A 144,179-nucleotide genomic window follows, 5' to 3' on the forward strand; every position below is an offset into this window, starting at 1 on the left:
TTGACCATTTCTCCTGGGACACTCTGTATATGTCTATTGCTCAGCCCGGAGGCTGGTTTGGACCTCAACACCTCCGCCATCAGCCGCCGCGTCACTGAAGAGGCGTACTAGGGAAATGTGGAGTGAGGTAGTTTCCCGTTTCTTTCCTCACGGGGCCAGAAGTTGCTATTACATCACAGTCTGCCTAGCCATTAGAAATGCCCGCACCAGCTGACCCTATGAGCAACATTTTCATACCATTCATAACAGGAACTGCCTGCATAAGGAATGGTATTACTAGCATCGCTCGCACTTCGGGTCATTTTCATGTTGTCGAAGCCAAGGATGAAAATGAGACAGGTCAATTAAAGTAACCAGAAGACAGTGTGCACTGTAAACACTAATATCATCGGTTTCGGAAAAGAACACGTACTGACCAAGGAATGGTGGTGGTGGTGGTGGTGATTATTGTTTTAAGAGGAAGTACAACTGGGCAGCCAACCTCTATATAATACTAATCAGAGAGAAAAGAATGGAAGGGGTCCGACACTTCGAAAAATGAACGTATCGGCCAAAGGAAGACAAGGGCCACGAAGGGCGTGAAAATAAAAGACTCCCTCGGCCTCCATGCGTAATACCGTATGGAACAAGAGTTGACCAAGGGAGGTCGGATAGGATAGATGAAAGTGAGGAGCCTGGCACAAGTACGTGGAAGCAATGCCAGAACTCAGCTAAGGGCCCGTAGTCGCCAACCCACGCTCCAAAGTTCAGAGCCCCCGGGGCCCCATTTAGTCACCTCTTAAGACAGGCAGGGAATACCGTGGGTGTTATTCTACCACCCCCACCCACGGGGGGATGACCAAGGGAGACCTTTAAACACACATTTTTATAAGGCCCAGAATGTTTGAAACAGACAGCAGGTGGTGGTGGTGAGTATTGTTACAAGTGGAAGAACAACTAGGCAACCATCTACTATTAACACCAATCAGAGAGGGAAATTGGAGCGGGTCCGCCACTTCGAAAAATGAAGATATCGGCCGAAGAAAGACAAGGGATAGGAAGGGCGTGAAAATGAAAGACTCCCTAGGCCTCGAGTGCTCTAATACCGTCGCAGTCGGAAAATAACAAGAGCTGCTCAAGGGAGGTCGGATAAGGTAGATGAAGACGAAGAGCGTGACAGAAAAGTAAGTAGTAGTAATCCCAGACTCAACTAGAGCAACTGTGGTCGCTAATCAACTGAAGAATTCCGATTTCTATGATATCCGAATTGCTTGCTCCTAAGAAAGAAGACAGTGCCCATGCAAGTGAGCTGTCACACCATACTGCACATACTGTTTAACTCATAGCTCTGGTGAAAATGAAAGTGGTGTTAACGAAAAAGGAAATGAAAAGAATATAAATTTGGAAAACAAAACAATTTTAGAACGAGATCAGTAATTTAGAGCGTTATGAGGAAAGGAAACCCAGAAAGTTAGAAAGTTAAAACGTCAGGAAGTGATCTATCAGCACAGAAAAAGGAGAACGAAATAAAAGTTGGGGAGCCATGGCCTCGAAGAACGCACAGCTTCACCTTAATATCGAATGGCGATCGATTCACGTGCTCTTCATTGTCGAAGTTTCTTGCGAGGTCGCAGGCAATATTGACACAACAAAGAAAAGTACTTTCCTTTTCCTTTTATTTATAGACAGTTTCAACAGCTTTCAAGTAATAAAAACTTCTTGAATTATATTTTAGAACGAAGATGACGACCGCTTTGTCGATAGACAACAAGTGCGTTTTTCAAATGACGACGTGCGTTGCTCTTTTGTTAACTTTCAAAGTTCTACTATTATGCAGTTGTTCTACGTTTCATATTCCATTTCTAATATATAAAGAATCAACCATCATTTGAAATTTTTGCTTCGTACATCAAATGGTTTTGGAGACAGATTTTTTCCAAACTATAGCATATCCCATTTAACATTCTGAGAGGTGAATGCGGCGGTGGTGGTGGTGGTGCTGATTACTGTTTCAAGAGGAAGTACAACTAGGCAACCATCCTCTACATAACACTACTCAGAACGAAAAACAACGAAAGAGATCCGATACTCCGAGAAATGAAGGTATCGGCCAAATATAGACAAGGGCCATGAAGGGCGTGAAAATAAAAGACTCCCTAGGCCTCGAGAGCTCTAATACCGTCAGAGTCGGAAAAGAACACCAGTTGACCAAGGGAGGTCGGATAGAATAGGTGAAAGTGGAAGCAATGCCAGGACTCATATCAGGTCCATTTGGTCGCCAACCCACTCTCCCAAGTTGCAAGTTGAGAACCCTTGGTTCCCCCTTTAGTCGCCTCTTACGAAAGGCAGAGTATACCATTCATGCATTCTACCACCTCAACTCACGGATGGTACCGTTTGTGAGGGTGAGACCCTACCTAGCAAAAAAATTAGTGTTGAAGATGGCATAAGCATCCATCCCTTAGCTAGTGGAAATAACTGATTTAGGGTACATTCGCCTAACCTGGGACCGCTTGGTCCAAAGGTGGTGGTGATTATTGTTTTAAGGGGAGTCATGATTGAAATATTGCGATTTCTTTTACCAAAAATTAATTTTTCAATTTTAAACTTAAAAATCCCATAATTCTTCTTCGAAACCCCGTTATCAGTTTTGCCCTAACGCCATTTTAAAATATTAAATGTCGAATTTAAAGGGTAGCGACACGGTGTATACAGAGCAAAGCCCACGCGCTGTTGTTACACACTGTCAGACAATATTGGCGTCAACGTACTTTCGGACTACCATTTCAATAATCCCTTTGGAAATAGGCCGACGTTATACGTAAGAGGAGACAGATGTCTGAGGGAGTATCTTACAGTCCATAGAAGTTTTAAACCAAGTATGTTTCTTACAACTTTCAATTGCATTTGTTTAGCTTAAAATATTTTCAGCGCTTTGCAATGTACAGAGTTCTTATCAGATTCATCTGAAATTTTCCGATGATGTTTCAATATGTACAGGAATTAAAAGTAGTTCTGCATTTTAATATCAGTTGACTATTACCTTCATATTTTTGCACCTAAAATAGCACCAAACTAGATGTTCGCGTATTATATGAATAATACAAAACTGAAAAACCTGACTGCAAAACCCAAATTTATTACTAAGTACATTATACGGGTATTTGTGACGACTCTGCCAACTTATAGCCCAAAATGATGAAAACTCTGAGCATTTTCCATGCAACATATAAATAATAAACTTTTTTTAATAACATTGCAACACATTAACCAATCAACTCCAAATTGTGTGTGGTGTTTAAAATTTGGTTTGATAAGTGGTAAATTGTAGAAGTCTCAAATTTCAGTCATGACTCCCCTTAAGGCAGGGTCTCTCAAACGCCCAAACTCTCACGCGTACAAACAGCGGCGCAGAGTTCCTGTGCACAGTGCATCGGTCCCGCTCGGCTCGGCTCGGACCAACGCTTCGTCTCTAGGCTAGTCGGCTAAGCTCGGCTCAACTAGGCTCAACTCAGCTCGGATTTGGAGCGCTACGGAGCAAGTGAGGAAGAGGGAGACAGGGGGAGCGAGTAAGACAGGCGTGGGGAAAGAGAGAGACAGCGATATTGCTCCAAATCGAGGAGTGGGGGTCTGCACTCTGGTCAACCAAGAGAAATCGTCTTTTGCACCGTGCACAGTGCATGCACCACGCGCATGCACCCTGAGAGGCCCTGCCTTAAGGCGACACGACGGACATAAAAATCTATATTTCTGTGGCTTGGTTCTAAAAGGGCCAATGTCTAAAAACCTGTTTTTGAACTACGGTATGAGCATTTGAAATTTTGCTTATAGTTTTCCAATTATTTTTTTCAACAACTAACTTTAAATAACTTTATACTTTCTTTGTGGAAGTCACCTTATTAAACGCTAATTTTTTCTATCGTATTGTTTAAAAATTGCCAGGTCTCTAATCTTTATTGGTAATCTAACATTATTGGCAAGGGGTTATTTAATTAAACGTTAACTGTTCGTTTAGTACTTAACAGAGACATTGGCCCTTTTTAACATGTTGCGACCGAGCTCGAAGATAGTAGGTTCGAACCCCACTGTCGGCAGCCTTGAAAATGGTTTTCCGTGGTTTCCCATTTTCACACCAGACAAATGCTGGGGCTGTACCTTAATTAAGGCCACGGCCGCTTCCTTCCCACTCCTAGCTCGTTCCTGTCCCATCGTTGCCGTAAGACCTATCTGTGTCGGTGCGACGTAAAACAACTAGCAAAAAAAAACATGTTGCGAGCCAGGATAAAACGCGTTTGTATCAGTTAATATCTAAATTTCGATTTTTTAAAAAATGACATCGGCCATTTTAGTACCAAGCCACACATTTTTGTCATTTTGGCGAATTTTTTTTATGACTGAAATTGAAAGGATTGAGTTTCTTTTTTCTTGTCATGAAGTTATTCGGCTGAATTCAGACAATTTGTCTCTTTAAAAATGCTTTCTTTGACAATTGTAATTTTACATTTATATCTCATTTTTCTCCCATAATATTCTGCCAAATGTAACAAAATGTGTATGGTATATGTATCACATCTATAATAAGAAACCTGCATATGGAATTTTCGATTGCAGAATTTTTTCAAGTAGTAGGGATTTTTAAATTCAAAATTTTAGAACGTTAATATTACACATACTTTAGTACGATATATCTCCTTATATGCATTATGTAGAGAAAAATTGATACGAGGTGCTTTTAAAAGAAGTATTATCTACCTAATTACGAACTTACATTAACATGTTAATTAAATTTCATGAAATAATGGAATTAAAAAATGCAAAAACATTATTTTGGAAAACTATTAACTATATGAAATAAACGTTCGTGTTATCTCTACTTTTATGTAGGTGACATTCCCACAAAGATTCGTGAAAATACATGCGTTAGGTAAAACTATCTTTTTATCTCAGGGGTGTCGCCTTAAGAGGAAGTGCAAATAGGAAACCAATCCGCTTGGTCCAAAGACAAGCAGTTAGCCATGGAGATGGACTATTAACACTGATCTCGCATTTAATCATTAATCATCCTAATCGTCATTACCACGTCTCGAAGCCTTTACCCTGGAACGTACACTGCGAATGCTAAGCAACTATGCTACGCAGCTGACTAGTTTAATATATCATGCATGCTCCTTTACCGAAGTAGTGTGTTTAGTATTTCTCACAACGAATTCTCTTTTCTACCATAGCTACAGAAATCTTTATTGTCTTTTGTTCTCCCTCCATTTAAAAGAACGGCCTTCTCCCTGACCCTTTAGGAGATCCACTGACTGCAGTTGATGTTATCAGTCAGAGAGTTATAGAGAACTCGAGGCTCCGAGATTGTGATTTCTATTTATGGCCACACTACTATCACTGCCCTCTTCCAGAAGCATTACACAAAATGGTTTTAGTGTGACCGTTATAAAAGAAGATATCTCCTTATCCCAAACACATTTCGAGGACTTAATTCTAGACAGGCAATAAGCCGCACCATCAGCCAGCCGTATATTTCTTGTCCCAGTTTGACTTTTTCGTGTTGGATCTCATTTGGAATGAGGGTGCTTTCTTAAAGTAGGCCACATATCTTCATATGTGCTGTGTAAGAATTGAATGGCTCAAACTACAGAATAACTAATGATATCCCGCACAGATTTTGTCACTATTTCACGTATCGGGTAGCCTAAACATATTCAAAAAAATGAATACAAGAATGTAATCTTGAGTATAAAACGAATGCGTAGGGCACCTCTGAATTATGTCATATCAATATTGAGTTAAAAATGTAACACGAATGGATGGACAGATAAATAAATGATATATTTAATCTGGTAAAGTTATGTACGTCCCCTTCTGCGGTGCAGTGGTTAGTGTGATTAGCTGCCATACCCAGAGGTCAGGGTTCGATTCCCGGCTCTGTCACGAAATTTGAAAAAGTGGTACAAGAACTGGAACGGGGTCTATTCAGTACAGTTAACTGAGTAAAGGGAGGTTCGATTCCCACCTCAGACATCCTCGAAGTGGTTTTCCGTAGTTTCCCACTTCACATCCAGGCAAATACCGCGATGGTACCTAACGCTACCACGGCCGCTTCCTTCCCTCTTCCTTGTCTACCCATTCCAATCTTCCCATCCCCCCATAAGGCCCCTGTTCAGCATAGCAGGTGAGGCCACCTTGGCGAGGTACTGGTTCTCCTCGCCAGTTGTTTTTCCGACCCAAAGTCTCACGCTCCAGGACACTGCCCTCGAGGCGGTAGAGGTGGGATCCCTCGCTGAGTCCGAGGGAAAAACCAAACCTGGAGGGTAAACGGATTAAGAAAAATATAACATAAATGAAATGATTCGGGAGGATTATTTATAACAGGTCAAATAATGAGGCAAAAGCAAAACAAAAAAAAAATTAAATTCATATCAAAATAAACAACGCTGTTATCATCTTAATGGAAACTCCGTCGAAAGAGTACTTAGAATGCAGGCTAACAGAAGAATGGGATCTGGATGAAGATATCAAGAACAGAATCGCATGCATGATATATACTTCTGACATTAAAATACACTGACTGAGCAAATGTCATAGGATAGCGGAGCACTGATGCGCAGGTGTGTTGTCTGCTCACCACACGCCCCCTGTGCCAGCGGCAGTTGTATAGGAGACATTGTGAGCAGTGGCTGTGCATGTGACAGGTGTAACATGGAACGTCGTCGTGAGCTGACACCGTTCGAACGGGCTATGTTGGTCGGTGCCCGACGGATGAGAAGTGCGATTTCGGAAGTGGTGCGGGAATTCGGCTTCACACGATCAACCGTGTCCAGGGTGTATCGTGAATGGTTGAATGCGGGTATCACCGTCCACAAGAGACGAACGACCGGCCATCCAGCCACCCTCGATGACCGTGACCGGCGACATCTGAGACGGATTGTCAATAGTGACAGACGGACAACCGTGCAACAAATCACGGCTCAATTCAACACAGGCCGTGCAAGACACATCTCCCAGTGGACAATCCGAAGGAACACGGGTTCTATGGGATATGGGAGCCAGCGCCACACACGAGTGCCACTGTTAACCCAACGTCGTCGGGCACAACGACGCGCATTTGTCGCCAGTCAACAGGGATGGGCAATGGAACAATGCTGCACCATGCCGATGGGAGGCACCGTGTATGGCGCAGACCACATGAAGCGATGGATCCCGCCTGCGCCTGCCTCGAAGGTGTGGTCCAGGGTGCTGGTGTCTCTGTTATGGTCTGGGGTGCATTTTCCTGGTATGGAATGGGCCCCATAGTTGTTCTGGAAGAGACTTTGATGGTACGCGGTATGTTGAGCTGCTCGGAGACCATCTTCACCCATTTTTGGCCTTCCAGCGCCCAGACGGTTCTGCGGCGTTTCAAGATGATAACGCGCCGCCACATCGCTCCCACGTCGCCCGGGAATGGTTCCAGGAACATGCAGCGGAGGTCCAACGCCTGCCATGGCCACCCAGGAGCCCCGATATGAACCCTATCGAGCATATCTGCGATGTCCTGGAACGCAGGCTCCGTGCCATGGATCCTGCACCCATGAACAGACCAGCATTGGCGGCCGCTCTGCAAACGATTTGGTGTCAGCTGGGTCCAGAAGACTACCAGGGACTTGTCGACTCACTTCCAGGGCGTCTCACTGCAGTTCGCAGGGCCAGAGGAGGTCCCACACGCTATTAGGTGACTATTCCATGACATTTGCTAAGTCAGTGTATATGGTGACTTCGAATTTGAGACCTATTAGTTCACGTTAAGGACTGTGTGCTACTTTACAGCGTCGAAAGCTGGAAGCTAAAGGTTTCCTCGATCAACTAGATGTGGTCTTTTGAAAGACAATCCCTTACACTGTTTATGAAATCCTTACTAGTGGTGGTGATTATTGTTTTAAGAGGAAGTACAACTGGACAACCACCCTCTATTAACTCTAATCAGAGGATAATTAACAAACAATCCTTCGACGAATGAAGAGGTTGGCACAAGTAAGTCGTGCAGTGTTAACCAATAATATTTTTTCACAAAAATGATATTAATAACTCAAGAAATTGGGGAGTAAATGGAATATTCTGGAAATATGGATGTCTGAAAATATCGTGTTCAGATATAGTTATTGGAAAATAGCTCATGGGAAATTTAAACGTTACCAAAATGGGACTTTGTGAAATACTAGCGTTGCCAGTGAAAAAAATAGTCATTAAAATAAGAGTATAAAAATAATTGTATTATGAATTATACTTTTTCAAATGACATCAAAGTTATACAATTGTGTCTTTATAATTTTTCACAGATGAAAGGCTGTTTGGCATGACAGTAGAAGTTATAGATGAGACCATCACTCCAAGCAAGAGCACAGTACTTCCCCGTATCCTTCGGAAAACCAGGTCTCCACCACGAACTCGGGAAAGGATCGCCTTGAAAAAAAATCCATTAAAATCAATATTTTACATGATAATAACACATCAAGAAAAAGAAAAATTGTCACAATTCCTGCACGTTAAACGTACTAGAGTAACTAGTTTTAATAGAAGGAGGAAATGCTGGCAAAGCCATGTTCAGTTATGTTTGCTGAACACATAGACATAAAAAGATGAAGAGTCCGAAAAATATAGGCCGAGGTGCCAACATCTATGGAATTACAGTAATTGAAAAGTGTGCGGCATGGAATCTAGAATGTGGACCTCAGTTGAGTTGCCAGTGGATGAAACAATAGCCGCCTGACCCCAATAGCTCGCCCAATGATGCCAAGGTCTCAACTAGTCTGCGATGAGCTTCCGTACAGCGTACAACGTGATTGCTTCTTATACAGTTTTAATTCATTAATTTAGTGTGTGTCATTTCTTCTGAATTAATTGCTGAACAGCGCTTTTCCGTGTTTTGTAGATGTTTAAGTCCGGCTCATGCCGGAATATTTAAGATTCATGAGGCTACATTTCAGAGAGGTGGTATTTGTGGTGATTATTGTTTTCAGAGTAAGTACAACTATGCAACCATCTTCAGTTCACACTAATCAGAGGAAAAAAGGAATACGTTCGCCACTCTGGAAAATGTAAATATCGGTAAAAGAAAGCGGAAGGCCACGAAGGGTATGAAAGTGAAAAAAATTCCCTAAGCATTGCGAACCCAATACCGTCGAAATTCGAAGAGAAGAAGAGTTGACTAAGGGAGGCCAGACAGGAAGAATGGAAGTTAGGATTCTGAAACAAGAGAAAGGGAAGGAGATAAAAATGGCTGCGCGGTTTGCGTCATGTAGCTACCACCTTAGGGGGTTCGAATCCCACTTTCGGCAGCCCTGAAGATAGTTTTCCGTAGTTTCCCATCTTCAAATCTGGCAAATGCTGGGGCTGTACTGAATTAACGTCATGGCCGCTTCCTTCCCACACTTAGCCCTTCCCTATTCCATTGTCGCCATAAGACCTATCTGTGTCGGCGCGACGTACAACAATGTGTTAAAACAAGAAGAAAGGGGAGGGTCATGAAGGGAGTGAAAATAAATAAAATCATGATCATCAACCCATGTTCTCAACATGAGATCCCCGGGGAGCTTCCCTTTCAGTCCCCTCCTACGGCAGGTAGAGGAAGGCTGACCAGTAGTACCTCCTCTTAAAATAAAAAATCATCACCGCATGGCAGGCAGAGAATAATATGAATGTATTCTACGCTCTCGCTCAGAGGGAAGATTTGTTTATTATTATTATTATTATTATTATTATTATTATTATTATTATTATTATTATTATTATTAACTGCGAATATTAATAAAACGTTGTGTATAATGTTGAATAGTGTATTTTATTGCTATACATTCTTGGTACTTTCAGTAATAATGTTATTGTTTTTATGTCCTACTAACTACTTTTCAGGGTTTTCGGAGACGCCCAGGCACCAGAATTTTGTCCCCCAGGAGTTCTTTTACGTGCTAGTAAATCTACCGACACGAGGCCAACGTATTTGAGCACCTTCAATTACCGCCTGACTGAACCAGAATCGAACATGCCAAATTGGGGTTAAGAGGCTAGCGCCCCAACCATCTGAGCCACTTAGTCTGGAAAAGAAAAGGTACTTTCATGGCAGGGTGGACTGCCTTCTCAGTTTTCAAATGGCATTTGATTTGATTCTCAGGCTAATGTTCTGCTCCCTTCCCTAGGGTACTGGGGACCCTGAATTGTGACTTACATCAACAGAAGTGTATTCTTTACTTTATTCTTTCTTTTATAGACTGTTAATTGTCTCATTTTTATATATAATCTTGATACCATTCTTTCATGTGGCCCTGCTGTTTGTATAAATTTAAATAAAGCACGGAAGAGGCGATCCGTTCGCTACGACTCTCTTCGCCTGCTGCTGGCTCTACCGCGGTTGACACCTGTGGTTCTTATTTTACACGCGGAACCCCCTTTGCCTATAAATTTTGCTATTGGCTTTACGTCGCACCGACACAGATAAGTCTTATGGCGACGATGGGATAGGAAAGGGCTAGGGGTGGGAAGGAAGCGGCCGTGGCCTTAATTTAAGGTACAGACCCATCATTTGCCTGGTGTGAAAATGGGAAACCACGAAAAACCATATTCAGGGCTGCCGACAGTGGGGCTCAAACCCACTATCTCCCGGATACAAGCTTACAGCTGCGCGCCCCTAACCGCACGGCCAACTCCCCCGGTCCTTTACGTATAAAAGAGGGCCTCCGCAGTGCATATGATCAATTTTGGTGGTGGTGGTGGTGGTGGTGGTGGTGGTGGTGGTGATTATTGTTTTAAGAGGAAGTACAACTAGGCAACCATCCTCTATATAACACTAATCAGAGCGAAAAAAATGGAAGGGATCCGACACTTCGAAAAATGAAGATATCGGTCAAAGGAAGACAAGATAAGATAGATGAAAGTGAGGAGCGTGATCCAAGTAAGTGGAAGCAATGCCAGGACTCAGCTTAGGGCCCCGTGGTCACCAAACCACGCTCCAAATTTCAGAGCCTCTGGGGCCCCTTTTAGTCGCCTCTTACTACAGGCAGGGTATACCGTGGGTGTTATTCTACCGGCCCCATCCAGAAGGGGAGCAATGTGTTTGGACTATCAGCTTGTGTTAGAATAAACTATTAAAAAGTAACACATTTTTATACTGAAATATATTTTGAAGGGCCTATTTTTATACTGAAAACAAGGACTCACCACGAACACTGAGCCAAGTGTTATTACCATCCACATCCCAGTAGCCAACCCAAGGAGAATAGCCGATAGTCTGATTGTAGAGAACCCAGTACACTTGTTCCCTCTCACGATCTGAATTGAAGACCATCAGCTGTGCTCCTTCTCGCAAACAAGCATCTCTAGCGTCACTCCAGTTCATCGCCTCCATGTCCAAGTATACCTTGTAGCGTCCTAGTTCTGGAAACTCTTCGTATCCACCTGAAACAGCAACACTTGTGTCACGACTATTGCTTGATTACTGATATCAGTAAGCTGCATGCCCAACAAATGTAAGGTATCACGGTTGTTCATCATTGAATTTGATCACAAATCTTAGTATTATATCGTGTGAAACTATACAAACTGCAGTAGAAATGCTTTGCGAAGACCTTGTGTTGCCAGTGATTATTGTTTCATGGGGTACACAGCTGGGAAGCCATTCCCTTTTTTATACTAATCAGAAATGAAAAAAAAAAAATGGCGTATGGCTTTTAGTGCCGAGAGTATCCGAGGACATGTTCGGCTCGCCAGGTGCAGGTCTTTAGATTTGACTCCCGTAGGCGACCTGCCCGTCGTGATGAGGATGAAATGTTGACGAAGACGACACATACACCCAGCCCCCGTGCCATCGAAATTAACCAATGATGGTTAAAATTCCCGACCCTGCCGGGAATCGAACCCGGGACCCCTGTGACCAAAGGCCAGCACGCTAACCACTTAGCCATGGAGCCGGACATCAGAAATGAAGAATAAGTGTATCAGAAATGTATGGAAGGAAAACGGGAGTGTGGGTTGGAAGTAGGAGGATAGAATGTATTCGATTTGCTGATGATATGGTATTATTGGCAGAGAAGGAAAGAGCTTGCTTGGAATGATAGAAAATTTAAATAAGACCTGTGAGGAATTCGGATTGAGAATCAACAAGAAAGACAAAATGTATGGTGATAAGTGCAAGAAAATTAAGGACAGCTATAAAGATAGGACAGAAAGATACAGAATAAGTGGTTTCGGTGGTGGTGGTGATTATTGTATTGATGATTTAATTAATTTCGTGTGGCTATTTCTAGCCGAGAGCAGCCCTTGTAGGGCAGGCCCTCCGATGAGGGTGGGCGGCATCTGCCATGTGTAGGTAACTGCGTGTTATTGTGGTGGAAGATAGTGTTATGTGTCGTGTGCGAGTTGTAGGGATGTTGGGGACTGCACAAACACCCAGCCCACGGGCCATTGGAATTAACCAATGAAGGTTAAAATCTCCGACCCGGCCGGGAATCGAACCCGGGACCCTCTGAACCGAAGGCCAGTACGCTGACCATTCAGCCAATGAGTCGGACGTTTCGATGATGATGATGATGATGATGATGATTGTTGTTTAAATGGGCCTAACATCTAGGTAATCGATTATTGTTTTAAGAGAAAGTACAACTAGGCAACCATCCTCTATATAACACTAATCAGAGAGAAAAAAGGATGGGATCCGACACTTCGAAAAATGAAGGTATCGGCCAAAGGCAGACAAGGGACAGGATAGATAAAAGTGAGGAGCCTGGCACAAGTAAGTGGAAGCAATGCCAGGACTCGCCAACCCACGCTCTAAAGATCATAGCCCCTGGGGCCCTTTTAGTCGCCTCGTACGACAGGCAGGGGATACCGTGGGTGTTATTCTACCTCCCCCACCCACAGGGGGAAGAAAGACAAGGGCCACGAAGGGCGTGAAAATGAAAGACTCCCTAGGCCTCCATACGAAATACCGTCGGGGTCGGAAAAGAATAAGAGTTGACCAAGGGATGTCGGACAGGATAGATAAAAGTGAGGAGCCTGGAGCATGTGGAACCAATGCCAGGACTCAGCTCAGGGCCCCGTGGCCGCCAACCAACGCTCCCTGGTTAAGGGTACCTGCGGCCCATTTCGCCTCTTACGACAGGCAGGTGATACGGTGGGTGTTATTCTACCGCCCCCAACCACAGGAGGAGTAAGTGCTTTCAAATATTTGGGGAAAAAATGACAAAATATATGAGATGCGAACAGGAAGTATCGCAATTACCAAGGAGGCATTTAATAAGCAGTGGAGGAGTTTCTTTGCGGGTGCATGACAGGGACCTGAGGAAGAAAATGGGGAAGTGCTGTATATGGAGCGTGGAATTATACGGAGCTGAGACTTGGACATTGTGGAAAGAGCCAGAAAGAAGACTGGAAACATTTAAGATGTGGATTTGGAGGAGGAGGTGGTTGTGGTGGTGGTGATTAATGTTTTAAGAGGAAGTACAACTAGGCAACTATCTTCTATGTAACACTTATCAGAGAGAAAAAATGGAAGGGATCTGACACTTCGAAAAACGAAGGTATCGGCCAAAGAAAGACAAGGGCCACGAAGGGCATGAATATGAAAGACTCCCTAGCGCTCAGAAACCTAATAGCGTCGGGGTCGGAAAAGAACAAGTGTTAACCAAGGGAGATCGGATAGGATAGATGAAAGTGAGGAGCCTGGCACAAGTAAGTGGAAGCAATGGCAGGACTCAGTTAAGGGCCCCGTGTTCGCCAACACACGCTCCAAAGTTTAGAGCTCTCGGGATCCTTTTAGTCGCCTCTTTTACAGGCAGCGGACACGGTGGGTGATATTCTAACGCCCCACTCACAGGGGGAATTTGGATTAAGATGGAGGGGTATAAAATGGGTAGAGAAAATAAGAGAGAAATGAGGAGGCGCTGAGAAGAGTAGGGGAGGAGAAATAAATATTAAAGGTGATCAGGAAGAGGAAACAGAATTGGCTTGGACATTGGATGAGAAGAAATTGTTTACTGATGGATGCTATGAATGGAAGAAGAAACGGATGCAGAAGATACCAGATGATAGATAGCATAAGGATAGATGCAGATTGTGAGAAAACAAAGAGGGTAGCAGGTGATAGAATTACATGGAAAGCTGTCATGCTGTCATAGGGCAGAACACTATTGATGATGTATCAGAAAGGAAAGATTGGTTTTGGTGATTTTTGTTTTAGAGGAAATACAACTAGGTAACCGTTCTCTCTTAACTAATTAAGTGGAGAAAAAATAAAAATATATATTCAGCCAAGGAATTTGCAAATAATTTAAAAGTAAAACAAAAATATTGTATTGATCCCAAAACGACACGAGGATATCAGAAGGGAACGTAAATTCCCAGAGTAACAGAACAGGTGGTGGTGGTGATTATTGTTTTAAGAGGAAGTACAACTAGGCAACCATCCTCTATATAACACAAATCAGACTGAAAAATGGAAGGGATCCGACACTTCGAAAAATGAAGATATCGGCCAAAGGAAGACAAGGCCCACGAAGGGCGTGAAAATGAAAGACTCCCTAGCCCTCGCAAACCTAATAGCGTCGGGGTCGGAAAAGAACAAGAGTTGACCAAGGGAGGTCGGACAGGATAGATTAAAGTTAGGAGCCTGGCACAAGTAAGTGGAAGCAATCCCAGGACTCAGCTAAGGGCCCCGTGGTCGTCAACCCACGCTCCGAAGTTCAGAGCTCCTGGGGGTTGGAAGTAACTGAGAGTGGTGGTGATAGTGATTATTGTTTTAAGAGGAAGTACAACTAGGCAACCATCCTCTATATAACACTAATCAGAGGGAAAAATGGAAGGGGTCCGACACTTCGAAAAATGAAGATATCGGCCAAAGGAAGACAAGGGCCACGAAGGGCGTGAAAATTAAAGACTCCCTAGCCCTCGCAAACCTAATAGCGTCGGGGTCGGAAAAGAACAAGAGTTGACCAAGAGAGGTCTGATAGGATAGACGAAAGTGAGGAGCCTGGCACAAGTTAGTGGAAGCAATGCCAAGACTCAGCTGAGGGCCCCATGGTCGCCAACCCACGCTCCCAAAGTTCAGAGCCCCTGAGGCCCCTTTTAGTCGCCTCTTGCGACAGCCAGGGGATGCCGTGGGTGTTATTCTACCGCCCCCACCCACAGGGGGGTTTAAATTTATAAGCTCATACATAAATCGAATGACGAGATCAGCGGTATTCTCATCATCGAATAGTTTGGAATTTGTTTTGGCTCACTTCAAAGAAATGTTTTGAATACACAAATCGATACCTATATCATTTCTAGCAGTAAGTATGTAGAAGAGATAAATAACATTTACTACACACATGTTTATATATTGAGTACGTTAAGCCTTGAGCAGTGCACTTGGTGTTATTCGACTGGCGTAGGCTATGTGCCGACACCGGTTTTCACCCTGTTTAACGAGCTGGAATGAATGACATGTCATTCATTTCATCTCATTAACTACCGTGGTGAACTTGACGCCAGGAAGGGCATGACGCGAAGAAGATTCATCTCACTTCACAGAAACGGGACGTAGGTTGGTCGTACAGTACATGCGTGTATATATACCAAACTAACATATGTACTGCCAAACGGATGTTTATCTATTATGTAGTTATTATTTTGTAATACAAATAGCTATCTTTGGTTTTTAAACTACCACCGAACGAGTTGACTTTGTGGCTAGAGTCGCACAGCTGTGAGCTTGCATTCGGGAGATAGTGGGCTCGAATCCCACTGTTGGCAACCTGAAGATGGTTTTCCGTGGTTTTCTTTTTCCACATCAGGCAGATGCTGGGGCTGTACCTAAATGAAGGCCACGTCTATTTCCTTCCCCCTCCTAGTCCTTTCCTATCGCCGCCATAAAACTATCTGTGTCGGTGCGACGTACAGCAACTTGTGAATAAACCTACTCAAGGAATTTTAAAACATTCTTCCATTTGTAATAAAGCTGCCTGGGAATATAAAAGTAATATTTAAATGTGAAAATAATTAAAAAATATACATTTTAAGTGTTGACAATAATCAGGGAGGAAAGGGGAGAGGTCGAACAGTTCGGAAAAAGGAAGATATCGGCAAAAGAAAGACAAGGGCCACGAAGGGCGTGAAAATGGAAGACTCTCTAGCCCTCGGTAACCTAATAGCGTCGGGGTCGGAAACGAACAAGTGTACAACAAGGGAGGTTGGATAGGAAAGATGAAAGTGAGAGGCCTGGCACAAGTAAGCGTAAGCAATACAGGGACTCAGCTCAGGGCCCCATGGTCGACAATCCACGCTCCGCAGTTGAGCGTCTGTCTCTTGTAGTCACCGATGTTTTGAAAGAATAATAACAAATATGATTTCCTAACACTGAATAGTTCTTTGAAGATATGAGTGCAATCTAAGGCACGAAAATACCAGGAAATTCATCTAATAGAATGAATCTATCATTTATACAACGTAGTTCTGCTCAAAGAAACTAACGTAGCAGGGGGACAATGGAGATAAGATTCCTGATAAATCACTAGTGATGCGAAGCACCGTTATATTATTTATATTATATAGTCTTTAATCATTATATTGAAATTATCAGTTGCATGTACCCATACAGAAATTAAAAGTTCCCAATGGGTGAATGTGGTGATGGTGGTGGTGGTGATTATTGTTTTAAGAGGAAGTACAACTAGGCAACCATTCTCTATACAGTATAACACTAATCAGAGATAAATGTAGGGAATCCGACACTTTAAAAATGAAGGTATCGGCCAAAGAATGACAAGGGCCATAAAGGGCGTGAAAATGAAAGTCCCCCTATGCCTCGAGTGCTCTAATACCGTCGGGGTCGGAAAAGAACAAGAGTTGACCAAGGGGGGTTGGATAAGATAGATGAAATTGAAGACCCTGGCAAAAGTAAGGGGAAGCAATACCTATTTGCTTTACGTCGCACCGACGATAGGACAGGATGGGATGGGATGGGATAAGAAAGGCCTAGGAATGGGAAGGAAGCGGCCGTGGCCTTAATTAACGTACAGCCCCAGCATTTGCCTGGTGTGGAAATGGAAAACCACGGAAAACCATTTTCAGGGCTGCCGACAGTGGGGTTCGAACCCACTATCTCCCGATTACTGGATACTGGCCGCACTTAAGCGACTGCAGCTATCGAGATTGGCGGAAGCAATACCAAGACTCATCTGAGAGCCCCGTGGTCGCCAACCCACGCTCCAAATTTGAGAGCCCATGGGGGCCCCTTTTAATCGCCTCTTACGACAGGCAGAGGATACAGCAGGTTTTATTCTACCGCCCCCACACACACGAGGAACCATGGGTGAAACCAGGTACTTCCGATTACTAGTGAATTCTAGCTTATTATTTATTTGTTCCAATAACAACTCCATTGTTTCGTTAAACATACCAAGTATCTCCTGAAACATTATCGAAAATTTTCAAATGGATTTTCCCTTCCCACAATTACTCCGCTACGCCGATTATGGTCACAATTCGAATAATTAAAATGCTGAATTTCATCATTGATGGGATCAAAAACATCGCAACGTGCCGTCACGTAACACATATTTATGTTTGATACACAACGTCTCGAGAAAAGCGAACACTGTCGAGAATCACCTCAGCCAACTTTGATCATTGTCGATGAGCCGGTCTGATGGTCATGAACCCTAAGGCGTCAAGTCTTTATGTCCTGGCACCGTGGATAACGGGATCGTGTCCCACTGGTGGAAAAATGTCACCTTCAAAATGTTGGACTAGATTGTGTGCCAAAAACCAGAATTCAATTCCAAACATCTCCACAGAGTTCATAAGAGTGATGGCATACGATGCTGTTGATGGGGATTCGCCCGTCGGATGACGACATTAAGCTTGTGCGGAACCCTTGGTGTTATTCGATAGGTGTACGTCATGTGCCGACAGCGGATTTCACCTTTGAAGATCATCATCAGGTGGTGGTGGTGGTGGTGGTGGTGGTGGTGGTGGTGGTGATAATTGTTTTTAGAGCAAGTACAACTAGGCAACCATCCTCTATATAACACTAATCAGAGGGAAAAAAATGGAAGGGACACGACACTTCGAGAAATGAAGATATCGGCCAAAGGAAGACAAGGGCCACGAAGGCATGGAAATGAAAGACTCCGTAGGCCTCCATACGTAATACCGTCGGGGTCGAAAAAGAACAAGAGTTGACCAAGGAAGCTGGGATAGGTAAGATGAAAGTGAGGAGCCTGGCACAAGTAAGTGGAAGCAATGCCAGGACTCAGCTAAGGGCCCCGTGGTCGGCAACCCACGCTCCAAAGTACAGAACCCCTCGGGCCACTTTTAGTCACCTTTTACGACAGGCATGGGATACCGTGGGTGTTATTCTACCACTCCCACCCACAGGGAGACCCTTGGTGTTATTAGATAGGTGAACGTCATGTGCCGACAGCGGATTTCACCTTTGAACATCATCATCATCATCATCATCGTCATCATCGTTATCATTATCATCATCCCCACAACCAAACACGCAGGTCGCCAATGGGTGTCGATGCATCAGAATTTTGAGTTGAGGGCCGTCCAATCCGAATTGCACCTTGGTGAATATTTGTTGAGGAATGGTGCACTGTCGCATGAAACTTCTTCTTCTAGTCTTTTCTTCTCCTAGAATGGAGATATTACAGATGAATTATATGCCTCATCCAAATAAGGTGCGGAGATAGAAGAGAACATTAATAAGTCAAATGAAGTTAGATGGGAAGTATGAAACTCATAAGGTTAGCACAATTGCTTAACTGATGTGCACTACAATTATTGTTAAGATTATTATTCTTCTGTATGGTGATGATGATCATGATTACGATTGATGGAAATGGCAGAAATACATGTCAACCTCTTGAACAGCCCAAATTAGAAAACGTCGCTATCAGAAACACATAAAACTTACGTGTGGTGGTTTCAGCAGGACATACAGCAATAGTGGTATCTGCAAGGTCAGCGGGTATCTCTGCAAAAAAAAAAAAAATAAATAATAATAATAATAATAATAAAAAACTCTTAAAACAGAAAACAGCAAAGTTGTGTGAAACTAAGGTTTCTTAACGAGGTTATTATTATTATTATTATTATTATTATTATTATTATTATTATTATTTACAATTTGTGTTATGTCGCACCGACACAGATAGGTCTTATGGCGACGATGGAATAAGAACGGGCTAGGAGTGGGAAGGAAGCAGCCGTGGCTTTAATAAAGGTACTGCCCCAGAATTTACCAGGTATGAAAATGGGAAACCACGGAAAATCATTTTCAGGGCTGCTGACAGAGGAGCACGAACCCACTATCTCCCGGATGCAAGCTCACAGCTGCGCGGCCCGAACCACACGGCCAACTCGCCCGGTGAGAGTTTAGTTTTACGTGTTATATTAGCCTGTCAGAAACCTCTGTACGGTGACAGGAATTACAACCATTCTCTTAACACTAATCACAAGTAATAATGGAAAGTGTGCGACTCTTCGAAAAAATGAAGGTATCGGCCAAAGAAAGACCAAGGGCCACGAAGAGCGTGAAAATGAAAGACTCACTAAGCTTGATTCGTGTAATATAGAGGATGGTTACCTCGTTGTGCTTCATCTTAAAACAATAATCACTACCAAGTTAAGACCCTCCTGGGACCCCTTTTAGTCAACTCTCACGACAGGCAGGGGATACCGTGGGTGTTATTCGAATTACCCCGCCCATAGGGGGAAAAGAATGCTCAGGTAAGGATCCAGTGTTCGCCAACCCGCGCTCCCAAGTCAAGAGCCAATGGGACAGACTGGTAGGGGATACCGTGAATGATATTCTGCCGTCACCACCGATAGGGGGTAAATAGGAGTTGGCATTAGTGACATATTCTGTGTCATGGCCCTTCCTCCTTGTGTTCAGACGGCGCCTAAGTCAGAACATTCTACCGAATGTCCCGAAATCACTGGGAGTAGTGTGTATGTAGGGTTGCATTCTGCCTCACAGTTATTATCGAATACTCTCAAAATGTCTTACCATATGTCTCGGACCTGTTAGAGTAACATAGTGCCACATTTATGTGATGCTTTTTGTCAAATATGAAGATAAGACGTATCATTTGAGATCATTCTTAATCCAAGAGATGCACTGTTATGCTGATTTTTCAATCCACTAGTACACAGCACCTTCCAGTTCAGCAATGTGAGTAGAAGCATCCTTTACCACAGATATCACGGCGTGAAACACAATATCGCTATGAATATAATCTTTGCATGAATTGTCACGTTAGGACTACAAAATTAGACCTAGATGCATCTTTCGAGTGTTGTAGATCCCTATAATTTACATGAATCAGGAGTACTATTTATAGGACTTAAAACTAAAGAATTCATGGATCAGTAAGACTTACGTGTAGTTGTCTCAAGTGGGCTGGATAGGACCGCGGTGTCTGTTGTGACAACAGGCATTTCTGAAACAGATATAATTAAGCGCTAAGGAGTCAAAGTTTTTAATATAGTCGCTTACGTTGCTGATTTATTATTTTGAGGGATAAGGTGGAGGAAGTTTTCATTATAATAACCAAAGGAGGATGGAAAAGGACTACCAACTCCTACAAAATGGAGAGTTGCCCAAGGAAAGATAAGAGCTAGGTGTTCGTCATTATTGTTTCAATGAAAATTACTTCTAGATAAGCATATATTTTCTAGGAATAAGGTTTCGTATAGAAAAAGTAAAAGTATTCTAAAAATGAAAGACTCCTCAGGCCATATCAACATATAGTAATATCGTTGTAATCGAACTGAACATAGGATGGGCCAAGAGATATTCGGATAGTGGTGGTGGTGGTGGTGATTATTGTTTTAAGAGGAAGTACAACTGGGCACCAAGCAGAGAGAAAAAAATGGAAGGGATCCGACACTTCGAAAAGGAAGACTCCCTAGGCCTCGAGTGCTCTAATACCGCCGAGGTCGGAAAATAACACGAGTTGACCAAGAAAGGTCGGCACAAGTAAGTGGAAGCAATGCCAGGACTCAGCTAAGGGCCCCCTGTTCACCTACCCGTTCTCCCAAGTTGAGAGCCCCTGAGGTGATAATCGGATAGGAGATATGACAACGAGGATCCTGCTACAGGAAAGTGGAAGCCACTTCGGACTCAGCGGAGGACCCTATATTCACCGTTCCCCACATTAAAGTTGGGAGCCTTCTGGGTACCTCGCTGGAACATTTGGTGCTCGCGACTATTATTTTGAGAGGAATTACAACTAGGAAAGGTGATTGTGATGTTTATTGCTTTAAGATGAAGTACAACTAGCTCTAATCAGAGAGAAAATGAAGGTGTTGGTGGTGGTAATTTTGTTTTTAAAAAACGGTACATCTGGACAGCCAGCCTCTCTTAACCTTAATCACAACGGGTAAAAAGAAAACTTCCTATCCTTGGAAGAGTGAAGATATGTGAAAAGAAAGGGAAGGGTTATGAAGGATGATGGTGGTGGTGATTATTGTTTTAAGAGGAAGTACAGCTAGACAACCAGGTACAAAGAGAGAAAAATGGAAGGGATCCGACAGGTCGAAAAATGAAGAAATCTGCCAAAGATCGACAAGGGCCAGAAAGGCTAGGAAATGAAGGACAACCTAGCCCTCTCAAATCTAATAGCGTTTGGGTCAAAAAAGAACAAGAGTTGACCAAAGAGGTCGCCAAGGAAAGATGAAAGTGAGCAGCTTGCCACAAATGGAAACAATGACAGAATCAGATAGAGAAAATGGGGGTCACCATTCGACCATTCACCACCCAGCTCTCCCCTTTTATTTCCCTCTTATGATAGACAGAGAGAAATATTTCGGCATATAGGAGATTAGATGATGTGGCCATACCATATGCTGGGGAGATAAAAGCTATTTGGTCAGGGAGTAATAAACGTTAAAAGAACTGTAGATCGGTTGAAACTGTATCGAACACGTAGCATGTACTGGCTGGTCTTAGTAATTTATATATTCTTAATGTCCTCTCGGCACGGAAAACTGTAATTGTTTTCGCGGCATTGTAGTTATGTTAAACTTGACATACACTGCCGGAGAAAAAACATGCAACAACCCGAAGGACAATATAATTGTATTCACAAGCGATGTGACAGGTTGCTCACTATTGCAAGAGTTTATTATTACTAGAGCCCGGAATTTTATGCATTAATTGGTTAGAATGCAAACTTACTGAAGCGAGTAACAAGTATAGTCTACCTTCAGAACGACTATGCTATGGGGTTTGCATAAACAGCAGGGGTACGGCCCATCGGAACCCCTATAATTTGTTACACTTGCTACATTATGGAAGAGCGGGTGGCCGATATTTCCTACTAACCAAGTTAGTTTGCAATCTAACCTATTTTCGCATGAAAATACGGGCTTTAATTATTACAAATCAGTCCAAATGAAACGCACATGGCACAGTAAAGAATGCCCAAACAGTAGCACCAATACACGGTGTACACCCCATACCACCCAACACGTGACAATGCAGGCGTGTATTCGCGCATGCAAACGTTATAAAGGTGTCGAGTGGCATCCTGCGATAATTGTCGCAAGCATCTTGCACCTTTTGATTCAATTCGGCAATGGTTCCTGCAGGCTCTGGAGAACGAGTAAGTTCCCGCTTCATCATGTCCCATACGTGTTCAATTGGCGAGAGATCTGGTGATCTTGCTGGCCATGGCAGTTGTTTTACACCACGTAGAGTACTTTGCATCACAACAGCTGTATGTGGACGTGCATTGTCCTTCTGAGAAAACACATCACTTTCCTATCGAAGAAATGGCAGTAGCACGGGGACAACAACCTGTGCAATGTAGCGGGTTCTGGTTACGTTACTCTGCAGAAACACCAACTGTGACCGCGAGTTGAAACTGATGTCCCCCGCCCGCTCCACGTGCCATGAAGTCTGGGGTGGGACCTGGGTGTCGTGGACGAATGCACTCTGGAATGGGCCGCTCACCAGGTCTACGCTATACACGTGCACATCCATCATCAGTACTCTCGTCACTGAAGACAACAGAGCGTCATTCCCCTCTCCAGTCGACTCTTTCACGACACCAGAGAAGCCATGCTTGGCGGTGTCGTGGTGTCAGTGGTAGCCTGGCCAGAGGCGCACGCGATCGTAATCCTGTTGCAAGCAGACGGTTACCAATGGTCCTTGGTGACACAGCAGGTGCAACATGCGACCGAATTTCATTCCTGGATGAAGTTCGATCGGCCACCGCTGCTCGCACAATTCGTCGATCTTGACGTGTGTCTGTACGACGCGGACGTCCAGAGTCTGGTCTACGGGTGTGGAAATGTTCCACAGACCACTGCTGAAAGCAGCGACACAACACCGATACACTCTTCCCAACATGTGTAGCAATCCGTCGATACGTCCATCCAATTTCCTGCAGGCCCAAAATGCGAACCCGTTCAAATGACTGGTGTTGTTCAACAGGAGCACATACTCGTCGGCGGGACATGGCTGTACTCTAGAATGAATGTTGCAAACACTGTTCACCTCTAACCTCAGCACAGTTACTGCCTGCAGAGTCAAAACCGAGTGCGCATGGACAGGCCTCCTAAGCGCCATCTGATCGCAGAAGTACGTGACAAATGAATTATTATCACAACAACGCCTCTGTATGCGCATATTACACTCTGGTATCACCGAATACAGTCCTTGATCCTTGAGGATGTTGCATGGTTTTTTCGGCAGTATATATATATATGTGTGTGTGTGTGTTTTGGGCCATTGGAAAAAGCAGCAGTTTAAAACGACATGATACCTGAGCTCACTAAGACTTCCTGCAAGCGATTGTGGAAACTAATAATAAGCGTACAAAGTGTGCATATTTCTGTTAAGGCAATATTATATATTTTATAATAGTACAGTACGTATTCCTATCATGAAATTGAACAACTGTAAGGAGAACTTCCCTCTCTTGAACTTCAGGTCATGCATGAACAAAGGAGAAATGACATTCTATATACAGAAGCTATGAAAACGATGCCAACATAAATTCAATTGGGGAAGATGATGTCAAAGTGAGAAGGAAATGAGGTTATCCGATCCCATGCAGACGGGGATCAAGATAAGTGGGAGCCTCCGCAAACAACACCATTTGGAGATTTATGAAGAAGTAGGATGTCCTTCCACAACTGGATCCTCAAGACGAGCTGATATTGTTGTCATTGACCGGGCGAAAGGTACGGGTATGGTGATTGATCTCACTGTAACTTTGGAGGAAAATGAACAACAGCCTCGATTAGTGTGTGAGGAAAAAATGCCGTAAATATGAACCATGCACTGAGAATGTCGGAAAGAAGTATGAAATTACAAAATGGGAAGTCATTGACCTTATGATTGGCGCTAGAGGGACAGTACCTAAGGAAATTCTGAACTTCGTAAGAAAAACAAAATCCCGGACACCATTATCCAGACCTAGCGGACTCTTTGTTGAAAAATTCATTCATTTCAAATAAAATCTGAAAGAGACAATCTGTCTATTGGTGGCATTTTATTCTTGAGTTATGACTCAAGCCCTGCCTAATCCAAATATATATAAAATAAATATTCATACGAACTGATTAGGAGGCCGATCTTTCGATTCGCTAATAGGGGCAGCTGTCAAATGGACTATCTCTATAATTATTTATTAATACATGTATCAACTTAGTGTACTCCTCCATTTCCTTCTTTTTACCTTTGTGATCTTGTTGTGCAGTTGTGTAACTTGAGGAGAAACAAATAGTATCTTCAATTAAGAATATAATTACTTGAATACGGAATACGTAATACTATGGCTAGATATTCTGAATGTGTACCGTATTCAGTTGGTTTCAATATTGTCCTCAGAGCTAATCAATTGGGTTGTGTGTAATTCAATTCAAATCAGCTATTGTGGTAACCTCAAGTGCGTCTTTATGGGGGCTCAATTTTTCTCGTGAATGTGTTTTTGTTTGAGTCATCAGTCCATAGACTAGTTTGATGCAGCTCTCCATGCCATTCTATCCTGTGCTAACCATTGACCTTATGATTGGCGCTAGAGGGACAGTACCTAAAGAAATTCTGAACTTCGTAAGAAAAACAAAATTCCGTACACCATTATCCAGACCTAGCGGACTCTTTGTCCATGCCATTCAGCAGCTTCTGAAGATCTTCTTCAGTCTCGGATAAAATAAAAATATCATCGGCAAATTTCTACGTAACTACTCCATCCTACATCTGCTCTAATCTGCTTGTCGTATTCATACCTTGGTCTACCCCTACCGTTCTTACCACCTACACTTCCTTCAAAAACCAACTGCACAAGTCCTGGATGTCTTAAGATGTGTCCTATCATCCTATCTCTTCTTCTCGTCAAATTTAGCCAAATCGATCTCCTCTCGCCAATTCGATTCAGTATCTCTTCATTTGTGATTCGATCTATCCGTCTCATCTTCAGCATTCTTCTGTAACACCACATTTCAAAAGCTTCTATTCTCTTTCTTTCTGAGCTAGTTATGGTCCATGTTTCACTTCCATACAATGTCACGCTCCACACGAAAGTCTTCAAAAACATCTAATCCCTATATCAATGTTTGAAGTGAGCAAATTTCTTTTCTTAAAAAAGCTTTTCCTTGCTTGTGCTAACCTGCATTTTATGTCCTGCATACTTCTGCCATCGTTAGTTATTTTACTACCCAAGTAACAATATTCATCTACTTCCTTTAAGACTTCATTTCCTAATTTAATATTTCCTGCATCACCTGCCTTCGTTTGACTGCACTCCATTACTTTTGTTTTGGACTTATTTATTTTCATCTTGTACTCCTTACCCAAGACTTCGTCCATGCCATTCAGCAGCTTCTCAAGATCTTCTTCAGTCTCAGATAAAATAAAAATATCATCGGCAAATCTCAAGGTTTTCTTTTTCCTCTCCTTGGATCGTGATCCCTTTCCAAATTCCTCTTTGATTTCCTTTACTGCCTGTTCTATGTAAACATTGAAAAGGAGGGGGGACAAACTGCAGCCTTGCCTCACTCCTTTCTGGATTGCTGCTTCTTTTCCAAAGCCCTCGATTCTTATCACTGCAGACTGATTTTTATACAGATTGTAGATAATTCTTCGTTCTCGATATCTGATCCCGATCAACTTCAGAATCTTAAATAGCTTGGTTCAATCAACATTATCGAATGCCTTTTCTAGATCTACGAATGCCATGTACGTGGACTTGTCCTTCTCGATTCGATCCTCTAAGATCAGACGTAAAATCAGGATTGCTTCACATGTTCCTATATTTCTTCTAAAGTCAAACTGATCTTCCCCCAACTCAGGTTCAACTTGTTTTTCCATTCTTCTGTAAATAATAGGTATTAAAATTCTGCAGGCATGAGATAATAAACTAATGGTGCGATAGTTTTTAACACCTGTCAGCACTGGCTTTCTTGGGAATAGGTACAACAACATTCTGGCGAAAATCGGATGGGACTCCTCCTGTCTCGTACATCTTACACAATAAATGGAATACCCTTGCCATGCTGGTTTCTCCTAAGGCAGTCAGTAATTCAGAGTAAATGTAATCAATTCCATGTGCCTTGTTCCTATTTAGGTCGCTCATAGCTCTGTCAGACTATGACCTCAAAATTGGGTCTCCCATTTCATCAGCATCAACAACCTCTTCTTGTTCCAGAACCAAACTATATACATCTTCACCTTGATACAATTGTTGGATATGTTCCTGCCATCTTTCTGCTTTGTCTTCTTTCCCAAGAAGTGGATTTCCATCTGAGCTCTTAATATTCATACACCTAGATTTCCTTTCTCCAAAGGTTTCTTTGATTTTCGTGTATGCAGCATCTACCTTTCCTGGGACCATACAACCTTCGACATCCTTGCACTTCTCCTTCAGCCAGTCTTCCTTAGCTACCTTGCACTTTCTATCCACTTCATTCTTTAATCGCCTGTATTCTTTTCTGCCCTCTTCATTTCTAGCATTCTTGTATTTTCGTCGTTCTTCAATCAGGTCTAGTATCTCCTGAGTTATCCACTGATCCTTAGTTGATCGTTTCTTTCTTCCGAACATTTCTTCAGCACCCCTGCTGACTTCATTTTCCATGACTATCCACTCCTCCTCTATTGTGTTTGCTTCAGCCTTTTCATTTAGTTCTTTTGCAACATGTTCCTTGAAACAATCCCTCACGCTCTTTTCAACTTGTCTATATCCCATCTTTTTTCAGACTTTCCTTTCTTCAGTTTCTTCAGCTTCAGATGGCATTTCATGATCAACAAGTTGTGGTCAGAGTCCATGTCTGCTCCTGGGAAAGTTTTGCAATCCAACACCTGGTTTCTGAATCTCTGCCTAATCATAATGAAGTCTATTTGATACCTTCCAGTGTTTCCAGGTCTCGTCCACGTATAAAGCCGTCGTTTGTGGTGTTTGAACCAAGTACTGGCAAGGACTAAATTATGACCAGTGCAGAATTCAACCAGCCGCCTTCCTCGTTCGTTCCTTTGTCCCAATCCGAATTCTTCTACTGTATTACCCACTCTTCCTTGGCCTACCACTGCATTCCAGTCTCCCATCACAATTAGAATCTCGTCACCTTTTACATATTGTATTCAATCTTCTATCTCTTCATATGTTCTTTCGATTTCCTCTTCATCCGCTGAGCTAGTAGGCATGTAGACCTGCACTATTGTGGTGGGCATTGGTTTGGTGTCTATCTTGACGACAATAATTCATTCACTATGCTGATCGTAGTAGCTAACCCGCTGCCCTATTTTCTTATGCATTATTAAATCAGCTCCTGCACTTCCTCTGTTAGATTTTGTGTTGATAATTCGGTAGTCGCCTGTCCAAAAATCATGTTCTTCTTGCCAACGTACTTCACTTATACCAACTACATCTAACTTAGCCTATCCATCCCCCTTTTCAGATTCTCTAGCCTACCACAACGATTCAAACTTCTAACATTCCACTTTCCGACTCATAGAATGTCAGTATTCATCTTCCTGATGATCGCCCCCTCTCGTGTAGTCCCCACTCGGAGATCCGAATGGGGGACTAGTTTACCTCCGGAATATTTTACCCGGGAGGAAGCCATCATCAGTCCATCATTCATACAGATAGAGCTGCATGTCCTCGGGAATTAGTTACTGCTGTAGTTTCCCGTTGCTTTCAGCCGTGTAGCAGTATCAACACAGCTAAGCCATGTTGAGTATTATTACAAGGCCATATCAGTCAATCATCTAGACTGCCACCCTTGCAACTTGCGAACGGGTGCTACCCCCTACCTACCATTCCTTAGTCTTGTCTCTCAACAGATACCCATCCGGTATGGTTGCACCTGCGGCTCGGCTATCTGCACCATTGTGACACGCAAGCCTCCCCACCGCGGCAAGGTCACATGGTTCGCAGGAGAGGTATTAATTTATGATCATACGAGACAAATATGTATCAATGGATGTGTCAAAGTCGTCAAAGTACACTGAGTACCAACGGCGTTAGTTTCAAAGTCTTCAAGGATTGTAACTTGAATACGCTGGTGGTTTATAACAATGCAGTTTTCGTAACGTAACATAGAGATGATTGATATGAAAGTGAGGCTAAAGGTACATGATATGTAATGGATAAATTATGTCTTTAAATGTATATATCTATATATATAAAATAGCTTGTCCTGACTGACTGTCTGACTGACTGACTGACTGACTGACTGACTGATTCATCATCGCCGAGCCAAAACTACTGATCACAAAGGAATGAAATTTTGAGGATACATTCATATTAAGACGTAGGTGCTCGCTAAGAGAGGGTTTTTGGATATTCCGTCGCTAAGGGGGTGAAAAAGGGGGTGAAATTTTAAAATGAGTGTATCTATATCTCAAAATTTTAAAAGTTTACACATATAAAAATTGGTATTTAGAATCTTCTTTAAAAATAAGGAAACACGTATTTTTTTGTTTTCAGAAAATCCCAATAGGAGGGGTGAAAAGGGTGAAAAATTGGTTGAATGCCTTTAATCAGGATTCCGGTTCTTTTATCTCAGAAACTGAAGATATTACAGACCTGAAAATTGGTACTTTTGATCTCTTTTAAAAATAAAGAAACTCGTATTTTTTGTTTTTGGAAAAACCAATTAATGGGAGGGTGAAAAGGGGGGTGAAATTTTAAAATGAGTGCATCTATATCTCAAAACTTTGAAAGTGTATAGATGTAAAAATTGGTATTTTGAATTTTCAATAAAAAATTAGAAACACGTATTTTTTTGTTTTCGGGAAATCCCAATAGGAGGGGTGAAAAGGGGTGAAAAGCGGTTGAATGACTTTAATGAGGATACTTATATATCAGAAACTGAAGATATTACAGACCTGAAAATTGGTTTTTGGGATCTCCTTTTAAAATAAAGAAACACGTATTTTTTGTTATTGGAAAATCCAATTAATGGGGGGTTAAAAGGGGGTGAATTTTTAAAATGAGTGTATCTATATCTCAAAACTTTTAAAGTTTATAGACGTAAAAATTGGTATTTAGAATCTCCTTTAAAAATAAAGAAACACGTACTTTTTGTTTTCGGAAATCCCAATAGGAAGGGTGGAAAAGGGTGAAAAAGTGGTTGAATGCCTTTAATGAGGGCTACTTATATTTCAGAACCTGAAGATATTACAGACCTGAAAATTGGTGTTTGGGATCTCCTTTAAGAATAAAGAAATACGTATTTTTTGTTTTTGGAAAATCCAATTAATGGGGGGTGAAAAGGGGGTGAATTTTTAAAATGTGTGTATCTATATCTCAAAACTTTTAAAGATTATAGATGTAAAAATTGGTATTTAGAATCTCCTTTAAAAATAAAGCAATACGTATTTTTTGTTTTCAGAAAATCCCAATAGGAAGGGTGGAAAAGGGTGAAAAATGGGTTGAATGCTTTTAATGAGGCTACTTATACTTCAGAACCTGAAGATATTACAGACCAGAAAATTGGTATTTGGTATCTACTTTAAAAATAAAGAAACAGGTATTTTTTCGTTTTTGGAAAATCCAAATAATGGGGGGTGAAAAGGGGGGTGAATTTTTAAAATGAGTGTGTCTACATCTTAAAACTTTAACAGTTTACAGATGTAAATAACTGGTATTTAGAATCTCCTTTAAAAATAAAGGAACACGCATTTTCTTTGTTTTCCGTAAATACCAATAGGAGGGGTGTAAAAGTGTGAATAATGTGTTGAATGCCTTCAATGAGGATACATATATCTCAGAAATGGAAGATATTACAGAACTGAAAAATTGTATATGGGATCTCCTTTATAAATAAAGAAACACGTATTTTTTGTTTTTGGAAAATCCAATTAATGGCGGTTAAACAGGAGTGACAAATTGGGGTGAATTTTTTGAAAGACTATATATACAGAATATCTGAGAAACGTAAAATGTTACAGACGTAAAAAGTGTGTATTTTGGAATCTCCTGTAAATGTAAAGAAACATAGGTGATTTGGTTTTGGAAATTCCACTTAAGGGGAACTAAAAATGTGTGAAATTCTAAAATGAGAATTTCTACAGTATCTCAAAAAACTCAACACGTTACAGAAGTAAAAATGGTATTTTTTAATCTCTATTAAAAATTAAAAAACGTGTATTTTTAGTTTCCGGAAATAATACTTGGGGTAGCGTGGGGGGGGGTAAAAGTGACTGAAAATGGTGTTGAATTCTTTTAATTAGGCTACTGATATCTCAAAAATTAAGATGTTACAGACGTGAAATTTGATATTTGGAATCTGCCTTAAATGTAAAGAAACACGTATTCTCGGAAAATCCAATGAAGTGGGGGGCGGGGGGGTGAAAGAATTGAAAAATTAATTGACTTAATTGTATGAGAATACATACATCTAATAAAAACTAAAGTTGTTACAGACGTGACCATTGGTATTTGGATCTCCTTTAAAAACAAAGAAAAACGCGTTTTGGGGGGAACCCATCTTGGGGGGCGGGAGTGAAAAGGAGTTGAATTCCTTTCACGAGGACACATAAATAAAAAAGTGAAGAAGTTAGAGTCGTGCTGATTGGCATTTAGAAGATACTTTACTATTAAAGGAACAAGTATTGTTTGCCGGATAATTCACTTGCGGGGGGGGGGGTGTGTGAAAGGAAGTGAAAGAAAGAGAATTATTTTTATGGGGATACTTATATCTCAAAACTGAAGGTAACATTGGTGTTTGGAATCTCCTTTAAACATAAAGAAACACGCCTTCCTTTAATTTTTTGGGGGGTGGGGGTTGGCTGTTAATAAACTTAACGGCGGTGGGGTGTAAAAGGAGGTCAGACCAATTGATTTCACTGTTCATAATGTACTTATAAGGAGCCTCCGTTGCTCAGGCGGCAGCGCGCCGGCCTCTCACAGCTGGTGTCCGTGGTTCAAATCCCGGTCACTCCATGTGACATTCGTGCTGGAAAAAACGGAGGCGGGACAGGTTTTCCTCCGTTTACTCCGATTTTTCCTGTCATCATTCATTCCAGCAACACTGTCCAAGATTTCATTTCATTTGTCATTCATCGATCATTGCCCCAGAGGAGTGCTTCGGCACCCGGCACAATTCCTATTGTCGCCGCTAGATGGGGCTTTATTCATTCCATTCCTGACCCTGTCGAATGACTGGAAACAGGCTGTAGATTTTCGATGTACTTATTCTGATCATAAATCGATCATTTTTAATCTTTCCTGGGTTCGTTTTCAACAGCAATCTTTTGCTCCGGAGAACGTTCTTAGTAGATTCTCCAGGCATATAAATAAAAATTTAAACAAATTTGAAATAAACGATAGGAATGAGATTGACCGTGCAATTGTTCACCTCTATAATAAGATCAATAATGCACAGAAGTCAGTCATTCGTACCGTCAGAAATCCCGCACAATTGACTTCCCGCGACAATAGTGCTGGTCACATTGTCAACAATGACAATGGCAGCAGATGTAATTTACTGCCAAGTAGCGGTCTTGCATCTTGCGGTGGGGTCCAGAACATCTAATAATAATAATAATAATAATAATAATAATAATAATAATAATAATAATAATAATAATAATAGCAATAAAATAATAATAATAATAATAATAATAATAATAATAATAATAATTATGTTCTGGACCGTCGTCAAATTGTACGGACCGCGCTGGAAACGGGTCCTGGCCTGGTAATGACTACGAATACAGTCAAGCCGCGGGTTCAGTACCGCCAAGGCACCCAAGACGACACTACGCCGGATCTCCTTCAGGATTTGATCCATACTAAAAATGCTTATAGGAAAAGTTGTCAAAGATGTAGAGACCGAACTGACCGCGTGGAATACCTGTACCTACCTCGCGAATTACGAAATTGATTGCTGGAAAAAAGATTGAAAAATATGAGGAACTTTGCCGTAATCTCCCAGAAAACAAGTCAGATCGCGAATTTTGGCGGATTCTCTCAGAAAACGAGTCAGATCGCGAATTTCGGAGGATTATATATAAAACGTTAAGCATTTAATTATAAATTTCAGTATAATACCGTAGCGAAGCACGGGTATCTTGCTAGTATATATATATATATATATATATATATATATATATTAAGTCGCTATTCTGTCTGTCATTCACAGTGATATTGAGAAAATGAGAAAGTTGCAATAGCTGATATTAGTACCAGTTATAGACTGTTATATCTTCTTTACAAGAAAAATACAGTGAACCTCTCACAACCACGACTGTTGTAAATTTTAAAGAAAAATGCGTTCCTTTCAGTGAAGTGCTTGTCTCATATTCAACAAGATGACAGCTATATCTATCGGCCTGAGTTCAAACTGAGGGCCTATATCCTGACATTGCCTTCCAAAGAGATACTGAGAAAGTGGTTGGTGGTGGTGATGATCATTGTTTTAAGAGGAAGTACAACTAGGCAATCATCCTCTATATAACACTAATCAGAGGGGAAAATGGAAGGGATCCGACACTTCGAAAAATGAAGATATCGGCCAAAGGAAGACAAGGGCCACGAAGGGCGTGAAAATGAAAGACTCCCTAGCCCATGCAAACCTAACAGCGTCGGGGTCGGAAAATAACATGAGTTGACCAAGAGAGGTCAGATAGGATAGATGAAAGTGAAGAGTCTGGTACAAGAAAGTGGAAGCAATGCCAGGACTCAGCTAAGTGACCCGTGGTCGCCAACACACGCTCCAAAGTTCAGAGCCCCTGAGGCCTCTTTCAGTCGCCTCTTACGACAGACAGGGGATACCGTGGGTGTTATTCTACCGCCCCACCCACAGGGGGAAGATACTGAGAAAATGAGAACCTTTAAAGACTGAAAATGGCACCAGATATAGGTTACAAAGAACAATGCATTTATGACCATTAAAACTGGTGACAAAAACTATCTTCAAGTGAATGGATCACTTTCAGGAAATCCTTCCACTGAGTATGGGAAGTGACGTGTATGAAGGAATGAAATTATAACTGCGCACAACGAGCAAAGGTTAAGTATATATTAATCTTTAGTACACAACCTTTTACCTGTCCTTCATTCATAGAAGTGACATCTATCACATTTTGATCGTGGTGTTTCCATGGTAGAGATATGATTCGGGTGAGATGGAATTTCACATGTTTGGTTCTCAGTAAAATGCCTTTCATTTACCGGGGTGAGATTGTAATTTTTTGCACGTAGTGACATTTAATATCATCTATTCCTATTGGTGGTGGTGATTATTATTTTAAGAGGAAGTACAAATAGGCAACCATCCTCTATATAACACTAATCAGAGGGAAAAATGGAAGAGATCCGATACTTCGAAATATGAAGATATCGGCCAAAGGAAGACAAGGGCCACGAAGGGCGTGAAAATGAAAGACTCCCTAGCCCTCGCAAACCTAACAGCGTCGGGGTCTGAAAAGAACAAGAGTTGACCAAGAGAGGTTGGATAGGATAGATGAAAATGAGGAGCCTGCCACAAGTAAGTGGAAACAATGCCAGAACTCAACTAAGGGCCCCGTGGTCGCCAACCCACGCTCCAAAGATCAGAGCCCCTGGGGCCCTGTGATCATAGTCGGTACGGTAACAATTTATAAGACATAAATGATCGGAAATGTAATATTATATAACTTTAGTTACCGTATGTAGTATTTATCGATACAAACACTAATTATATAAATATTAGAGAATTAAATTTTTGTCCTTCCCCTAAGCTGCCATTTCACTCAGCGTGAATAAAATTATTTACGGCCTAGATTATAGCGACTTATTTGCCGACTTTTCATACCGATTTTCATTAAGATAGGATCACTAATAACATAAACATTTGAGAATTAAATTTTAGGCCTCCCCCTAAACTACCATTTTCTCAACGTGAATACAATTATTATTTATAGCATAGATTGTGGCGACTTATTCCCCGGCTTTGCTGCCGGTTTTCATTAAGATACGACCACTAATAACATAAATATTTGAGAATTAAATGTTAGGGCTTCCCTTAAACTACCATTTCACTCTGTGTGAATAAAATTATTTATAGGCTAGATTATAGCGACTTGTTTCCCAACTTTGTATGCCGATTTTCATTAAATTCTCTTGAGCCGTTTTCTCGTGTTGGTGTACAGACAGACAGACAGACAGACAGACAGACAGACAGACAGACAGACAGACAGACAGACAGACAGACAGACAGACAGACAGACAGACAGACAGACAGACAGACAGACAGACAGACAGACAGACAGACAGACAGACAGACAGACAGGCAGACATTACGGAAAATTAAAAAATGCATTTCCTTGTTACCGTGGACACGACTGATACAGAAATACCATCCTTTTGAAATTCTGAGCAATGTACAGACAAAACTTTTATTTTATAAAGGATGGCCCACTTAAACCTTTCACTGCAGATATATCTGGAACTACAAGATATATTGAAAAATGACTTTCGCAGGCATGAAGGCAGGGAAGGGGCTAATTAAAGTAAATACTATGAGCCAGTCAAAAACGTAGGAAAATAGTATTTTCAACATCAACTTACGTTTTCTTAAATGGACACCCTGTATTATTTCGTGCGCAATCGTTAACATGAAAAATCACATGAGTAATGGTGTTTGTTTCATCGCAATAGGTCAATTACATCCCGAGATATTGCAACGTGAAGTTGACGCTTGAGATAAACGAAACGCGCAGCAGTTGCACATCCCGAGAGTCAAGCGCGAACCTCACGGTCCTCTTACTCACGATATGATTGCCGTACTACGATGCGACAGGCACTGTACTTAATGCTATTTGCACTGTTATCAAGAGGGATGAAAATAAGAGAAGGGTTTCGTGCCACAGCAAAGGATATGTAAATAACGGTTTCTCTCTTGCGTGTTTTATGTACCTACACAGTACATTGCAGTACTTTGTACTGTACTACTTCAGAATGTACATAATTCGTACAGCAGAGTTACTGTAACGAAATTCTCTTATTTTCATCCCTCTTGAGAGCAGTGCAAATAGCATTAAGTATAGCGCCTGTCGCATTGTAGTACGGCAATCATATCGTAAGAGGACCTGAGATTCGTGCTGGAATCTTGGGATGTGCAACTGCTGCGAGTTTCGTTTATCTCAAGCGTCAACTCCACGTTGCAATATCTCGGGATATAATTGACCTATTGCGATGAAACAAACGCCATTACTTATATGATTTTTCATGTTAACGATTGCTTACGAAATAATACAGGGTGTCCATTTAGAAAAACGTAAGTTGATGTTGAAAATACTATTTTCCTACGTTTTAGACTGGCTCATAGTATTTACTGTAATTAGTCCCTTCCTTGCCTTCATGCCCATGAAAGTCATTTTTCAATATCTCTTGTTGTTCCAGATATATCTGCGGTGAAACGTTTAAGTGGGCCACCCTGTATATATAGATTAAAACTTGCCTGATTTTGTTAAAAAAAAAGAGAGACTTGGTGTTGTCTTTCTTGTAGATTGCTTAAAATTCCATACAGTGGCGCATTTATTTATTTATTTATTTATTTATTTATTTATTTATTTATTTTCACGATTTGTCGTCACCTGCTCAGTTTAGGGTAAGTATTTCTGTTTTTCTTGTGTTGTGTTTTTTAAAGGTGACGTTCGCTTCCACTTGTTTGTTTCTGCCCTTACTTCTTGTCAGGACAGTACCTTTGATGCTGGCAGTGTGGACAATTTGGGGATGTTGTCCGACTGTTGTAGGAAGGAAGACAAGGGCCACGAAGGGCGTGAAAATGAAAGACTCCCTAGCCCTCGCAAACCTAATAGCGTCAGGTTCGTAAAAGAACAAGTGTTGACCAAGAGAGGTCGGATAGTATAGATGAAAGTGAAGAGCCTGGCACAAGTAATTGGAAGCAATGCCAGGACTCAGCTAAGGACCCCGTGGTCGACAACCCACGCTCCAAAGTTCAGAGCCCCTGGGGCCGAAGACTATACGAACAAACGGATGGAATCTAAAAAAAAGTGGTTACAGAACAGAACAGGAAGTGGATGGAGAAGTGGACACAGATGCTGGAGGAAGATAGCACGGGAGAACGAAAAATATTGTATGGAATGGTGAGAAATAAAAGGAGGAGTAGGCAGAGTGAAGTGGACGGAATAGATGATAAAAATGGTAACCCAGTGGAGAAGAAGGATGAAATTAAATTAATCTGGAAGGAATACTTTGAGGACCTCCTGAATGAAGAAGATAATATTGAAGAAGAAACTGATGACAGTTGTGGGAGAAAATAGAGGAGTTAAGCTGGGTAGAAGTGGAGTAAGCTGTGAAGAGGATGAAACTGGAGAAAACACCACGAATGGATGAGTTAAGTGTGATGATGATAAGGCTGCCAGGGAAGTAGGTACACAGTGGCTATACGGGATGATGCGGGTAGTATGGAATTAAAAAGAAAAGTACTAGAAGGTTGGAGGAAGGGTGTAATAGTACCCATATTTAAGAAAGGAGACAGAAGAAAATATCACAACTATCGTGGTATAACCCTGATATGTCACTGTGCCAAGATATTCCAAAAAGTACTGGAAAAGCGAATAACAAAGTCAGTGGAAAAAGAATTCGGAGAAAAACAGTATGGCTGTAGAAAAGAAAGGTCAACTATTGACCTCATATTCACAGTGAGGCAGCTACAAGAACGGCACTATGAGTATGGGGAAGATTTGGTGAGGGCCTTTGTGGACATGGAGAAGGCATAATATTGCAGTGTCCGTAGAAACAAGATATGGGAAGCGTTGAGTGTAAAAGCAATAAATGAGCAGATAGCTCTTTTTTTTACTAGTGGCTTTAGGTCGCACCGACACAAACAGGTCTTATGGCGACTATGGGATAGGAAAGAGCTAGGAGTGGGAAGGAAGCGGCCGTGGCCTTAATTAAGGTACAGCCGCAGCATTTTCCTGGTGTGAAAATGGGAAACCACGGGAAACCATCTTCAGGGCTGCCGACAGAGGGATTTGAACCCACCATCTCCCGGATGCAAGCTCACAGATGTGCGCTCCTAACCGCACAGCCAACTCATCCGGTAATGAGCAGACAGTGACAAGAGTGAAAAATTGTATGATGGAAGTGAAAGCTGTGTTAGGCGCCGTTCACACTAAGGCGATATAAGATGGGCTATAAAAATTTGGTGGGAACACAATTCTCCCTTACATCAGTTACAAATATGAGTTTAAACGTTCTAGTGACGTACTGGTTCAGGCGTAGGATGAGAAGAGAACGGAAATACTGGGTACATCCCTACAATCTTACCTACCTGCACCATAGCTCGGCTGTTGTTTCTCGAAAGCTGTCTCAACATGAATCGAAATTCAGGGCGTTTTATCCAATGAATTCTGAAAACTTTCATTTTCTGAAAAGCCTAGTGTCACGAACCCTTGAAAAAAAAGATACACCCTTCAGGAAGGCCATTTCTTCAGATAAAAAACTTCTGATTGCTATAAGGTAAGTAGATATGAATATAAAAAGCAGTATTAATAAAATTTAGCAGTTTTAATTTGATAATTTTTTTACAAATTGTACCAATCAGTTCCACTAAATTAATGAAAGGTATTACAGAATTGTCTTCTCTTCTTCCCGTCAGGTTCACAGCTCGAAATATCGTACGATACTAATCGCTGAAGAGACTAGCAAGCTGAACTTCGAGAGATGTGTCACTTGCGATATGTTGTGCAATCGCGCAGCTGTGAACCTTTTTTTATCGCCTCCCTTTAGATTTCAAGTATCTGTCTGTGCGTGTCGCATATCGTATACCGCTTACGATATATCACTTATCTTATATCGTCTTAGTGTGAACGCGGCCTTAAAGTCGGAACCGAAAAAACTGGATGGTTTAACAAATGGTGTAAAGCAAGGAAGTTCCCTCTCAACTCTACTATTTATAATGGTGATTTATGATATAATACAGAAGGTAGTACAGACCACTGGGGAGAGAAGAATGAAGGCAGTGCATATGGATTCTTTAAGAGTGGGGGAGGATTGATATGGTACAGGTCTGCACCACACAAGACGTATTTTGTGCCAGTTTTGACGTATGGATCAAAAACATGGGTGATGAAGGAGAGGGATAAAAGTAGAATACAAGCAGTAGAAAAGAAGTTTCCAAGGTTTCGAGTAGGTTTAACAAGAATGGACAGAGTAAGAAATGAGAGAGTGCGGGAAATGGTGAGGTACCCCAACAGAAAAAGATAGAAAAATCAAGGCTGCAGTGGTATGGACATGTTAAGGGAGTGGGAGAAGAAATGATACTGAGATAGATGTTAGAAACGGAGTTGAAGGAAAGGAGACCTAGATGAAGACCGAGGGACAGATGGCTGAAAGGTGTCAAGAAGAGCATCGAGGCAAGAGGAGAAAACTGGACGACAGTGACAGAAGAGAAGTGGTGGATGGGCAGAGAGCGATAGAAAGGCTTATGTTCCAAGCAGACCAAGCCTGCGGTTGGAAATTACTCCACATGATGATGACGATGGTCATTATGTTTATGTGTCCCTAACCTTAACTATACTACAGTGCAGCTACGTAATTTGATAGTAGATACTCATTTTTCATGAAGTCTTTACCACGGCGGTATCTTTGTTTAATTGATCTGTGATAAGAAAATAATATACGGCATGGCTACGTTATTCATAGTATATTCCCTGGTATTCTTTCGGAGTTATTAATCCATTTTCGTTGTAAATAATAGCTTGACAAATTATTTCTCCAATTAGCAATAAATCTTCCCACGTATGCCAATGAGAGATGTTTATTTAACTTACAAGCCCGTCATTGATCTCCTTTCTGCAACTGCCACATCCGGTCATCCAGATAAACCGCCACCCCTTCGAGGTGAGTATCGTGCACCCTACATTTGAGTTCACCGTCAGGGTGAAATTATCTTCGTACGGGTGCAGATTCCGCGGATTCTCAAATGAGAGCACCTATGGGATCCCCTGCCAGGTACAGGTATTCTGCCACCCGTCGAGTTCGGAAGAGGGCGAAAGTTTCCCAGTGGGAATCGCATAGAAGAGATAAAAGTGTAGAACCAGACACGTGAAAGCGGAAACTCAGATTGGGTCTCGTCACTAATTTGAGGCCCTCATTTGAGAACTACTACATGAATGTAATATTTAAGGAAATTAATTTTAGGACCGATACTGTATAACCATGAACGATCAAATTTGCATAACGTAGTTAACATACGGCTAATAGTCTCCCGAAATTTTATTTGAGAAAATAAGTCATAATCATCTACATAAACCGATTTTCTATACAATAAACAGTATTTAACACGATAGTGATGTTGTTAAATAATTAAGGACAAATTCCGTCTTTACACCTACCTGTGGTAAACTGCAAGTTTTCTGGGCTGGACTCTTCACGCTGAGATACTACCACTTTGACTACGCGCTGACTATTCGCTGCACCCACCTGGAACAATCACGGACTAGGTTATCAACGTACGTCTCGCAATTGAAGTGCCTTTAAAACCAACAATACTTTACTACCAAAGTACATCATGATCATTACTTTGAGAGAAGATTATGCATACAACCCTTCTAATCTCCCACTTTGACGTTCTGGTAATGCTGAAAATAGTGATTAAAATTTGAGGATTACATTTGGACGTTATCTCAACGTGCATCCCTCGCAAATGTGCAGGAGATTTTGGTATTCGGTGGTAGTGGTGATTATAGCTTTAAGAGGAAGTACAACGAGGCAACCATCTTCTATACAACACTAATCAGGGCGAAAAAAATTGAAGGTATACGAAACTTCTAAAGAGTAAAGATATCGGACAAAGAAAGACAAGCGCCATGAAAGAAGTGAAAATGAAAGAACCCCTAGCCCTCGAGTGATCTAATAGCGTCGAAGTCGGAAAATAACAAGAGTTGACAAAGGGAGGTCGGAAATGATAGATGAAAGTGAGGAGCCTGGCACAGGAAAGTGGAAGCAATGCCAGGACTCAGATAAGGGCACAGTGGTCGCCAAACCACTCTCCTAAGTTGAGCCACTTTTAGTCATCCCTTACGACAGGCAGGGAATACCGTGGGGATGGGGAGGTTGGGCAAGGGATGAAGCGTTCGAATACGCTTGGGCGTCACGTTTGAGGATTAGGAAGATGTAAAGGTCGTGAGTGTGGTAGCGTGGGGGATTAGTGTTCTCTCCATGGATAGAAGTGGACGGAGGGAGATGGTGGTTGAAGCGAGCATGGCTGGATATCCATATGTGATGAAGGAACGAATGAAGGATGTGTATGTGAGGAGTAGGAGTTGGAATTGGGACTCCAGCTGGTCGCGGCAAGCCGGCGGAGTAATTAGGAATTTCTGCTGGACTCGAGTCTTGATATGAAGGAAGTGTGGGGCGGGAGGTTGCATGTTCGTCTCTGATACTTCCGAGAAATTTAAGGAATAGCTTGGGCGGATAGCGGTTTTGCGGATGGTGAAATTAGTTCTTTAGGATTTCATGTAATGGTGAGGCGGCCTCTGCGGGAACGGATAAGGATGGACTGAGTTTTAGTGGGATTGAGTCTGAGGTGCCAGCAATCACACCATAGTATAAAGGATTTAAGGGAGGTTTGGAGACGTTGGTTAATGCTTCAGACGGATGGAAATGAAGCGAGAATTGTTGTGTCGTCTGCGAACTGTACTATATGTACGGGAGGTGGGAGCTGGGGAATATCTACGACGAATAAAGTAATTAGCAGAGGTGACATTGCGGAACCTTGGCGTACGCCAATACCCATGTGTAAAGATTGGGAATGGTGGCCTTGGATGTGAATGTTGCAGAGGCAGTGACTTTATTAGAAGGTGGTGGTGGTGGTGGTGATTATTGTTTTAAGAGGAAGTACAACTAGGCAACCATCCTCTATATGACACTAATCAGAGAGAGAAAAATGCAAGGGGTCCGACACTTCGAGGAATGAAGGCATCGGCCGAAGAAAGACAAGGGCCACGAAGGGAGTGAAAATGAAAGACTCCCTAGGCCTCCATACGTAATAACGTCGGGGTCTGAAAAGAACAACAATTGACCAAGGGAGGACGGATAATACAGATGAAAGTGAGGAGCCTGGCACAAGTAAGTGGAAGCAATGCCAGGACTCAGCTAAGGACCCCGTGGTCGCCAACCCACGCTCCAAATTTCAGAGCCCCTGGGGCCCCTTTTAGTCGCCTCTTACGACAGGCAGGGGATACCGTGGGTGTTATTCTACCGCCCCCACCCACAGGGGGAAATTTATTAGAAGCCCATTAGTAGATGCGCAATGTGATAAATTCATACGGGATATAAATCTCCACAATGGAATTATTACTCGCCCAGCAGTTCCAAATGGAAAGCCTAAGTTCCCTGTGAAGGGATTGTTTACCACCAATAGATCATGTCAAAGATTAGATGTAATGAATTTCAGGCGTTTTCTGTATTCGTTCAGAACTGCTCCATAATCAATAGTTGCAGATTAGAAGCTGTCCTGTATAAATTTTTAAATGTTTATGGTTCATCTCAAAAGCGGTAGGTAGGTCACGTTATGTTACTCCTTGGCTTCAGTTTCAAGAATTTTGCAATCCAATTACTTAAATACAACGTAAATATTGTTCGTACTGTTTTATTTCAGTATGTTCTGCATTTTTAAGAAACGTTTGATATAAACAGATTTCCTAAAAATCAAAATATGTGGTGTAAATTTAAATAGCAAATGCCAGTATTCATTCTCACTGATCTAGATAATAAATCAAGCAGACATTAATTTTGAAACTTCCCATTTGGCATCATAAAATAGGACACGTGACATTACCGAGTTTGTAATTTTGAGCAGATCCAAAAATTAGTGGGTATCAACACAAAAACGAAATTTAGGCTCACTACAGTTAGAATTTGTCAGGTGGTGATTATTGTTTTAAGAGGAAGTACAACTAGGCAACCATCCTCTATATAACACTAATCAGAGGGAAAAAATGGAAGGGATCCGACATTTCGAAAAATGAAGATATCGGCCAAAGGAAGGCAAGGGCCACGAAGGGCGTGAAAATGAAAGACTCCCTAGCCCTCGCAAACCTAATAGCGTCGGGGTCGGAAAAGATCAAGAGTTGACCAAGGGAGGTCGGACAGAATTGATTAAAGTGAGGAGCCTGGCACAAGTAAGTGGAAGCAATGCCAGGACTCAGCTGAAGGCCCCGTGGTCGCCAACCCACGCTCGAAGGTTCAGAGCCCCTGGGGCCCCTTTTAGTCGCCTCTTACGACAGGCAGGGGATACCGTGGGTGTTATTCTACCGCCCCCACCCACAGGGGGAATTAGAATTTGTCATGTTGGTTTGCATGGTACTTACCGTTACAAGTACACCTTCACTAACGTCGCTCCCAGGTGAAGCGACAGTAATGTTCCCTTGAGTGGTGATGGTAATATTCTCCTTGGTAGTAACAGAGACGTTCCCTTGTGTGGTAACAGTGACCTTCCCTTTAGTAGCAAAAGTGACATCGCCTGGAGAGGAAACTGTCACGTTGAGGCGAAGCGAATCACACAGTGCTGCAAACAGCATCCAGAAGAACTAAAAACATGGGACATGAATCAGTGGTGGTTGTGGAGGTGGTGATCTTTGATTTAAGAGGAATTACAACTAGGTAATCTCATCTCTGAAAATATTAAAATAAAACAAAACAATTTATTCAGCAGAGCAATTTGAAAATTATTAAATAAATAAAAATTAATTATTGCATTCAGCCGAAAGAGTCACAAATGAATCAAAAAACAAAAGTAAGATCCTTTAGAAACAGAATACTTGAAATTTATCTAACCTTGATTAATCCACTGTCACACATCAAACGAATAACGAGGTGATGGTGGTGATGATTATCGTTTTAAAGCAATTACAACGAGGTGGTGGTGATTATTGTTTTAAGAGGAAGTACAACTAGACAACCATCCTCTATATAACACTAATCAGAGAGAAAAAAGTGGAAGGGGTCGGACACTTCGAAAAATGAAGATATCGGCCAAAGGAAGACAAGGGCCACGAAGGGGGTAAAAATGAAAGACCCCCTAGGCCTCCATACGTAATACCTTCTGGTCTGAAAAGAACAAGAGTTGACCAAGAGAAGTCAGATAGGATAGATGAAAGTGAGGAGCCTGGCACAAGTAAGTGGAAGCAATGCCAGGACTCAGCTAAGGGCCCCGAGGTCGCCAACCCTAGATAAAAGTATTCAGAGCACCTGGGGCCCCTTTTAGTCGCCTCTTACGACAGGCAGGGGATACCGTGGGTGTTATTCTACCACCCCCACCCACAAGGAGAAAAATTACAACGAGACAACAATCCTCTTCATAACTCCAATCAGACAGAAAACATTGACACTTCGAAAAACGAAGGCATCGGCCAAAGAAAGACAAGGGCCAAAAAAGGCGCAAAATTGCAAGTTTCCCTAGGATTCGTAAAGCTACAACCGCCGAGATCAGAAAAGAACAGGAGTTGATCAAGGGAGGTCGGACAGGCGGTGGTGGTGGTGGTGGTGGTGGTGGTGGTTATTGTGTTAAAAGGAAGTACAACTAGGCAACCATACTCTATATAACACTAATCAGAGAGAAAAAATGGAAGGGATCCGCCACTTTCAAAAAATGAAGGCATCGGTCAAAGGAAGACAAGGGCCACGAAGGGCGTGAAAATGAAAGAATCCCTAGGCCTCGCATCCTAATACCATCGGAGTCGGAAAGGAACAAGAATTGATCAAGGGAGGTCGGATAGGATTAATAAAATTAAGGTGGTGATAGTGATCGTTGTTTTAAGAGGAAGTACAACTAGGCACCCTTCCTTTATTTAACACTAATCGGAGGGAAATAATGGACGCTTCAGATCCGGCTCAAATAATTGGAAGCAATGCCAGGACTCAGGTAAGGTTGTGGTGGTGATTATTGTTTTAAGAGGAAGTACAACTAGGCAACCATTCTCTATTAACACTAATCAGGAAGAAAAATGGAAGGGATCCGACACTTCCAAAATGAAGGTATCGGCCAAAGAAAGACAAGGGCCACGAAGGGCGTGAAAATGAAAGACTCCTTAGCCCTCGGAAACCTAATAACGCCGGGGTCGGAAAAAGCAAGACTAGACCAAGGGAGGTCGAATAGAATAGATGAAAATTGGGAGCCTGGCACAAGTAAGTGGAAGCAATGCTAGGACTCAGCTAAGGGCCCCCTTGTCGCCAACTTACGCTCCAAAGTTTAGAGCTCCTGGGTCACCTCTTACGACAGGCAGGGGTACCGTGGACGTTATTCTGGCACCCCAACCCAAAGGAGGCCCATTGGGGACGGGTTGTATCAGATATAGCTCGAGAAACGAAGCAAGTATCCTCGTACAAGTAATGAAAGATATTTCGAATTCAGCTAGAGTGCCCATGGTCGCCAGGTAACCTCAGTCACCCTTCCATCTAACCAATTAATTCCCTCTCTTTGAACATGAGACCAATGCGGACAGAAAGGTAAGATGTGTAACTTTCTTACCACCATTAGAACTTCTATTCTTTGCAACAACAAATAGTATTTGATATTACATTAACATTAATGTAACATCGATGTTACGAACGAGTTGCACATAAAGGAAAACGTCAGTCTACTCGACATTGCTTTCAAGGAGGTTTATTGACTTCAGAGAATACCGTGTTCGCATAAATAAAAATGAACTCTACTCACCAAAACCAACTTCATTCCTTGACCTGTCTTGTGCATGACGATAACAGTACTGATACTACGTACTATTTATTGCTCACTTCATGCTCCACAGTGTAAGCTGTCTGGTCTGCTTGGCGGTTTGGCAGTGCCAATATGGGCGCGCTGCCAGAGAACAAGTATCATATAGAAGAACGATGCTTTCAATTTTCGGGGATTCGATCCTAGAAAATAAGTATCCAGTGTCGGATATCTGCTGTGATTTCAGTTGTAACATTTGATTGGTTCCTCGGCTAAATAGTCCACGTAATGGCTTTCGTTTAAATGGGCCGTAGATTCTATTTCAGGTCATGTCTGAGACTTTAGCATGGAAAGATTGATTCCTCCATCTCGGATGGTGGTGGTGATCATTGTTTTAAGAGTAAGTACAACTAGGCAACCATCCTCTCTATTAACATTAATCACAGGGGAAAAAATGGAAGGGATCGGACACATCGAAAAATGAATGTATGGCCAAAGAAAAACACGGGCAACGAAAGGCGTGAACATGGAAGATTCCCTACCCATCGGAAAATAATTGTGTCGGCGTCGGAAAAGAACAATACTTGACTAAGGGGTCAAACGGAACAGATGGAAGTGAGAAGTCTGCCACAAGTAAGTAAAAACGAAACAAAAGCAATGCCAGGACTCAACTAAGGGCCTCGTGGTCGCCAACACACGCTCCCAAGTTGAGAACACCTGGGACCGCTTTTACTCGCCTCTTACGACATGCAGGGGGTACCGAGCGTGTTATTCTACCGCCCCCACCAACAGAGGGACCAATGTTCAGATAATACATCCACGGTACGTTCTGCCGATCGTAAGAGGTAACTACACGGTTCCAGGAGCTCACAAATTTGGAGTGTGGGTTGACGACCACGGAGTGTTGCTATAAGAGGAAGTACAACAAGGCAACCATCCTCTATATAACACTAATCACAGCGAGAAATGGAAGAGATCAGACACTTCGAAAAAAGAAGGTATCAGCCAGACAAAGACAAGGTCCACGAAGGGCGTGAAAATGAAAGACTCCCTAAGCCTCAATTGCTCTAATACCGTCGGGGTCGGAAAAGAACAAGAGTTGACCAAGGGAGGTCTGATAGGATAGGTGAAAGTGAGGAGCCTGGCACAAGTATGCGGAAGCAATGCCAGGACTCGGCTAAGGGCCTCGTGGTCGGCAGGTGGTGGCAGTGGTGGTGGTGGTGGCAGTGGTGGTGGTGGTGGTGGTGGTGGTGATGATTATTGTTTTAAGAGGAAGTACGACTAGGCAACCATCCTCTATATAACACTAATCAGAGGGAAAAGATGGAAGGGATCCGACACTTCGAAAAATGAAGGTATCGGCCAAAGAAAGACAAGGGCCACGAAGGGCGTGAAAATGAAAGACTCACTAGCCTTCGCAAACCTCATAGCGTCGGGGTCGGAAAAGAACAAGAGTTGACAAGGGAGGTCGATAGGATAGATGAAAGTGAGGAGCCTGGCACAAGTAAGTGGAAGCAATGCCAGGACTCAGCTGAGGGCCCCGTGGTCGCCCGTGGTCGGCAACCCACGCTCCAAATTTCAGAGCACGTGGGGCCCCTTTTAGTCGCCTCTTATGACAGGCAGGGGATACCGTGGGGTGTTATTCTCCCGCCCTCAATCACAGGGGGTAGGTGGTGGTGATGGTGGTGGTTATTGTTTCAAGAGAAAGTGTAACCTTCCTCCCCTGATTGAGACTGGTGGCTTTGTTCAATCAATCAATACTGATCTGCATTTAGAGCAGTCGCACAGGTGGCAGATTCCCGATCCGTTGTCTTCCTAGCCTTTTCTTAAATGATTTCAAAGAAATTGGAATTTTTTTTTAACATCTCCCTTGGTTATTCCAATCCCTAACTCCCCTTCCTATAAATGAATATTTGCCCCAATTTGTCCTCTTGAATTCCAACTTTATCTTCATATTGTGATCTTTCCTACTTCTAAAGACGCCACTCAAACTTATTCGTCTACTAATGTCATTCCACGCCATCTCTCCGCTGACAGCTCGGAACATACCACTTAGACGAGCAGCTCGTCTTCTTTCTCACAGTTCTTTCCAGCCCAAACTTTGCAACATTCTTGTAACGCTACTCTTCTGTCGAAAATCACCAAGAACAAATCGAGCTGCTTTTCTTTGGATTTTTCCCGTTCTTGAATCAGGTAATCCTGGTGGGGGTCCCATACACTGGAACCATACTCTAGTTGGGGTCTTACTAGAGACCTATATGCCCTCTTCTTTACATCCCTACTGCAACCCCTAAACACCCTCACAACCATGTGCAGAGATCTGTACCCTTTATTTACAATCCCATTTATGTGATTACCCCGATGAAGATCTTTTCTTATATTAACACCTACATACTTACAATGATCTCCAAAAGGAACGTTCACACCATCAACGCAGTAATTAAAAGTGAGAGGACTTTTCGTATTTGTGAAACTCACAACCTGACTTTTAACCCCGTTTATCAACATACCATTACCTGCTGTCCATCTCATAACATTGTCGAGGTCTTACCGTTGCTTACAATCTTGTAACTGTACAGAATAACATCATCTGCAAAAAGCCTAGAAATGCCACTCCCAGTTTCCCACATACTCACTCCATAGTCTCATTTAAATCCCCAATCGCCCTCCAGTCAGTATCCCTCCTACACAGTATTCCACTCATAACAATCTCTGCTTCCTTAAACTGCACCCGTGCTGCATTTACCAGATCCCACACATCCCCAACTATGTTGGTACTTATATCAGCTTGCCTTACGTTGTTGGTACCAACGTGAAACACTACCACCTTCTCTTTCCCCTCCTCCCTCTCTTCTACTTTCCTCAACATCTGCCTCAACCTAATTCCTGTATAACACTCTACCCTGGTTCCCTTTCCTCCACACACTTTCCCCGCATGTCTAACAATGGAATCCCCCATGACCAGAGCCTCAACCATACCCACCTCATTTGATCCCCTCGCCTCCTGGTCAGCCCTATCTTTCCTGATAGCTGCAGAAGCTACTTCCTCCTCCCTTTTCTCCTTCCCATGACTCTGTTCCACCTGTCTTTTCCTATCCTCTAGTCTACATTTCCCTTTCCTATCTTTTCCCTTCCTCCTACTTCCACACATCTCTGCAACAGTTCCCTGTTTCTCATCTTCCCTCTATTGTTCTACCTGGAGTGATTCGTACCGTTTTCGCACAGACACCTGTTTGAATTCTCATCCTGAAGAGAGCCCTTCGCCTGCAATCTCCTTCCCCTTAGAACATTAGACCAACTGTCTTCTACAATCCCCCCATTTCCTTCCTCTTCCTCTTGTAAACCTACTGTAACCAGTATATTGTTTGAGGGAGGCCTATCTTCCTTCCTGTCTTCTGTGAGAATCCTAATTTTCTCTCTCCAACTCCACCCTCATATCCCGCAATGCCTCGCCACACACACAGTTGCTACACTTTCATTCCTTAGCCATTCTTTACGGAAAAATTAAAATAAAATGAAAAACAAAATACCTTATGTGCAAAAAAATGAACGGAGGGATATATTGTCTGGGAAAATACTCAAAGATCACTCGACAATAAAGTAATTAATATACGACTACAATACTACTTAGTCGAACTCTACTTTTATCCTAAACACCCTAACAGGATAAAAACTGCTGTTAATTACTGAATACTGAAAAGAATACACAAGGATTACACAATTCTAAACTGCAATTAAGCCTATTCTTATTACAACAACAGAATTTTAGTAAGTGAGTTTCTACGGATACCTCTACTATACCGGTACTACACAAATATTTTACAATTATAAAATAAGCATGCTAAATTCTAATAAGATATTACTCGTATACTACTGTACAGTACACTACAATAATTTTAAACTACGTTCATACGTATCCTAATTACAATACCGGTACCGTATGTCACTACTAAGCACAAACTGAAATGAAAATTGCGAGTTTGAAATTTGCAAGAACTACTGTACTCAAAGATTACCAACAAAGCTAAATGCTCAGACAGGTTATTATTAGTACTATGCTCTAATAGATACACACGAAATATACACACAAATATAGCAGGCAAGATATGGTACTATCTAAATATACTGTACCTACACTACAATTCTCAGCTGAAATGTTGTTATATGAATTTTACCGCTGGTGGATTACTATTATTTTCCCTACTACGCGGGACGGAGAATAAAAGTGTCCTTAAATGCTGAAAAATAAGGGGTTGTCTACAATAATTTCTGTCAAAACTACGCCGGGGGCTAGAACTGCAATATTATTGGGATATAGGAATTTGATTATTAACTTTCACTCGATGAATAACGAAGGTGGAAAGTACAAAGTATGCAGAGAACTATGACTGCAAATTATCGGAATAAAGTAATCAGCTGATTTTGTATTTATTTACACAACTACCATGTGCATGTAGCAACAATCATCAACAATCCAAACACTGCTAAGTACCGTAAATATCCAGTGAAATTACCGTGTATTCTCTTTAACTTCTTTTTAAATCGAAGTTTACAGGCGTATCGTTTTACTTAATTTAATAATTTATTACCTTCGTGATAGCTTGAACGGATATCTATATGAAATATCGGAAAAGTTGCGGCGGAAGTTACAATGAGTTACAACTCCTTATGATAATCTGCCTTTGTAAGTATTATACCTACGAACCTACAGATATTTAAAAAAAATTGTTTTAAAAGTTAATATTATTACCTAAACTATTTCCTAAACCTAAATTCGAAACAAGGTACACCTAGCTAGCCTACTTAATCTTGAAAACGTAATCTACTGAACACCAATTGAAATGCTTGTTTCCACTTATTTGTGCTTCTTCATCTCCTTGCAAAGAAACATTTCTTTAACTGAACTGTTTCTTAATGTCAGATGAAAAGGCAAGGGGCTCCTTACATCACCACAGCCGCAGCGGTGGTGGTGGTGGTGATTATTGTTTTACGAGGAAGTACAACTAGGCAACCATCCTCTATATAACACTCATCAGAGAGAAATAATGGAAAGGATCCGACACTTCGAAAAATGACGATATCGGCCAAAGGAGGACAAGGACCACGAAGGGCGTGAAAATAAAAGACTCCCTTGGCCTCAAGCACTCTAATACAGTCGGGGTCGGAAAAAAACAAGAGTTGACCAAGGGAGGTCGGATATTATAGATGAAAGTGAGGAGCCTGGTACAAGTAAGTTGAAGCAATGCCAGGACTCAGCTAAGTGCCCCATGGTCGCTAACCCACACTCCTAAGTTCAGAGCCCTTGGAGCCCCTTTTAGTCACCTCTTACGACAGGCAGAGGATACCATTGTTGTTATTCTACCGCCCCCACCCACAGGGGGATACACACAGCCGCAGCGACAGGGAATGGTGGGGTTCAGCCCTGGGCAGAAACGGGTCAGCGTCAAGACTTGAAGCTGATTTGGAATTGCCAGACCTAGCAGATGCTGAGCCTCATACACGGGTGAGGTATCCCGGCAGGCAGACATGGAAGCCGCTCAATACTGCATGTTGTCGTTCTATGTCGTAAAGAGCAGGCCGTCATAAATGTCTTCATGTCCTTGCTGCTGGATATGTTACCTCTAGCTATATTCCTCCCTGCAGGCCTACATACCGTACGAGAAACATCCGAGCAAAGTGTAAAACATTTGATATTTCAAGAGGATTTAAGTTCACTGGATAAAATTACGAGGGCTCTTTGCTTAGAATTTTACGGAACACTTGATTCATAACCGATTTTCGTTTCAAGAAACGAAAAAAATTGTTAAATTACTCGTTAATAATAACAGTAATGTTTTCTCTTTCCTTTTTTTGTTTTGCATCTCACCAATACGGATTTCAAAGACACCGACATGCCAGAATTTGGTAGCGTCAGAGTTCTTTTAAGTGTGCCTCAATCTAATGATACGAGGCTCGTGTATACTAGTACATTCAAAAAAAGCTAGAGTGAGTAGAATTGGGAAATTATCGTCTATTAACACTAATCAGAAGGAAAATGGAGGATGCCTGATATTTTCAAGAAAGAAGGTACCGGCAAAAAAGGAAAGGGCTCCGAAGGGCATAAAAAGGAAAGGCTCCCTAGGCATCGAAAATCTAATAGCGTCGAGTGGTGGTGGTGATTTTTTAAGAGGAAGTACAACTGGGCAACCATTCACTATAAAATACTAATCAGAGGGAAATTATGGAAGGGGTCCAATACTTCGAAAAATGAAAGTATTGGTCAAAGAAAGATAACGCCACGAAGGGCATGAAACTGAAAGACTCCCTAGCCCACGCAAACATAATAGCGTCGGGGTCGGGAAAGAACCGGATATGACCACGGGAGGTCGGATAGGATAGATGAAAGTGAGGGGTCTGGCACAAGTAAGTTGAAGCAATGCCAGGACTCAGCTAACGGCCCCGTGGTCGCCAACCCATGCTCCCAAGTTTAGAGGTGGTGGTGATTATTGTTTTAAGAGGAAGTACAACTGGGCACCCATCCTCTATATAACTCTAATCAGAGGGGGTAATAGAAGGGGTCCGACACTTCGAAAAATGAAGGTATCGGCCAAAGGAAGACAAGAGTGAAAATAAAAGACTTTCTAGGCCTCCAAACGTAGTACCGTCGGGGTCGGAAAAGAATAAGAGTTAACCAAGGGAGTTCAGATAGGATGAAAGTAAGGAGCCTGGCACAAGTAATTGGAAGCAATGCCAGGAATCAGCGAAAGGCCCCGTGGTCGCCAACCCAAGCTCCAAAGTTCAGAGCCTCTGGAACTCCCAAGTTGAGAGTCCCCGGGGCCCCTTTTAGTCGCCTCTTACGACAGGCAGTGTATGCCGTGAGTATTATTCTACCGCTCCCCACCCACAGGGGGTAGGAAGAAATAAAAAAGGCTCAATAATTCGACAAATGGAGGTGTCAGCCGTAGAAAGACAAGGGCAACGAAGGGCGTGTAAATGACGGACTCCCTAGGCCTGAAATGTTCAAACACCGCCGGGGTCAGGAAAGAACAAGAATTGACTAAGAGAGGTCGAATAGGATAGATGAAATTGAGGAACCTGGCACGAGTAGGTGGAAGCAATGCCAAGGGTCAGCTAAGGGCCTTATGGTCGCCAACCCACGATCCTAAGTTAAGAGCCCCTGGTCGCCATCTCAGTCGCTTCTTACGACAGGCAGGGGATACCATGGATCTTTCTCTATCGGCCGCACCCAGATAGGGAGACTACATTTTCCTACTCGAATGTTTTTGTACTTGGGCTCCTCTACACGCTACTTTAGTTTCTCCGGAAACTTTTCCATCACACAGTATTAGCAACAGCTTAGTCCCACTCCTTGGCTGGATGTTCAGATTTAAGGCCTTCGGTTCAAAGAATCGCAAGTTTTAATCCCAGCAGGGTCGGGAATTTTAATCGCGTCTGATTCATCCTTCTGGCTTGGGGACTGGGTATTTTTGTTTGTCCCAACACGTTCCTCTTCACATTCAGTCAACATACTGCACTAGCAACCACCATAGAAACACGCAATAATGATTACATCTCTGCACAGAGGGCTGGCGTCAGGAAGGGCATCAGGCCATAAAACAGGGCCAATTCTACATTGCGACACAGTCACACCCGCGACATCACAGGTATGTGAAAAGCGGAAGAAGTGATAGTAGAAGGAGGAGAAGAATAAGAAGAGTATAAATAACATCTTCATGTCTCAGTCCTAGCAATGAGTGAGGTTATCTCATCATTCTTATGAGTAGTGGTCAATTCTGGGCATGTTCTGCTATAATTCTGAATCCCATCGTACATGGGACCGCAGGTGTGTACTCCCAGAGTAGCAAGCTGAAGGGAGTTTGTAGTCCCTCCGCACTTACCGTATGCGCCTCTCTGAACTAATTAGCATTAGTGAGGCATGAGGATGTTTACAATACTCCATTAACTCGAACACATAGTAGTAGATCTACGTAATGGGAGGTAGAGGTACGGAAACAGTACGTTCAATGGGTGGAAAATAATGGTTTCGTTAAACTCTATGAAATGAAGCTTAATCTCTGGAGAAAAATAAGTTGCAAAAATCCTCGAAATATTTAATTCGTATTAACTTGAAATTCGATAATAGTATCCTCTTTAATCAAGGAGAAAGTACAAGAATGTTCGCCTCTTCAGAGCCAGTGATAAGAGGAGGCCCCATCGTCCCATTCCACACTCCAAAAGTTGAGACACCCTGGCAAGCTTTGCCTTTTAAATGAGGTGGTGCTTACTGAATTAAGAATGGTGGTAGTGGTGGTGGTGGTTACGGTAACCATTCTCTTATCACTTATCGCTTACCAGACGAAGAAATAAAAAAGGAACGTGCGTTCCCTGAGTAATAGAACACTTGAAATTTACATACCCTTGAATTGTGGTGGTGATTACTGTTTTAAGAGGAAGTGCAACTAGGCAACCATCCTCTATATAACGCTTATCAGAGAAAAAATGGAAGGGGTCCGACACTTCGAAAAATGGAGGTATCGGCCAAAGAAAGTTGAGGGCCACAAAAGGCGTGAAAATGAAAGACTCCTTAAGCCTCGAACTCTCTCATACCATCGGGGTCGGAAAATAACAAGAGTTGACCAAGGGAAGTCGGATAGGATAAATGAAAATGAGGAACCTGGCACAAGCACAGTAAGTGAAAGCAATGTCAGGACTCGGTTGAGGGCCCCGTGGTCGCCAATCCACCCGACAAAGCTAAGAGCTTATGGCGACCCTTTTAGTCACCTCCTACGACAGGCAGAGGATTCCGTGAATGCTATATTCTACCGCCCCCACCCACAGAGGGTTCAATCGGAACATATATAGTCTCTCTCTCTCTCTCTCTCTCTCTCTCTCTCTCTGGTGGAACTGGTGATTATTGTTCTAAGAGGGACAACTGAGCAGCCATTAATATTGAACCCTTAAGGTCCTTCGTAGGATACCTACCTTCCTTATCTATTAGCAAATCGGCATGAGACCTTTCTCTTGGGTCGTCTACGGGTTCTTCGTCACTTGCTTAGGTAAGAGGCGGGTTTCAGTAATTTAAACTATCTGCTAAAAGAGAGGAATCGAGTCAAGGAAATTAATGCTTTATTGACCATTGACGATGAAATCAAAAAATAATTTGTGACATTTTACCATCTCTAAACAACGAACTCAGTCTCGTCCGTTAAAGAAATAATAACAGTAATACCGACGATGAGAGATGCTGGCTTTGGAGACTTTAACCCAACTGCCTGAGGGGCATCCCTACTAGAAACCACTGTCTTAAATTAAGAGTGAAATATATAAAGTCTGAAGAGTGGTGGTGGTGATTATTGTTTTAAGTGGAAGTACAACTAGGCAACCATCCTCTATATAACACTAATCAGAGAGAAAAATGGAAGGGGTCCGACACTTCGAGAAATGAAGGTATCGGCTAAAGGAAGACAAGGGCCACGAAGGGCGAGAAAATGAAAGACTCCCTAACCCTCGGAAACCTAATAGCGTCGGGTCGGGAAAAAACAAGAGTTGACCAAGGGAGGTCGGACAGGATAGATGAAAGTGAGGAGCCTGGCACAAGTAAGTGGAAGCAATGTCAGGACTCAGCTAAGGGCCCCGTGGTCGCCACCCCACGCTCCAAAGTTCAGAGCCCCTGGGGCCTCACTGAGGTTGACCCCATGACCATCCAAATGTCTAAGCTGAAGGTCTGAACACAATTAAGTTACAGTAGTTGATGACCAAGGTTTCCACATTAATAAATCCCGAACACATCTGATGCTCAACAAATAAAAATCTCAATGATAACAACAACAACAAACGCTCACAACACTTGTGGCAGTAAAGTCCCTTTGCCATCGGACATGCCCCCTTAATCGTTGCGTTAATAAGTTAAGATTCCCCAGTAAATAAAACTAAGATTTCCTGAATACATATTCAAGTTAGTCACTTGGTTTTCAGCTAATTCTCCAAATACGATTTCACTGAATTAAATAATTTAATAAATGAAGCAATCTCATAATCCTAATTAACAACACATTTTATCTACCCTGGACGAATGGTTTCTTTGTAATCCCTAATCATTTAATTAAAAGCTTGTTTTATTCTCATGTTTTCTTTCTCGCCGCTGGAAATGGGATACATTGTCATAATTGCCAGTACTATTTATTTACTTAATGACGTCACTCAAAAATCTTACATTATAACATTAACAATTATTAAGGAAAAAGCTTGGATAATCCTAACATTAAATCCTGCAATCTGCATAAATTAACACACAACGCAAAATAAACGAATCCCTGTCACATCGGCTCGTGATATTCAAATAAAACTTTGTACACCCTCAAATGATATCAGACAACATCACTACCGACTCTAAAAAATTTACATCCCTGAAAATGTTCATTTCCAACCTATCATATCATCGTCTTATTTCCGTTGCTTCAAAAATGAATTCAAGCCTCTACTAAAACGAGTCTTCTCTTTCAAATAATGAAAACTAATTCCAGATATTTTACTACACATGACATGTCTCAGTTACAGTTAGTTCTGTCTAGCATTAAGCTCGCTTTCCCACCTAACAACTGTCTGGAGTAACGGGAACGCGAGCCTGCCTTCGTTACTGCTAGACATAACACATCTGTGCTAGTCGTATTTAACTGGCATAAAATGAAACAACAAAACTCACCTCGCTGGCAATTCACATGAAATATAATTCTTGACCCACCTAGATCATGCGAAGAGATTTAATTTAAGACGTCACTCAAATATTCTTATCCATCACGGTCCTACGGTTTCAAGTGGAATCCTAATTATGGACCGACCCTATTCCCACCTCAATAAATTACACAAAAAATAACTCCTCGGGTTTCCTACACTGAACATTCAGGCATCAACACTACAGGATTTGAACAACCTGACCCACAATCCTTCATTCCTCCTCATTTCGCAAGACTTGAAACACTCGCCAACACAAATTTTCGACACGAATATAATATGGAATATCTCTCTTGGGTGACCCACAATGCTGTTACACAAAACACTCTTTGACAACTAACCATCTCTCCCCGCATATCTGAGCTAATGTTTCCAAACCGAAACTCACAACATCACTTACAAACTTTTTACTATTATTTTCCTCTCAATTCTACACAGATTTCGACAGACTTTGGAATAGCAATCCCTGTAACAAATTTTTTTGGTCTCGCCTCGTAACTTTTCTTCAATAAAATTTTACATCGCTTAACACAACGGCGTGCCTTTACGCCAAATCCAACTGAATAACCACGAAATACAGTTACATGAATTTCACCTTTACACTGAACAGAATTTTATGAAAACTTACTATCTTAACTTTGACAACCACAAATATAGAAAATAAACTTACGGATATGATACTTTGCTTTAGACATTACAGTCGTTTCTCAACCGTCAAATCCACTACTCTTCAACATTTCACACGCTAGTTCGTTACATTCCCGATTATCAAAGAACTTAAAGAAATGACCTTTTGTCATATTCCTCTGACATTTTCACGAAATAAGAGGGTGACCAAAATTCGTCACAGACACACACACAAAAAATGGTGACATCATGAAATAAATAAGAGCATTTTATAAATGTGGTAATTCACATACCTGTAGTCGTACGTCGTCTCCCATCTTACACATTCACCAGGTGGTGGTGGTGATTATTGTTTTAAGAGGAAGTACAACTAGGCAACCATCCTCTATATAACACGAATCAGAGAGAAAAAATGGAAGGGGTCCAACACTTCGACAAATGAAGATATCGGCCAAAGGAAGACAAGGGCCACGAAGGGCATGAAAATTAAAGACTCCCTAGGCCTCCATACGTAATACCGTCGGGGCCTGAAAAGAACAAGAGTTGACCAAGGGAGGTCGGATAGGATAGATGAAAGTGAGGAGCCTGGCACAAGTAAGTGGAAGAATTCCAGAACTCAGCCTTTACCTTCCACTCCTCCAAGGGCTTTCATGGCCTGTGCGGAGGTGACTTTGCTTTGCTTTGGAATGTCCTTCTTGGCAACTGTCTCTGTCTAAAAGTAGGCCTATCCATACATGTATGTATGTTGGGTATTCAACCCGAAGACTCTCTTTACTTCTCTATTATGAAACAGCGGGTCTTTACCATTCCTTACCACCATCAAAGTTACATACCTGCTTTCACATTCCTCAACAATTGCGATAATCCCATCGCACAGTCTGTAGCCATTTTCATTTACCGTTTTTCACTGATCATAATTACTTTTTAAACACTCCCTCATGCCTTTGTTATAAGCCGTATGGTACTGCCTAATTATCCTACATTTACGACTTTCCTTTCTATCGCTTTTATTTTTAAGTACGACTAAAACAGATTCGTAATCACTAATACCATCTATTACTTCAGTTTCTCTATAGAGCTCATCTCTTTTACCAGCACTACGTCCAGAATATTCTTCTCTCTAGTTGGTTCCATCACTTTCTGATTCAGCTATCCTTCCCAGATCAACCTGTTTGCCATTTGCTGGTAATGCTTCCTGTCGTTCGCATTACCTTCCCAGTTGATATTTGGTAAATTGGGATCACCTGCTACAATCACGTTCCTTTTCGTATCGTTTCCCACGTAGCTGATTACCTTAAATAATTTTGAATCAGCCTCTGTGACACCATTTCTTCGTCTATACACTCCTAAAACATCAAGTTGCCTATTATCTTTAGAGATGAGCCTTACACCTAAAATTTCATGTTTGTCATTATTTACCTCTTCGTAGCTTACAAAATATTCTTTCACCAGAATGAGTACTCCCCCTCCTACCATTTCTATCCTGTTTCTATGATAAACACTCCAATTCCGTGAGAAAATTTATATCCATTAGATAACTTATCAGCCTACGATAAACACTCCAATTCCGTGAGAAAATGTATATCCATTAGATGATTTAACAGCCAAAATTCAACTCCTGTTACAACATCTGGTAAGTATATATCTATTACATTACTTAATTTTATTCCTTTTCTTACAAAACTTCTACAGTTCAGCACTAACATTTTTATGGCATCCTTGCTTGACGTCCAGATCTCTGTACTCTTATCACAGGTCCCTAGTCCACCTCACTTTCCTGAATATACCTCCCTATAACCCTTTAAACAAACTTACTAACTTTTATGTACAACTACAGTTCAAGTGAAGGCCGTCTGAGCGTAGATCCCTATCTCCTACCCATACATCAGGATCTATAAATCTCGCCCCCAATTTCCCACCTACCCATTCCATAGTTTCATCTAAATCCCCAATTACCCTCCAATCAGTACCCCTCCTACACAGCATCTCACAGATAAAAACCTCTGCTTCCTTAAACTCTTCCGTGCTGCTGTAACTAGATTCCATACATTCCCAACTATGTTAGTACCTATTCCTTCTTTACTTACGTTATTGGTACCAACGCGGAGGATTACCACATTCTCCGTACCATTGTCCCTCCCTTTACTCAACATCTGCCTTAACCTGATTCCTGGATAAAACTCTACTCTGGTTCCCTTTCCTCCACACATTAGTTCCCACATTCTTAACAAAGTCACCCATGATCAGAGCTTCAACCCCACCCTCTTCATTTGATCCCCTCTTCTCCTGGTCTCTCTTAACTTCCTTGATGTCTGCAGAATCCACTCCGTCCTTCCTTCTCTCACTCTCACGACTTTGTTCCTCCTCCCTCTTCCTATCCTCTTCTCTATATATTACCTTTCCTAGTGGTCCCTTTCTCCCCCTCCCCCGCCATAACACTTTGCTGAACGCCGTGTTCCATCTGCTGCTCCACCTGCAGTAACTAATACCGATTCCTCACCGATACCGATACCTGTCCTGGGACCACTGCCTGAGGGAAACCCATAGCCCTCATTTTCCTTGACCTTAAATTAGCCCACCAATCTCCCACAAATTCTCCCCTTCTTTCCCCTCCCTCTTACCCACCTACCGTATCCTGTACATTGATTAAGAGAGACCTACCTACATTCCTGTCCTCCATTACAAGTCTAATTATCTCCCTCAAACTTCCCTCATCTTCCTCAGTTCCCACTCACACTCACAGTCCTTACACCTGCCCTCTGTGAGTGATCGTGGTGATTATTGTTTTAAGAGGAAGTACAACTAGGCAACCATCCTCTATATAAAATAGAAGGGGTCCGACACTTCGAAAAATGAAGGTATCGGTCAAAGGAAGACAAGGTCACGAAGGGCGTGAAAATGAAAGACTCCTTAGCCCTCGCAAACCTAATAGCGTCTGGGTCCGAAAAAAACAAGAGTTGACCAAGGGAGGTCATAGGATAGATGAAAGTGAGGAGCCTGGCACAAGTAAGTGGAAGAAATACAAGGACTCAGCTGAGGGTCCCGTGATCGCCAACCCACGCCCAAAAGTTCAGAGCCCCTGAGGCCTGCCCCCTGTGAGTAGGGGGGTACAATGACGCCCACGGTATCCCCTGCCTTCCGTAAGAGGCAACTAAAAGGGGCCCCAAATGAAGGATTCACAGACTATGGATATATTGACATTGAAGAGCATGACAGTTTGACTACCCAAGCATTAGTTTTCATGTTGGTTGGTTTGAGGAAGTTTTGAAAGTGTCCAATTGGTTATTTCCATGTGAATAAATTGACAGGAACAAATCTAGCAAGTTTAATCAGGGTTTGCCTAACTTTAACTGCAGAACATGATATCTCTGTCTTGTCACTTACTTGTGATTGTCGTAATGTTAATGTTGAAGCTCTGAAGCAACTAGGGTGTAGATTTGAGAATACTTCAATGGACACAAAACATTTCATCAGTCATCCTATGTCAGAGTGCAATGTATATGTATTTGTTGATGCATGCCATCTTCTCAAGCTAGCACACAATGCCCTTGGTGACTTAAAAGTGTTGCACGACTCAGATGGCAATGCTATAAAATGGGATAATGTTTTAGGTGTGTTTGAGATCCAAGATTCACCGCAAATGAAATTAGCTAACAAATTGGGCGTCAAGCAATAAACAAAGGATGAATGTTAAAATAGCTGCACAAATCTGAGTTCGTCAGTTTCTGATGCTATGATTTTCTTAAAGAATTAAGGTATGAGAATTTTTTTTTAGATTCTGATGGTACCATTTAACTTAATGAATTCCAAAAATCCCTATATTATGATGATAAAGGTAACTGATAACTCAATTAAGTATCTCCTAGGTTTGAGGACCCCTGACAGTCAGCTACTGATAACGCACAGAAGAAAAATATTTGTACTTGGATTTGTTGTTTCTGCACTGAGTCTGAAACCAAGATTCACCGCAAATGAAATTAGCTAACAAATTGGGCGTCAAGCAATAAACAAAGGATGAATGTTAAAATAGCTGCACAAATCTGAGTTCGTCAGTTTCTGATGCTATGATTTTCTTAAAGAATTAAGGTATGAGAATTTTTTTTTTAGATTCTGATGGTACCATTTAACTTAATGAATTCCAAAAATCCCTATGCTACTGCTTTAAAATTCCCACTTCTAGAGATAATTTTATTATGATGATAAAGGTAACTGATAACTCAATTAAGTATCTCCTAGGTTTGAGGACCCCTGACAGTCAGTTACTGATAACGCACAGAAGAAAAATATTTGTACTTGGATTTGTTGTTTCTGCACTGAGTCTGAAATTGTTAGCAGTATATTTACTGACTAGATAAAATGATAAATTTAGCTACTTGCTAACTTACAGATTCTCATCTTGAACTATTGTTTTCATGTATCAGAGGCAAGAATGATTTCAATAACAACCCTGATGTTCTTCAGCTGAAGGCAAGTTTGAGAAGAATTTTAGTTAGGAATGCCATTTTGTCCTGAAGGTATTCCAACGGTTTGACTTTCGGTGCAGAATCAGTTAATGCTTTCATTCAGTTGAGGTGGTGGTGGTGGTGGTGATTATTGTTTTAAGAGGAAGTACAACTAGGCAACCATCCTCTATTTAACACTAATCAGAGGGAAAAAATGGAAGGGGTCCGAAAGTTCGAAAAATGAAGGTATCGGTCAAAGGAAGACAAGGGCCACGAAGGGCGTGAAAATGAAGGACTCCCTAGCCCTCGCAAACCTAATAGCGTCGGGGTCGGAAAAGAACAAGAGTTGACCAAGAGAGGTCGGATAGGATAGATGAAAGTGAGGAACCTGGCACAAGTAAGTGGAAGCAATGCCAGGACTCAGCTGAGGGCCCCGTGTCACCAATCCACGCTCCAAAGTTCAGAGCCTCTGAGGCCCCTTTTAGTCGCCTCTTACGACAGGCAGGGGATACCGTGGGTGTTATTCTACTGCCCCCACCCACAGGGGGATTTCATTCAGTTGAAACAGAGGAGATCTTCAAAAATGTCAGAAACTCTATTCACTGAACAACCTCTGGAGGCTTTTTAAATGCCCTGTAACTTAGACTCTGTAACTCTGACAGTCTACAAAGAAGCAATTTTGTATTCTGTTTGGTGGCTATATAATACGGCAGTCGTACGCTAAACTGGATTGAAAAACCTGTTTAAATGTATTACTGTGGACTACTGTAACTCCTGAGTTGCAAGACCATTGTTATCGCTTAGTTTTCTGCAAGTTATTACTTCTTGGAGTGCAAGAATAGGGGTGGGTTAATTAATCCATCTGAAGATATAGTGAAAGTGCTTACTATTTGTGAAAAAAATGTCAAGTTGTTTGTTTCTGGTACAGAGGGATAGTCCATAAATAATAAGAAGCAGCTTGACGTTTTGTTGCTAAGTACTGCCATTAATTACATTTTTTCTGAAAGGTCAGCAATATTTCACACATTGGCAGTTCACCATGTGACTGATGTAGCATGTGAAGATAGTCACAGGGTTCACTTCGAGAAACTGATAAGCCATATGTATTACCAAGTAAGACTTAAAACATACGGCCAGTCTTACTATACACAAGGGATTCAAAGAAAGACATGTGGTTTTAGGCAACATAGTAATAAGATTGTATTGTTTAAAGGACTGTGATCTTATGTAAACGGTGCCCTGTAATCTGTAAGACTATACAATGTTGTTATTATTCATTTCAAAATCCTATTCTGTATCTTATGCAAATGCTGCCCTTCATTCAACATGCTAATATTGTATAGACAGTGTAGGCCTAAATATGTATTTTAGACAATCTTTAATACTGGTTCTATAAACTGTTGTTATTATTCATTTAATAATAAAATCATGTACTGTATCTTATATAAATGCTGTCCTACATTCAACATGGCAATATTGTATAAACAATGTAAATATGTAAGAGGTGGTGGTGGTGGTGATTATTGTTTTAAGAGGAAGTACAACTAGGCAACCATCCTCTACATAACACTAATCAGAGAGAAAAAATGGAAGGGGTCCGACACTTCGAAAAATGAAGGTCTCAGCCAAAGGAAGACAAGGGCCACGAAGGGCGTGAAAATGAAAGACTCCCTAGGCCTCCATACGTAATACCGTCGGGGTCGGAAAAGAACAAGAGTCGACCAAGAGAGGTCGAATAGGATAGATGAAAGCTAGGAGTCTGGCACAAGTAAGTGGAAGCAACGCCAGGACTCAACTAAAGGCCCCGTGGTTGCCAACCCATGCTCCAAAGTTCAGAGCCCCTGGGGTCCCTTTTAGTCGCCTCTTACGACAGGCAGGGAACACCGTGGGTGTTATTCTACCGCCCCCACCCACAGGGGGGAAATATGTAAGAGAGGATATTTAATATAATATAATATTTAATACTATATTGTTGTTGTTGTTATTCGTTTAATAATCGTATCCTGCATCCTGATTTCATGTCATTGTCACTTATTGTTTGGCTAACAGGCCTTATAAAAGTCTGTACATTATTTACAGGATTACATTGTTTATCAGTGTTCATAATTATCGTGGATAATTCCGTTTACGTAATGTGGGAATGAGTGTTTTGCCGCACAGAATGGCACCATGCCTGGCTTCAGTCGTGCGCGTCGAAACTGTGCGGAGTCATGCAATTAGCGATATATATAATACATCATTCATAACACTAATCAGAGACAAAAATGGAAGGGATCCGACACTTCGAAAAATGAAGGTATCGGCCAAAGGAAGAAAAGGGCCACGAAGGGCGTGAAAATGAAAGACTCCCTAGCCCATGCAAACCTAACAGCGTCGGGTTCGGAAAATAACATGAGTTGACAAAGAGAGGTCAGGGAGGATCTGCTATAAGAAAGTGGAAGCAATGCCAGGTCTCGGCAAAGGGCCCCATGATCGCCAACCCATGCTCCAAAGTTGAAAGCCCCTGGGGCCCCTTTTAGTCGCCTCCTACGACAAGCAGGGGATACTTTGTGTGTTATTCTACCGACCACACCCACAGCGTTTAGGTAATACTTGACTGTGAATACCATGGCACCTGAAGACCTTTTAGATAATAGGAACAAGCTATCCCCTGATATTGATGATGAGGCACTGAGAGCACTCAGCCTCTTATAACATTTACAAATAATAATGTTATTGACTAGTACCATTTGTTACTCAGTGTGATCATCATCCACTATTTGTATTATTGTATTTTAAAAAAGAAACAAAGAGGAAAAGCAAAAAGAGAGATACTAAATATATTAGTGTTTTGCATTTATGTGGTCACCTTATTCGCCAAGGTTTATGGACCTGCCGCCTCATCACCCACTCACTGTGGACTACCGTAACAGCTGGTGGTGGTGATTATTGTTTTACGAGGAGGTACAACTAGGCAATCATCCTCTATATAACACTAATCAGAGGGGAAAAGAATGGAAGGGATCCGAGACTTCGAAAAATGAAGGTATCGGCCAAAGGAAGACAAGGGCCACGAAGGGCGTGAAAATGAAAGACTCCCTAGGCCTCCATACGTAATACCGTTGGGATCCAAGAAAAAACAAGAGTTGACCAAGGGAGGTCCGATAGGAGAAATGAAAGTGAGAAATCTGGCAAAAGTAAGTGGAAGCAATGCCAAGAATCAGTTCAGGGCCCAGTAGTCACCAACTCACGCTCCCAAGTTGAAGGCCCTTTTTAGTCACCTCTTACGATAGGCAGGGGATACCGTGGGTGTTATTCTATCGCCCCCAACTACAGCGGGACTTAATTTTCGTAGTGGTGAAGTTAGGACCCGTGAACAATAAATTCTGTATTAAATCTTCCTGGGCATAAATCATCTGAATAAGAGAGTTTGAATGGACTATTGTACACACATCACATATATCCTGTTTAAATCCTACTTTTCCTTGGGATATCACAGACTCTATTTTGTTCACGTACTCTGCATTTCTTCAAATTATTCAAATATCTTTTCATGAAATCCCATCTGGGAAGGAGGAATGTGGTAATCTTCTATGAAGTTAGAAAGGCTATAACCAACTTTGTAAGCCACCACAGTAACTCGGCAACTTACTTCATTATAATGCACAAACTCAGCTCTTATGTTGAGAATTTAACGATATTCAGCTTACATAAAACTTCCAACATCATCTTGCAAACACATTCATAGTAGACACAGCGGACAAAATACACTTCCACAACCTTAAAGTAGCATTGCTGTTATCAATAATGGTCATAGTAATAACAATGGTCGTGGGGGTGATTGTTTTAGGAGGAAATACAACCGCAAACCATCCTCTCATAACATTTATCAAGACAATGGAAGAGTGGTGGTGGTGATTATTGTTTCCAGAGGAAGTACAACTAGGCAGCCATCCTCTATATAACACTAATCAGAGGGAAAATTGGAAGGGATCAGACAATTCGAAAAATGTAGGTATCGTCCAAAGGCCCACGAAGGGCGTGACAATGAAAGCCTCCCTAGGCCTCGAGTGCTCTAATACCGTCAGGGTCGGAAAAGAACAAGAGTTGACCAAGGGAGGTCGGATAGTATAGATGAAAGTGAGGAGCCTGGCACAAGTAAGTGGAAGCAATGTCAGGTGGTGGTGGTGGTAATTATTGTTTTAAGAGGAAGTACAACTAGGCAATCATCCTCTATATAACACTAATCAGAGAGAAAAAATTGAAGGGTTCCGACACTTCGAAAAATGAAGATATGGGCCAAAAGAAGACAAGGGCCGCGAAGGGCGTGAAAATGAAAGACTCCCTAGGCCTCCACACGTAATACCGTCGGGGTCGGAAAACAATAAGAGTTGACCAAGGGAGGTCGGATAGGATAGATGAAAGTGAGGAGCCTGGCACATGTAAGTGGAAGCGATGCCAGGACTCAGCTGAGGACCCCGTGGATGCCAACCCACACTCGAAAGTTCAGAGTCCCTGGGGCCCTTTTAGTCGCCTCTTACAACAGGCAGGTGATACGGTAGGTGTTATTATACCACCCCCATCCACAGAGGGAACTGTTCCAAGAACCTCACGATAAAGGTTAAGAGTCACTGTGTATTTTTGACGTCAGCAGATTTATAGGAATAAAAACAAATTATCGAAAGAAGATTATTTATCGTCACAACAGAAATTCAATGGTGCAAAAGCGATTGAACTTCAGCCAGCATTAATCTGCCAATCGATTCTCATTTCATTGGAGCTATCCGATTATGCAAGTCGTAATAGAACCAAATAGAGAGCTTGAAGAATGAATTTAATCCAAGCGCAAGTATTTTTAATACGACAGCGAGGTCAAATGTGCATCAGATTAGCTATCCTCATAGATAGCCTCCGACCTCCTCGATAGCAACTAACAGAGCACATTCTGTTTCATCCATTCTGGTGTGAAGACCAACTATGCCAGGAAGTAATTGTGCTTAATTCACTCATTATTTTAATTTATCAGAAATGCATAATTAGACTTGCACGTGATCGACTGTTTTGCTACCCCAGAGGATCGACCTTCGCATCCAGTCAAAATGTAAGTAACGTTCAATTTTAATGTTAGCTGTGTTAACTGTCGCTACTGAACAGTAGTCCAGCTCCATGGCTAAATGGTTAACGTCCTGGCCTTTGGTCACAGGGCTCCCGGGTTCGAATCTCGGTAGGGTAGGGAATTTTAACCATAATTGGTTAATTTCACTGGCACGGGGGGCTGGGAGTATGTGTCGTCTTCATCGTCATTTTCATCCTCATCACGACGCGCAGGCCGTCTACGGGAGTCAAATCAAAAGACCTGCATCTGGCGAGCCGAACTTGTCTTCGGACACTCCCGGCACTAAAAGGTCATACGCCATTTCCTTTACTGAAGAGTTCGCAAATATTTCCATTTAACAAGGGAAGTTAATGAGACATCAATCTGAGGACAATAAAAGCCTTGTCATATACCCAGCTGATGTATTCCCGGTTAAGCAATAACGTAGGAGAGTTGTCATCAGATTAATCTTTAAATTTTATTTATACTTTTTTGTTACAAGGCCTATCCATTTAACCATGACAAATGATAAATATTTCCATATCAGCGATAACTTTGAAGAACTTAACAGTAAAGTACCGATTGTAGAAATATATTCCATCAATAACAAAGTATCCGAAATAGACGTTTGGACAAAGAATTCTTTAATTGATATTATACACCACTCTTTGATGGAATAGATACTTTCCAAGATTGTAATAAACGTTACAAACGCGTATATTTCCGTCCTTATTTATCTTATATTAAATACACATGAAATGTAAAAGTTTGGAAATTACATTTTGCCCGGTTTTTTTTTTTTTTTTGGTACAATTTTCGATACAGGTATCATTGACGGAAAACATGATTAATAATTTAATTTTTACATTTACATAGCTAGCGGTTTAATGCCGCATGAATACATTGAAGATTTTGGTGGTGGTGGTGGTGGTGGTAATTATTGTTTTAAGAGGTGGTGGTGGTGATTATTGTTTTAAGAGGAAGTACAACTAGGCAACCATCCTCTATATAACACTAATCAGAGATTAAAAATGGAAGGGTTCCGACACTTCGAAAAATGAAGTTATCGGCCAAAGGAAGACAAGGGCCACGAAGGGCGTGAAAATGAAGGACTCCCTAGCCCTCGCAAACCTAATAGCGTCGGGGTCTGAAAAGAACAAGAGCTGACCAAGGAAGGTCGGATAGGATAGATGAAAGTGAAGAGCCTGGCGCAAGTAAGTGGAAGCAATGCAGGACTCAACTGAGGGCCCTGTGGTTGTCAACCTACGCTCCAAAGTTCAGAGCGGTGGTGGTGGTAATTATTGTTTTAAAGGAAGTACAACTAGGCAACCATCCTCTATATAACACTAACCAGAGAGGAAAGATGGAAAGGGTCCGACACTTCGATAAATGAAGGTATCGGCCAAAGGAAGACAAGAGCCGCGGAGGGCATGAAAATTAGACTCCCTAGGCCACCATGTGTAACACCGTCGGGTTCGGAAAAGAATAAGAGTTGACCAAGGGAGGTCGGATAGGATACATGAAAGTGAGGAGCCAGGCATTAGTAAGTGAAAGCAATGCCAGGACTCAGCTAAGGGCCCCATGGTCACCATCCCACGCTCTAAAGTTCAGAGCGGTGGTGGTAATATTGTTTTAAGAGGAAGTACAACTGGGCAACCATCCTCTATATAACACTAATCAGAGAGAAAAGATGGAAAGGGTCCGACACTTCGATAAATGAAGATATCGGTCAATGGAAGACAAGGCCACGAAGGGCGTGAAAATGAAAGACTCCCTGGCACTCGGAAACCTAATAGCGTCGGTGGTAGTGGTGATGGTGATTATTGTTTTAAGAGGGAGTACCACTGGGCAACCATCCTCTATATAACACTAATCAGAGGGAAAACACGGAAGAGGTCCGACACTTCGAAAAATGAAGGTATCGGCCAAAGGAAGACAAGGGCCACGAAGGGCGTAAAATTGAAAGATTCCCTAGGCCTCCATACGTAATACTGTCAGGGTCGGAAAAGCACAAGAGTTGACCAAGAGAGGTCGGATATTATAGATGAAAGTGAGGAGCCTGGCACAAGTAAGTGGAAGCAATGCCAGCACTCAGCTAAAGGCCCCGTGGTCACCAACCCACGTTCCAAAGTTCGGAGCCCCTGGGGCAAAGCCCTTTTTAGTCGCATCTTACGATAAGCAGGGGATACCGTGTGTGTTATTCTTCCGCCCCCACCCACAGGATGAAAAGGGCCCCGTGGTCACCAAACCACGCTCGAAAATTCAGAGCCCCTCGAGCCCCTTTTAGTCGCCTCTTACGACAGACAGGGGATACCGTCGGTGTTATTCTATCGCCCCCACCGGCAGGAGGAAAAGGGATTGGGAATATAATGGCCGTGGCTTTAATTAAGGTTAAGTCCCCAGAATTGCTTGGTGTGAAAATGGGTAACCACAGAATACCATCTTCAAGGTTACCGAGGGTGCGATTCCACCTCACCCTCTCCCGAATTCAAGCTCACACATACGCGACCCTAACCTCAATCGCCCTTAATATTCCTGCGCCACAGTATTCTGATCAAATAATATATTGTAGTCTAGTGCAAAATTCGACTATCCTTGTACTTAAATATCACGCTTTAAAAAATTCAGTTTAGCTGTTTTCTCGTGATGCTGTATTAAACAACTTCACAAACAAAGGTGGTGATGGTGTTTATAGTTTTAAGAGGAAGTACAACTAGGGAATCATACTCCATGCGTATAACATAAATCAGAGATTTAAAAAATGGAATGGATCCGACACTTAGAAATATGAAGATATCGGCTAAAGGAACACAGCGGCCACGATGGGCGTGAAAATGAAGGGCTCCCGAGATCTCGGCAATATAATAGTTGATGTCGGAAAAGAACACGATTTGACCAAGGGAGGTCGGATATGATAGATTAAAGAGAGGAGTATTACATTAGTAAGTGGAGGCAATTCCAGGATTCAGCTAAGGGACCCGTGGTCGCCAACCTATGCTCCCAAGTCAAGAGTCCCTTGAGCCCCTTTTAGTCGGCTCCTACGACAGGCAGGGGATACTGTGGGTCTTATTCTACCGCAGCCACCAACAGGGAGAGAAGGAAAGTATTTGTATTATATGTACTGTATTTAGCCTCGCTGCTGTTGAAATGGCGTATGGCTTCTAGTGGTGGTGATTATTGTTTTAAGAGGAAGTACAACTAGGCAACCATCCTCTATATAACACTAATCAGAGGGAAAAATGGAAGGGATCCGATACTTCGAAATATGAAGATATCGGCCAAAGGAAGACAAGGGCCACGAAGGGCGTGAAAATGAAAGACTCCCTAGCCCTCGTAAACCTAATAGCGTCGGGGTCGAAAAAGAACAAGAGTTGACCAAGGGAGGTCGGATAGGATAGATGAAAGTGAGGAGCCTGACACAAGTAAGTGGAAGCAATGCCAGGACTCAGCTGAGGGCCCCGTGGTCGCTAACCCACGCTCCAAAGTTCAGAGCCCCTGGGGCCCCTTTTAGTCGCCTCTTACGACAGGCAGGGGATACCGTGGGTGTTATTCTACCGCCCCCACCCACAGGGAGAAAAATATGGCTTCTAGTGCCGGGAGTGTCCGAGGACAAGTTCGGCTCGCCAGATGCAGGTCGTTTAATTTGACTCCCGCAGGCGACCTACGTGTCGTGATGAGGATGAAATGATGATGAAGACGACACATACACCCAGCCCCCGTGCCAGCGAAATTAACCAATTAAGGTTAACATTCCCGACCCTGCCGGGAATCGAACCCGGGACCCGTGTGCCCAAAGGCCAGCACGCTAACCATTTAGCCGTGGAGCCGGACCTCGCTGCTGTTAATTGCAACACATCATCCAGATAGCCTTGACGAGAGCTAAATTAGTTCCTTATCAAGGAGTCAGTGCCTTCGACCTCGCAACTGACGTCTTCAATATCATAATATACTGAACAGATTGTAGTTGGAAATAGTACGAAGGGGGTCGTGATTACTGTCTTAACAGGTTTTAATTATTAGTTCTTCCTTAAATTATCAAAAATAATTAAAGAACTACCCCGGGTGTGTTTTAGCCTAACAGCGGGAAATATATTGTTATATTATCTGACGTAAGAAATAGGATCGAGCTTCAAATACCGGCATACCGTAAACTGGTGTACTCTTCCGGAGGTAGTACTGCTCTCGTCAGGCACACATTTTAGTCGCATACCAGCCCTCCTCTCATTTCTGCATTTCTGGCAATATAGCTAATCGAACGAAGACGGCAGATGTTGGTGGTGATTATTGTTTTAAGTGGAAATACAACCAGGCAACCATTCTCGATATAACACTAATCAGAGGGAAAAATGGACGGAATCCGACACTTCGAAAAATGAATATATCGGTCAAAGAAAGACAAGGGCCACGAAAGGCGTGCAAATGAAAGACTCCCTAGCCCTCGTAAAACTAATAGCGTCGGGGTCGGAAAAGAACAAGAGATGACCAAGTGAGGTCAGATAGGATAGATGAAAGTAAGGAGTGGTGGTGGTGGTGGTGACTATTGTTTTAAGAGGAAGCACAACTAGGCAACGATCCTCTATATAACACTAATCGGAGAAGAAAAAGGAAGGGATCCGACACTTCGAAAAATGAAGGTATCGGCCAAAGAAAGACAAGGGCCACGAAGGGCGTGAAAATGAAAGACTCCCTAGCCCTCGCAAACCTAATAGCACCGAGCTCGATAGCTGCAGTCGCTTAATTGCGGCCAGTATCCAGTATTCGGGAGATAGAAGGTTCGAACCCCACTGTCGGCAGCCCTGAAAATGGTTTTCCGTGGTTTCCCATTTTCACACCAGGCAAATGCTGGGGCTGTACCTTAATTAAGGCCACGTCCGCTTCCTTCCCAGTCCTAGCCCTTCCCTGTCCCATAGTCGCCATAAGACCTATCTGTGTCGGTGCGACGTAAAGCAACTAGCAAAAAAAACAAAAAAAAACAAAAAAAAACCTAATAGCGTCGGGGTCGGAAAAGAACAAGTGTTGACCAAGGGAGGTAGGATAGGATAGATGAAAGTGAGGAGCCTGGCACAAGTAATTGGAAGCAATGCCAGGATTCAGCTGAGGGCCCCGTGGTCACCAACCCACGCTCCAAAGTTCAGAGCCTTTGGGGACCTTTCTAGTAGCATCTTTCGACAGCCAGAGGATACCGTGTGTGTTATTCTACCACCCCCACTCACAGGGGGATGAAAGTAAGGAGCCTGGCACAAGTAATTGGAAGCAATGCCAGGATTCAGCTGATGGCCCCGTGGTCGCCAACCCACGCTCCAGAGTTCAGAGCCTTTGGGGCCCCTTCTAGTAGCATCTGTCGACAGCCAGAGGATACCGTGGGTGTTATTCTATCGCCCCAACCCACAGGGGGTAAAGAGCTATTAAAATACTACATATTTTGACTTCGAAAGCCCAATGAAAAACAGATTTAAGATGTTTGCGTCCTTGTAACATAATATAGGGAAAGAAGAAGATGGATGTTGATCTAAAACAACCAGTGATAAGAATAAAACAAATGTATTATTAAACTGAAACATTCGAAAGTTATGTTATGACTAGTCTTATAGCAAGAGCAAATCACACGTGCAATATCTTTTTCAGTTTGATATTTTTACTGGCAAGATCTTCCTCTCTTGAATCATTGGTTCTATTCACATGCGCCTTAATAAGGGCTTTGAAATACTTGCCAGTCAGTAATTTTATGCAGCGGTTGCATAATTTATACCTTCACTACATGCATTGAGAAAGAAATCTGTCCATTAATTCGCTTTTAATTTAATGTGTGCTTTCCAACAAAATCTGTTTTCACATGTTCCTGATATTTTGGCAGAAAATTTTCCTCCACATCATTTTAGAATGAGCATACTTCTCCATTTCTATTCGCAAAATTTCCCATGCTACAATCATTCATACGTCCCTACACTCAGCATGGGGAACCTTCCTTCATGCCCAGCCCATGACATAATGGTGTGCATTTTCCTGTATTACATAATAATCATAATTGTTTACCTGATCACCTAACTCACACTATTTAGTAACATTAGTTTCAAAATTGCACTTCATCATATCGTAATCAGTCAATAGAAAGTTTACAATATCTGATTCACAATTACTGTCATCAGAAGCCCATAGCAATTGATTTACCATTACACTCTTATGGCACTGCTAAATTGGCTCCATCTGAAGTTGCATTATTACCTACTTTTGCTCTAATGATCGAATCATTTTTTCACGTGGTGGTGGTGGTGGTGATTATTGTTTTAAGAGGAATTACAACTAGGCAATCATCCTTTATATAACACCAATCAGAGAGAAAAAATGCAAGGGGTCCGATACTTCGAAAACTGAAGGTATCGGCCAAAGGAAGACAAGGGCCACGAAGGGCGTGAAAATGAAAGACTCCCTAGCCCTCGCGAACCTAATAGCGTCGGGATCGGAAAAGAACAACAATTGACCAAGAGAGGTCGGATAGGATAGATGACAGTGAGGAGCCTGGCACAAGTAAGTGGAATTAATGTCAGGACTCGGCTGAGGTCCCCGTGGTCGCCAACCCACGCTCCAAAGTTCGGAGCCCTTGAGGCCCCTTTTAGTCGCCTCTTACGGCAGGCAGGGGATACCATGGGTGTTATGCTACCGCCCCCACCCATAGGGGAAATTTTAGAGTACACAAATACAACACGAAACTATTAACCACCCTTGTCTTAATATATTTTTGTTTCTGAAATCCATTTCTGTGAAGTGGTCCGAGCATATTACACAGACGTTATTGAAATGTTAGGGTCGCGGAGCTATGAGCTTGTTTCCGGGAGATAGTGGGCTCGAACTCCACTGTCGGCAGCCCTGAAGATGGTTTTCCGCGGCTTAAGTTTTCACACCAGGAAAATGCTGGGGCTGTACCTTATTAAGGCCACGGCCGATTCCTTCCCTCTCCTAGCTCTTTCCTATCCCAATCCCATCATCGCCATAACAACTATCTGTGTCAGTGCGACGTAAAGCAAATTCTAAAAAAAGAAAATTATAAACGTCCTCGTCTCTGCTCCTCATAATTTCATCTAAATCTTCCCTTATGCTCTTCCCTTATGTTTAAAAGAAAGTACGTTCACATAAATAGAAAAATATAAAGGGCATGTAAACCTTATAAGAGGTATGCTTACAGCACTTTAGTTTTATAATCTGTCAAATGACTTAACGATCGCTTTATCTTTTGTAAATAAAACAACCTTACGTAGCAATAATAACGCATCTTCCTGACATTTCCAAAATAGAGATATATAACAAACACAAAGCAATCTGAATTACAAATGTGACACTTCTAACATACAAGTACACAGATGACTGCAGTAGCAGGTGTAGTTATCACCTCGAACCGCTAGATGGCAGTGTAGCCAGTTTCTCGCAGAAGTTCCCACTATTATCATATTGAGCTATTTGATAACACTAATCAGGGAGAAAAATGGAAGGAATCCGACAGTTCGATAAATGAAGGTATCGGCCAAAGGAAGACAAGGGCCACGAAGGACGTGAAAATGAAAGACTCCCTAGACTTCCAGTACTCTAATACCGTCGGGGTCGGAAAAGAACAAAAGTTGATCAAGGGAGTTCGGATAGGATAGATGAGAGTGAGGAAATTGGCACAAATAAGTGGAAGCAATGCCAGGACCAAGCTAAGAGTCCCGCGGTCGCCAACCCCCGCTCCCATGTTAAGGGCCACTGGGGCCCCTTTTAGTCGCCTTTTACGACAGGTAGGGGATACCGTCGGTGTTATTCCTCCGCCCCCACCCACAGGGAGTGGAGTGCTAGGATGATCCCAACCAGTAATACATACGTAATTTTACTTGAAGATGAATTTTAAAGCTAGCAAGCGCACAGTAGTCAATATTGAGAGAAGAGAAAAGTAGAGGAAAAGAAAGGACTGAGGTCGTAACAAATTACCAGTTGCAACATACAAAGGAATCATGACAGGCATGATAATTCTATTTTCCAAAATGTGACATGCGTATAAATAGGGGAACTAAATCAGAACGCTCAAATGAGCCTCATATTTCTGGACAGATTCGTGTGTCTGCAGATCTGTAACAAAATGTGAATAAATGTCAAGAGCCGGGCACTATCCATATGTCAACTCTTAAAGAAATTTCGTGGATGCAAATAGAACTTATAACAAGGTTATTTGTCTCGACAGACGAACCATAAAGGAAATCCCTACACATGCCTTGGGAGATGTCATCTGTTCTGTCTCACTCCTCTGCGCCACAGGGATATATAAGAGAATACTCATGTGCGAATATCTTGCACGGAAAGATGGCTTAACGGACAATCACACATGTCACAGAAAGTGGAAGATGGTGGCGATAGTGGTGAGTATTGTTTATGTGACGTTGTTTATGAGCGCATACAGAAATAAATAAAATAAGAATAATAATAACTATTGACATAAAATACGAATAAGGATATAGTAAATAATATAGACACTTAATAATATGAATAAGGAAAAAGTAAAATGACGCAGTGGCGGTGAATTCACATCAGAAAATGGAAACGTGACGAGTATATTTCGATACGCAATATTAAATCAAATACAAGGGAACACTTACAGACCTAAATATGACAACTAAAAGGGGAGAGTGGAAGGTGCTGGAACCCTATGAGGTATATGGGAAGGTATGACGTTATGGGAGAAAAGACTTACAATCATCACCTCGAAACTCATCATATTAACATAATCAAAACCAATATTACAAGAAACAAGATCATGACATAGCAACTGACACTTTTGCACAATGAAGGGTGTTTAAAAGACTTTAACAAAATACAGTTCCACGACACGGAATCAAGACATACTTAAGTAACTTAGAGATAATTCGATTTAACAGAAAAGGGTGATGCTACATTACAATGTATAGTTTAAAACGAAAGTAAGTGATAAAACTGAAACTACGGCAACGAGAACGTAGTGCAAACTCGGACACGTTAAATTTAAAAATTTGAAAATGGCATTAAGCAAGGAAATACCGAAATACCAAAGTAATTAAATTAAATCAAACGAAACTACAAAACATTGAGAATAACATTGAAACAACACTTACCAAATAAAACTGGGGTTCCCGAGGGGAGCCCTCGAGCGCACGCAACCGCACTCGAGGACGGTCAGATGGAATAGACGCGGCCAAATCGTATCCCACACGCGAAGCTGCCTAAGGCCGGGAATTGACAAATCACAATCCACCAGTGGGAAACAAATTCCACTAGATTCCCTATCTTTTCGCCAATAGGAAATCTCGTTATTCTAGCGAATGAAATTGCATGGTCATATTAAGATAGTTAGCAACTTCTCAAGATTTCCTATTGCGACACCTATTTCAACAGCAATATATGTGGTATAGAATGTTTCACAACTAAAGCACCTTTACATTTTCATCAGATTACAATTTTGACATAACTTAAAGAATTACCAAAATTAATTTTCAAATAATTCTTCAAGAAATTCTTAAAGTTAAAACGTCCCAAGTGTCTTTTCCTCATGCTTGCTGACATTAATTTAAATGATCAATTACAAAAAAATTACATACAAAAATTCACAGTTTGCATCTTGCAATGTTCATATTGTTCAATATACCTTGCCTATTGCCTAAAAGAAAAATTATTACACACATATTTAAATTAATATTTCTTGCCGTTATATAAAATAATTCCAGTAGAATCTATAGTTAAACCAAAATTGAAATCCTTCAGATACGTTAAATAAAAAATTATAAATAATATTTCCCATAGTTCCAGTTCTCCGTCCCACCACATATTACAGTTCAAGAAGCTTAACTGGGCAACCAAGATGAAGGTAATGGCAAAATAAAGTGGTGGGTGGTGGTTATTGTTTTAAGAGAAATTACCTAGCTACATATAGGCAACCATCTTCTATTCAACACTAATCAGAGAGAGAAAATGGAAAGGGTCCGATACTTCGAAAAATAAAACTATTGGCCATAGAAGTACAAGGGCCACGAAGTGCGGTGAAAAAAGGCATCCTAGACCTTGCAACCTAATACCGTCGGGGACGGCAAAGAACAAGAGTGGACAAAGGGGGTGGGTGGTGGGGGTGGTGGTGATTATTGTTTCGAGAGGATATACAACAAGGCAACCATCCTCTATATAACACTAATCAGAGAGAAAGTATCAAAGGGATCCGACACTTCGAAAAACTAATATATCGGCCAAAGGAAGACAAGGGCCATGGAAGGCGTGTAAATGAAAGACTCCCTATGATTCTCAACCTAATACGTCGGGGTCGAAAAGAACAAGAGTTTACCAAGGGGGTGGTGGTGGTGATTAATGTTTTAAGAGGAAGTGCAACTAGGCAACCATCCTCTATTTTACAATACTAATCTGAGAGAAAGAATGTAAGGCATCCGACACTTCGAGAAATGAAGATAACACCCAAATAAAGACAAGAGCCACGAAGGACGTGAAAATGAAAGACAATCTAGCCCTTGGATATAACAGCGTCGTGATCGTAAAAGAACCAGAGTTGATCAAGGGAGGGCGGATAATATAGATGAATGTGAGGAGCCTGGCAAGAATAAGTGGAAACAATGCCTGGACTCAGTTACGGGCCTCGTGGTCGCCAACCCACGCTCTCAAGTTAAGAGCTTCCAGGAGCCCCTTTTAGTCGCCTCTTACGACAGGCACGGAATACCAAGCGTGTTTATCGTCACCCCCCCCCCCGCTCATCCCCGCCCTCAGGGGTACCCGTCAGAGACATAATGTTTTTCTTGTGTGAGGGTAGCAGTGGCGTACGCTGAGTCCAAGACATGGACTACCACAAGACTTAGTTTACCCCTTTGCGATGGTTGGTTAAGTGAATATGAAGCCTTTTGAGCGTTTTGAGCTGCAGCGAAAAACAGTTGCCTTATGGATAATACAGGATAAACAGGGGCATAATTACCCATACTACACGGCCTTAAGAGTAAAAGAGAAAAGGTTGTACATAGCCGGCCATTAACAAAAGGCAAGGAGGAGAAAATCCAACAATCCTTATAGAAATTACTAAAAACCCAAATGGGCTTCGGTCCAGAGATACAGAGGATAATCCCATACTACAAGAGGATGACTAAAGGAGGAACCTTTAAAGCCGAGACGAGATTTACAAAATTTAGAGTTTCAAAACTTTAATCACCCAATCGCAAGGTTGAATGGCAGACGGCATAGGTTCACCACTCTTCTTTCCCTTACATTACATATATCCCGGTACGGAATAGAAACAGAGTCCTCAGACTTCGCCAAATATCCTACATTTAAACCACGAGTTTACAAAATTACATTAAAAGAAAGCGGCTAAAACCTTCCCCTCAAACTATCACATGTTTAGAAAATTCTGCCATCACCTTGTATCGCTGGATATTCTTCAAGCAGGCCATGCCCCTGCCTCCTAGGCCTCCGTCAAGTTCACTCCCAGGCAATGGAGCAATTCAGACAAGACGGCCCTAAAGTGCCCGGCTTATGTAGTTCACTTTGCTGATAGGCTGAATTCCTGTACACAACCCCGGTTTCGATTGGCTAGAGAATGTATTTACAAGCATCTGATAGATTACAGTAGAGGAGGAACCAGAAAAGCAATCTTCAGAAAAGGTTTACTAATAAAAAAATGAAATTTCCTAAGTTCTAGGTTCGTTTTTACTGCGTAAGAGTGAGCTAGCAAATCGATGATAGAGCCATCTAACTGTAGAAGACGAAATTCTTTGGGAGTTTACAAGTTTCATTTTCAAGCCCTTTATGGTGCTTGTATTTATTTGGCCAATACATTCATTCTAAGCATTGTTGGAACTTTCCATATTTTGCTTAGGATGGTTGCCCAGTTCCTTCAGCCAACAGAAACTTGATAAACTGCATTCCTTCATACCATTTACAAATGAAACTGACCAATTAAAGGATGATGTACATGAAAGACAGGCAACCACCAAACACACACTTTTCACTACTACTACTACTACTACTACTACTACTACTACTAAATGCCTTCATTCCCCCCAGAAGGGGGCGGCGGGCCTCGTAGACGATGACGCCCTCTCTCAGGCCGGGAGATTTGTGACGGTGAAGGAGATGCTCGGAGAAGGTGAGGGGGTTGGCGGTCGTGGCCTATACTAGGAACTGTCCCGGCATTCGCCTTAGTGCAGGAGAATGGAAAAACACAGAAAACCACTTTCAGGACAGCCGATGGTTGAGGCCAACCGTGAGGTCCAGCCCTGTCCCGCCTCCCGAATTCAGAGGTGTAGAACCACGGGAAAGCCGTAGCCACCCCTCCTCTGCTCGGTTGGCCAGTCAGAGTGCAGAGCTGTTAGATCACGGACCAGCCGTGGCCACTTGAGAGCCGAGACCCACTCTGCACCAACAACACACTTTCCTTGAAATACAGTATATTGGTGATTCAAATTTTACACAATGAATGATGATGACCTTACATAGATTATAATAGTTTGTATGTAGATGCGATAATAAGCTTTTGGGCTTTTTTTTTTTTTTTCTTTTCCACAGAGAACATTGCTCTTCGTCTTCAAAAGATAATCTCTTCCGTTCACGAGCAAGACTTCTCTAAAAATGAATGAAGGTTTGAATTACTTGAATTTAAGCACGGCGGACTGGATCCCTCGCTGCGCTAGCTAGAGTGACGCATCAAGTCGGCCGTGACTTAAGAATGCTTTACCCACCGCCGTCTCAACCTCCATGTATAGAGATTGAGACGGCGGTGGCTTTACCGTTGTCTATAGTAAGTGGTACTCTCATTCGCCACTTGATGGCTCCCTGTGCGCAGCGTGAACCATTTCGTGATAAGAATACGAATTTGGAAAAAATCGGAAAGAAGTAATAATAGTGAAAGGATAGGGAAGAGAACTACCTATATAAATCCTTAATGGCTGGCAACCACGTAATACTTAAGTGACAGAGAGTATCGCCGTTAAAAAGCGTATTTCCAAAGCTTCCCGTATAATCCCAGACCTGCAGTGTTTAGTGTGGGTTAGGGCTCGAACATCTGGTCGGTGGATGCAGGGCGAGTTTGGGCCCACAAGTAGCCACGGCTGGTCCGTGGTCCGACAGCTCTGCACTCCGACCGGCCAACTGAGCATACGAGGGATGGCCACGGCTCTATGCCTCTGAATTCGGGAGACGGAGAGAGACTGGTCCCCACCTTCGGCTGTCTTGAAAGTTGTTTTCCGTAGTTTTTCATTCTCCTGAACTAAGGTGAATGCCGAGATGTGGTGGTGGTGATTATTGTTTTAAGAGGAAGTACAACTAGGCAACCATCCTCTATATAACACTAATCAGAGGGAAAAATGGAAGGGGTCCGACACTTCGAAAAATGAATATATCGGCCAAAGGAAGACAAGGACCACGAAGGGCATGAAAATGAAAGACTCCCTAGCCCTCGCAAACCTAATAGCGTCGGGGTCGGAAAAGAACAAGAGTTGACCAAGGGAGGTCGGATAGGATAGATAAAAGTGAGGAGCCTGGCACAAGTAAGTGGAAGCAATGCCAGGACTCAGCTGAGGGCCCTGTGGTCGCCAACCCACGCTCCAAAGTTTAGAGCCCTTGGGACCCCTTTTAGTCGCCTCTTACGACAGGCAGGGGATACCGTGGGTGTTATTCTACTGCCCCCAACCACAGGGGGAAAAGTTCAGAGCCCCTGGGGCCCCTTTTAGTCGCCTCTTACGACAGGCAGGGGATACCGTGGGTGTTATTATACCGCCCCCACCCACAGGGGGGACTCCAAGCTCTTGTTCCTCTACATCAAGACATCGATGTTGGCAAGAGAGAAATCTGCTTCCAGTTTCTGAAGCCACGTCATTACGTTCATCCTCGTGCTACGTCTTTTTTGAGGGGTGTGGGGGGTTCGTGAGGTTCCGTCCCGCCTCGCAGCCGGTGGTGACCTACCTGTTTGGACAAATGACCGACAAGCGAGTACTAACGCAGGAACAGAGCCTAGTACAAGAGTTCAGAATAACTTGAGGTGCAAAGGCTAGTCTTCTGCCAGCTACTTCCACCCCTCCGTAAAGGAGAAGTTATGAAGTTATGAGAAAAATCCCTAAACCCACCAGGCAATCCCATATCTCCTTTCGGCATTGGTTACCCTGTCGCGGTCATACCAGGATATCCCCGGCGCTAGACCACTGCCGCTCAAGAGACACTGTCACCCCTGGTTCATGGCCGCCTGCAAGGCTTTCAAGGTAGGAACTGGAGGAAATAAAAAAGAAATTTTGACGCGCGGTTGAGAGAGAATAAATAAATAAAAAGTAGTCTTGCAAACGACCATGCGAATGGCCAGTAATGCGAAAGCTCTTCCCAAAGGAGCTACTTCGCATACCCCCTTCAAATTAGGATATTATTTCAGCAGCTACTTATAACATTAAGGCTGATTCTCCACGAGCAGGTAAAACGCCGCTGTTCGCCCGCCTGACCGCTCAAACTTTTTGCCTATTCTACACGAGCGGTTGAATTGACGCCTGTAAACAGCGCCAAAAACGCCGGCGACAAACGCAGCCATTCTCCACCAGCGATAAACCTGCCATACTATAATGATGGATGTCGTACGAATAGGTTGTGTTGTCGGAGCTGTTCAACTACAGTTATTAGCAATATTAAAAATGAACCTGGCAAGAAAAAACGTTGGTGGACTCACCCTGCGTTATCGAATCGGCTCACCACTGGGCAATTTAAGTTAGAGGCTCACTTAGTAGTAGTAGTAGTAGTAGTAGTAGTAGTAGTAGTAGTAGTAGTAGTATGACCTGGTCTAGGATTACAATTTGCTGGGGCTATACTTTAATTAAGGCCACGGCCGCTTCCTTCCCACTCCTAGCCCTTTCCTGTCCCATCGTCGCCATAAGACCTATCTGTGTCGGTGCGACGTAAAGCAACTTACAAAACAAAAACAAAAGCAAAGAATTACAGTTTAGGCCTACTCCGAATTATAGAACCACAAATCACTAAATAATTCAAAATTCAACCCTGAAAAGAGCCGTTTCGTAAGAGCTTCTTCTGCTTCACTTTTATTAAACCTATATTCATTTTATTCCAAATTGGCAGTGAAGAGGGGCTTTCTCCTCTGGCTTTGAGGAAGAATTTGCCTCCAAGTCAGATAGTTTCTTCCCCCGCCAGTGTAGTGAATTGAGATTTTCCGATTCATAGTGTATTCCTAGGAAACAGATTAGTAAAAGGGCATAGTTTTTGCCCTGGAACTCTCCACTACTGGACCCTCCCCCATCCCCGCCGAAAAAAAGACGAAGAGTGTTCATGGATCACGGCTGTCTGCGGCTTGGTCATTCAGACTCTGAAAATTTGGATTGTTTGATCGGCAGCGTAGTACTGTTCGTTAAAAGTGAGAAAATGCGTGGTTTTTCATTTGATCGAGTATTTCATATGAATACATTGCTTTTAATCGCGCCATTCCTACTGACATCATTGTAATGACCTATGTTCATTTCAGTTGGAAAAATGACTAAGACAGTCTTTCTGAGGATGTAAAAAGGCAGTGTCTGCCATTATAATCTAAACTCCCCAACCTGATTGTGACTGATGGTAGGCAAGCGGGCCTATCGTTACAATGAATATTCCCTAACCCAGTCTTCATATGAGAAAAGACGTTTGGTGACTTTCCCGTCGCGTTTCTAGGGTAACGTTAGGAGCTATGGAATTTGATACAATCTTGCTCACAACGTGTACACTACCTAACCTATACTTCTGTATACAATGTAGAATTCCGTAGCGAAGCACGGGTACATCAGCTAGTAAAGAATATACTACACTTCAGGCAGTTCCTCTCGTGCGACAGAGGCGGGTGAACTGCTCACTGCCGCCACGTGGAGTATGACTCGCTGTTCTACCGCTAGCGGGAATGACGCCTCTGCTGGCGTTAGACCCGCCTGCCCGCTCATGGACGCGTTCACCCGCGGCGTGCAAACCGCCCGTGTAGACAGCTCTACAAATACCCCATAGTTCTGTTCCGCAAGCGGGTTTGTAGCGGGCGAACAGCAGCGTTTTACCTGCTCGTGGAGAATCAGCCTAAGGACGGACCGCATAGAGAATGTGGTGCCGCACCATTGTTGTCACAGCGGTGGTGGTGGTGTTGAATATTGTTAAAAGAGGACGTACAACTGGGCAATCATCAGCTGATAACACTGATTGGGGGGGGGAGGGGGAAGTAGAGGGGACTCGACATTTAGAAAAATGAAGGTATCAGCCAAAGAAAGACAAAGTCCACTACGGGCATGAAAATGAAAAACTCCATAGGCCTCGCAAACCTAATAGCGTCTACGTCTGAAACGAACGAGAGTTGATCAACTGAGGTCGGGTAGGATAGATGAAAGTGAGGAGCCTGGCATAAGTAAGTGGAAGCAATGCCAGGACTCAGATCAGGGCCCCGTAGTCGCCAACCCACGCTCCAAAGTTCAGAGCCCCTGAGGCCCCTTTTAGTCGCCTTTTACGACAGCGAGGGATACCGTGGGTGTTATTCTACCGCCCCCATCCACAGGGTCAGAGCCTCTGGGGGCCTTTTAGTCCCCTCCTACGACAGGCAGGGGATACCGTGGTGCTGGTGGTGATTATTGTTTTAAGAGGAAGTACAACTAGGCAACCATCCTCTATATAACACTAATCAGAGGGAAAATATGGAAGGGATCCGACACTTCGAAGAATGAAGATATCGGCCAAAGGAAGACAAGGGCCACGAAGGGCGTGAAAATGGAAGACTCTCTAGCCCTCGCAAACCTAATAGCGTCGGGGTCAGAAAAGAACAAGAGTTGACCAATGAAGGTCGGATAGGATAGATGAAAGTGAGGAGCCTGGCACAAGTAAGTGGAAGCAATGTTAGGACTCAGCTAAGGGCCCCGTGGTCACCAACCCACGCTCCAAAGTTCAGATGGTGGTGGTGGTGATTATTGTTTTAAGAGGAAGTACAACTAGGCAACCATCCTCTATATAACACTAATCAGAGGGAAAATATGGCAGGGGTCCGACACTTCGAAAAATGAAGGTATCGGCCAAAGGATGTGGTGTATCTGAGTGTGTGTATGTGTGACGGTTGGTGGTTGGTATGGGTTGGTCTGTGTCGTATTTTAGGTAAAGTATGTACGCTCAGAATATGATCTCGCCATGCACGAGAATGGGAATGGTAAGACAATGCACCAAGAAAAACACAAGGCATAAACTAGGATACTAATCCAACTGACGCAGTACCAATCAACGCACGTGATGGCGTAGCAAAAGGGGTGTAACAACTCTCCAAAAAAAAAAAAAAAAGAAATATAAGTCCGTCCGTGCACAAGTTCTCAGGTAGTTTTCAATTTTCAAGGTGAAAGGTTTTCAGCAGAGCGCATAAATGGAAGCATTTTCACTGAGTCCATATATTCAGAGGAACCGAGGTAGGTACAAAATTTGTGAGGGCAAGGAAAGGCGTACGACAACAAAAAAAGGGCAATGAAGAAATAGTTTTTTTATAATAACAATATATTAGCAAAAAACACCCAGAAGAAACATTTACAAGCCAAAGAAAACAACAATCATCCAAAGGTCAGTTAGTTCTGACTTCCAAAAGAGAAAAAACAGATGGGACGACCATACAACCTCTTTTACATGAGGAGTGTCCTACACAAGGAAAACAGAAATTTACGTATGAACACGAAAAAACATTAAAATTTGAAAGACATATGGGCCACTGTACAATAATACATGTAGAAGAAAAAAAACGCGGAAGGGATGCGGAATAGGAAGGTGGGGAAAGGGGAGGGACGTGAAAGAAAACAGTACCAATGGCTGCCAACAGGGATTTGGAAAAATAGGATCAGTCAGTATCGATGAAATTCCAAAATAGCAAACAGAAGCTAGGTGATAGTTCAATTGATTCTATTCATGCGTTTGCTCAGGAAAACAGTTGAATTTCAATGGTTCATATCGCAGCAATCACTTGACGTATCACAAAGTCCAACTTCGGAGTGAGATGGTAATGTAATTCCAAAGTAAGGTACCGCTATCAATAGCTGCAGTTAGCTTATTATCAACATGAACTGTCATTGGTAGCCAGTAACGGCAATTTGAAAATTAAGGAAGTGCAGCATTAAAAGAAAGTTCAAAGAACAACATGGAAATGAAATAAATTAAAGTTTTCGCTCACCCGTCCAGCAGTCGTAGCTTTTCAACGGTATACAAAAGCACATTTTAAAAGAAACATTGCACACAGTCCAGCTGGTAGCAAAATAAAACCAAGTCCTCCCTCCACACAAATCGTCGTGTTCATCCCAACTCGCTGCTCAAGCCCAGAGCAGGCCAATTTATATTCAAGTAGAAGCGTCCAGAAAGGACGAGAGCATACAGTACCCAATGCGCAGCGAAGCGGTAGGGGAAGGAAAGAGGGAGGGTAAGCAGCACGAGCAGTTGAAGCTGGACGGGCGAAGAGAGCACAGGCAGGTTAGTAGCGGCATATGCAGCGTAGTAAACGTAGAATCCATAAAACAGTAGAAAAATTCGGAGCACGTTATATACTCCCAGCAGCCGGAGAAATCCGAAGGATTGGGTATAGAAGCGACGAAAGTCCATTGATGCTCCAGAGGGGCGCCGAACTCAGGAACACGAAGAGAGTGTCGTCGTCGAGGAGGCAAAAACAAAAAGCAAGAACAGGCATGAGTTACAAGTAAGAAGAGAAAAGAAAAAAAGGGAGGGGCAGAGGGGAGGGGAATAAAAGAGAAAGAACGATCCGGATCGAAAAAAGGGAGGGATGAGACAAGAAAAGGAGAGGGGTTACAAAAAAAATTTACAATAAAAGTTACAATATGTATATATAAGTGGCCGTACAAAAATTTTACAAAAAAGTTAAGTAAATGAAAGTACAATGACAGAGGAGTATTTAATAAAATGGTGTCCCATAAAAAAAGAAACCCATCAGGGGAAATGATCGATGGGGGAGCCGGAGGAAGTGACGAAGTGTGTGGAGGGAGCATGACCGGGTGAGCGAAAGAAAAAAGCAAAGATATGAACCACAGAAAAAACGGAAAGAAAAAGGGGGGGGGACATGGGTGAACAAACGCAAGTAAAGAAAAAACAATAGTACACTAGGAAAAAAAAGATGAAATGAAGTATGAATTGTCCATCCCTGCGGCAAGCCAAGGGGTTAAGCGGAGAACTTTTTTAAGAGGGAAAAATGAGCCTTACGAATATCATTAGGATTGTCCAAGGATTGCAACAAAGCTGTAACAGGGGACGGAAAGGAAAGAATGCGAAAGGGCCCAAGCCAACGGGGAGAAAGCTTAGCAGATAAGTGTTGAGAGGAGGAACTGATGGGATGGTTTTTGAAGAGAACTAAATCCAAAGGTTTGAAGGTGGGAGAGCGAACGCGAGAATTGTAAGCTTTTTTTTATGGAGGTCTCTGGCTTGAAACAACTTTTTGAGAGCATCCTGCAAATGATCAGGGGTGAGAAGATGAGGTGGAGTGTTCAACAAAGAGGACAAATCCCATGTCAAAGAGAGAGGGGTGTGTAATTCACGGCCTAAAAATAATTTAGCCGGAGTATAAGAGGTTGAATTATGAACAGTAGCGTTTGATGCCAAGGCAAAATAAGGCAATTCGGCATCCCAAGTCCGGTGATCATGTGAATGAAAAATAGATAGAAGGGATTTTAGATTACGATGATAACGCTCAACGATGTTAGCTTGAGGGTGGTAGGGGGAAATATTGATTTTCTTAATCCCATGAGAAAAACAAAAATTATAGAAGAGTTTAGAGGTGAAAACAGTAGCATTATCAGACACCAACATTTTAGGAATTCCAGTGATGGGGAAAATTTGGGTAGATAGTAAGTTAATAATTATCTGGGAAGAAATAGTTCGTAAAGGACGAAGAACAATAAATTTAGAAAAACCATCGAGTAAGGTGAAAATATAAGAGTTAGATTTCGAAGATTTTACAAGAGGTCCCACAATATCAACATAGAATTTCTCAGCAAGGTAAGTAGGGGGGAGGCAGCATAATTACCATAGGGCTGATGATTGGGGGGCTTATGTTTCTGACACAAGTCACATAAGCCGAGTAAGGTGAAAATATAAGAGTTAGATTTCGAAGATTTTACAAGAGGTCCCACAATATCAACATAGAATTTCTCAGCAAGGTAAGTAGGGGGGAGGCAGCATAATTACCATAGGGCTGATGATTGGGGGGCTTATGTTTCTGACACAAGTCACATAAGCGGACCCAGGAATATACCTCTTTCCGCATCTGAGGCCAAAAGAACTGAGAAGCAAGACGAGCATAAGTTTTAGACATGCCAAAGTGACCCCCAACAGGGGATCCATGGAAATACTGAAAAACCATTTGTCGGAGACTGGAAGGGAGAACGAGACGAGGAGTGGCGCGCGGAGTAGGTTTGAAAATTAAAAGGTGATTGTGGAGACGAAAGGGGCCAGAATAATCGGGAGAAGAAAGATCTTGACAAAGTTGTTGACAATAAGGATCAAGTTTTTGATGATCAAGACATGATTGAAAGGAAAGGGGAAAATTGATAAGGGAAGAAATAGAAGTAACAGAGTTGATAGGAAGTTGATTAAGCTCAGAAAGATGAGATGAAGTATCATCAAAAAGCCGAGATAGCGCGTCAGCAACAGAATTATGATACCCGGAAACGAACTTAAGAGAAAATTTGAAACGGGATAGGCGAAGCAACCATCTACCGGTACGTCCAATTTTGGGGGCATTATGTAATAACCAAGAAAGGGCCTGGTTATCAGTACTAACTAAAAATTCGCGATGGTCTAAGTACTCCGCAAAATGCTCAATGGAAAGAATGAGAGCTAAAGCCTCCCTTTCATACACAGAATATTTACGTTCAACGGGGGTAAGAAGACGACTGAAATAAGCAACAGGTAAAGTTTGATTCTTCGTCTGCTGGAGAACAGCACCTATGGCAACATCGGAGGCGTCAGTGGAAAGTTCAAATTTAAAATCAAAATCAGGGATTTGCAAAAGAGGGGCCTGAGAGAGCTTAGATTTTAACGTATCAAAGGCGGTTTGTTGAAGAGAAGACCAATGAAATTTGATACCTTTACGTTTAAGCAGATTGAGGGGTTCGGAAAGTAAAGAAATTTGGGAATATATTTGGCATAAAAACCAATCATCCCAAGAAAAGAACGTAATTGCTTAAGATTAGAGGGAGGAGGTATTTTGTGAATGGCAGAAACTCTTTCAGGGTCGACAGCCACACCCTGTGAACTTAAGATGTGACCCAAAAATTTAATAGATGTCTGGGCGATAAGCACCTTAGAAGGGTTGACAGTTAAGCCGACTGAGCGGAGGCGAGTCAATACTACACGAACATGGAGTAAATGGGTTTCAAAATCTGAAGAATAAATAAGAATATCATCAATAAAAGGAAATAAGTATTTATATTGTATATCAGCAAACAAGGAATCCACAAACCGCTGCATAATTTGTGAGCCAAGATTCAAACCGATAGGGACTTTTTTGAATTGATATAGTCCATTCGGGGTAATAAAAGCCGTATAGCGAGAACTAACGTCATCTAAAGGAATTTGATTATAAGCCGAATTTAAATCAAAGATGGTAAAAAACTGAGCATTTGAAAAATGTTGAAAAGCAGATTGCAATTTTGGCATAGGATAGGCATCATAGAGGATGCGAGAATTTAATTTTCTATAGTCCACTATAAAACGAGAGGATCCATCGGGTTTATCGACGATGAAAGCGGGAGAGGCATAATTAGAAGATGATGGAATAATAGTCTCAGTTTGAAGCATTTGATCAACTAAGGAATTCAAAATTTTCATGCGAGGGGGACTCAAGAAATAAGGAGAAGAACGAACCGGGGTAGGATCAGTAAGATCAATGTGAGCAGAAATTTTTTTTACGGTGCCCAAAGTGGGGGTAATGACATCGGAAAACTCTTCAAGTAAGGACTGAACGCGGTCAGAATGAACAGAATTTATAGGTAAACATGTAGAGGGATGAGAAAGAGGGAAGTCAAAACTATGAACCAATGGAATAGACTTAGAGGAAAAATGAAAGGAGACCGTAGAGTTGACCGAATCCAATATAAGTCCAGTATGGGAAAAAAATCAAAACCTAAAATAATAGGTGATGATAAGGTCTGAACAACCAAAAAGGTAAAAGGCCAAGAAAAATCTTGCATCTTAATATTCAAAGAAATAGCACCAACGATTTCTAAAGGTTGATTGCAGGCAGAAAGACAACGTACAGTAGAGGGAGAATAGGAGAGCTGGGGACATAAAGATTGCAAAGATTGAAAAAATGACAAACTAATAAGAGAAACAGCAGCACCAGAATCTAACAAAGCAAGAGAGGGTAGGTTATTAACGGTGACGAGAACATGAGAGGTCGGAGGTAGGAAAGAGGTAGAACAAGGCGAAAAGGAAGAAGAGGTGAAGGGAATGGGTGAAATCACAGAGGTAGGACGAGGTGTCTGAAGAGTGTGGGAAGGCAGATTTTCCCCATGAATACGCCGACTGCCTAGCGGCGAGGGGGAAAGGCGTTTCCCACAGGCAGAGTGGTGCAAAACTTAGAAATATGACCCGGTCCTTTACAGCGAAAACAGACAATGGGGGAACGAACATTAGAAGGACGCAGAGCAGAAGATGATGTGGAGGAAAAGGAAGACGGAATAGGCGGTGGTGGAACGGAAGAATAATAAGAAGTATCGCTTAACGCAGACAAAGCATGAGATTGAGCCAGATTATATAATTGAAGCATAGAAGTTGGAGGGTTCAGTGCATTAAAAAGTTGTCGAAAGGAGGGAGTAGCATAAAACTGAACAATCGAAATTAATTCAGCAACATTGTGGGCAATATTTAGTACATCACTATAAGTAGTGATAGAATCTAAATAATCATGTGCGGATTCAGTCGGAAGTTGGTGACGACGAATGAACTCGGTACTGAGTTTAAAACGTATCTCATAAGGCAAAAAATAATTATGAATAGCATTACGTAACTCATACCAGGTGGAAAAATGAGACATGTTATCCAACCAAAATTTAGAAAAAAAACCCGTGGTCTTAGCGGATAACAAACCAAGCATTTGAGGAAAAGAGGCTAAATTGAGATTGAGAAATTTACGAACAGAGAAAAGCCACATAGTAAGGTTACGAGGATCAGTCGCTATTAACTGCGGAACCTGAAGTAAAGATTGTTTGATAATATGAACATTCAAGGAACTGTCAACAGCACTAAGTTGGGGAGTGGATGGAGAAGAATGGGGGCCTAGATCCGGAGCCATGTTGTGATGGTGAAAAACGGGAAAGACTTGTGATCAGAAAACGGGTTAGTGGATGAAGGAGTCGAAGGATAAGAGAAGGAACTCGGAGGAGTAGAAATAGAAAAAGAAATCAAGTCATTGACGGGAGGGTTAGGCAAAGAAAGATTATGATAAGTAGGAGGGGGAGAAGAATTGTCGTCACCCAAAGGGAAATTATCAGAGAAGCATGCCATAATGGAAAATTTACTAAAAGAAATGGAGTAATGAGAGAAAAAGGTCTGCTACCATTTGTGGTGTATCTGAGTGTGTGTATGTGTGACGGTTGGTGGTTGGTATGGGTTGGTCTGTGTCGTATTTTAGGTAAAGTATGTACGCTCAGAATATGATCTCGCCATGCACGAGAATGGGAATGGTAAGACAATGCACCAAGAAAAACACAAGGCATAAACTAGGATACTAATCCAACTGACGCAGTACCAATCAACGCACGTGATGGCGTAGCAAAAGGGGTGTAACAACTCTCCAAAAAAAAAAAAAAAGAAATATAAGTCCGTCCGTGCACAAGTTCTCAGGTAGTTTTCAATTTTCAAGGTGAAAGGTTTTCAGCAGAGCGCATAAATGGAAGCATTTTCACTGAGTCCATATATTCAGAGGAACCGAGGTAGGTACAAAATTTGTGAGGGCAAGGAAAGGCGTACGACAACAAAAAAAGGGCAATGAAGAAATAGTTTTTTTATAATAACAATATATTAGCAAAAAACACCCAGAAGAAACATTTACAAGCCAAAGAAAACAACAATCATCCAAAGGTCAGTTAGTTCTGACTTCCAAAAGAGAAAAAACAGATGGGACGACCATACAACCTCTTTTACATGAGGAGTGTCCTACACAAGGAAAACAGAAATTTACGTATGAACACGAAAAAACATTAAAATTTGAAAGACATATGGGCCACTGTACAATAATACATGTAGAAGAAAAAAAACGCGGAAGGGATGCGGAATAGGAAGGTGGGGAAAGGGGAGGGACGTGAAAGAAAACAGTACCAATGGCTGCCAACAGGGATTTGGAAAAATAGGATCAGTCAGTATCGATGAAATTCCAAAATAGCAAACAGAAGCTAGGTGATAGTTCAATTGATTCTATTCATGCGTTTGCTCAGGAAAACAGTTGAATTTCAATGGTTCATATCGCAGCAATCACTTGACGTATCACAAAGTCCAACTTCGGAGTGAGATGGTAATGTAATTCCAAAGTAAGGTACCGCTATCAATAGCTGCAGTTAGCTTATTATCAACATGAACTGTCATTGGTAGCCAGTAACGGCAATTTGAAAATTAAGGAAGTGCAGCATTAAAAGAAAGTTCAAAGAACAACATGGAAATGAAATAAATTAAAGTTTTCGCTCACCCGTCCAGCAGTCGTAGCTTTTCAACGGTATACAAAAGCACATTTTAAAAGAAACATTGCACACAGTCCAGCTGGTAGCAAAATAAAACCAAGTCCTCCCTCCACACAAATCGTCGTGTTCATCCCAACTCGCTGCTCAAGCCCAGAGCAGGCCAATTTATATTCAAGTAGAAGCGTCCAGAAAGGACGAGAGCATACAGTACCCAATGCGCAGCGAAGCGGTAGGGGAAGGAAAGAGGGAGGGTAAGCAGCACGAGCCGTTGAAGCTGGACGGGCGAAGAGAGCACAGGCAGGTTAGTAGCGGCATATGCAGCGTAGTAAACGTAGAATCCATAAAACAGTAGAAAAATTCGGAGCACGTTATAAGGAAGACAAGGGCCACGAAGGGCATGAAAATAAAAGACTCCCTAGCCCTCGCAAACCTAATAGCGTCGGGGTCGGAAAAGAACAAGAGTTGACCAAGGGAGGTCGGATAGGATAGATGAAAGTAAGGAGCCTGGCACAAGTAAGTGGAAGCAATGCCAGGACTCAGCTAAGGGCCCCGTGGTCGCCAACCCACGCTCCAAAGTTCAGAGCCCCTGGGGCCCCTTTTAGTCGCCTCTTACGATAGGCAGGGGATACCTTGGGTGTTATTCTACTGCCCCCACCCACAGGGGGATATGGTTCCAGTGTATGGGATCCTCACCAGGATTACTTGATACAATAAGTGGAAATAATTCAAAGGAAAGCAGTACGATTTGTTCTGGGTGTTTTTCAACAAAGGTGTAGTGTTACGAAAATTGTACAAATTTTGGGCTGTGAGATGGATGTGGTGGTGGTGGTGGTGGTGGTGGTGGTGATTATTGTTTTAAGAGGAAGTACAACTGGGCAACCATCCTCTATATAACATTAATCAGAGTGAAGAAATGGAAGGGTCCGACACTTCGAAAAATGAAGGTGACAGCCAAAGGAAGACAAGGGCCACGAAGGCCGTGAAAATGAGATTCCCTAGGCCTCCCTCCATACGTAGTACCGTCGGGGTCGAAAAGAACAAGAGTTGACCAAGGAAGGTCAGACAGGATAGATAAAAGTGGGAGCCAGGCACAAGAAAGTGGAAGCAATGTCAGAACTCAGCTAAGGGCCCCGTGGTCGCCAACCCACGCTCGAAAGTAGAGACCCCCTGGGGCCCCTTTTAGTCACCTCTTACGACAGGCAGGGGATACCGTGGGTGTCATTCTACCGCCCCCACCCACAGGGGGATTTGGGCTGTGAAGACTTGGGAGTATGGAGACGAGATGCTCGACTATGTGGTATGTTTCGAGCTGTCAGTGGAGAATTCGTGTGGAATGATATAAAGTAGACGAATAAGTTTGAGTGATGTTTTTAAAAGTAGGAAAGAAGTATGGAATTCAAGAGGATATTGGGGCAAATATTCATTTATAGGAAGAGGAGTTAGGGATTGGAATAATTTACAAGGGAGATGTTCAATAAATTTCCAAATTCTTTGCAATTCTTTAAGAAAAGGCTGGGAAAACAACAGATAGGGAATACGCCACCTGGACGACTGCCGTACCCTAAATGATGATCAGTGGTGATTGATTGATTGATTGATTGATTGATTGATTGATTGATTGATTGATTGATTGATTGATTGATTGATTGATTGATTGATTGATTGATTGATTGATTGATTGATTGATTGATTGATTGATTGATTGATTGATTGATTGATTGATTGATTGATTGATTGATTGATTGATTGATTGATTGATTGATTGATTGATTGATTGATTGATTGATTGATTGATTGATTGATTGATTGATTGATTGATTGATTGATTGATTGATTGATTGGGTATATAATGTATAACTTCCTTTAAATATTATACTGAAATATTTAAAGGAAGTTAAACATTTATCTTGACTGTACATTTCTAGCTTGTGAGAAAAGTATTAGGCTAAATATTAAGGTAAATTGAAATTTACAGAACAAATACTAATCATTACGTGTTTTATTTCATCTGCAGGGAATCAAAAGTGCCAGATTTCATGGATATCCTGGAAAATGAGGATGCAGAATGTCACAGCCGTCCTTCACGTATTAGGAGGTACCTATGCCAGTATGCGGCAACAATCATAGGTAACGTAGCCTCTTATTCCCTCTTGAAAATTAACCATATAATTTAAGTTGTTTAACACGGGTTCAATGTTGTTCAATAATTTATTTGTTTTATTTTCTTCTTGCGTACGCATTGATTATAAAATAATGAAATAATGCTCAACTACGGTATGCAATGAAAGTGAGAGATCGTAAGACGAAAATTCAGAAAAGCTTTTCGATGGTGGTGGTGATTGTACCGGGCGGTACACCTCTACACCGTTTAATTAAAAGTTGCGCCAGTTGAAACTCCTCTTCTGGAGGAAGGTTGAACTTTATCTATTCTATTAATTCTCTACTTTTTCAGAAGATGTCACCACGTGGAAAATTTTGAGTTTTTGAACTGTGTCACTTTTGATGTGTTTTTGTCTCGCTTGAAGTAAGAAGTGTGAACTTTCTCTTCTAGAGGACACTACTGAAGAATTACAATAGTGCAACCTAGTGCGAAATCAAAGAACTATTTTGTTGAAGAAATTTTTATTTCAAATGTTTGTTCCTTGCTAAATTTCTTTCTGTTATTGTTTAAGTTGGCTGTATACCCCTCTTTTTCCCCTTAGTTTGGATCTAGCCAATCCCGAATTTCGTTAATTAATTTTCCACCAATAATGTGTTTCTTTTTCCTCTATGTAGGGGTTTATTTTCCCTAGCCAATAAAATTTTTTGTGGGAGGGTGTTTTATTTCCCCTAACGCCTAGAATCTTCCGCGAGAGGATATAAACTGCTGATTTTAGGGTCTCCAGGCCACTTCTGTTCCATCTTTCAGTGTATTAAGTACATAGCAGGAGGCGGGAAGCGCCTCTTTCTTCGGCGGCGTCTACAACAAGGTAATGGCCAAGTAATAACTTCTTTCTTTGCTTGCTTAGCAGTTTAATCTTCGGGGCGGGTTCTAGGCCTTCCACCATGTAACCTTCCTTTAAAATGTAAAGACTACTGGTACCTATCCTATCTTCTAAACCACATATTGGGATAGAGAGTGCTAACCCTCTCGAGTTCCCACTCATATTGTTTTGAGGTGGACTTATTTTCTCAAACCAATTCTTCCGTGATGTAATGTAAATTGTTATTTTCTGAAGTCACCTCCGTAGTATGGGATTAGCCCTTGTATTAACGGCCTAGTGCCAAGTAGGTCTTAAACAAAGTGTATCAGGAGTGCGGTTAGCCTCCTCTCAAATTGTTATTTTAGAGGTCATGCAATCAACTTTCTTTTTCATTCAATAGACCTCAGTAGGTTGGGTATTTTACCCCTGTGAATACGTCCTTAGAGGACAGCTTGAAGGTAGAGTTTGGTGTGGCCTTTGAGAGGCTTAAATTTTGAGAGCGGATCGCTCTTTTGAAATGGAGTGTCATATGCCTCGTGGAGGCTTTTCTGTGTAATTCGGAGCCAGGGGCTCCTAGGGATGAATGGGGTTTTCTGCCCCTCTGTTAAAACTTGTGTTTGTGGTAAAACTGAGCTGATCGCTGAAGTCAGGGCGTGAAGCCCAAAACCTGTAAATATTGTAACTCCCCTTGTTTTGCTACATTGTACCTGCCATGTCTGTTATTGCTTTGTTTTTGAAAAGGAAATATAACCTTGTTAAATTTTAAATTAATTTTACATGCACTATAATTTCGTAGCTTGAAACCCATTCACACCCGCACCTTCTTTTACGCATAACTACCGCTAAAACACGGTAACAAGTGGTAGCAGAACGTGGTTGAATGGGTCTCAATTTAGCCCCTTTTGACGGCTAAACATTGCTTTGATTCGAACTCTAACAATTTTCTCAGTTGCTGGAATTTTTTGAGTTTTTCAAAATTGTTCCGTCATCATGCCCGGCCCTCGCGATGTTCTCCTCCTTAACTACTTGCGCAAAGAGGAGTTGATATACGAGTTAACTATCAGAAATGTGCAATCTGGAGGCACGGTTGCAATCGACACCAACAAGCTTAGAGAGTCCCTTGATTTGCCCATTTCCATCCCCAATTTGGGAGAGAAAGAAATTGATGACTCTCTTTCCACGATCGTTGAGAATATTACTGGGCTAGCATCTGTAGTCAGCTTTTTTGATGAAAACGATCCGTCTCCTAATCAAATTAAGCGTGTGCAAGGCAGGCTATATCACTTTTCAAATAGAGTTAATGATCTGTTGTCTCTGAAGGTGAATGACGTTCAGAGGAAGCAAGCTAATACGCTCCTTGAAACTATCTCTGAATTGTCTAGTAAAGTCACTCAATTGTTAACTGGGGAAGTTCCTCCCAAATCTGATCAGCCCACCGTTGTGAATGTAAGTAGTGAGGAAGAACCTGCTAAGGGAGAAGGCAATAGGATAACCGTTGCTGCTCAAACTATCTCTGCCCCATTGGACAACGAGTCTGAACGCCGCACATCGTTGAACAATGTACGTGCTGAATTAACTTCCTTGCCATTGAAACCTTTACCTACTATGTCGCCCGGGTTTAGCAGCTTGCCTCATCCATTGGCAATGTTGCTCAGAGGTATATCCAAGTTTTCCGTTAATACCACCAGTGACGTAATTTCATTTTTAAGATTTCTAGTGGAATTTCAGGATCATGCCCTTGTGTTTTCTCTTTCCCCATGTCAAATTTTGCAAATTATCTATCCTTATGCTATTGGGGTTCTCTCAGATAAAATAGTAAGAGCCATAGCTGAACAGTCATCTATCGAAGATTTCCATGCACATCTGCTTGCAAATTTTATTCCTGCCCGCGCGAGGTCATCTCTTATTCAGAAATACTATTATCGAGTACAGAGGTTGGACGAAAACTTGGCTGACTTCATCCAAGATATTAAGTTTTATACTAGGGTGTTTGCTCTTCACTTCCCTGAGGATCAAATTGTACAAGCTATTGTGGAAGGCATTTCACCATCTTATAGATCATACTTGTGTTTTGCGGCGTGCCCGCAAACTTTCTCTGAACTTGAAGCGTTGGCCGTCTCAGCGGAAGGAGTTAGATACGCTGATTCTTTGCGTGTAGCGAAAGAACCCCCGCCTTCCTTTAGTAACACTCGGCCTCCACCTCGCCGACCAGTCACGCCCCGTAAATGTTATGCTTGCGGGTCGCCTGACCATCTTCGCAATAAGTGTCCTCTGATCAAGTCTAGTAGGGCAAATAATGGAGCTGGTTCATCACAAGGCTGTTTTAAGTGTGGGGCCTTCTCACATATCGCCAAAAATTGCCCAAACTCAAATAGCACCCCCTCCTGCTCAACTTCTGGTGCAAATTCCACCTATGCCAATAATAAAAAGTGACTAGTGGCATCGGCTGAGTCGACTAATCCATCTTCCCGAGACTCAGCCCCTAGTAAACAGGTTGTAAATGCAGAGAACAATCAGCCTTCAAATTCATCTTTTGAATGCCCTAAAGAATGTCTTAGGATTGCGGCGGATACCCCCGCACCTGTTCCTTTTCTTAAGATTGAGTTAAATAACGAGCCTATAACAGCTCTCTTAGATTCAGGCAGTGTTTGTTCGATTATTTCGGCTGAATGGTATTCTAAATTGAAATCTGTTTGTAAACTACCTGACCATGTCTCAGCTCTTATTCAATATGTTTCGGCTAATTCATCGCCATTAGAAATTCTAGGTTCCGTACTGGTCAAAATTCGTATTTTTAAATTTACATGGAAAATCAAACTGTTTGTGGCTAAGCACTTGTCTTGCCCCATCATATTGGGAGCGGACTTCATTTCTCACACTGGTCTTGTGCTCGATCTCCAGAGTAGGTCGTGCACATTCAAATTTGCGTCCAATTGTAGAATTCCCTTGTTAAAGTGTAATTCTGTATCATGTTCATCTATTTCGCCTACCCAGGATGAGATGTTGTTAGACCTTAGACATCTACCTGAGGATCAGGCTGATAGTATTCGGAAACTGTGTCAGTCGTTTCCCGAGGTGTTCTCTGATACTCTTGGTGTTACTGACCTTATTGAATACAAAATTGAGGTCACGGATTCGATTCCTGTCCGTTTTCCACCGTATAGGCTATCTCCACCTAAAATGAAGGCTCTGAAAGAAATCATCGATCAGATGTTGAAGGATGGTATTATTAGGCCCTCTAAGTCAGCGTATTCTTCGCCTATTTTTCTAGTCCCGAAACCCCAAGGAGGCTTCAGGCCTGTCATTGATTACAGGGCTCTCAATCGGAAGGTGGTGTTGCAATCTGTGCCCCTTCCCGACCTTCATTCTTGTTTTTCATGGTTTCGTAAGGCCAAGTTCTTCACCATCTTGGACTTAAATCAGGCCTATAATCAAATTCCCCTAGCCGAAGAGTCTAAACATCTTACAGCGTTTGCCACGGACTGGAATTTATATGAATACAACCGCGTGCCTTTCGGGCTCCCTACGGGAGCAGCTGTACTCACTAGGCTGCTAGATAGGGTCTTCTCCGACATCAAATTCGAGTACTTATATCACTACTTAGATGATGTCGTCGTATTTTCCGAAACCTATGAAGAACATCTAGATCATCTGCGAGAAGTTCTCAATCGCCTTCGTAAGGCTGGGTTAACTGTTAAGTTGTCCAAGGTTGCCTTTGCTAAGCCCTCTATGTCATTTCTAGATCATATTGTGTCACCTGATGGTGTAGCAGTCGATCATTCTAGAACACAGGCCATCCGTGATTTTAAACCTCCCAAGGACATTAAAGGTATCGCCAGGTTCATTGGCATGGTGAATTTCTTCAGGAAGTTCATTCCTAACTTCGCTAATAGAGCGGCGCCCTTAAACCTTCTTCGTAGGAAAGGCATCAAATTCGAGTGGGGACCTTCTCAACAAGCCGCTTTCGAAGACCTTAAATTAGCTCTCTGTAATGCCCCTGTACTTGCTATGCCGGATTTCTCGAAGAAATTCATCGTCCAAACCGACGCGTCGTCGTCGGCGGTAGCTGCAGTCCTCCTTCAAGAGACTGAACTAGGGAGGCGCCCCATCGCCTATGCGTCTAGGACATTGTCAGCTCAAGAAGCAAAGTACTCCATATATGAGCTTGAAGGTTTGGCAGTCTTATTCGCCTTAGAAAAGTTCCGTCTCTATCTGGAACACGTCAAATTCGACTTGGAGACAGATAATCAAGCCTTAAGCTGGGTCTTAGGTAGGCCGCGTCGTACTGGTCGTATAGCCCGTTGGGCCATCCGTATTTCTGCCTTCCAATTCGATGTACGACATATCAGAGGTACTGAAAATGTTGTTGCTGATGGACTCAGCCGTATGTTTTCTAACGACGTCGAGACCCATGAACCTGTCGACAGTTCATCACCTTCCGAGTCCATACTATCTGAGGTTAATGCCATCCTAACAGATGCTCCCATGCTCTTTAGAGATATTGAGAAGTACCAACGTGAAGATCCGACGCTGGCTCCGATAATGGAAACCCTTTCTTCTGGGGAACATGTTGTCCCTTATGTTCTGAGGAATGGTGTTTTATGTTGCCCTTCGAGGCATGACAAGATGATGAAAGTTGTCGTTCCAGCTGTTCTTGTGCCTATGATCTTCAAGTATTATCATGAGACCCCATTAGGAGGGCATCTTGGAATCTTTAAAACCCGTGAAAAAATTCGTGAAATGTTCATTTGGAAAGGTATGGACGGTGAAATCCGTGAACTTGTAAAAGCTTGTAAATCTTGTTTGCTTAGTAAACCCACCATGTCCACCAAGGTAGGCCTTTTGTCTTCGCATCAAGCGTCGCGCCCCATGGAACGCCTGTATATCGATTATGTAGGACCCTTCCCCCAGTCAAAGGGTAATGCTAACAAGTTCATCTTTGTGTGCGTAGATGGCTTTACTAGATTTTCTTGGTTATTTCCGACTAAGCTGGCTACCGCTCAGTCCACCATTACTTGCCTAAATTCTATTTTTGCTTCTTTTGGTCCGTGCCAATATATTGTATCTGATAATGCTAAGGCGTTCACATCAAATTTATTTCGTAAATTCTGTTTTGACTTGTCCATCTCTCATGTAACTACTTCCGCTTATTACCCTCAACCATCTCTGGCTGAACGGGTTAACCGTAATCTCAGGTCCGCACTTATTGCCTATCATCATGAAGATCATTCCAGGTGGGACACGTCCCTGCATTGGTTAGCTTTTGCTTTGAATTCGGCGGTTCATGAATCACACAAATTTACTCCAGCTTCTTTGATGTTTAAGTTCGTTCCCAACACGCCGCTCTCTAACCTCTGGTCTCTGAATGACATTCTGCCCGAGACAATAGATCCGGACAACATTAAAGATCTTTGGAAGAAGGCTAAAGCCAATCTTAAAGTGTCTCATGAAAAGGTTAGGGAAAGGTATGATCGTGGACGGAGACCCACCACTTTGAAGGTAGGTGACCAGGTTATGGTCAAAAATTTTGTTCCCGCGGGCAAGCTTGCCCCCAGATTTCATGGGCCTTGTATCATTCTCGATTTTCTTACGCCGGTTACCTTATTGCTAAGTAATCCAGCCACCGAAAGGATATTTAGAGTTCACCTGTCCCAGGTGAAACCGGTGTAATTTCTGTGTTAACTTGCTTCATATTATTTTGAAAGGATATGAAGGTTATATTTTTTTTGAGTTTCACTTTTAAGGCATTCTGCCCCTTCTGTAATATTTTGGTTTTAGATGTAAGCCTTGTGTAAAACCTGCCCCGACCCGTTAAACTGCCATCCTGTGCTTGCCACGGCCATTACCACGCTCCCGTCTCCTGCTCCACCTTACACTGTGGCTTCATAATAGTAAATGCCATGGATATCTACACGCCGCTGGCCCCTCAACCTCTCCACAAGCCTGTACCCTCAAAGAAGATGATAGTCCAACACAATTCTGCCGCCTAGCTTTAATGTTTCAGCGCCCCCGCAGCCGCGCAGCGCCGTGCAGCGACTGGGGAGGGGGATGGGCCCCCTCCTCTCCAGCGAGGACGACATGTGCACGGCGAGCCGGAACTCTCCTCCCGGCCAAGGCTGATGTGCGGCGCACGACCTGCTACATGCCCGCAGCCTGTATCTGTTCACCGCGGGCGCGGCGTACTTCAACTCCTCTGCTCCCCTCATAGTGCGGGCGAGCGGTATCTCAGGGTACTTGAGGGGTCCGAGCGGCCTCCGTTGGACGCAAGCTGCAACGGCCGGTCTGGCCATCCGACTCAATCTACATCAACTACATGGACAGTCACCATAAGCAATAACTACACTTGGGAATTCAACAAAAATAATTGGTGGACATTGCCAAATTTTTCATCACTTTCAAGTATTAAAAGTTTATCTTCAGAAATTCAAATTCTACAAACATAAAGACTTTCATTCACCTGCAACAACAATATTTTGAAACTGAATTAAGAAATCTTGTAAATGCTTCTGCTATCTATCTTCGTATCAACATCATTACTTGGACTTTGTTTCAAACTGATTTCATGTGTCACCCCTGGAGGAACTTTTGGGGGGGGGAGGTCTGTACCGGGCGGTACACCTCTACACCGTTTAATTAAAAGTTGCGCCAGTTGAAACTCCTCTTCTGGAGGAAGGTTGAACTTTATCTATTCTATTAATTCTCTACTTTTTCAGAAGATGTCACCACGTGGAAAATTTTGAGTTTTTGAACTGTGTCACTTTTGATGTGTTTTTGTCTCGCTTGAAGTAAGAAGTGTGAACTTTCTCTTCTAGAGGACACTACTGAAGAATTACAATAGTGCAACCTAGTGCGAAATCAAAGAACTATTTTGTTGAAGAAATTTTTATTTCAAATGTTTGTTCCTTGCTAAATTTCTTTCTGTTATTGTTTAAGTTGGCTGTATACCCCTCTTTTTCCCCTTAGTTTGGATCTAGCCAATCCCGAATTTCGTTAATTAATTTTCCACCAATAATGTGTTTCTTTTTCCTCTATGTAGGGGTTTATTTTCCCTAGCCAATAAAATTTTTTGTGGGAGGGTGTTTTATTTCCCCTAACGCCTAGAATCTTCCGCGAGAGGATATAAACTGCTGATTTTAGGGTCTCCAGGCCACTTCTGTTCCATCTTTCAGTGTATTAAGTACATAGCAGGAGGCGGGAAGCGCCTCTTTCTTCGGCGGCGTCTACAACAAGGTAATGGCCAAGTAATAACTTCTTTCTTTGCTTGCTTAGCAGTTTAATCTTCGGGGCGGGTTCTAGGCCTTCCACCATGTAACCTTCCTTTAAAATGTAAAGACTACTGGTACCTATCCTATCTTCTAAACCACATATTGGGATAGAGAGTGCTAACCCTCTCGAGTTCCCACTCATATTGTTTTGAGGTGGACTTATTTTCTCAAACCAATTCTTCCGTGATGTAATGTAAATTGTTATTTTCTGAAGTCACCTCCGTAGTATGGGATTAGCCCTTGTATTAACGGCCTAGTGCCAAGTAGGTCTTAAACAAAGTGTATCAGGAGTGCGGTTAGCCTCCTCTCAAATTGTTATTTTAGAGGTCATGCAATCAACTTTCTTTTTCATTCAATAGACCTCAGTAGGTTGGGTATTTTACCCCTGTGAATACGTCCTTAGAGGACAGCTTGAAGGTAGAGTTTGGTGTGGCCTTTGAGAGGCTTAAATTTTGAGAGCGGATCGCTCTTTTGAAATGGAGTGTCATATGCCTCGTGGAGGCTTTTCTGTGTAATTCGGAGCCAGGGGCTCCTAGGGATGAATGGGGTTTTCTGCCCCTCTGTTAAAACTTGTGTTTGTGGTAAAACTGAGCTGATCGCTGAAGTCAGGGCGTGAAGCCCAAAACCTGTAAATATTGTAACTCCCCTTGTTTTGCTACATTGTACCTGCCATGTCTGTTATTGCTTTGTTTTTGAAAAGGAAATATAACCTTGTTAAATTTTAAATTAATTTTACATGCACTATAATTTCGTAGCTTGAAACCCATTCACACCCGCACCTTCTTTTACGCATAACTACCGCTAAGAGGAAGTACAACGCAATAATCATCCTCTCTCAACAAATTAAGTGGAAAATAAATTTAAAATAAAATTAAGTTATTTATTCAACAAAGAAATTTCGAAATGAAATACAAAATAAAAAGAAAGACTATAATATTAAGACGAAAAGGTCAGTAAGAATCAAACGGGAACATTAAGTTCCCTGAGTAACAGAACACTTGTCCCGCCCTACGGTGTAGGGGTCAACGCGTCTTCCTGTCACCGGGCGACCTGGGTTCGATTCCCGCCGGGTCAGGTGTTTTTAATTGTAAAATGATTAATATCCCTGGCCTGGGGACTGAGTGTTTGTGTCGTCCTTAACCTGCCTTCATTCAACATCTTACACTTCCGCCACTTACAAAATACACGCAGGTATATCACATATGGTTCAAGTAGGGGTAAAATAACTTTTGAGGTCGACGCCCGAACAAATAGCATTTTTTTATAAATTAAAAAAGCCAGAACACTTGAAATTTCATAGCCTTAATGAATCCACTGTCACACTTAAAACGGACAACGACTTCAGCATTAATCAAGTCATGGCTAGTATGCATTTGACTGTCTCCTGCAGACGGAGGCTACGTCTTAGGCCAGAGAGATCGGTGCACTCTGTTAGGGTGTGGGCCACGGTGAAGTCGGCACCACAAGAACACATCGGAGGGTCTTCCCTCCTTAGTAGATAGGAGTGCGTAAATCGTTGATGACCTGTCCTCAGGTGGTGGTATGGTGGTGATTATTGTTTTAAGAGGAAGTACAACAAGGCAACCATCCTCTATGTAACACTAATCAGAAGGAAAAATGGAAGGGATCCGACACTTCGAAAAATGAAGGTATCGGCCAAAGGAAGACAAGGGCCACGAAGGGGGTGAAGGTGAAAGACTCCCTAGCCCTCGCAAACCTAATAGCGTCGGGGTCGGAAAAGAACAAGAGTTGACCAAGTGAGGTCGGATAGGATAGATGAAAGTGAGGAGCCTGGCACAAGTAAGTGGAAGCAATGCCAGGACTCAGCTAGGGGCCCCGTGGTCGCCAACCCACACTCCAAAGTTCAGAGCCCATGAGGCCCCATTCAGTCGCCTCTTACGACAGACAGGGGACACCGTGGCTGTTATTCTACCGCCCCCACCCACAGGGGGTGACCTATCCTCAGTATACAAAATACTATAGCCTCTCTCCGTGAAGGCCGCAAAGAGGACCGTCACACTGTGGTTGTCTTCATAATTGCTCTCAGCTTGTTGGGAGTGGGGATAGCTAGCCACTCCGATTCTCAGGACGCCAGGATAGCTCGACGTAACTGAGAACAAATATCATTAGCAGGCACATTCATAGGCCTTGGAGGTGACAGTACCACTACCTTTGCAGCTTCATCCAAATCAAGCTTTTCGAGCCACTAAGTCCTCGACAGATTCATTGTTGGTGATGGTGATCATTGTTTTAAGAGGAAGTTCAACTAGGCAACCATCCTCTACATAACACTAACCAGAGGGAAAAAATGGAAGGGATCCGACACTTCGAAAAATGAAGATATCGGCCAAAGGAAGAAAAGGGCCACGAAGGGCATGAAAATGAAAGACCTCTAGCCCTCGCAAACCTAATAGTGTCGGGGTCGGAAAAGAACAAGAGTTGACAAAGGGAGGTCGGGTAGGACAGATGAAAGTGAGGAGCCTGGCACAAGTAAGTGGAGGCAATGCCAGGACTCAATTAAGGGTCCCGTGGCCGCCAACCCACGCTCCAAAGTTCAGAGCCCCCGGGGTGGTGGTGGTGGTGGTGGTGGTGATTATTGCTTTCTAAGAGGAAGTACAACTGGGCAACCATCCTCTATAGAACACTGATCAGAGAGACAAAAAATTGAAGGGGTCCGACACTTCGAAAAATGAAGATATCGGCCAAAGGAAGACAAGGGCCACGAAGGGCGTGAGAATGAAAGACTCCCTAGGCCTCCATACGTAATACCGTCGGGGTCGGAAAAGAACAAGAGTTGACCAAGAGAGGTCGGGTAGCATAGATGAAAGTGAGGAGCCTTGCACAAGTAAGTGGAAGCAATGCCAGGACTCAGCTAAGGGCCCCGAGGTCGCCAACCCACGCTCCAATGTTCAGAGCCCCTGGGGCCCCTATTAGTTACCTCTTACGACAGGCAGGGGATACCGTGGGAGTTTTTCTACCACACCCACCCACAGGAGGAAGGGCAAAGGGAAAATATGGATGAACCAGTGTGTCACGTACCAGTACTTATCGGAACAGTTATCGGAACCAGAGTAATGACAGGTGGTGGTGATTATTGTTTTAAAGGGAAGTGCAACTAGGCAATCATCCTCTATATAACACTAATCAGAGAGGAAAGATGGAAGGGGTCAAACATTTCGAAAAATGAAGGTATAGGCCAAAGGAAGACAAGGGCCACGAAGGGCATGAAAATGACAGACTCCCTAGCCCTCGCAAACCTAATAGCGTCGGGGTCGGAAAAGAACAAGAGGTGACCAAGAGAGGTCGGATAGGATAGGTGAAAGTGAGGAGCCTGGCACAAGTAAGTGGAAGCAATGCCAACCCACGCTCCAATGTTCAGAGCCCCTTGGGCCCCTTTTAGTCACCTCTTACGACCAGAGTAATGATATTCTAAAAAATAAAGTTAGTTAATTCCCCGGATACCTCCCGCCAATATTCAGGTGGTGGTGATTATTGTTTTAAGAGGAAGTACCACTAGGCAACCATCCTCTATATAACACTAATCAGAGGGAAAAAAATTGAATGGGTCCGACACTTCGAAAAGTGATATCGGCCAAAGGAAGACGAGGGCCACAATGGGCGTGAAAATGAAAGACTCCCTAACCCTCCATACGTAATACCGTCGGGGTCTGAAAAGAACAAGAGTTGACCAAGGGAGGTCGGAAAGGATAGGTGAAACTGAGGAGCCAGGCACAAGTAAGTGGAAGCAATGCCAGGACTCAGCTAAGTGCCCCGTGATCGCCAACCCACACTCCAAAGATCAGAGCTCCTGGTGCCTCTTTTAGTCGTATCTTACGACAGGCAGAGGATACCGTGTGTGTTATTCTACCGCCCCCACCCACAGGGTGTTAAATTTTAGACCTCCTAGACTACCATTTCGCCCAGGTGAATTAAATTATTTATGGTCTAGACTGTTTTGCCTTCAAGACAAAGCCCGGCTCCTCCCTGCTTCTCCTCCTGAATCTGGTGCATGGCTCCTTCGCCTTCTCTTGGTCTCCATCTTTCCAAAGTAAGTTTTCGTATCGCCGTGGCTTTACGTCTGGGAGCAATCCTCTGCGAGCCTCACCGATGCTCAGCTTGTGGTGTCTACGTTGATCGACGTGGCCTCCATGGTCTTTCCTGTGTGAAAAGTAAAGGCAGACCCATCCGTCACTCCACTATAAATGATGTCATCTTTCGGGCTCTGATTTCAGTAGAAGTTACTTCTATACGAGAGCCCACTGGCTGCTGCCGTTCAGACGGTAAAAGGTCATTCAGATTGATACTTGCGCTATGGAAAGGAGGGAGTTTACCTGTGCCGACACATTCGCCCAGTCCAATCTTCCCCTTTCGTCAATGAGTGCAGCAGCGATAAATGCTTTAAAAAAAAGGAAATAAAGAGAGTTGTTGGACGAATTCTTCTTCGTGTCAGTAGCCACGGAGTCGAGTGATACCTGCGGCAATGATGGCCTCAGTTTTATCAAAGAGGTTGGCCAACGGACGATACCCGTTCATATACTTTCCTTATATACCGCATCTGCGTAAATCTAATGCATGAGAATATCACATCCATTCTCGGGACACTACCACCTGATAAAGAGCTGGATGCAATTTTTCTCCGTTAAGACAAGAATTTCCGGTCTAGAAGGCCAAGAATACCGGCCGAGAGAATTTCGCCGTGCTGACCACACGATACCTCGTAATATGCAGGCCTTCAGGCTGAGCAGTGGTCGCTTGGTAGGCCAAGTCCCTTCAAGGTCTGGTCTCGACTTCGATATGGACTAAGCAATATAAGTCGAAATTCATAAATATCTCTGTTATCATAGCCGGTGCAGTAAAACTGAATAAGCCATAAATTATCGGATATTATACTCTCTATAACTTTTGTCATGTAGTATTTATCGATAGGGCCACTAATAACTTAGATATTTGAGAATTAAACCCTAAGCTTTCCCCCAAAACTTCCATTACTCTCAGCGTGAATACAATTATTTATATCCTAAAGCCTAATGCCTTAAATATTCCCCGACTTTACATATCTATTATCATTAAATTCTGTTCATCCATTTTCTCGTGATGCGCGGAGAGACAGACTTACAGAGATGGGGGAAAATTAACAATTCCATTTCCTTCTTACCGTGGACACAGAATTTGTTTTAATTTTGAGCGATTTACAGGCAAAATCTTATTTTGTATGAGTAGATATATTTCAGGATTCTTTTCATTCTGATCTACTTTTCTTGTTTCAGTGAACCTCAACGCGTTAGCCTATGGAATATCTGTGGCTTGGGGCTCGACTGCTTTACCAGTATTGGAGTCACCTGAAACTCCTCTGAATTCTGGACCATTCAGTGAGACAGATACATCGTGGCTTTCTTCAAGTTTATGTCTCATGGCTTTCCTAACAACCCCTATCTTCAGTGCACTGAGTTCGAGAGTCAGCCGCAAGATTCTTGGCTACGTAGTAGCCTCTCTACATCTCGGCAGTTGGCTCATACTGTGCATCACCGACATGCATGTACTTATTTATGTGGCTAGAATCTTAGCAGGCATTGCAGCAGGTGGCACAATAGTCTACGTACCACTCTATGTCAGTGAAATAGCTGAAGACGAAATACGAGGGACTCTGGGATGTCTTTTCGTGTTCTCCATCAACGCAGGAATACTCTTCGGCTACATTGTAGGAGGCTACGTGTCATATTTCACACAAACTAAAATTTACTTCCTTATACCTCTAATTTTCATATTTTGCTACGTCTTTCTACCGGACACACCCTTCTTCCTTTTAAAGAAAAACAAAACAGCAGAAGCTATTGCAGCATTGAGAAAATTGCGTGGTGGAGAGAATTCTGATGTAGCAGAAGAAATTTCTTCTTTAAAAAGCTCTTTAGAAAAAAGTGGCGTTGATATTTCACTGAGACAGATATTTTCTTCAAGAGGACTTGTTCGTGGCTTGGTTTTATCAATCACAATATGCATATGTCAACAGTTGTCAGGAATATTTGCTATTCTAAGTTTCACTGTGCAAATTTTTAATGAATCTGGAAGTAGTTTGTCATCCACCTTAGCATCAATTATCGTGGGCATCTTACAGTTATTCGGCACATTTTTGTCCCTTTTCCTTGTAGAGCGATTTGGAAGAAAGAAGCTTCTTTTAGTATCTAAAAGCTTTATAGTATTCGAATTAGGAATTCTGGGTACTTATTTCTATCTTAAGGATATTGGCGTCGACGTTACTTCATGGTCCTGGATACCACTTAAATGTCTATCCTTTTATATAATGTTCTTTTCCATTGGTTTAGGTCCGCTTCCTTTCGTGTTGCTGACAGAATTGCTACCGATGCAAGTCAGAAGCTTTGCTGCCTCTCTAGCTTTAACCTCGTTGTGGGGTGTAGCCTTCTTGGTAGTTCTAATTTTCAACCCCATGGCTGGCGCGCTAGGTGTTCATGGATGTTACTGGCTCTTCTCCGCCTGCACATTTTTAGGAGTTCTTTTTGTCATATTCTTTGTACCTGAAACTAAATCACGATCAATAGACGAGATATCTGACGACCTCAACGAAGGACCTTGGATTTTAGGAAAACGAAAAACATTACAAGTTAGTACAGTCAAATAAATTCAGATACCTATTTAGTCATTATAAAATTGAGGACCAAATACGGGACACGGTGAAAGTGCCAAACTATGAAAAACGTTTGTTTTTGTAATAAGGGAATGTATTAGCCATGCCGCATATGGTGGTAACTTGTGCATGTGGCTGAGGTCATTAATTTAGACCAGAAGTGCACACGCTGGGTATTTCGTCCCGCGAGTGGCCAGCACAGTAAGCGGGCAGGTAGGCAGGTGGTGGTGGTGGTGATTACTGTTTTAAGAGGAAGTAAAATTAGGCAAACATCCTCTATATAATATTAATCAGAAAGAAAAATGGAAGGGATCTGACATTTCGAAAAATGAAGGTATCGGCCAAAACGAAGGACGTGAAAATTAAGACTCCCTAGCCCTCGGAAACCTAATAGCGTCGGGGTCGGAAAAAACAAGAGTTAACCAAGGAAGGTATGAAAGGAAAGATGAAAGTGAGGAGCCTGGCATAAGTAGGTGGGAGAAATGCCAGGACTCAGCACAGGGCCCTGTGGTCGCCAACCCCCGCTCCGAAGTGGTGGTGATTATTGTTTTAAGAGGAAGTACAACTGGGTAACCATCCTCTATAAAACACTAATCAGAGAAAAACATGGAAGGGGTCCGACATTTTGAAAAATGAAGGTATCGGCCCAAGAAAGACAAGGGCCACGAAGGGCGTGAAAATGAAAGACTCCCTAGTCCTCGGAAACTTAATAGCGTCGGGGTCGGAAAAGAACAAGAGGTGACCAAGTGAGGTCAGATAGGGTAGATGGAAGTGTGGAGCCAGGCACAAGTAAGTGGAAGCAATGCTAGGACTCAGCTGAGGACCCCGTGGTCGCCAACCCACGCTCCAAAGTTCAGAACCCCTGGGGCCCCTTTTAGTCGCCTCTTACGACAGGCAGGGGATACCGTGGGTGTTATTCTACCGACCCCACCCACACGGGGTGGCAGGCAGGCAGGTGATAAGCGTGTGCTATCCAGCCACAGTGACGTTGTGGTTACGTCACAAGCCGTGAAGGTTGGGTGAAATTCTCCCAGTCACTCTCGAAGACTTGGGCGATACCCGAGTGGGAGGCGGAAAATAATGAAAGAAATAGGCAGAAAATAAATTATTTTCAATTTACTTTGTATGAAATAAGTTATTTATATTCATTGCAGTTTATGTATTTTGACCGGACGCAATAAAGAGTTAGGCCAACAACCTTAAATATTTTTGTAATGTACGTAACGAATTACAATTTTCTCTGTTAGAATTTAAGAGGTGCTTTAGAAGCATTTCTAACATAATACAGAGTTAAGGTGGATAAGCTGTGGCTTGTGGTTTAAATTATCTGATAAACTCACCAACAATCCAATCATGTTTACCGAGAGTAACATCAGTTACGTTGTTTATTTGAATGCATACCGTACATCTACTGTATTTGGTAACACTGTGGTACTTTAATCTTGCATAAAAATATCTATGTCCCCACTCGTGATGAAAGGTGGTGGTGGTGATTATTGATTTAAGAGGAAGTACAACTAGTGGTGGTGATTGGTGGTGATTATTGTTTTAAGAGGAAGTACAACTGGGCAACCATCCTCTATATAACGCTAATCATACGGAAAAATGGAAGGGATCTGACACTTCGAGAAATGAAGATATCGGCCAAAGGAAGACAAGGGCCACGCAGGGCGTGAAAATGAAAGACTCCCTAGCCCTTGCAAACCTAATAGCGTCGGGGTCGGAAAAGAACAAGAGTTGACCAAGAGAGGTCGGATAGGATAGAAGAAAGTGAGGAGCCTGGTACAAGTAAGTGGAAGCAATGTCAGGACTCAGCAGAGTGCCCCGTGGTCGCCAACCCACGCTCCAAAGTTCAGAGCCTCTGTGGCCCCTTACAGTCGCCTCTTACGACAGGCAGGGGATACCGTAGGTGTTATTCTATCACCCCCACCCACAGGGGGACTCGTGATGAAACTCTCTCGCAATTTAGAAGCTAGCTCTTATCGTCGGACGCCTGATAAGTTTTAAATACTATTTCAAATTCAGTGAACAGGAAAATTCAAACAACACTACAATATAGTGCAAAATCAATCAGGTAACTTGTTGAATTATTTAAATATTGTACGACGGTCGAGGCAACGATTTTTTTTTTTTCGCGAACAGGAGACAACACGGAAAATCTGAGATATGCATTTGGAAATATAGGGCATGTACTTACGCACAGTGCCTGAAGACAAATTCTGACTTCAAGAGATTTTCGTAGGAAAGTGACAGAACACAAGCCATTGGTAAACATTGTTTTATTATGGTATAGACAGCAAATACACAAGACTACGTACAAAGGTCAGGTCTCAACTGATTACAGACCTTCGAAATTATCACACAAGGTTTCCACTGTGCGTTGCCAGTGGTGGGGCAGGCGCTGAATACCATTCGCTGCATGTGTATCACTAATGTGTGACACGTGTGAGAGTCTCCACCTACCTCGCCACTGTTCTATAGGGCATGGCATGCACACCTAATGCTTCCCGCAGCTCTGCATGGCATTTCTGCCGCGGTGAACTGCTATTTTAATATACGATCGTTGCTCTTGCTTGTTGACTTCCATTTTGTGACGCTCTCACTCACACACTGATCTTGGGGGCATGCTTAGACCCACATTGTTGTTTACATACACCATCTAGTGGCATCATACGCAAGTACATACAGTTTGTTACCAAATGCATATCTTAGATTTTCCGTGTCGTCTCCTGTTCGCGAGATTTAAAAAAAATGTTGCCATGACTTGTGACTCGACCTACGTACCTTTTGCTAAATGAATAGCAGGAATATTACATTTTAAGAAATGGAATTACTGTCATTCCCACCTAAGGAATTGTAAATCGTAGCTTGTATGCTTAAACCCTGTGTGTCTTTGTAAATTGTAACACAAAAGTAATAACGTGTTAGTTTTCTTTGAATGTATAAATATAAGAATATAAAACTGACTGTTTATCTGGAGCGCGGTATAAATCAAACCGGAATATCTTGAAATATAAAACTGACTGTTTATTTGGAGCGCGATACAAATCAAACCGGAATATCTTGAAAAGGTCGGTTTTCTTGCGATTATAGTGTTTTATTCCTTAAATTCAATACCTCATTCAGCATTTCGCTGAGTAGTGGAGGAGATCTTCGTAATGGCAATCGCACGTGACTGTTGCCTTCCCTGCAAAGTGCGTTCGCTCCCTCGCTTCATTGTGACGTGTACTTGCTACTTAGCTGCCCGCTTTTACATCACGCCAGCCCGGCCGCAGTGGGCTGGCCTCAACGGGCACCCAGGTGAGCACCTCTGGTCTAGATGGTAGGCAGTTCAACAGGTAGAGCCACGGTACAATGTGCCGAACTGTGTTTGGTAGGAAAGGGCGAATGTGCCAGCGTCTCGCGCTGCAATTATTCTGTGCTGTCCATTGTGTCAGTGTGCTATCAGTCATGTATTTTCTAATTTCTGAGCCACTTAATTAAAGAAATGAAATTTATAGAAACTAAATATTATCATGTAATTATATAACATGTATTGGATGTAGTATACATGCACTTCAAAGGCCGTAGGTAAGCATTAATTCCTGGTCTCCTTTGGTAGACTAGGGTGAAAGTGTCATTGTGCTCAGGTCGCTGTTATTGCCGTTTACTCGAAAACATGTTTCTGGCACTTTCGCCCTTTTCCATCTTCAGTCCTCAGTTAATATATTTAAGTGTACTTATTATAAAATATGTTTACTTAAGCGTAATAACCTCACAAAACTAAGACTGAAGCATTGTACAAATACTCCCAGAATATACCGTAAATTTGGAAATAAAATGACTACTTTCTCTCCAGTGACAATGTATTTATGCAATAACTGAAAATTTATTTCCCGAGTATTTTAAATTTGTATGTATAAATGCAAGTTCAATAATGTATGTTCTTTTTGGAGTCTAATTGAATTATACATGAAACGACTGATTGGTGGTAATTTTTATTGAAAGACGGTGGTTTTGATTACCGTCTTAAGAGGAAGAAGTACAACTAGGCAATCGTCCTCTATATTAACCAGAAAGAGAGAATGAAAGGGATGCCACACTTTCGAAAAATGAAGGTATCGGCCATAGAAAGAGAAGGGCCACGAAGGGAGTGAAAATGAAAGACTCCCTGGACCTCGAGTGCTCTAATACCGTCGAGGTCGGAAAAAACAAGAGTTCACCAGGGTGTATGTACCAGTGCATTGCGCGTTGCAAGGTGCAAAAGACGACTTCGCTAGGCTGACCAGAATGCAGACCCCCAGTGCCCGATTTGGAGCAATAGCGCTGTCTCTCTCTTTCCCTACGCCTGTCTCGCTCGCTCCGCCTGTCTCCCTGTTCCTCACTTGCTCGGTAGCGCTCCAAATTCGAGCCGAGTTGAGCCGAGCTTAGCCGAGTCGCCCCGAGACGACGCACTGGTCTGAGCCGAGCTCAGTGGGACAGATGCACTGCTCACAGGACCCCTGCGCCTCAGTGTGCACGCGTGAGATTTTGGCCGTTTGAGAGTCCATGTGATAGATGAAAGTGAGGAGCCTGACACAAGTACGTGGAAGTAATGTTAGGACTAATCTCAGTCCCCGTGGTCGCCAACCGAAGCTACCATGTTAAAAGACCCTGGGGCCTCTTCAAGTCGCCTCTTACGACGCGCAGAGGATAGCGTGGACGTTATTCTACTGCCCCCATTTACGGGAGGAGGAACGGGACTCCAACACTTCAAAAAAGTAAGGGTCCGACAAGGGATGGGCCACGAAGGGCGTGAAAAAGAACGACTCCCTAGGAATCGAAACCTAATGCATTCGGGTCGGTAAAGGTGGTGGTGATAACTATTTTGAGTAGAACTTGGCAACCACCCTCTATTAACACTAATCAGAGGGAAAAATGGAAGGGATCCGACACTCCGAAAAATGAACATATCGGACAAAGGAAGAGCGTGAAAATGAAAGACTCTCTAGCCCTCGCAAACCTAATAGCGTCGGGGTCGGAAAAGAACAATAGTTGACTAAGAGAGATCGGATAAGACAGATGAAAGTGAGGAGCCTGGCACAATTAAGTGAAAGCAATGTTACAACTCAGCTAAGGGCCCCGTGGTCGCCAACCTACTCTCCAACGTTCAGAGCCCCTAGAGCCCCTTTTAGTCGCCTTTTATGACAGGCAGGGGATACCGTAGGTGTTATTCTACCGCCCCCATCCATAGGGTGGACTGCGTAGACCTCGAGTGTTCGTATACCGCCGTGGTCAGAAAATAACGAGAGTTGACCAAGGAAGTTCAGATAAGATAGATGAAAGTGAGGCGGTGGTGGTGGTGATTATTGTTTTAAGAGGAAGTACAACTGGGCAACCATCCTCTATGTAACATTAATCAGAGAGCAAAAATGGAAGGACTCCGACACTTCGATAAATGAAGGTATCGGCCAAAGGAAGACAAGGACCACGATGGGCGTGAAAATGGAAGACTCCCTAGGCCTCCATAGGAATACCGTCGGGGTCGGAAAAGAACAAAAGTTGATCAAGAGAGGTCGGATAGAATAGTTGAAAGTGAGGAGTCTGGAACAAGTAAGTGGAAGCAATGCCAGGACTCAGCTACTTTTGTGGTGGTGGCTGTGTTGATGGTGGTGGTTCTTGTGGTTGTTTTAAGAGGAAGTACAACAGGGCAACCATCCTCTAAATAACATTAATCAGAGAGAAAAAATAGAAGAAGTCCGACATTTCGAAGAATGAAGGTATCGGTAAGAAAAAGGGAAGGGACACGAAGTGCATGAAATTAAAAGTGAACGATTCCCTAGTCTTCGCAAATCTAATACCGTTGGGGTCGGATAACAACAAGACTTGGCTAAGTGAGGTCGGACAGAATAGCTGAGAGCTAGGAGTCTGATACTATAAGTGGAAGAAGTATCAGACTGTGCTATGGGAGCCTGGGTACAAACCCACGCTCCTAATCTTGATATCCTCTGGTGCCTGTTTTAGTCGCCTCTTACGTTAGGCAGGGTATTCCATAGAAATATTCTACCAGCCCCTCCTGTGTGGAGAAGAAATATGAGAAAGAAGTGGTTTCCATTTTTTGTCCATACAGCATCGCGAGAACTACAGGGAAGACAAACAAGTTAGGAATTACCGTATCCACTGAGAAATAAGAATACCTCAGGAGTGTGATTGAGCACAGTTCATCTACTCCTAGGCAAGATGCATGTTATAGGAACCTTGCTGCAAAGAGATGGATGGTCGATATACTGCACTAAATGATAAAACATATGTAGTTATATCTACCATCGTGTCAGTGGTGTTCGTTCTAAATGGAATACCGGTATGCAATTAGGCAAAAAATGCTCTCTTCGAAACATAATGGTGGTGGTGATTATTGTTTTAAGAGGAAATACAATAGGCAACCATCCTCTATATAACACTAATCAGAGGGAAACATGGAAGGGATTCTACACTTCGATAAATGAAGGTATCGGCCGAAGGAAGACAAGATCCACGAAGGGCGTGAAAATGAATGACTCCATAAATATCGATACCTAATACCTCACTTATTATAAAGATGTGTAGGGATAATGGTCGAATTGTATACTGTCATCTTTTTCTTCTGTCTTACCTCCTTTCGTGAGAATCCTCTGTTAATATCATAACAGTATTGGCTTGTGTTTGACAGCCTTGTTTTAACTTCTTCAGTCCTTCTATTCTCGTTAACTGTAGACAAAGTACACATATTCTTAAAGAAAGCAATATGACAAATGAAGAAATCTTTTTTTTTTCTATTTGCTTTACGTCGCACCGACACAGATATGTCTTATGGCGACGATGGGATAGGAAAGGCCTAGGAAGTGGAAGGAAGCGGCCGTGGCCTTAATTAAGGTACAGCCCCGGTATTTGCCTCGTGTGAAAGTGGAAAACCACAGAAAACCATCTTCAGGGCTGCCGACAGTGGGGCTCGAATCCACTATCTCCCGATTACTGGATACTGGCCGCACTTAAGCGACTGCAGCTATCGAGCTCGGTGATGAAGAAATCTGGCTTGAATTTTATTCAACTGACGTCATGATGGACGGGTCCAAATCAGGATCTCAGACACGTGCAAACAAGGATGGCTATACACGGTTTTCATCATAAATTATGTGCGACCGCACGATATCATACAGCGAAAGACGATTGCGTGTGTACCCTATACGGTGAGATGGTGGTGGTGGTGATTATTGTTTTAAGAGGAAGTACAACTAGGCAACCATCCTCTATGTAACACTAATCAGAGAGAAAAAATGGAAGGGACCGACCCTTCGAAAAATGAAGATATCGGCCGAAGGAAGACAAGGGCCACGAAGGGTGTGAAAATGAAAGACTCCCTAGCCCTCGCAAACCTAATAGCGTCGGGGTCGGAAAAGAACAAGAGTTGACCAAGGGAGATCGGATAGGATAGATGAAAGTGAGGAGCCTGGCACAAGTAAGTTGAAGCAATGCCAGGACTCAGCTGAGTGCCCCGTGGTCGCCAACCCACGCTCCAAAGTTCAGAGCCCCTGGGGCCACCCTATACGGTGAAAGATGCGAAAGATACCACATCAAAATATGCAAGAAAATAACTAAAACAATGAATGAATGCAGCAAAAAATAGTAGCTACATTAGAATTTCATCTTTTTATGTACTTAATTGCCCATTGGCTGCAATACACCTTTCAATATTAATTATACTTTCCATGTTCTTGAAATATCTGATTCCTTTCCTATGAATGTTTCTTAGATCTCCCTGCTACTATTATATTCCTACTACTTCTATTATTTTAGATTTTACTGATTTATAACCATTTTTTCCATCACTGTTTCTTAGTTAAATACTTCCAGGTTTCTCTTCAGATTTGCTTGTGAGCTGGCAAAAGATATGTCATCTGCATAGATTACTACAATTAACGTATTTAATTTTTATTTCGATCAAATAAAATACGGATGTTAAATCACATGTACGAGAAAGTCAAACTACTATCCATTGAGTCATTCTACAACGTAAAATTGGCAATGAGAATTTTTCTGATATAAGTCTTGAATGGTGAGGAAGCAATGACATGTTAACAGACAAACTGATTGGTAAGTTGAATTTAAACTTTGACAGGGTAACTTCAAATAACATTTCAAGATAATTTATGTAATTTAGCAAGTCCATCAAGTAAGTACGTTCCATTGTTTCACAGCTCAGGAAAATTTCCCCATGCAATGAACAGTCAGAACCTTTAATCCTTGTAATATTTCGGTTAGATTCCACTCTTATCAAACTCATAATAAAAGAAGCTTCTTGCCACGAATCATGTCACTCCAGAACACCAAAGAAAGTAACTGTACTGAGAAGAAGTTGCAATTCCACAACTGAAGTTAAAAGGAGAACGTATTGCTGGTTTATAGCTTTCCTATTTTTCTAGGGGTTCAATAAATCGACTGCGAATGGGTGGTTCGAGAAACAAGTTCAATCTCGATAAGAATTCGAGTTCTAAATTGAAATGTCTGAATCCGAAGTTAAATGTCATTAACTGAGAACGCATAACCTCAGATTTTTATTGAACTTTTTCGCATACAAATTGAGAAGGCAGAACTCCATTTCCTACATGGTATAGACTCGATGGCTACACCTTGCTAGGCATCAACTTTTAGCAGGTGGTGGTGGTGGTGGTGGTGGTGGTGGTAGTAGTGATTATCGTTTTAAGAGGATGTACAAATAGGAAACCATCCTCTTTATAGCACTAATCAGAAAGAAAAGTGGAAGGAATAAGACACTTCGGAAAACGAAGGAATCGGCCAAAAAAAACAAGGACCAAGAATAACACAAACGGTATCCCCTGCCTGTCGTAGGAGGCGACTAATAGGGGCCCCAGGGGCTCCGAACTTCGGGAGCGTGTGTTAGTGACAATAGGACATATAGCTGAGTCCTGGTATTGCTTCCAAATACTTGCGCCAGGATCCCCACTTTCATCTATCCTATTCTACCTCCCTTGGTCAACTCGTGTTCTTTTCCGACCCCAACAATATTAGAGCATTCGAGGTTTAGGGAGTCCTATTTTCAGGCCCAGCGTGACCCTTGTCTTTCTTTGGCCGATACCTTCATTGTTTGAAATGTCGGATCCCTCCCATTTTTCCCCCTCTGATTAGTGTTAATAGAGGATAGTTGCCTAGTTGAACTTCCTCTTAAAACAATAATCATCACCACCACTTTCGTCATCATGTGATACCTGTGTGTAGGAAGAAGAAAAGACAGAACTCGTTAGCTCATTACCCGTTCTTATTTATCTTGATTGTGCTGACCCCGTATTCCTTGCTTACAAAGGAATAACGCCTAATTTATTGCCGGATGGCAGAACTTTTCAAATTTCAGACTCTCACTTGGTATCATCCAGCTCCCCATCCTTGACACATGCACGAACTTCACAACGTAAATCTTCTGTTGGGATTCATAATGCTATACAATAGTTTAACATTATTTTACCTTGTCCCCGTAAAATGTAATTTTCTTCACTACCGGTACACGAAAAAGTATAGAATCATGGATATGTTTCTAAGCTAAGAAGACAAGAGAATGAGTACAGATTCTTTGGTTGTTTCTCTCTTAGTAGTCTCTTAAGACACGCAGTGAGAGATAGAGAGTTCCGATAAATCGAAAGACGTATGTGTGGTGATGATGATACTTGTTAAAAGGGCCTAACATCTAGGTCGTCGGCCCAAGAAATAGCTAGTATCATAATATATGTCCAACAATATGGCAGCTGATGCAGCACGCAACATTTCCATGCCATGTCACAAGATAGCTCCACCTATCAAGTTCTACGTTCAACAAAATGGTCGCTGATTTAGCACACAAATTTATGGCCCTAAATATTGCAAGATACGTATTATGTGAAATAGACCTGCTATTGGTCCAGGGCGCATGATTTTATGTCCAATAAATATTTTAACGTAAATTCACATTCCTCGACAACGGGTACATGGAAAGTAGAACTTTAAAACGCGTTTAGTGTTTGGCTAGAACGCGTATATCGCCAAGAGTATTTAACTTACGATTATGTTTAATGAATCGGCCCCGTGGTGTAGGGGTAGCGTGGCTGCCTCTTACCCGGAGGCCCTGGGTTCAATTCCCGGCCAGGTCAGGGATTTTTACCTGGATCTGAGGGCTGGTTCGAGGTCTACTCAGCCTGTGTGATTAGAATTGAGGCCTGAAAATGGTTTTCCGTGGTTTCCCATTTTCACACCAGGCAAATGCAGGGGCTGTACCTTAATTAAGGCCACGGCCGCTTCCTTCCAATTCCTAGGCCTTTCCTATCTCATCGTCGCAATAAGACCTATCTGCGACGTAAAGCTAATAGCAAAAAAAATATTGAGGAGCTAGCTGACTTTGAGATGACGGCCTCGGTCTAGAAAGCCAAGAATAACGACCGAGAGGATTCGTCGTGCTGACAACGCAACAAATCGTAATCTGCAGGCCTTCGGGCTGAGCAGCGGTCGCTTTGTAGGCCAAGGCCCTTCAAGGGCTGTATTGCCATGGGGGGGGGGGAGTGTTTAATGTATAAATTGACAGATAAAAGAGGAGGCTGCCTCTTGCAGAGAAACCATTTTTAATGAATGTTTTTCCGTTAAAATCAATCGTCATATCTTTGTTTACCGTCTCTTTTTATAGGTACATTCTGAAAGATGTGATAACCAGCCTGCTGAATCAATGTCTCTAGGCACCATACCAGAAAGATGGAGGAATACATCACATTGTTGTATACAGGGAATGGAGACTCCAGTATATATATATATATTACAATTTGTTTTACGTCACACCGACACATATAGGTCTCACGCCGACGATGACATAGGAAAGGCGTAGGAATGGAGAGGAAGCGGCCGTGGCCTTAATTAAAGTACAGCCCCAGCATTTGCCTGGTGTGAAAATGGGAAACCATGGAAAACCATCGCGACAGTGAGTTTCGAATCCAGTATCTCCCGGATGCAAGGTTACAGCTGCGCGCCTCTAACCGCACCTGCAACTCGCCCGGTGAGACTCCAGTAATCAGTGTCGAGGTACAGTTTTAGAATGTGTATTCTTCCAGATTCTGATAAAAACTCTTGATAAAATGAACAGATTCAGTTGCAGATTCAAATATTCATGAAGAGAAACTTGGCTTTCGCTCAAGCAGATCTACAGGTCAACCAGCAAGATCCCTCCAGGACCAAATAAGAGAATCGCTTACACATTCCCGAGGGAAGTTGTTGGCTTTATTTATAGATCTATCCAAAGCTTTTGACTCCATAAATAGGAGCACACTACTATCCAAACTACAAGACACAGGGATACAAACTGGGAAATATCTTTATCGAGGAACTATTTAACTATAGATGACAACATTACGATTTTCAGACTGTTGCTGCAAACAGTGGGTGTACTTCAAGGGCACCCATTAAGCCCATTATTATTATTAAATATTGCAACACATGATGTTGTCACAGAGACTCGAACAGAACGGGTATATATATATTCAGATGATATGACAATGATAACCTAATCAAGAAAGGCTTTAGGAAGCCTCCTATAAACTCACGAACGGTCAAAGAAAAATGACCTAATGATTAATGATAAGAAAACTGTAGCTTCAGTGTTCAGCAGAGGAGGAAGGCCATCTAAGGACGAGGGTGTATATATGAATGAAAGAAAAATATAATTGGTTAACTCATTTAAATATCTCGGAATCATTTTTCAAACCAGGAGAGACTGCTTCGCAGTACGCACACGAGAAAGAAACACAGCAGGAATACGGGCGATAAATGACATTCCCCATCTGAATCCTTGTCCGACTCGTTGGCTGAATGGTCAGCGTACTGGCCTTCGGTTCAGATGGTCCCGGGTTCGATTCCCGGCCGGGTCGGGGATTTTAACCTTCATTGGTTAATTCCAGTGGCTCGGGGGCTGGGTGTTTGTGCTGTCCCTAACATTCCTGCAACTCACACACCACACATAACACTATCCTCCACCACAATAACACGCAGTTACCTACACATGGCAGATGCCGCCCACCCTCATCGGAGGGTCTGTCTTACAAGGGCTGCACCCGGCTAGAAATAGCCACACGAAATTATTATATATCTGAATCCTTAAGGACAGGAAGTAAACTGTTCAGATTCAAGGTTGTTCAAATAGTGACGTATGGTATAGGGCTGATATGAGAGTATTTACCTAAGAGTGATCTGCAGAAGCTACAACAAGTAAAGTGCATCTATTTATGTATATCGAACTATTCCCCGTCAAGATTCGTATGTGAGATACCATATGTTGCTGCCGTCTACAAAAAACAGCGCATTGCTGCAGGAGCTACGGGGAAAGAAGAGCGCAATATATTTAAATTTCTACACGATAGACGCTATGTGGACTGGAAAAGCGTAAATCACGAGCTAAGACACACTGTTGCACGCCTCGCAGTACATGGATTTCACCACAGGGTACGCACAAATAAGAAATTTCATGAACCGACGTCAGACTGTAAATGTCAGTGTGAATGGGTAACCATGTGATAGATAACACTCCTAGCGTATGCAAAGAGGACTATTTCTATTAGTAAACTGTGCAGTGAATAGCGTTAATGAATAGTATTAATTACAAGTTTTCATTATACCCTAACGTTCATTGTCTGCAATAAAGATTATTATTATTATTATTATTATTATTATTATTATTATTATTATTATTATTATTATTATTATTATTATTATTATTATTATTATTATTATTATTGTTACGGAGTTATCCGTGGAAGGCAGAGGTGAAAGAAGGTGCGGGCTGGAATGGATCTAACTACAAGTCCGAAAGATGAATTAAAATTTCAATAAAGGTTATATTTTTAAAACAGCCAAACTTAACAAATTTGATATAGACTTTGAACATACAACAAATAACAACAAGTTAACAAATCAGGTACAAGACCAGGAAATTCAAGATATAGAGATATTTTAACGATCTGGGCTTCGAGCCCCAACTTTTACAATTCCTAAGCTCTCAGCTCACAACCACAAATTACCAAAGGGCAGAAAACCCCTAATTACATGGAGCACTTGTTCCCGCCTAGTAATGTCAAGCCTCCTAGAGGCACCTTTCAAAAATACCAGAAAGAGCTGACCCGCTCTCAATCTTTCAAGCCTATTAAAGGCAACACCAGACTTTTACACATGATTGCCATCAAGGCACAACTTTTAATGAAACAGGGGTATTTAGTACCCACCCTACTGGGCCTAAATAGAAAATTAACAAGTTAACTTAAATGGCCCTAAACGCAAAAAGAATGGAGGCGTGTACTTGCGCTCCTATATGAATACTTGTTAAAACCTAAGAGGCACTAGGCCGATGACACAAGGGCTATTCCCAAGCTAGGGAGGTGACTCGTATAAGAAAATGTTAATATATTAAGAGTAGAAAATCGGTTATGAAAACGTAGTCACCTCAACTCAAAATGAAGGAGAGCTCGAGAGTGTAAAGCACTCTCTATCCCCGATTTACAGTTAAAGTAATAGGGAATTTTTACATAAGCCGGCACTACGTTACATTTTTAGAGAGGTAGGTTACATTGAAAAGGTTTCGGACCTTCCCCGAGGAACTAAACTGCTGAGCTAGCAAGAAATAAAGATGTTAAAAGGCTATTACCTTTGTTGAAGAGCTGCTGCCCGAAGGAAGAGGTGCTACCCGCCCCCTGCTATACTTCCATACACTAAGCTAGATGTTGTTGAAGTGGCCGAGAGCCAGGGAAATCAGCAGTTTTTATACTCTCGGGGAAGATTCGAGACCTTTCATGAATAATTAAGACACACCCACAGGCGTTTATTGGCTAACTAAAATTTAATATAAAAAATTGGGGAAGAAAGACACAATTGGCTGAAAATTAATGACAGAAATTATTGATTGGCTAACTTCAAAACTGGCGGAAAGAAAATATTTATATTGTCAACCCACAAATGAAAGAACGAAATTTAGTTAGAGGAAAACTTATGAGTATAAAATATCTTCAAGAAAAGTTCCATCACTTCGCACCAGGGTGCATGATCATAGTTTTTGGTAGAGACATCTGTGAGAGAATGTCCGCATTTCTTGATAATTAGTAAACAAAACAATTCGAAATTAACACAGTGACATCTTCTGATAAACGGTTGAATTAATTCAGTTTTAAAGTTCAGAGTTTCAGCTGTAGAGGTGTACTTTAAGGCGGAAAATTCAAATGTACGGCGTATAGGTACAATTATTATTATTATTATTATTATTATTATTATTATTATTATTATTATTATTATTATTATTATTATTATTACCGTGTGAAGAAGGTGCGGGCTTGAACGGGTCTCAAACTACGGAATCAAAGTTAATGTAAAATTTTACAAGGTTATATTTTCTTTTCAAAATTAAGAAATAACAAGTACGGCAGGTACAGAGTAGCAAAGCAACAAAAGGTGCAATTACAGTATTTACAGTATTTGGGCTTCGAGCCCCGAATTCACACTTCTAGGGCAATTAGCCCAACTTTACTCCAAAATAAGTTTTACCAGAGGGGTGGAAAACCCCATTCATGATCAGGAGCACTTGCTCCAAATTACACAGAAAAGCCTCCTCGAGCCATACAACACTCAATTTTCAAGAAAGAGCTACTCGCTCTCAAACTTTAAGCCTCTCAAAGGCCACACCAAACTCCACCTTCAAGTTGTCCTCTCAGAACATAGACACAGGGGTAAAACACCCAACCTACTGAGGTCTATTAAGTGAAAAAGGTTAATTACATGACCTCTAAAATAACAATTTGAGAGGAGGCGATCTGCACTCCTAATGTATTTGTTTCAAAACCTAATTTGGCTCTAGGCCACTGATGCAAGGGCTAATCCCATACTACAGAGGTGACTTTAGAAAAGAACAATTTACATTACATTAAGGAAAAATCGGTTGTGAGAAATAAGTTCACCTCAAAGCAATATGAGTGGGAGCTCGAGAGGGTTAAGCACTCTCTATCCCAATATGCAGTTTAAAAAGAATAGATACTAAGTTTCTTTACATTTTAAGGAAGGTTACATTATGGAAAAACTTCGGACCCGCCCCGAGAGTTAAACTGCTGAGCTAGCAAAGAAAGAAGTTATTAATCGGCCATTACCTTGTAGTTGACCGCTGCCGAAGAAAGAGGCGCTTCCCGCCCCCTGCTATGTACTTTACACACTAAAAGATGGAACAGAAGTGGCGCAGAGACCCAAAAATCAGCAGTTTATATACTCTCGCAGAAAGTTCGAGGCGTTTTAGGGAAGAAAACACCCGCCCACAATCACTTTATTGGTTAGGGATAAGCAGCATATTCAAGTTGGGGGAAAATACATCAGATTGGTCAGAAATTAATTAAAGAAATTCGGGATTGGCTAAATACAAAACAAGGGGAAAGAGAGGGGTATACAGCCAACTTAAACAATAACAGAAAGAAATTTAACAAGAAACAAACTTTTGAAATAAAAATTTCTCCAAAAAACAGTTCTTTCACATCACACTAGGGTGCACCATTGTAGTTTTTCAGTAGTGTCCTCTAGAAGAGAAAGTTCACACTTCTTACTACCGGTAAAACAAAAATACATCAAAAGTGGCACAGTTCAAAAACTCCAAACTTTCCACGTAGTGACATCTTCTGAGAAACTTGAAAATTAATACCGTGAATAAAGTTCAGACTTCCTCCAGCAGAGGAGTTTCAACTGGCGCACATTTTAAATTAGCGGCGTGGAGGTGTACCGCCCGGTACTATTATTATTATTATTATTATTATTATTATTATTATTATTATTATTATTATTATTATTTATAGATCTAATAGCCCAACATTATAACATCTTCCAAAAAACATGCCTTTCCGTCCACCAAAACGGCGTCGTTATTCCATCCGTTTGACTTACACTGATTGCCTGATTATGATTTGGTTTTTGTCCACACAAAACTGTCCACACTAAATTGCTTACGCTAGTTACCAGGTAGCCCAAAAATATATCCATTTTAAAAGTTACTCAAACTGTCTCCGTGTAAGCGCATTCTATTTGTATCAGTGCGATAATAGTGAAGAATCTCTCGAAAATTCATAGCTTTCCGACAAGACAGCGGCTCGTGGTTATAATTACTTACAGCTGTCGTCTGCTCCTGTTGGCTGCTTTGATATAAGAGCTGAACCAGAGATCTAGAAATTATACTTGTATACAAAAATCCCTTCAGGCAAGCAACTCAATGTTAAAAACATCCTAGGGAGATACTAATTTTGCTTCGCAGTACGCACACGAGAAAGAAACATAGCAGGAATACGGGCGAAAAATGGCATTCCCCATCTGAATCCTTAAGGACAGCAAGTAAGTAAATAAAAGTCCGGCTCCATGGCTAAATGGTTAGCGTGCTGCCCTTTGGTCACAGGGCTCCCGGGTTCGATTCCAGGCAGGGTCGGGAATTTTAACGATAATTAGTTTATTTCACCGGCACGGAGGCTGGGTGTATGTGTCTTCGTCATCATTTCATCCTCATCACGACGCGCAGGTCGCCTACGGGTGTCAAATCAAAATACCTGCATCTGGCGAGCCGAATTTGTCCTCGGATACTCCCGGCATTAACAGCCATACGCCATTTCATTTCGTTAGGTAAATAAAGTGTAATAGCCCGCCTGGTGGCCATGATCGTTAAGGCGCTGAAGTCTAAACGATCTGACACCGAGGTTAGCCGGTTCGAGTCCCGTTGGTCGAAAAAAATTTCACAATACAATTTCTAATCAATAGATTGAGTGCCAAAAACCTGGATTAAATTCCAAGCCTCTCCACAGTGCTCATATGGAGTGAGAGCATATGACGCTATTGATGGTGATTCGTCCGTCGGATGGGGACGTTAAGCCTTGAGCAGACGCCTTGGTGCTATTCGACAGGAGAAGGCTATGTGCCGGCACCAGGTTTCACCCTCTCGCGTCATTCATTTCATCTCATTAACTCTTCTGATTAGGTTGACGTCAGGAAGGGCATCCGGTCATAAAAACCCGCCACGACAGATTCATCTCACCTAAAACAAAACAAAACAGGTAAATAAAGTGTAATAAAGGATGAGTATATTCTTTATTTATTACTAGAAATTTCAATCATTTCCTTAATCTTCGTTATCCGGTCGATTAGATTAGCAGTTTGACTTTTTCTACCACTAATAATAATGTTATTGGCTTTACGTCCCACTAACTTCTATTTCGGTTTTCGGAGACGCCGAGGTGCCGGAATTTCGTCCCGCAGGAGTTCTTTTACGTGCCAGTAAATCTACCGACACGAGGCTGTCGTATTTGAGCACCTTCAAATACCACCGGACTGAGCCAGGATCGAACCTGCCAAGTTGGGGTCAGAAGGCCAGCACCTCAATCATCTGAGCCACTCAGCCCAGCTTTCTGCCACTAAGAGCGCTAATGTCAGCCAGTGCATTGTTTCACGTAAGCCCTTATAACTAGATTCGGTGGGGACATTCATAAAAAAATAAAAAAAATGCCCGTGGGTGTTGGACCGAGGAAAAATCACAGAAAGTATTATGTAAATAAGTTAATTTGGCAAGGACTTGAATCAAAAAGAAAACGAGAAAAGAAACAAGCGATTTGGACTGTTTCTCCGGAACTCCTTTTAGGGCGGAAGTGATTTTTGAAATTAATTTCTTTAGACTCCAAACTTGAAAACTTTCAGGGCTCTTTAGCCCTTCAAGTTTCGTCACAATTAGGAAATAGCTTAATTTTATATTTTTCATGGTTTGGTGACCCCTACTTTGTCTGCTAAGAAATATTTTCAACATTAAAAGACATCAATGTTAGGCCTACAGCTGGACCAAAACCGCTTACATTTAGAAACGATACTGTCTGAAATTTTCAGATAAGCCATGAAAAGTGAAAACTTCATACGTTCAAAAATCTTACCCTAATGTGCATATGCTATTTTCTGCAAATTAAAGTTTAGACAAGAAAAAGTTACAGTAATAATTTAAAATATGCAATCAAATTTACATAAAATTCACTTAGACATACATACATATATACATACTGTAACAGGAACGTCCGTACTTCAGTATATCGGAGAGCATGAGGGACGACAAGGCGTGTACGGCCCATGCTAAGAGAGTAAGAGAGAAGGGTAGTGAAAGAAAAATTCATGATTAAGTGGATCCTTCAGTTTATTCAATAAAATAGGCAAATAATTATGTCACCTTTTATAGCTGAATTGTAGATTTGTCCCTGAGGGCGTGAAGAGGACGTTGTCCCGCGGCGGCTGCGTCGTCTTGCGGTCGGCGTCGGCGTTGTCTTCCGTCCTTGGTGTTTGTATTAGTGTTGATGACTCGAACCAGAGGCAGGAACGGGGAAATGTGGAGCTTCCACATTTGACGTCATGGGGTACTGGTGTGACACTTCCCTATGGCGAAGCACGCCGAAATAGTTCCCACAGCAGCAAGGATAAAGTTAGAGTCACAGTTCGTATGAAACAATCTAGGACCTTCCGAGGTGCGGTGATCAAGCACTTCATAAAGAAAATCGAGTACAGTCTCTGCACTGTACTCCACCAGCATAATACATTTGTTGAAATAAATGACAGTCCAAGTTCCAGTACGCCGTGATTTTCAGATTATCACTGGCACTTAAGATCATAATGCAACACAGTTCAACGGATAGACACAATTAATGCAAGAACACAGTTTTAAACGAATTCAAAGCTGGCACAGTTTATGTGAGAACACAGTCTTTAAATGAATTCAAGCTGGCGAGAACACAGTCTTTAAACGAATTCAAAGCTGACACAATTAATGCAAGAACACAGTTTTAAACGAATTCAAAGCTGGCACAGTTTATGTGAGAACACAGTCTTTAAATGAATTCAAGCTGGCGAGAACACAGTCTTTAAACGAATTCAAGGCTGACACAATTAATGCAAGAACACAGTTTTAAACGAATTCAAAGCTGGCACAGTTTATGTGAGAACACAGTCTTTAAATGAATTCAAGCTGGCGAGAACACAGTCTTTAAACGAATTCAAGGCTGACACAATTAATGCAAGAACACAGTTTTTAAACGAATTCAAAGCTGGCACAGTTTATGTGAGAACACAGTCTTTAAATGAATTCAAGTTGGCGAGAACACAGTCTTTAAACGAATTCAAAGCTGACACAATTAATGCAAGAACACAGTTTTAAACGAATTCAAATATACAGCCGGACCGAGAGACGAATTATGTCGCGACGTGCTTACTTGCACACACTCGCTGACTCACGGCTTACTGCCGACTCACTCCACTCTCTGCCTTCAGCACACTGCCGTCGCATACCGCACACTCTCTTTCTGCTTTACTGCAGGCTCTCTGCTTACATTCTGCCTTACCCCAGGCTGGCGACTCGCTTATATTTCGTTCATGCAGCAATGGAACACGAAGGAACCTTCTGCGTGACGTCGCTTGTCCTTGGCCGGTGTTCTGGAACGTCGCGAACTTGCTCGCAGTTCCCATTATGCCTGTGCGCTCGGCGCAAGTTTTAAATGCTTACGGCCGGGTGTTAGCGAGCTTCTCTTAATAAAAGAATGAAACGTGAATGCTCGTAGGGTGTTACCGTTTCATCTCCCCCCCTGCTCGGGAAAAAGAAAATTGCTGGGCGATTTTCTTTTCGCTCATCTCCTTGTAAAGTATTTCTTGAGATTGGCCGAGTTGAAGATTCCCTCAACGTCGCTATCTGCCCTTCCTACTTCGTAGGCACCATTATCTAGTGCGGTAAGTATTCTGAAGGGTCCTATGAACAAGGGACAAAATTTGGCGTAAATTCCCTGGTCAGGGTGTGAAACTGCAGGCTTGCGTATTAATACTAGGTCATCCACTTGTAAGGGTTGTCGAAACTTGTGATGTCGTAACTTCTTTTCTCGGATTTGAGCAGCATGTCGTAATTGCCGAAGTGCCTTAGTAATGCGAGCTTGTTGGCTCACTGCTGCGTCAGGTTGATCAGGCAAAACTCGGTCCCAAGGTCTGTCAGGGGTGAGGCCTTTATGTACACTCAAAGGGATGTCCTGAATAGACTCATGCATGGTGGTATTGATGATCCTTTGCATAATGGGCAGAACTTCAACCCACTTCCAATGCTGTTGTCCACAATACAATCTACAGAATCTGGCAATTTCGCGCATAACCCGTTCGGCTGGGTTGGCTTCCGGGTGTCGGATAAGGCCGTTTCTTATAAGGTGATGTGTCAGTAACATCTAAGTGGTGCTTGAAACCCTTAATGACTCCAGGTTTCTCAGAAAATACATCTGGAAACTTCTTAAAAAGCTCTTGGATTGCCTTTATTACTTTATCATCATCGTAATCTGGGCTTTCAGCTACATTGGCGTAAAGCGTGAAGTTGTAGTGGTCCTCGTTAAACTCATCATCGATAATGGACGCCATCTGGTCCTCTACGGGTCCCACTTCCTCGGGTCGCCCCTCTTCGTGGATGCTTTCTTCAACAGGCGGAGCCTCGCTCATCTTGCCTTCTACTATGCCCACCGGGGTCTCACATTCCGGATTCTTCACGTCATTATAAGTAACCAACTGTAGCCCTACAGATTCGACGTGGAAAAATTTAATCACATTAGCGGGATAATCAATGATTCCCCCATGTTGAATGAGAAAGTCTGATCCAAGAATTAAGTCAAATTTCATTTGCGTCAAGATCAAAAATAGATGTTGGAACTTAACACCACCAATTTCTAACTCAAGAAACGCTTGGAATTTGCATTTAATAGCTTTGTCAGGAACTATGCCTTTAACCTTAACTTGAGCAACCGGCAAGATGGAGATGTAGGTCGTCTCCTGCGCCACATCTATTAATTTCTGCGAAATTAGTGAGGCTTGCGATCCCGAGTCTACTAGAGAGTGGACAATCATATTGCCTAACTTAATGATAATGATCGGTAAGCCGCGTTGTATCTGAGGCTGTCGCGGTGTTGAATCCTCATATAGTAAATCTGCATCCTCTAAATACCAATGGTTAATAAGTGCGCTACATACTACTTCTCCTCCCTCCGGGTTTTCAGGCAGTCTCTTTATTGCTTCGACAAAGTTTTTTTTTTGTACCCGTAGCTCTTGGATCCATTTCCGTTCTCTCATTTCTTCTCTGTATCTCTGCCTGGTATTCCAAAGAAGCTGCTCCAGGTAAACCCTCTTCCCTGTTCTTATTCCTTACATATTCCGTAGTCTCTCTCCAACGTTTCTCTAATTCTTCCCGCTGGGAGTTCCTATTATCATTGGGTTGATTAGCTGCCTGCCTCCATGAAGGTCCAGGTTGAAACTTAGCCCTCCCTTCGTAGGGGCGATTCCTAGATCTTCTATACCGAAACGGAATATCTCGGCGAGTTTCTCTTTCTTCTCGCGGTTCTGGATTTACTTGAACTGGAGTTTTCATTTCCGTAAAGTTGGTTGTAGTTTCTTTGGTTCGACCTGCTTTTGCTGCGCTCTGAGTGTGCGCAGTATCGAGTTTCCTCAGGACATCATCGAGCTGCTCCAAGTCCTGGACGTTTGCTGCCACCAATATTTCCGGAACATTTGGTGGAAATTGCAGCGTTATGACCTGAATAAGTTCTTGCTCCGGTAAAGGAGGGTCGAAAAACTGCATCTTTTTAAGCTGAGATATGAGATAATCTGAATATCGCGAGGAATTGACGGACGTGTTATACTTTCTAGAGTATAATTGAAGTTTTATCAGGTGCTGAGCCTCAGCACTCCAAAATCGTCTAAGTAAGGCTTCCTTAAATTCTTCGTAAGTGTTAATACTGAATTTAAAAGCGGTAAACCACATTAACGCCTTGCCTTCTAACAATCGAGATGCTATTCGTAAACGACGGTCGGTCTTAACGTGATTTTCTTGAAAGAATTCTTCGAGGTTGAGGAGAAACTCCTTAGCAGTATACTCCTCCTTCCCCGAAAATTTGGCTGGTTTTTCCTCAGTTATTTTAAAAATTGTGGAAACATTCATGGATTCTCCACTAGTGTTGTGAAGGCTAGATGATGAAACATCCTGTTCGATTTGCGATACTTTGCTGTTGAGAGCTTCTATACCTCCTTGGAGTTCAAGTTTTAGGGTTTTAATTTTCCCCTGTACGGAATTCTCAATTTCCTTGACCTCCTTCTCTATGTCGGTCTTGACTTCTGCTACATCGCGACAGATACGAGTAATCTGCGTGTGAGCATTATCTAACTGAGTCTTGACACGTTTATCGGCCTCCTCTTGCTGACTTTTCAGAAGAGTAATTTCGTTTCCCAACTTCATGAAATTATTTTTAACAGATTCATGAAGTTTGTCTTGAATAGACGCGATTTTAGTTTGCGCAAGAGATAATTGAGCATGGGACTCTTGAAATTCATCCTTTAAGCTTTCTACTTCTTTAAGGACTTCCTGAGAAGAAGACGGGAAAGCAAGTTTTAAGTCCTCCGCCACTTGTGATTTTATGTCTTGCTTAATGGTTTCTAAGTCACGTGTTAATCTTTCATTTATTTCCGTAAACTTAGAATCCATTCTTTTGTTAGATTCTTTAAATATTTTTTCAATTTCGGCACCTGCACTATTAAGCCTACGTTCCAAATTATTATTAACTTCTGCAAATTTTTGATCAACAGATTCTGTCAATTTTACAATGTTGGCATCATTAGCTTCCCTTAGTTGAGTGATACTACGATTAGTTGCTTCATTAGCCTCCCTAAGTTGACCTATACTAGCCTTAGTGGCTTCCAGGGTCGCGTTAGATTCTTTAAGTTGAGCTCCTAAAGTATTGTTAGATTCTGCAATCCTACGCCCGAGATTAGTGTTACTTTCCGTAATCCTGTCATTTAGACTGATTTTTAAAGCCTCGATGGCAGCTAGTATATTTTCCATATTAATGTCGTTATTTTCACAAAATGCAGAAAATACAATCATTCACCTCATACGTAAAATCACCATTATTGTCCAATGGTAAAGTTCAAAATTTCACCAACACAAAATATCAAACACTTGTGCATAAAATTAAATATCACCATTATTGTCCAATGGTAAAGTTCAAAATTTCACCAACACAAAATATCAAAATTTATATAAGCCTGTGCATGAATATTATGCCTGAAATGTTTTACATAGCAAGAGAAAGAGAAAATAATCACTTGTGCCATAAACTTGATCAGAGTTCTGTGCCAAAAGTTTAAAATTTCGTCAAAGTCATTGAATTGAACTTCGTAAAATTTTAACACATTCACTGAACTGGAATTAACGTACGTACTATGCACTTTTATTTGAATTGGTAAGTTAAGATATCACTGATTTCAAAGTTAATTTTTATCACTTTACTCTCTTTAATCTGGCCCCAACGTCACGGGTGCCACTATTCACTACCTTCTCTCTGTAACAGGAACGCCCGTACTTCAGTATATCGGAGAGCATGAGGGACGACAAGGCGTGTACGGCCCATGCTAAGAGAGTAAGGGAGAAGGGTAGTGAAAGAAAAATTCATGATTAAGTGGATCCTTCAGTTTATTCAATAAAATAGGCAAATAATTATGTCACCTTTTATAGCTGAATTGTAGATTTGTCCCTGAGGGCGTGAAGAGGACGTTGTCCCGCGGCGGCTGCGTCGTCTTGCGGTCGGCGTCGGCGTTGTCTTCCGTCCTTGGTGTTTGTATTAGTGTTGATGACTCGAACCAGAGGCAGGAACGGGGAAATGTGGAGCTTCCACATTTGACGTCATGGGGTACTGGTGTGACACTTCCCTATGGCGAAGCACGCCGAAATAGTTCCCACAGCAGCAAGGATAAAGTTAGAGTCACAGTTCGTATGAAACAATCTAGGACCTTCCGAGGTGCGGTGATCAAGCACTTCATAAAGAAAATCGAGTACAGTCTCTGCACTGTACTCCACCAGCATAATACATTTGTTGAAATAAATGACAGTCCAAGTTCCAGTACGCCGTGATTTTCAGATTATCACTGGCACTTAAGATCATAATGCAACACAGTTCAACGGATAGACACAATTAATGCAAGAACACAGTTTTAAACGAATTCAAAGCTGGCACAGTTTATGTGAGAACACAGTCTTTAAATGAATTCAAGCTGGCGAGAACACAGTCTTTAAACGAATTCAAAGCTGACACAATTAATGCAAGAACACAGTTTTAAACGAATTCAAAGCTGGCACAGTTTATGTGAGAACACAGTCTTTAAATGAATTCAAGCTGGTGAGAACACAGTCTTTAAACGAATTCAAAGCTGACACAATTAATGCAAGAACACAGTTTTAAACGAATTCAAAGCTGGCACAGTTTATGTGAGAACACAGTCTTTAAATGAATTCAAGCTGGCGAGAACACAGTCTTTAAACGAATTCAAGGCTGACACAATTAATGCAAGAACACAGTTTTAAACGAATTCAAAGCTGGCACAGTTTATGTGAGAACACAGTCTTTAAATGAATTCAAGCTGGCGAGAACACAGTCTTTAAACGAATTCAAGGCTGACACAATTAATGCAAGAACACAGTTTTTAAACGAATTCAAAGCTGGCACAGTTTATGTGAGAACACAGTCTTTAAATGAATTCAAGTTGGCGAGAACACAGTCTTTAAACGAATTCAAAGCTGACACAATTAATGCAAGAACACAGTTTTAAACGAATTCAAAGCTGGCACAGTTTATGTGAGAACACAGTCTTTAAATGAATTCAAGCTGGCGAGAACACAGTCTTTAAACGAATTCAAGGCTGACACAATTAATGCAAGAACACAGTTTTAAACGAATTCAAAGCTGGCACAGTTTATGTGAGAACACAGTCTTTAAATGAATTCAAGCTGGCGAGAACACAGTCTTTAAACGAATTCAAGGCTGACACAATTAATGCAAGAACACAGTTTTTAAACGAATTCAAAGCTGGCACAGTTTATGTGAGAACACAGTCTTTAAATGAATTCAAGTTGGCGAGAACACAGTCTTTAAACGAATTCAAAGCTGACACAATTAATGCAAGAACACAGTTTTAAACGAATTCAAATATACAGCCGGACCGAGAGACGAATTATGTCGCGACGTGCTTACTTGCACACACTCGCTGACTCACGGCTTACTGCCGACTCACTCCACTCTCTGCCTTCAGCACACTGCCGTCGCATACCGCACACTCTCTTTCTGCTTTACTGCAGGCTCTCTGCTTACATTCTGCCTTACCCCAGGCTGGCGACTCGCTTATATTTCGTTCATGCAGCAATGGAACACGAAGGAACCTTCTGCGTGACGTCGCTTGTCCTTGGCCGGTGTTCTGGAACGTCGCGAACTTGCTCGCAGTTCCCATTATGCCTGTGCGCTCGGCGCAAGTTTTAAATGCTTACGGCCGGGTGTTAGCGAGCTTCTCTTAATAAAAGAATGAAACGTGAATGCTCGTAGGGTGTTACCGTTTCAATACATACATACATACATACATACATACATACATACATACATGCATACATACATACTGAACCCATTACTGGACCGTAAAGGGTTCAATACATACATACAGTACATACAATATTCATTCTATTTATTTTTGTTATTATAGATTTGGTATGAACAGTGCCAACTCTACATGCACTATAATTATATAAAGACTATAATATTAACATTCAATCACTTTTTTCTGCTAGGGGCTTTACGTCGCACCGACACAGATAGGTCTTATCACGACTATGGGATGGGAAAGGCCTAGGAGTTGGAAGGAAGCGGCCATGGCCTTAATTAAGGTACAGCCCCAGCATTTGCCTGGTGTTAAAATGGGAAACCACGGAAAACCATCTTCAGGGCTGCCGATAGTGGGATTCGAACCTACTATCTCCCGGATGCAAGCTCACAGCCGCGCGCCTCTACGCGCACGGCTAACTCGCCCGGTACATTGAATCACATACAAGGTGTCTCATATAAACTAAGTTCGTCTAAGCGGCGTTTTTACTCTTCGTTACGTAAGCAGCAGTATTGGAAGCACACGCATATTTCTTGACCTTACAAGCAGCGTGCGCATGTTCGACCTCGCAAGCAAGCATGAGTCGCCGGTCTGAATCTCAGCTGTTAGGATGGTGAGACAGTTATGATTGCAACACCGGATTTTCGTATGTAAAAGTTATTTCTTCTCGACGGGTACGCGATGCATTTGTTGCAATTTCCTGTTGAAGTGCTACCTTCACGAGCACAGATTCTCGGAATTGTAAATGAATTCGAAACTACTGGCTCAGTGTTCAATAAAAAACGTGCGTGCATACGAACAGTTTTAACAGAAGATTCTCTTCTTACAATCTCGGAAGTGTTTGCAGACAGAGTGATCAGTGCTGGTCTATTTCTCCCTCGTTCTCCAGATCTAACAGTGTGTCATTTTTACTTGTGGAGTAAACTGAAAGAAAAAAGGTATCGAACAAATCCTCACACATTGGAGGAACCAAAAGAAAACATTAGGAATGAAATCAGAAACATTACAGTGGCAGAACTTACTCGCGTCAGTCAGAGTGTGGTTACGAGATACGATGCCTGTATAAACCAGGAAGGACGACACTTCCAGTATCTGTTATAAGGTAAGATTTCATGTAAGATTTTATAAACACTTACAGAAGGGCGGCTGAGAGCGAAGTAAGTTCGGCTGAGGCAACTGCCGTAGCGCAGAGTACTAACACCGTGTGAACGGTCTTAGTTTATATGAGAAATCAAAAATGTGTTACTTCTTATAATTAGACTTTTTTTTTTTTTTGCTGAGATCTATAGGGAACATTTGGTTTATTTACGAAGGTTTTATTGAGGACTGTAAAGTATTTATGGGCCAACAAGGAATAACAGTTGACACATATACCGTTTACACTAACATATTTACTCATTAAGGACCTCATGAACATCACACACTTTTACACTCATACAAACATTTGTTTATTTTTCGGAAATCTTTAGAAAGACTGTCGCACTTTGCTGTCTGTAATTATCACAACCAGATATAGCGCCATTAGTTTACAGCCATTTTTTCGTTAAAATAATTAAATATTATTCGCATGTGATATTTCGTAACTTCACAGCTGTTGATACCGGGCGAGTTGGCCGTGCGCGCAGAGGCGCGCGGCTGTGAGCTTGCATCCGGGAGATAGTAGGTTCGAATCCCACTATCGGCAGTCCTGAAAATAGTTTTCCGTGGTTTCCCATTTTCGCACCAGGCAAATGCTGGGTCTGTACCTTAATTAAGGCCACGGCCACTTCCTTCCAACTCCTAGGCCTTTCCTATCCCATCGTCGCCATAAGACCTATCTGTGTCGGCGCGACGTAAAGCCCCTAGCAAAAACAGCTGTTGATCTCCGGTTTTTAGTCTGCATTTCGAGCCTCCAGAGTGAGTTACAGTAGTCGTCGCAAGTTTTCAGGTCTGCTTTCCTCTAATAAGTGCATTAGGGGAAGTTCGTGTAATTTGGACCGATAATAATTTTGGTATTTGCAGGTTTTGTCACCCGCTGTCTGAGGCAAGGTCAGCAATACAGCCGAGGGTAGCGTTCTTCCTGGAAGTTGTTTCGCTAATGGAGTTAAGATTGAAGGGGAAAGAGGGGAAACAATCTTAATACTCACATTCCTTATAAGCTTATAACCGGGCGAGTCGGCTGTGCGGTTAGGGACGCGCAGCTGTGAGCTTTCATCTGAGATAGTGGGTTCGAACCCCACTGTTGGCCACCCTGAAGATGGTTTTCAATGTTTTTCCTTTTTCACCAAAGTCAAATGCTGGGGCTGTACCTTAATCAAGGCCACGGCCGCTTCCTTCCCAGTCCTAGCCCTTTCCTATCCCCTCGTCGCAATAAGACCTATCTGTGTCGGTGCGAAGTAAAGCAACTAGCAAAAAAAAGTAAGCTTTATACGGTGACAAGTATAATAAATGTACTGTGAAGTAATTATTTCAGCCAAGAGAATGTTTTAGCTTTTTCAAGTGGGCCCTACTGATGAAATACCTAAGTACGAGTAGGTTTTAACCGTTGCCTACGCTTCCTAATAAAAAGAACTGAATGTTTTCGTGAGTATTGACAGTACTTTATTTATAGAGCGGTGCTGCATTGGCTTGGATATGTCACTGAAGTTTCAAAACTTTCCTTCAGAGGGGCTTCTTATCAAGTTTCAAAACTTTCTCTCTTCTACTTGTGTGGCTCAAAGCAATGTTGTCTAACAGAGGTCTCAGAAATGTTCATAGTAGAAAAAGGGGTGGTTTGTCGCCTTTACACTTTCCACACTTAATTTCACTGTTGAACATGTCTTTCGAAAAAATAAATGTACACCTTTTAGTAACTCTCTTCGGGACAAGTACTGCGTAGCGGAAGTGACAAATTCCGTCGTTCACTGCAGAAGTGCCACCGACGATGATTTTCGGTATCTGAGGGTTCATCGATCTTGAAAACGAATAAAACACAATGTTGGACTTTGAGTAGCTGGTGAACAGATATGTTCTAAACAGCCTTTACAGTCTGTTTTTTCTTTTGCCACACGAACGATAATGTCATTGTATTCCGCTTGGTGTCTTAGGTAGCTGAAGAAGAGCTCGATGTCATAGCTCGTTAGGTTCCTCGTCAATGCATAATGCAAATGTATACTTATGAGGTATTTTACGCAGGCCACAGTGGACTGGGTAGTCAAGATCTATGCCTGATACATTTCTCTCATGATTCCTTTTTACTTTCTCTGAATGCATTTTAAATTTCTTAATATATGACAGGAAATCATTAATTAACCAACTGAGGAGTTCATCTTCAGTACTAAAAGATGCTTTTTTTTTTTTTTTTTTTTGCTAGTGACTTTACATCGCACCGACACAGATAGGTATTATGGCGACGATGGGATAGGAAAGGCCTAGGAGTTGGAAGGAAGCGGCCATCGCCTTTATTAAGGTACAGCCCCAGCATTTGCCTGGTGTCAAAATGGAAAACCACGGAAAACCATCCTCAGGGCTGCCGACAGTGGGATTCGAACCCACTATCTCCCGGATGCAAGCTCACAGCCGCGCGCCCCTAACCGCACGACCAACTCGCCCGGTTAAAAGATGCTCGTTTGTTCTCGTTCCTGAATATGTCCCATGTGCGGTGTTGCAGACGTTATGCACATTGAACAATTTTATGCTCTCGGGACAAAACCACCTAAATACTTTTCAAACCAGATTGTCTCAGAGGAAAATACAATATTTTTAGCTCTTGCTGCATTCATTTTCGTGAAATTTGTTGGGCAAATTATTTTCCTCGTTGGTTTCCTAATAATTTAAGATTTCTGAGTTTGAAGATACCTCTCAAATGATTGCCGGTCACGGTAGCATAGTTTAAAAAAAGTCCAGTGACAAATTTTGGGATCGCCCGATTCTTATGACGTAACTCGGATCAAAACTTAGGAACAGAGGCCTACTTCGATTACCTTGAAGTCGTATCTCATGCGTAATACTTCCTCTGTATAATGTTTCGAACATTGAACATTCACTGGAAACTTGTGAAACGAAATTCCACTACCTTTCATTTCTCGTGAATAAACCATGACTGGAACTGCGAATGCTTAACATCAGACAAATACATAATACATTCACAACCAACTCAGTTAATGAACGCGTTTAAAGGCGCGAGCCTGGTAGACAGGGGGCAAGATAGCGATCCTAGCGGCCCGGCATTGAACTTCAGTGTAACCACTTCCATAGCGTTTTACGGGCTCTATTTCCAGGCCTTGTATTATAACTGTACCGGGCGGTACACCTCTACACCGTTTATTTAAAAGTTGCGCCAGTTGAAACTCCTCTTCTGGAGGAAGGTTGAACTTTATCTATTCTATTAATTCTCTACTTTCTCAGAAGATGTCACCACGTGGAAAATTTTGAGTTTTTGAACTGTGTCACTTTTGATGTGTTTTTGTTTAGCTTGAAGTAAGAAGTGTGAACTTTCTCTTCTAGAGGACACTACTGAAAATCAACAATAGTGCAACCTAGTGCGGAGTCAAAGAACTATTTTGTTGAAGAAATTTTTATTTCAAATGTTTGTTCTTTGCTAAATTTCTTTCTGTTATTGTTTAAGTTGGCTGTATACCCCTCTCTTTCCCCTTGTTTTGCATGTAGCCAATCCCGAATTTCTTAAATTAATTTCTATCCAATCAGATGTATCTTCCCCCAACTTGAATCGATTGCGGGGTCCTATCCAATAAAAACATTGTGGGCGGGTGTTTTCATTCCCCTAACGCCTAGAAACTTCCGCGAGAGTATATAAACTGCTGATTTTAGGGTCTCCGGGCCACTTCTGTTCCATCTTTCAGTGTATTAAGTACATAGCAGGAGGCGGGAAGCGCCTCTTTCTTCTTCTGCCGTTCAACACCAGGTAATGGCCTATTAATAACTTCTTTTCTTGCTAGGTAGGCAGTTTAACACTCGCGGCGGGTTCGAAGCATTTCCATCATGTAACCTTTTCCTAATATGTAATTACTCTTTTCATCTTTTTCTTGTAAAGCTACATATTGGGATAGAGAGTGCTAACCCTCTCGAGCTCCCACTCACATTTGTTTTGAGGTGAACTTATTTTTTTCAAACTATTCTTCGTTTATGTAATGTAAAGTGTTCTTCTCTAAGTCACCTCTGTAGTATGGGATTAGCCCTTGCGTTAGTGGCCCAGAGCCAGATTAGGTTTTAAAAACAAAGTGTATTAGGAGTGCAAGTTCGCCTCCTCTCAAATTGTTATTTTAGAGGTCATGTAATCAACCTTCTTTTCATGTAATAGACCTCAGTAGGTTGGGTATTTTACCCCTGTGAATACGTCCTTAGAGGACAGCTTGAAGGTAGAGTTTGGTGTGGCCTTGTGATAGGCTTACAATTTTGAGAGCGGATCGCTCTTTGAAATTTGTTTCTGTATGCCTCGTGCAGGCTTTATGTGTAATGTTTGGAGCCAGTGCTCCTGGGCATGAATGGGGCTTTCTGCCCCTTGGCTAAAATTTTTTTGGAGTAAGGCGGGGCTGATGGCCCAAGAGTTATGAAGTAAGGGCACTGAGCCCGAATCCAGTAATATTGTACCTACATTTTTGCTACTCTGTACCTGTTATGATTGTTATCTCTTGTTTTTGAAAAGAAAATATAACCTAGTTAAATTTTAAATTAATTTTACATTGCACGTTAAATTCGTAGCTTGAAACCCATTCACACCCGCACCTTCTTTCACCTCTACCTACCACGGATATCTCCGTAACAAGTGGTAGCAGAGCGTGGTTGAATGGGTCTCAATTTAGCCCCTTTTGACGGCTAAACATTGCTTTAATTCGAACTCTAACAATTGTCTCAGTTGCTGGAATTTTTTGAGTTTTTTTTTAAATTGTTCTGTCATCATGTCCGGCCCTCGCGATGTTCTCCTCCTTAACTATTTGCGCAAAGAGGAGTTGATATACGAGTTAACTATCAGAAACGTTCAGTCTGGAGGCACGGTTGCAATAGACACTAACAAGCTTAGAGAGTCCCTTGATTTGCCCATTTCCATCCCCAATTTGGGAGAGAAAGAAATTGACGACTCTCTTTCCACGATCACGGAGAATATTACTGGGCTAGCTTCCGTAGTTAGTTTTTTTGATGAAAATGATCCGTCTCCTAACCAAATTAAGCGTGTGCAAGGCAGATTATATCACTTTTCAAATAGAGTTAATGATCTGTTGTCTCTGAAGGTGAATGACGTTCAGAGGAAGCAAGCTAATACGCTCCTTGAAACTATCTCTGAATTGTCTAGTAAAGTCACTCAATTGTTAACTGGGGAAGTTCCTCCCAAATCTGATCAGCCCACCATAGTGAATGTAAGTAGTGAGGAAGAACCTGCTAAGGGAGAAGGCAATAGGATAACCGTTGCTGCTCAAACTATCTCTGCCCCATTGGACAACGAGTCTGAACGCCGCACATCGTTGAACAATGTACGTGCTGAATTAACTTCCTTGCCATTGAAACCTTTACCTACCATGTCACCTGGGTTCAGTAGCTTGCCTCATCCATTGGCAATGTTGCTTAGAGGTATCTCTAAGTTTTCCGTCAACACCACCAGTGATGTAATTTCATTTTTAAGATTTCTAGTGGAATTTCAGGATCATGCTCTTGTTTTTTCTCTTTCGCCATGTCAAATTTTGCAAATTATCTATCCGTATGCTATTGGTATTCTCTCTGATAAAATCGTAAGAGCCATTGCCGAGCAATCATCTATTGAGGATTTCCATGCCCACTTGCTAGCTAACTTCATCCCGGCTAGGGCCAGGTCCTCCCTGATTCAGAAGTACTATTACCGTGTACAGCGCTTGGATGAAAACTTGGCTGATTTCATTCAAGATATCAAATTCTACACTAGGGTGTTTGCTCTGCACTTTCCTGAAGATCAGATTGTACAGGCTATTGTAGAAGGTATTTCGCCATCCTACAGGTCATATTTGTGTTTCGCGGCGTGTCCGCAAACCTTCTCTGAACTTGAAGCATTGGCCGTCTCAGCGGAAGGAGTTAGATACGCCGATTCTTTGCGTGTCGCGAAAGAACCCCCGCCTTCCTTTAGTAACACTCGGCCTCCACCTCGCCGATCAGTCACCCCTCGTAAATGTTATGCTTGCGGGTCGCCTGACCATCTGCGCAATAAGTGTCCTCTGATCAAGTCAAGTGGGACAAGGAATGGAGCAGGGTCATCACAAGGCTGTTTTAAGTGTGGGGCCTTCTCACATATCGCCAAGAATTGCCCAAACTCAAATAGCACCCCCTCCTGCTCAACTTCTGGTGCAAATTCCAGCTATGCCAATAATAAAAAGTGACTAGTGGCGTCGGCTGAGCCGACTAATCCATCTTCCCGAGACTTAGCCCCTAGTAAACAGGTTGTAAATGCAGAGAACGACCAGCCTTCAAATTCATCTTTTGAATGCCCTAAAGAGTGTCTTAGGATTGCGGCGGATACCCCCGCACCTGTTCCTTTTCTTAAGATTGAGTTAAATAACGAGCCTATAACAGCTCTTTTAGATTCAGGCAGTGTTTGTTCGATTATTTCGGCTGATTGGTATTCTAAATTGAAATCTGTTTGTAAACTCCCTGACTATGACTCATCTCCTGTTAAATATGTTTCGGCTAATTCATCTCCATTAGAAATTCTAGGTTCCTTACATGTCAAAATTCGGGTTTTTAAATTTACATGGAAGATCAAATTGTTTGTGGCCAAGCGTTTGTCTTGCCCCATCATATTGGGAGCGGACTTCATTTCTCACACTGGTCTTGTGCTCGATCTCCAGAGTAGGTCGTGCACATTCAAATTTGCGTCCAATTGTAGAATTCCCTTGTTAAAGTGTAATTCTGTATCATGTTCATCTATTTCGCCTACCCAGGATGAGATGTTGTTAGACCTTAGACATCTACCTGAGGAGCAGGCTGATAGTATTCGGAAACTGTGTCAGTCGTTTCCCGAGGTGTTCTCTGATACTCTTGGTGTTACTGACCTTATTGAATACAAAATTGAGGTCACGGATTCGATTCCTGTCCGTTTTCCACCGTATAGGCTATCTCCACCTAAAATGAAGGCTCTGAAAGAAATCATCGATCAGATGTTGAAGGATGGTATTATTAGGCCCTCTAAGTCAGCGTATTCTTCGCCTATTTTTCTAGTCCCGAAACCCCAAGGAGGCTTCAGGCCTGTCATTGATTACAGGGCTCTCAATCGGAAGGTGGTGTTGCAATCTGTGCCCCTTCCCGACCTTCATTCTTGTTTTTCATGGTTTCGTAAGGCCAAGTTCTTCACGATCTTGGATTTGAATCAGGCCTACGACCAAATTCCCCTTGCCGAAGAGTCTAAACATCTTACAGCGTTTGCCACGGACTGGAACTTATACGAATACAACCGCGTGCCTTTCGGGCTCCCCACGGGGGCAGCTGTGCTCACTAGGCTACTAGATAGGGTCTTTTCCGACATCAAATTTGAGTACTTATATCACTACTTGGATGATGTCGTCGTATTTTCCGAAACCTTTGAAGAACATCTAGATCATCTGCGAGAAGTTCTCAATCGCCTTCGTAAGGCTGAGTTAACTGTTAAGTTGTCCAAGGTTGCCTTTGCTAAGCCCTCTATGTCATTCCTAGGGCATATTGTGTCACCTGATGGTGTAGCAGTCGATCATTCTAGAACACAGGCCATCCGTGATTTTAAACCTCCCAAGGACATTAAAGGTATCGCCAGGTTCATTGGCATGGTGAATTTCTTCAGGAAGTTCATTCCTAATTTTGCTAATAGAGCGGCGCCCTTAAACCTTCTTCGTAGGAAAGGCATCAAATTCGAGTGGGGACCTTCTCAACAAGCCGCTTTCGAAGATCTTAAATTAGCTCTCTGTAATGCCCCTGTACTTGCTATGCCTGATTTCTCGAAGAAATTCATCGTCCAAACGGATGCGTCGTCGTCAGCTGTAGCTGCAGTCCTTCTTCAAGAGACTGAACTAGGGAGGCGACCCATCGCCTATGCGTCTAGGACATTGTCGGCTCAAGAAGCCAAGTATTCCATCTATGAGCTCGAAGGTTTGGCAGTCTTATTTGCCTTAGAAAAGTTCCGTCTCTATCTGGAACACGTTAAATTCGACCTGGAGACAGATAATCAAGCCTTAAGCTGGGTCTTAGGTAGGCCGCGTCGTACTGGTCGTATAGCCCGCTGGGCTATTCGTATTTCCGCCTTCCAGTTTGATGTTAGACATATCAGAGGTACCGAAAATGTCGTTGCTGATGGACTCAGCCGTATGTTTCATAACGACGTAGAGACCCACGAACCGGTCGACAGTTCATCACCTTCTGAGTCCATACTATCTGGTGTTAATGCCATCTTAACAGATGCTCCCATGCTTTTTAGGGATATTGAGAAATACCAACGTGAAGATCCTACGCTGGCTCCGATAATGGAAACCCTTTCTTCTGGGGAACATGTCGTCCCTTATGTTCTGAGGAATGGTGTTTTATGTTGCCCTTCGAGGCATGATAAGTTGATGAAAGTTGTTGTTCCAGCGGTTCTTGTACCTATGATCTTCAAATACTATCATGAGACCCCATTGGGGGGGCATCTTGGAATCTTTAAAACTCGTGAAAAGATTCGTGAAATGTTCATATGGAAAGGTATGGACGGTGAAATTCGGGAACTTGTAAAAGCTTGTAAATCTTGTTTGATCAGTAAACCCACCATGTCCACTAAAGTAGGCCTTTTGTCTTCTCATCAAGCGTCGCGCCCCATGGAACGCCTGTATATTGATTATGTGGGACCCTTCCCCCAGTCAAAGGGTAATGCCAACAAGTTCATCTTTGTGTGTGTAGATGGTTTTACAAGATTTTCCTGGTTATTTCCGACTAAGCTGGCTACCGCTCAGTCAACCATTACTTGCTTAAATTCTATTTTCGCTTCTTTTGGTCCGTGCCAATACATTGTATCTGATAATGCTAAGGCTTTTACATCTAATTTATTTCGTAAATTCTGTTTTGACTTGTCCATCTCTCATGTAACTACTTCCGCTTATTACCCTCAACCATCTCTGGCTGAACGGGTTAACCGTAATCTCAGGTCCGCACTTATTGCCTATCATCATGAAGATCATTCTAGGTGGGACACGTCCCTGCATTGGTTAGCTTTTGCTTTGAATTCGGCGGTCCATGAATCACACAAATTTACTCCAGCTTCTTTGATGTTCAAGTTTGTTCCCAACTCGCCGCTCTCTAACCTCTGGTCTTTGAATGACATTCTACCCGAGACAATAGATCCGGATAACATTAAAGATCTTTGGAAGAAGGCTAAAGCCAATCTTAAAGTGTCTCATGAAAAGGTTAGGGAAAGGTATGATCGTGGACGGAGACCCACCACTTTGAAGGTAGGTGACCAGGTTATGGTCAAAAATTTTGTTCCCGCGGGCAAGCTTGCCCCCAGATTTCATGGGCCTTGTATCATTCTCGATTTTCTTACGCCGGTTACCTTATTGCTAAGTAATCCAGCCACCGAGAGGATATTTAGAGTTCACCTGTCCCAGGTGAAACCGGTGTAATTTCTGTGTTAACTTGCTTCATATTATTTTGAAAGGATATGAAGGTTATATTTTTTTTGAGTTTCACTTTTAAGGCATTCTGCCCCTTCTGTAATATTTTGGTTTTAGATGTAAGCCTTGTGTAAAACCTGCCCCGACCCGTTAAACTGCCATCCTGTTCTTGCCACGGCCATTACCACGCTCCCGTCTCCTGCTCCACCTTACACTGTGGCTTCATTATAGTAAATGCCATGGATATCTACACGCCGCTGGCCCCTCAACCTCTCCACAAGCCTGTACCCTCAAAGAAGATGATAGTCCAACACAATTCTGCCGCCTAGCTTTAATGTTTCAGCGCCCCCGCAGCCGCGCAGCGACTGGGGAGGGGGATGGGCCCCCTCCTCTCCAGCGAGGACGACATGTGAACGGCGAGCCGGAGCTCTCCTCCCGGCCAAGGCTGATGTGCGGCGCACGACCTGCTACATGCCCGCAGCCTGTATCTGTTCACCGCGGGCGCGGCGTACTTCAACACCTCTGCTCCCCTCATAGTGCGGGCGAGCGGTATCTCAGGGTACTTGAGGGGTCCGAGCGGCCTCCGTTGGACGCAAGCTGCAACGGCCGGTCTGGCCATCCGACTCAAT

The 144,179-nt window shown here is 42.3% G+C and overlaps 2 protein-coding genes across 2 annotated transcripts; one reads left to right on the forward strand and one right to left on the reverse strand.

Annotated features, from left to right (window-relative positions):
- Positions 1 to 8,210: 8,210 nt before the first annotated feature.
- LOC136881296 (uncharacterized) lies at positions 8,211 to 75,146 on the reverse strand. The gene is made up of 7 exons (XM_068229124.1): positions 75,087 to 75,146; positions 42,779 to 42,997; positions 39,800 to 39,887; positions 20,379 to 20,438; positions 18,911 to 18,970; positions 11,173 to 11,409; positions 8,211 to 8,421 (listed from the first exon to the last, which is right to left on the reverse strand). Exons 2-7 carry the CDS (start codon positions 42,986 to 42,988, stop codon positions 8,282 to 8,284), a joined length of 795 nt encoding a protein of 264 aa, XP_068085225.1. The 5' UTR covers positions 42,989 to 42,997; positions 75,087 to 75,146; the 3' UTR covers positions 8,211 to 8,281.
- Positions 65,854 to 110,269, forward strand: LOC136881295 (facilitated trehalose transporter Tret1). Its single transcript, XM_067154093.2, has 3 exons — positions 65,854 to 65,982; positions 92,671 to 92,783; positions 106,152 to 110,269. Coding segments are annotated over exons 1-3 (1,482 nt in total). The 5' UTR covers positions 65,854 to 65,980; the 3' UTR covers positions 107,519 to 110,269.
- Positions 110,270 to 144,179: the final 33,910 nt, after the last annotated feature.

Source organism: Anabrus simplex, chromosome 9 (assembly GCF_040414725.1).
Source record: "Anabrus simplex isolate iqAnaSimp1 chromosome 9, ASM4041472v1, whole genome shotgun sequence".
Taxonomy (NCBI): domain Eukaryota; kingdom Metazoa; phylum Arthropoda; class Insecta; order Orthoptera; family Tettigoniidae; genus Anabrus; species Anabrus simplex.

Excerpts from the sequence above, each read along its gene's own strand:
- LOC136881296 (XM_068229124.1), bottom strand. The coding sequence starts at position 42,988 with ATGCTGTTTGCAGCACTGTGTGATTCGCTTCGCCTCAACGTGACAGTT. Across the intron at positions 18,971-20,378 it reads CCCACTTGAGACAACTACAC|AGATACCCGCTGACCTTGCA; the intron begins GTAAGTCTTACT and ends TTTTTTTTGCAG. Across the intron at positions 8,422-11,172 it reads CACTTGGCTCAGTGTTCGTG|GCGATCCTTTCCCGAGTTCG; the intron begins GTGAGTCCTTGT and ends TTTTTTTTCAAG.
- LOC136881295 (XM_067154093.2), top strand. Across the intron at positions 92,784-106,151 it reads GTATGCGGCAACAATCATAG|TGAACCTCAACGCGTTAGCC; the intron begins GTAACGTAGCCT and ends TTCTTGTTTCAG.